Source organism: Pyrgilauda ruficollis, unplaced genomic scaffold (genome assembly GCF_017590135.1).
Source record: "Pyrgilauda ruficollis isolate IOZ18807 unplaced genomic scaffold, ASM1759013v1 scaffold23, whole genome shotgun sequence".
In the NCBI taxonomy this organism is placed as follows: Eukaryota; Metazoa; Chordata; class Aves; order Passeriformes; family Passeridae; genus Pyrgilauda; species Pyrgilauda ruficollis.
Genome location: NW_024522539.1, coordinates 14,456,253 through 14,575,566, shown reverse-complemented (window position 1 = coordinate 14,575,566; position 119,314 = coordinate 14,456,253). Strand labels below are relative to the sequence as shown.

General features: G+C 40.7%; 1 protein-coding gene across 2 annotated transcripts; it reads left to right on the top strand.

Annotated features, from left to right (window-relative positions):
* Positions 1-17,988: 17,988 nt before the first annotated feature.
* On the top strand, positions 17,989-117,245 carry TRPM1 (transient receptor potential cation channel subfamily M member 1). 2 transcript variants are annotated; one of them, XM_041469134.1, is made up of 31 exons: positions 17,989-19,186; positions 23,812-23,951; positions 25,531-25,647; positions 29,380-29,526; positions 44,608-44,703; positions 80,777-80,856; positions 81,589-81,784; positions 82,060-82,273; positions 82,982-83,106; positions 83,786-83,957; positions 86,354-86,528; positions 88,047-88,170; positions 89,943-90,015; positions 90,807-90,907; positions 91,795-91,968; positions 92,612-92,746; positions 93,036-93,086; positions 94,549-94,689; positions 95,301-95,330; positions 96,566-96,855; positions 97,369-97,597; positions 99,053-99,175; positions 99,510-99,641; positions 101,652-101,780; positions 102,097-102,348; positions 102,905-103,079; positions 105,466-105,486; positions 107,089-107,233; positions 109,422-109,621; positions 110,678-110,810; positions 112,653-117,245. In XM_041469134.1, the coding sequence occupies exons 5-31, from the start codon at positions 44,701-44,703 to the stop codon at positions 113,914-113,916; spliced, it is 4,887 nt and encodes a 1,628-aa protein (XP_041325068.1). In that variant the 5' UTR covers positions 17,989-19,186; positions 23,812-23,951; positions 25,531-25,647; positions 29,380-29,526; positions 44,608-44,700; the 3' UTR covers positions 113,917-117,245. The 2 variants fall into 2 exon arrangements, with proteins under 2 accessions (XP_041325068.1, XP_041325067.1); XM_041469133.1 differs by lacking the exons at positions 88,047-88,170; positions 89,943-90,015; positions 90,807-90,907; ... (15 more) ...; positions 110,678-110,810; positions 112,653-117,245 and having other exon boundaries at positions 19,015-19,043; positions 86,354-86,532.
* The last annotated feature ends 2,069 nt before the right edge of the window (positions 117,246-119,314 follow it).

Sequence of the window (119,314 nt, the reverse complement as noted above, 5' to 3'; positions counted from 1 at the left end):
AGGGAGGCGATGAACAGGTTCTTGCCAGAAGTGATCCACACTCTCCCCGGAATGTTTGCACAGAGTTGTTTTTACCAGGCATCCCGGTGTCTCAATAAAAGAGTGAGTGTCAGATGTTTAGCCTCATCTTCAGAATCCCTTTAGCTCATTTGAATTTGGACAAATCACTGTGTTACATCAAGTAATTGCTTGAATGTGTATCAACACTAATAAGTCTCCAGTTGTTAAAGACTTGGTAAAAAAATAAAAATGCTCTAGTGGCTTACATTTGGCAGTACTTTTGCAAAAGGTGGAGGTAATAAGACTTGAATATTAAAAAAGTCAGGAAGCCATTTTTACCTGTGAGTCAGCAACTCTGACATTTCAGAAACCCAGCAAGGAGCTTTGGAGGACTGAGAAAGCACTGTAAGCTCTGGTGAAAGCAGTGTGCTCTGTCACTGAGCTCCCTGGACTGGCTGTGACAGGAATCCAAAATGCCAGAATATTGCCCATGGTGCTGTTGTAACTAATGATTGCACACAAAATGGAGAAGGTATTGGCATGGCAGTGATAAAAGTATAATTAGGAAAATAAGCTCTGAAAGAAAAAAAAAAAATCTCACATTTAAGAAGTATTTTGATACTTTCAGAACACAAAAGAGATTTTGTTCTCTGGTGTGTACTACCTCAGTTTGTGCTATTGTGTGTGCTGTGGAAAAGAGAGTTTAATATAAATGTAAACCCAATCTTGCACTGAGCAGTGATCAAAAGGTTTGGGGTTTTTTTCAGCTGTTCATTTCTGCAGCAGGAGACTGAAGTGACCAGTATGGCAAGGTAAGGGGCAGGGAAATGGAGAGTCCCAGCTGGCCTCCCTCCCACTGCTCTGGGTGAGTTGGTGTTCACTGGGTAATGTGGTATCTTTGTGGAAAATGCTGAAAGTTGAGAAACAAAAGGAAGCACATTTGTTGTTCAGTGCTTAGTCCTTTTCTGTCACAAAGCATGAAATGATAGTTTAGATCTTAGAAGTGAGCAGCAATGATACTGTATGCAAACTGAATCAATTTTAATGGATTTTTTTGGGAGAACACAATGACACTATCCACAGAATCATCAAAGCCACTGTGTGTGCAAATAAGGCTTGTGAATTTCTAAATGCCAATGTTGACTGGAGGCTTTGGGCTGCCTTACATGCTCATAAGGTTCTGTGGCTTCTGGGCATTACCCCTTCCATGCTGGAAAGCCCAGAGGCAGAAGTCAAGCACTCCTTTGTGAGCAGCAAACTGAAATTTTGTTAGCTGAAATTCAGTTTCTGCTTCAGCTGTCAGACATTGCACTGATCTCAGCAGATCACAGGAGACACCTGCAGTTGCTATGCCCATGGCATTCCTTCTTACAGACAACCTCTGAGACAGCTGTGATCAAACAAATATCATGTATGGGGCTGTAAAAGACTATTTCTCTGGTTTCTTTCAGCCACGAAGCAGGAGAAGATGACTTCAAGGTGCTAGTGCTGTTTCTTGCAATAATGATGAGCTGGTCATCTTCAAAAGCTGACAGTGATCAACATCACTAAACAGACCAAGCAGGCCTGCTCCATGGTGTGCCTGACCTCTGCAGCTGGGGCACAAGAGTGCCTTGGTTCATTTCCAGTTACAGACCTGCTTTTCTGTTGTGGTGAGACCTCTGAAGTGGTGACCCACAACTAAACATTCAGGATTTTTGCTGTTAATTTCCTTTTTTATCTTTCTTTTACCTTTCTATCTTCTCATTTCCACAAGGTTGCTGTTCATCCTATGTTACAGAAGACCAATTCATTGAGAGCCAGGCTGTGGGTGAGTGGTCTGTAACACACTATGAAAAAACTTCCAAGTGAAGGAGTTATGTTTGATGGCCAGTGCTTCTGAGATATCTAATCATAAATCAGCAGATGCACCAGTAAAGGGCCTTCTAACTGTTGATGTAAAATCTTAAGAATATTGGGAATTGCAAATTTCCTGCCATAAGAAAATCACAGAACTTGAAAGGATGACATGAAGTTCTATATCTGATATGTATTGGTGAGGAATATGGTCAGAAAAAGAAAATAATTTCCTTTAAATGCAACATCAAGTTGAATAAAGTTTACCAAAGAAAAGGAGAATATTCAAGTTAAGGTACAGCAAATATGGGAAGGTAAAACATAAAATAATTACTACTTCTATTTTCACTCTGTAACCAGACTTCTGTCAGGTTTTGCCAGCTGTGAAGCAGAAAGTGATGAATTTAGAAGCCATGTATTGAGCATAGTCACTTCCACTGGATATAATCCACAGAATCATTACTTTGAGCTTGGTTTAACTCGTTTCAGTGTTGGTTTTGGTCTTTTACGATTTGCCCGTTAATTATTTCTGTGTCTTAACTTCTCTGTGCTTTTTGCAATGTGTGAATGTTGCGTGTTGTCACTTTTGCTAAGCTGCTTTTCATTCAAAAGCACAGAAAATACCAACACGTCATCAGGAAGTGCTCAGATGAGTGAATTGATCCAGTAGTTTATTCAGTAAAAGTTGCATAACATTCATTCATGTTCATGCTTGTAAGTCAGCAGTGACTCACAGGTGAAAACACCACTGCAGAATATTGCAAAAAATGCTGGATATTTTTGCAATATCCTTTCTGAAGCAGATATTATAATGTCAGATGAGTAATATGATAAGCCTATTGGAGTAGTCAATGCTCAAAAATCAGCATTTTATATTTGCAGAATCATTACAAAAAGATAGGATGTTTGGGTACAATTGATAAATAATGTTTGCTGTTGAGCAGTTGGCATGTTTGTGTGAGACTGCAAACTGAATTTGGAATTGGGAATTCTGTCAGTTTTAGTTCTGCCTCTCAGCTGGGCCACTGCAAAGAACAAAAGCAAGTCTTGCAGGCAGCATCATGGTGTGGTGAAATTCTGTGTATTTCTGGGTGGCTGTGCATCCCAGTGGAGCCCCCGTGAGTAAGAAAATGGCTGCTTCCCATGGCAGAACATTATTTATAATCTGAATCTGGACATAAAGGTGAGAGTGTAATGGAGATTCAAGAGCAGTGATTATGTCATGAGGCTGATGAGAGCTTAGCAAAATAGCTACAAATTCCACATAAAAGCACCTCTGCTTAGCCTTTTTCTTTTAAAGAAAGTATAAGCATAGTGCTGGTGGAGGAAAGCACATGGAGGGACAGAAATCTGGTTTGTTGCTGCTTGGTTCAAAGGTCAGCTAAAGAGAGAGTGAGACTGAATGACACTGAACTAGATTGCTCAGAGACCTCTGATGTTAGAGAGTTGTTGTAAGGTTGCTGAAAAAGTGGGCAAGTGCATGTGGATTGTTATTGTGTCTATGTGAGCCTGTAACTTGTGATATGTAAAGTAAAAGTAATTGGTTTTCAGCAGGTTCATGTGATCTGTATTTGCTTTGCCTGAAGGTTGCCACTGAAGGAATAAACTGTTAACCCAAAATGTCCACTTAACTGGGAGACTTTTACTCATTTCCAGAGTCTGAATGTACATGGGTCTGGGAGATCCCACCTCTGCAAAATTTGCTCCCCAGGGTAGGAGTGCCCTGCAGAAACCAAATCCAGCAGAGTTTGCAGTGTGTCCAAGAGTGTTACCCAGGTCTGGGGCAGGAACACAGTTTTTAAGTGGGTGTCCTTTTTAAAAAGATTTATCAGCACAGATTTCAGCTTCACTGGCCTTTGTGCAGTAAAACTTCCTTTTATTCCTGTCTTTAGTCTGCATCTAGGTCACTAGCCCAGGTGTGTGGTGAGTCCATCTATGCACACAGCCTTCTGGGTAAGCTGTGCAAATCAGCTCCTTGAGTTTTGTGTAAAATAAGTGAATCTGTTTCTTACTGATTCATTAAAGAGAGTGAGGCACCCAAGCCTAAATTGCACTCCTCTGGAAACCATTACTCAAATGTAGCTGGAGGCTGAGCATGGGATCGTGGCTGTTGACAAGGTTCAGTCAGCTTTAACTGGGTGTGAGTGAGTCCTTGAACTGGGTTTGCCTGAGATGGGGTTAATTTTCTTCGCAGCAGCTGCCAAGTGCTGTGCTTTGGATTTGTCACCAAGCAGTGCTGATACCACCCAGATGTTTTAGCTACTGCTGAGCAGAGCTCACACAGTGCCCAGGCTTTCTCCATTTCTCACTCTGCCCCTGCAGGGAGGAGGCTGGGGGTGGGCAGGAGCCTGGGAGGGGACACAGCCAGGACAGCTGCCCCCAGGTGACTGAAGGCATGTTCCATACTCTACAACATCATGTTCAGCAATGAGTGAGTTTTCCAGGGGTTGCCATTGCTTGGGAACTGGCTGGATATTGGTGTACCTGCTGTTAAGTAATTGCTTTTGTATCACTGGTTTTTCTTTTTTGGTTTTTTTTTTTTGTTTTGTTTTTTTTTTTTTTGGTGTGGTTTTTTGTTTCCTCCTCTCCTGATTAAACTGTCCTTATCTTGACACACGAGTTTTCTCACTTTTTCCCTTTCAGTTCTCTCCCTCATCCCACTGGGGAGAGAGTTAGGGAGCACCTGTTGTGGGACTTGGTTTCCCACTGCTGTATCCTCTCTATGAAAACCAGTCCCTTTTCCTGGTTCTGCCTCCCCTGGGCAGTCCTGGTGCTCTGTTTCACCTGTTCCAACCCACAGCTTTTGGTGACTCCTGCTCTGCTGTGGATTTCTTGGCAGCAATGAGAGATTTTCCTGAGTTGTTTTTTGGTTTTGGTGGTTTTGGTTGTTTTTTTTTTTGTTTTGTTTTGGTTTGGTTTTTTGTGCATTTGGTGGTTTTGGTTGTTTTTTTTTGTTTGTTTTGTTTTGGTTTTTTGTGCTTTTGGAACCAGTTTTTTTTGTTTGTCAGTTCTTCTGCAGCCAAGAACTTTTATTGCCTCTTCTGTGAAGTAGATTTAGCCAGCAGATAATCCTGCTCCCAGAAACAGGGCCTTAGTGAGAAGCTAAACCAGCCTTTCTCATCTGTGAACACACACTGCTTGACTGCCTTATTACTGTAAACTCTGATTCATTGCCTCCTATGTATTTAACACATGTGGTCTCTTAAATGCAGTGTTTGTATGATTCCTTATGAACAGAAACTGTTTATGAAGCAGTGATTTGCTCTTCTCTCCTCCTCTTGTTTCCTGCCCCTGTTGGCACTGTTATCCACTATCAGCACAACACCTGTGTCTGGCCCGTGTCTCCTGCTCCACTGTGCTGGCATTTCATGACAGTGTTATGACTTCATCTTTACAATAACCCTGAGACCCACATACTGACACCCGAGTATCAACCCTACAGATGCCTAAAATCCAGATACTTTGATGGAGATAGGATGAGTTACCCATAATAATTCATAGATGCCCAGACTTAATCCATGTGGGAAGGTAATCTAAACTAGAAAAAGGCACTCTCAAGTCCAACCAAGCAACTCTCTTGTAGAATGAGAACTGGGATACCTTTGAGTTTTGAGAATCTGATCCTTGCATTTTCAGAAATGCCCAGGCACAGGTTTTGCTGACACCCTTAAAGCAAATACTTTTTACCAGCATAGTTTATGCCAATAAATGGATTAAGTGGTAGACATGCAATTTAGATGCTATGTGTCATATGCAGACAGACTTCACAGAGTTCTCTTGGGGTTTTTTTCAGGAACACTAGGTGACAGTGACATCATTTAACATGACAGCATGTTTTCCTCTCCTGAGACAGTTCCTGATGTAGAAGATAGATCATATCTCTATAGCAGAGGGCAGTTGCAGAAATAAGTAATCAAACTACAAAAAAGGCTCAGTTTGCAGGGCGAAGTACAGAAATGATCACACACATGACTAAGCTCTGTGCAGAAACTTACAGTTATTTCCAGGGCAGCCAGGCAAAGGGGGAAAGCTGTGCATGCCATTTGGCACAGAAGCATGAGCTGTACCAGCTGGTGCTCTGGAGCTGGCCCACAAGTGTCCCCATTGTCCAGTATGTCCCTGCAAAGCCATATCAGTGCTCTCCATTTCTGAGAGCACTGGGCTCAAAGACATTTTGAAAATTGGTAGCATAATTCATGCCATTTCCTGAATATAACTGCCATAGGAGAGCACTGGCAACATGGATTTCCAATGCATCTTTTTATATTGCTTCAGAGTAATTATGTAATCCAGAATTTACTTCAAGTAAACATTGAAAAAAGAAGTGTGGACTTAGCTCTTCAGAGGACTTATCATTCACCATTGAGTGGTGAATTTGATTCACTCACTTGTCATTGAGTGAATCAAATGCATTCACTCAGATTCAAAGAAAACAAAACATAGAAGGGCTCAAATAGCACTAACTGGAATGTGTTAAGAATACAGACTGATAGCTTTCCAAGTGCATTGGTTGATTTACTCTTAGCCCAGATTATTTACTTGGGGAATGAAACTGACTTGTTTTGTGCATTCAACTATTTTCAAAATAAAAATGTAGTGGAAAATGTGGTCTGGCTAGGTCTGCTAGGCAATGGGCTTGTGTTCTGTGCAGTTAAGTGGTTCAATGCATTCTGCAGTGGGAATATTCATTCCCTGCCTGAGAAGATTAATTTCCTTTTTGGTGGTTTGTGTATTTTAAAAAAAAAAAAAAAAAAAAAAAAAAAAAAGAAAATAAAAACCTTGTTCAGCAAAAGGATGAGTTCAGTGACATTCAGCAGTGTATATAACATGTTGGTAGTCATTTGGATTTAGGACAAAGCCTTACCTGTGTACTTTAAGTAGACAATGAATTTAGGATTCCCTGCTGGGGCTGGAAGGAATGAAAGATTTACTAGTCTCCTGTGAGCATTCACAGGATTTCAGAAAAGATTTCAAAATTTCCTAAATTTGTTCTGTGAGTGTGTTCTAGGTTACAATATAACAGTGTATTATCTTCCCATCCTCAAGAGCTGCTGAAACCAGGAGGGGCATTGTTTTTTCCTTATCTCCTGTCAATGGGCCCATCAATGCCTTTCCCCGTGGCCCAGAGATAAGTCCCTGCAGGAGCCATTTCTGTTTAACAGGCAATCAAGGACCCACCCATGACTCAGAACGATATCAGCCCATTGTGAGGTGCTCTGCCCAGGGGGGAGGAGCTAAGCATCCCCACCTGGAAATAATCTGGGTTTTGGGACAGAGCAGGCAGTCTTTCCACTGGATTCCCAGAGGAATGGCCACCTTTACCCACTGGTTTCCAGAGGATAAGAGCTACCAGATCATTTCTACAGGATCACCACTTCAACAAGACCATTTCATCTAGACTGCTACCACCACCCTAACTAGCAGGGTGTCAGGTTGTATTCTGACTCTGTCAGTGGTTTTTCTTTTGTATTATTGCATGTATTTGTTTTGGTTTGTTTTTTTTTTTTCGTTTCCTAATAAGTTTTATTTCTGACTTTGAGTCTGTTACTGGTTTTGCTTTCAAACCAGAACAGAGTGGTAATAGGAGATGGGGGAGAAGAATACAAATACTTTATACAATTAATGCAGCATTACACAGAGTCAGAGCCATGCATCTGAACATTTGATTCAATTACAGCCTTGAAACCAAGAATGTGAAACCCATTTAGCTTGTCTCGTATCCCTCATTAGGTATTTGCTACCTACTGCTACCTGCTCCAGGGACAGAAGGAAAAAGGACAGATCATAGATCCATTAAATACTGCAATACTCAAACAATACTCTCCCAAATCCTTCACTTTGAGTGCCATTTTCTGCTCCTTAGCTGTGAGCTCTGCTGTGTTACAGGTACTCTCAGGTCTTCATTCACTTTTCACTCCTCCCCTTGCTGAAGTGCACTCCTGCTGGCTTGTCTGCACTCATCCGACTGCCACTCACACCTGCTCCTGGTGAAGCAGGAGCTCCTTGTCCCAGGTGACAAGAGCACAACTCCTCGTGACCAAGTGGCCTGAAATGCATTGCACAAAGCTGCTGTACTGACTGGCAGCCCCTCTCATAATGTCTTATCCTCCTCTTCTCATTGCATGTGCCACTTGTCAGAACCTGCTAAGAATTGCCTGCTCTCGCTTGCAGCACAAGGAACAAAATGCATCACAACCCATAGGTACAAAGTTGATCAGAAATCACAGTTTTTGTTTTTATTTTTTTTCTCTTTAGGCTATGAATTTTACAAAGAATGTGTAAAAAGAATAATTCCCTGTAACCCTCTATTAGTCTAGAATATAAACTGTTTCTGAAAATAACTGGCAACTTGAGGGTTTAATCTCAGTGAAAATACCAAGATATGTCAAAAGAGAAGGTAAATAATTACTTTGATGCTTTTTAAAATTTTTACCCTATATATAAAAAGGAAAAAAGGCCAAATTATGTAGCCCTTGTGCTCCCAGCCTTCCTAAAGGGCAATGAATGGATGACCACAGACTCAAAGGCTCTGTCTTACTACAGAAGCAATGACTCAATGGGCTGTCACTCTTGAATTTCAATTTCTAGCAAACATATTCAAAACCAGCACAAGACTACCCAATAATCCATGTGATACAGGAATGCAGCAAGCTTTTACCTAAAGATAGCAAGTTTTGTCCCACACCACTCACTTCTTTATTAATTTCAACATTTTAATGTTGGTTTCCTAAAATACTTTTGGGAAATGTCATGGCAACCAGCACAACAAATGATTCCTCTTCTGCTGCCCTGAAAAACTATCCTTTCCCCCTCACTGATGGCTACCAGCTAAATTAAGTAACGGGCAGAAGGCTGACAAAAATCAAAGACATTTGTTCCACCTTTCCAAGCCCCTGACTCACCCCCTCCTCTCACTGCAGGTAAGCCAAGCACCAGATGCTCTCCCTCTTCTCTTAGCCAAGAGCCCTGCTCTGAAAGGAGCAAGCCTTCTTCCACTCCAGCACTCGCACAACCAACTTCTTCACTTGCCTCCTTGGAAAATGAAACCTCTTCTTCCTGTGTTCCACACCCAGCTCTTTAGGAGACAAATGTTTTGCACTGCCTTTCTCCTGTCTGTCTCTCAGGCTCACTTAGCCCCTGCTGAACGGGGAAATAGCTGAGTCTCCTGCTTATTTTAACAGCAAGATCTGCAGCAGGTGGGACTTTCCCCAGCCCACAACTACTACCAGCACTGCACTGCACTGCACTGCTTCCAACACCAGAAGTCCCAGGCTTCCTGGAAGTCAAGAGTCTTTGAAGAACTTTTCTGAAGAGCCTGAAATCTCTGTTATCAGAGAATTAAACAGGCAGTCTTAGTTGATGGGTTACTTGTGGATAATCTATATAACAGATGCAACAGAATGCTGAAACTCCACTGTGCTAATTGTTCCTCTTCTGTCTCTGACCCACAGCCCTGGGGTTTCCACCAGCTTGCTGGAAAGATGCACTTCTACTTAATCAGACATAAATTAAATTGAGTTATGGCAGGAGGGCAAGAGGGGTGTTAAAAAGAAATTGGAGAATTAAAGAAAGGTGACATGGTGAACCTGTTCCAGCAGGAAACGAGAGAGATGGGATTCTTCTAGCAGATTCCCTCCTGAACACAAAACTGCAGATTTCCCTATTCTTAATACTGCATAAACCATTCACAGGAAATATTCCCACAAGGTAAATGCAGTCTTTGCTTAAGCAAAATTTACCGTCAAGTTTTCACAGCCTTCCCTCTCTTGATTATCAGAGCATCTTTATTTGCTACATGGAACATCCTAATTAAGAGTGTGATGTTTTATTGCTCAAATCCTCTCCAAGACATCCTCCAAAGGCTTTGTCTGTAATTGTGCCATTTACTTCCTGCAGTGCATTACATCTCTGGAAATGTACAGGAACAGTGTGTGTGCAGAATACAATGGACACTTTGTACAGCATAGCTAATCCTTTGGGTTACAAGCAGTGAGCTCCAGGGTTGGGAAAGGCCCCCTTGGAACCCTGTATCCTTGCCCCATGGTTCATTCAGATTAAGAATGCTTTTTGTGTTTTTAATTATGTCATTCACTACTTACATAAAGTCCTTCTAGTAATCTTGACAAAAGATGGTGCATAGTCCATAACATATATGATGTAACCCCTGAAGACAGCTTTGAGAAATTCAGAGAGGGTTTCCAAACCCAGGATAGTGCTTGGACTAAGTATCTCAAAGTGACTCTTTGCTGCTGCTATTGTCTTTTACATACTTAGTCTTCTCCCCCTCCCCCTTTGTTTCCTCCCTGTTTGAATTTATTCGCCTTAGTTTTTCTTACTAAACATTTCTGTTCTCTGGATGCTCTCTATCAGAGCACCCATGCAGTGCAGCACCACCAGCTCTACTCCCTGCCTCTGTGAGGACTCTAAGGTCCTGCTTCAGAAAAATACTGTTGATTTTGGTGGATCTTAAGGACAGAATTAGGCAGCCCTTACTCTTTGCAAACCAGGGACACTGTCTGGAGCACAGCTTCAAGGAAAAAAGCCAGACCTGAGAGGTAAAAAGGCCTCACTGGTGGCAGGCAGAAGACTTGGAAAGCAGAGCCCCAATTAAGGTGAGTGCTTGATGGACTCCTTCCTGCCCAAAAGAAACCACAACTCACCTACCCTTTCACTAAGGGTCAGCTGCTGTGAACTGCCTCATTGTGTTTGCTGCTTCCTCATTTGCAGGGAATTCCCCCAGCCCAAAGAAAATCTGATGTTTAGAAATGAGCTAGAGAGTCAACACTATCTTTGTACAGCTACTTTGAAATATACAGGCATTTTCTTCACTTCTGTGGGTTCTGTGAGCTCCAGCTAGAAGGTGTGTGCTCTGACTCACAGCAGCACAATGTACACATTAACGCTTTTCACCCAAACAATGGCATCAAGTGTATTATTTAATATTTTCACTATATAATCAGTAAAGCATTTCCATGTGTTATTAAGTATCATCACATTCCAATCTGACTGTATGGGATTATTTCTAAAAGGTATTGCAAGTTACAATATTGAAACAAAAAGAATGAAAATAAAATTTACTTTACTTATTAAATGAAGGTTTATAATTTACAAACAACTGCTGTCATGGCACTATACAAATTACTGCAAGAAGTAATTAAGCCTGCATCCTTATTTTGTCTGTACAAGATTTCTGTTGCAAGCCTCAGCCTTCATAGTACACCTGAGAAAATGGGACAGTTATGCGAGAAGGACACAAACATGGCCAAAGTCACTGAATGAGATTATATCATGATGTTATATCTCTTATTCTGAAACACAGCATGGCAGTTCTGCACTATGGAATAAATACACTGTTATCAGAAAGGCCCAGTTGGATCCCCAAAAAGCATGCCACTCACTGAAGGTGTTTATTATGAATTTTTTAATATCTAGGTTTCTTGGAAAATGCATGACATCACGTCCCTCACTCACTGTGCTTTGTTCAGCACTTATGCTATGCAAAATCATGAAAAACTTAAACAGTCAGCCCTACCCCGTGGCGTTTTGCTGTCACCACTGTGGAACAAGCAGTCCCTTGTTCTGGGCTGTTGTTGACCACAGCCATGGCTCAGATGAGCCCTGACGTGCTCAGCTGGACAGAGGAGCACTGGCAGCTGTGGGACAAACACGCAATTAGGCAGCACCTGCCACGCACAGCACTCACAAGCCTCATTCAGACCATGAAGCTGCTCCCTGATAGATAAGGAGGCTACTGAAGACAGAGTAACTACACTGGAGAGAACACTACAAATTAGACAAACAACTGTTGCATTGCCTGGATATTATTAGTGAAGCACAGTATAGCCCAGAAATTAAATTAAAATGAAAATTAAAATGAAATGAAAATTAAAATGAAAATTAAAAATAAATTAAATGTCATGTTATTAAGGGAAAATCCCCTCTTGCTCCCAGGTACAGGCAGGACTAACTGCAGAGATGCTGTGGCTTCTGCTGCAGGTGTTCAGCAGCAGGAAGACGAGAGAGGGTTTGAGAAGAGCTACTCACAGATTGCACCAAACAAGCTAAGGTGGTTACTGTTATACTCTTATACTGTCATCTTTTATAGCATGTGCTATTGGCAGTGTGATACCTGAAGCTGAGGGTTTATTTAAGGAGCAGCTAAAAGCTTTGGCCAAAGTCCTGGCATTTTGATAAAACAGGAGTACCCAGCTGGCAGTGCTGTGACAGGAAGGGCAGCAAGTGGCCCGCTTGCAGAGGCCCAGGGTGGCTGCTGGAGGCATATGAGGGGTATTGCTGGAAAGGAAAAACTGCCTAAAAATTCCCATCAGTACCTGGAGGAAGGCCAGTGTCTACTGAAATTGGTGAATAAAGCAGGCAGTCACAATTGCAGTCGAGCCTGGATGAAGACTGTACTTGCCAAGGCCTTAAAGTACAGAAATCTTCTTTGGCCACCCCTGCCCCAAAGCCCATCAAAGGGCAGTGGAATGTGTTTTCCCTGTGTTTACTACTCCATGCAGTTTAGTCTAATCCTGGCATTGGACAACTGTCACAGGCATTCCTGGTTGTTTCAAGTAAGTGGTATCCATGGCTTGGGGAAAGAGTGCATTTCAATTTCAGCCAGGTTTCTCATGGATCAGCACTAATGGTGCTACAGTTCATCCTTGTGCAAGTGTGTGTTCTCCAAGAGTACTAATCTATACATCCCCACCACTTCTGACTCAGTGCAGTGAAATTGTACACCAAACCCATTGTCTAATTGTTTGTCTACTCCTGGTTTCTAAAGCTGAGACACTGAATAGAGGCAATTCTTCTAGCTCTGGCTTCATGCCTCATAACACACATGTAATTCCTGCCATTGACTTCAGTTTTACTCTTGGCTGAAATTTGAATGTACAGCACAGGGTTATTTTGTGGGGGTATAGAATATAAGAAAATAAAGATAGTGCAGAAAGTAATCTCACCCCTAAGGAGTTGCAGCTGGGCCAATTATCAAAGATTAGGAGCAGGCCTGACTTTAACAGGCCACAGCTGTAACCAATAAGAAGAAGAGTGCTATAAAAGAGTGGGTTGGCTGGTTGAGGAGGAACTGGAGTCAGGTGGCTACTGTGGAGAAGAAAGAGTCAGTGCTCTGAAGAGCTGCCCACGAAATTATACCAAGAAGGTACGAAACTTTTGTGATAAAGAGAAGAGACACCAGTATAGAACATTCTATTTTATTATTTCACTTTTTTTTTTTTTTTCTTCCACGGGCTGGTCTTGTTATGGAGGATCATCCTCACCAACTGGATAATTTTTGTGTGCTAAGTGGTGGATGTCCATAGACTTTTATTTGGCCAGAAGGTGCTTGGGATTTAAACTGTTCAAGGATTTGGAATGTGACCCTCCTCTGAAATATAGAGGCACAAATGAAAGAAGAGCTGCTCAACCCCATGCCGTGTTTTCTTTTTTACTGCCAAGAACTAGATGTGCTGCTGAATCTCAGGTTTACCATCTCACTCTATGGTTTGAGGGCAAGCAGATCTTAACCTCTGAAGAGCTTGCCTAATACTCAGGTGGAAAGGAATTTCTGGGAGTCTCCCGTGTTACATTTGTTATTTCTAGCTGGGAGTATCAGGCAGAAATGTTCTGAGGCCATGTCACACATTTGCCCCGTGTCCAGTGTTTCTACATATCACCATGTGTGGTTCACTGATCCTTCATCTACGTATGGCAGATGTGTTCCTTTCCAGATACCTCACACCTAAGTGTTCTCTTTCCAAGGAGGATGAGTCTCAAGATTATTCAGCACATTCAAAGTGACAAGACAAACTCATCCCAGCCCTTGAAAAAGAGCCAGGGCAAAGAGGTTTTGTTGATTTCTGGCCCTCTCCATTCCCCTCAAGCCAAATAATTTATCTTCCAGCATAACATCATGATGGTTAAGGATGCTAACTAGTATGAGGCTTGGTAGTTTCCTCTAAGAAAAGGTTTCAAAATGCCACAATCTTCATCAGAATTTTCCAAATAGATTCTAGCTGCTGTTCATTTTGGGCAACATGTCTGTGTCTACAGGGCTCGTGAATCCAAACATTAGAATAAGCAGTTATTTCTGCTTGACTCTAAGATCATACCCATATTGTAAAAACACCTAGTAGAAAGTTTTTGAGACACAGTGTATTTGTAGACAATGTATTTGCTAGTAGCCAGAGTTTCTGGAGGAGTGGAGAGTAATGAGGTGGAAGGTGATTACCAGACTTTTCAACTGCAGAGTATATAGATATGAGAAAGTTATTTAAATATCAGTTAGATCCTCAAGTGACTTTCAATCTTTTTATTTCAGTAGTCAGGGATCAGTGCTGTGGGAGGCAGACACTGGCTGCAGTAACACTTGTTTTTCTGTTCTTGTGGTTACTCTTCAGGGTTAGGCAATGTTTATTTCCCAGCATAACTGCTCAACAGCCTTCCTTTCAGAACTGTCAGCACATGCTAATAGGTGTTTGAGGAACTGCTGCTGTAGTATGTACTGGTTACCCTGTTGGCTTCTTATTTCTTAAGTTCAGTTACTTGTAGGTTAAAGAACCTCAAGAATGTCACTGTAAAATGTATACACACTCAGCTGTGTAGTTAGTCCTTGTGTTTAAGCATGCACTGTACTTACTACTTGAAACAGTCTGCTGCACTGCTGCATTAAGGCTAAAGATTTGTGAATTAATAACTTTCATTGTTTCAAACCCAGTGAGGCTTCTTCCAGCCTTGCTTTTCCTTAAGAAACACAAGGCTGGGGGGTGACTGGATGACTAGTGTGTTATGTCCCTGCAGAACAAAAGCATATCTTGTTCTAATACTTTCTTGTAAAAGCTATCAGACTTGCTTGCATAAAGGCAGACTTGAACCCAATCTCTGTCTTTCAAGGGCCACCAGACTCTGCACTCCACATAAACAGTGAAATGTTTGTGTCTGTCACTGTCTCCTACTACACTAGTGGTTTTTCATTCACTTCATGATCAAATCCAAGTTTTCTCTCTGTGCATGAAGTGCTGCCTCAGTAAACAGCACTGGCAAACCCACACTGACTTAAATGAGGCAAAAAATTTCAAGTTTTGTGTTTTTTTTTTTTTTCAAAGCCCCTCATATGCTTGTTGCAGCCTGTATGGAAGACTTCTTCCTGTATCTTTGCCTCCTGGATTCCTCATCTATTTTTAAGTCTTATGTTCTTTCCAGCATCTATTTTAACTCTGTTGCTGTACCATTTAACCCCTGTGGGATATGGAGCTTGTGGGAAAGAAATGCCATATTACAAAATAATTACATTGGTTAATCTACAAACTCCTCCAAGGGTTTCATGGCACAGAACATGCAGAAACCCTGGTTAGGCATTATGCATTTGTTTGTCAGCAGCTGTAATATGAACTGATGAAGAAATACTTTGTAAGGGTGTCATACTGTGTCTGTCTGATCTCTCTGCCTGGACTAATGCCTAAGCAAAATATGTAGTTTAATGCCTGTGATTCAGGGTTTACCCACAACTCTGAAATGTTTTCCTAATAGGACATGTACTGGTTTGGACTTGTTATGGGAATGCTTTTCTCTCAAGAGTATCAGTCTGTGCAGTGTCCCTATGCTGTGAAAAAGTAAATAATATTCAAGCCCTGGGTATCTTAAATGTATTTTGTACTACATATCCCCCAGGGATTCCTATGAACTTGTGTTACCTAAACTGCTTGAACTTGTGTTACCTTCTGTTTCTCCTTGATTCACTTTGTCCCAAGTCCCAAACAAGGCTGGATACGTATTTAATAAGACTTAATTCAGATTTTGGAGGAACAAGACTGGAAACAAAAAGTTGCATTAAAACAATTTAATTTTATTTTAAATTTAGCAACTAGACAGTTCTCTAGTGGCTTAACCTCTGCTATGCATAATCCTAATGACATATCTCATCTTTGGGAGCTGAAAATTAGCATTCATGGCAAAAATGTCTTCCAAGTGTTTACAATAGCTCCAGGTGACATTTAGCTTTCCTTTAGGATTAAGTTTTGGGGCACAAGTATGAATTATGTTGATGTGGGGTTTCCTCTATTGCAAACAGCGATTCCTTCCTGGCCCAAGCCTATTTAGCCAGGCAGTGTGTTAACACAGCCAGAGGTTTCTTTATAGGTTGTTCTGCCCAGCTGTCCCCATGGGGGTGTGTTCCAGTGCCAGGTGGTGGCTGCTGGAGGTTTTTGTGCCCATCCTCACTGAAGGTCTATCACTATTGCTTTGGTGCAGTTCAGGAAAGAGCAGCCCATTCTCCTGCACTGGGTGAAAGCTGTTGCAATTCTAGTTTTAGATATTCAATTTCCATTATAAATTACCTTAACATTGGAAGACTAACAGGCTGCTTTGGTCCAAACCTGCAGAAGGTAAATTTTCAAAACCTCTTGGTTTCAGCAACACCTTACAGTGTCTCAGGGGTTGTTTTCAGAATGGTCAAAATGATTTCCTTCTTAAGGAACACTTTTAAAAGCATGTAAGTTTGCTCATAGACATATCTTGTCTGTTATGTTACTTGAATCTAGGAAATGTGCCACTGAAATAATAAAGTCCCCCTGAAGTTGATATGTGCCACGTTTGCCTTTCTGATGCCAGTAAGATGCCAGATCTCCCATGTGGCCTTTGGCAAGCAATTAATCTCAACTATATCAAAACTTTCCAGTCCTTTTGGACTTTTTATTTTGGATGAAGAGTTGGAGGCTGCTAAATCAAGTACAGAACTGTCATGGCTTCCAGCTGGACCTGAGGTGGTCTGCACAGCCGGTGCTTAGCTTATCCAAAACTGCACAATCTAAAACTAATGAACGTTCTGGTAAATGCTGGGTTTCTCAGCCCCACCTCCACAGCCTCACCTACAACAGCAGGGTCACACCACCACCTCCAATCCTGCTGCCACATGATCCCAGGCCATACTGAGAACTCAGCCCTGTTAGGCAGAGAGACTTTTGAGCTTGGTATTACTGCAGCACAAGCTGCTGCTTATAGATGCCAAAAAGCTGAAGAGCAAAGAATATTTTTCACATTCCTTAATACTATAAGGAATTAAATTCTCTGCTATATTTTAGTTCAATGTCAGCCATTTCCTATCAATTTAATGGACTCCAAATAGCTCATGCAGCTCATTTATTTAAATATATGATATATACACACGTCTTTTTTTTCCACACTAAATTGCCTCAGCTTTTTCGGTTTTTTCCTGTTGACCTCCCATTCAAAGTTTTCTTCCATGGTTCCTATTAACTTTGTTATTGTCTGTCTGTTGAAAAAGATTCCTATTCTTCTAGAAATGCTGAATGCTTTTTGCCAGTCATAACAGCTCCCCTCTATCCTGTTATTTTATTTTTTGTTTTCCTTCTCTTTCAAAGATTTTTCACCTCTTTTTCTGTTACCATTGCATGTTCATACACATGTGACTAAAGTTTAGTAAACAAAATATCATGTTATCCCCAAGTAGGAAGGTTAGTTTATCTCTGAATTTGTTTGGGCTAAGTAGATTGTTTTGGTTTTTGACTTGATTGAGACTTCCTTTCTCAGCAGTATGTCTGTTTGCTGTTGGGTTCAACATGAATATGTAATTTAACTGCATACAAATCTCCACTCTGGGAACTGCGGTGCATTATTTTCAGCATGCTGGAGATTAAACTTCAGTGATGCCTCTGAAAGGTATGTATGTAATTTCAAAACCAAAAGAATCATATTAGTTGAATTAGATGTTCCTTGTGAAACATGCCTATGAAAACAAGAGTAATGTGTGGCTGGAAAGAATAACAGCATAACCTTTATGGCATATGTTTACATGCTTTGCACAATACTATGTTTTGATGAAGCATTGTTCATAACTTGGCAAAGACCTCTTAGAGATTGTTGGCAAGAACAAGCTGGTTTTTTACAAGAAAAACAACAGTTTTGAAAACTTTCAAATTAAATGTGTATTAATCCAGACAGACCCAACTATAATTGTCTTCTTGTTTGTAGAGGTTTAAATAAATTAGCTCCTGTACTTCCACCATTCCAGCCCTGTGGGGTTTCACTTCACACTGGTGCAAAAGTGCAGATTCATTAAAAAAACTGGTAACAGAGCATTCCAGCTCATGTGTGTATGGCATAGAAAACTGGAAAAACAAAGGCATTAGTTTCAGGTCTGGTTGACTAAATATACCATAATTTGCCAGAAAATCACATGCAGTAAATAAACTTACCGAAATACATTGTCTGCCATAATATTCTGGCAAGGGCAGGTAGGGGGTAGAACATCATGTTTGCCTCGAATTCTGAAGTGTGTTTTAACACTTGGTGGATGAAGAGTTTGGTTTGTAGAAAAATCATGGTATTGGTAAATCTCATGCGATTGTGCCACCATGCAGTGCAGCTGGTCAGCTAAACACTTAAAAGGCTGTGAGATGGCAATAATTACAGTAGCAGTTATAAACTATGTATCTGTGTGCCTCTTTATCGCAACTGCATGATGTAAAACACAAAGGGCAGCATGATTTAACTGTAATGTGATTATTTCTTTTCTTCCTGCATACAAATTTCAGTGTGAGAAATAATCCCAAAGCCATAAAAAGTGAGAGTATGTATGTATCTCTGTGTGGCCAAGGAGGTGGAGATACAGAAAAAGAGCTGTTGGTACAGAACTGGGTCTGCTCCCTTCAGATGGATCAAAACAGGCAAGTTCAGATTTCTTGTCTGTGACAAGCGTGGTGGTAGCAGCAAGAAAATGGAGTAAAAGGGAGCATAATTACTACAGAAAAATCAGGATGAGAGTTTCATTGCTGTTGTGATTAAGTTAATTTCTCAGAATGTTAGCAATAATCCTGCTAGGAGTAAAATAGCCAAGCAATCCTGATGCAAGAGACAGATTTCCAGCTGGCTGGCACATGGAGTTCATTCTGTTCTTATTTTGGCTTCTACACATGATTGGGCTTGAGTGAGTAGAAAGAAGAGTAGTCAGCGGCTTATGTCAGAGTGCTGTGTGCAGGCCACAAAGTGAGGACTTAGGGAAACACAAATGTTGCTGACTACGTTATAAATTTAGTCATCTTGCAAAGTTCAAGGTTGACTTAATTCAGCAAGGCAGAGGGCCAAGCCAGTAATTTCTGTTTAAGCCCTAAAGACTGAATGTAGTGTACCAAGTTTTGTGGCTTGTTGAGAGTGAGGGAGAGGTGGAAATCAGCAATTAATGTCGTTTCCTGGTAAGTGAGTTGCACAGCCAAGTATAACTCTGTAGTCCCTTTCACGGGATATGGATTCCAGCTCTCGGTGACCTTCTGGTGAAATTATTGCTGAACTGCTGATTCAGACACGAGGAGTGTGCTGGGTGCTTGCTGTTTTGCAGGTAGGGCCTGATAAGACCAAAGTCCTGTCTGGTAAGGTTCTTACCTTGGTTAGAGCAGATGTTTTGCATTCAGAAGATTCAGGGTAATGTCTTTCTGATCTGAGCAGAAGTTGAGAGGCTTTGAAGGTCATTGTTTGGGTTATCCCAACCCTTTAAATTAGTGAGGATCACGTAAGAGGGGCAGGCTCTCTCTTCAGCCCCTTTCTTCCCGACAAAATCGTCACCCTGTGAAATGGAGATTTCCACTCCTGATGTCTGTCCCTTACTGCAAGTGGTATTCTGTCAGTCAGGACCAATTCTAGACAAGTTTAGGCAGAAGTACTAGTGTAAGAAAGGTTAAACCTCAGAAACTTTTGCTTCTTGGTCTTCAGATACATTCTCGTCAACATTTCCGGCTGCTGAAAATGAGGGATATGCGAAACATGGATGATTTCGATATCCGGCATATCCTTGTTTACTAGGCTCAGTCTCCCGGATTGCCTGGAATGCGATGCTAAAGCCACAGAGCGGGAGGATCCAGAGGAGGAGCAGTCGGGGCCCGGCGGACGCCCAGGGCAGGGGGAGGCGAGGCCGGGCCGGCACCGAGCGGGCGGGGGCGGGCCCGCCCGGCCTTGCCCGTTTAAGCGGCGCCGCCGCTGTCCTCGCGTGCCCCGGCGGGCCCGCCCGCGCCGCTATTTATAGACAGAGCGGGGGGGGCGGGCTGCCGCCACACGGCAGAGCGCGCCCGGCCCCGCGCCGCCCCTGCGCCCCTTCCTCCCCCTGCCGAGGGCAGCGCTGTGTGCGCGTGCCCCTTCCTCCTCCTGCCGAGGGCAGCGCTGTGCCTGTGCCCCTTCCTCCTCCTGAGGGGAGCGCTGCCGAGGGCAGCGCTCTGTGTGCCCCTTCCTTCTCCCCGCGGGGAACAGGCAGGGCCTCCCTCCCCGCTGCACAGCCCCGAGGCCTGTGCAGCTCCCGCTGAGCAGGAGAAGGAGAGCAAACAGCGCTGCTCCGCAGGCCAGGCAGCCAAGGTTTCTGACCTATCCCCTGAGGAGAGAACACTGCCTCCTTCCCTTCCCCCGCGTTTCTTTCTCCCGGGGGTTTGGCGCAGGAATCTCCACCTGTTCTAAGTGCTAATGCTGGATATTCCCCTTCTTTCTGGTCAGTGGGAAACATGTAAGAAAAAGGCCGACGTGTGCTCACTGAGCAGTCCACCCACGCTCTGAGCTGTGGAGAAAGGAATGGAATGCTTTCCTTTTGCAGAGGGATATAATTTACTACACACAAACCGTACTTTGTAAAACCAGTGAAGAACTTTTGTCTCACTGTAGAGGCTGTGTAACTGTGTAATGTATTTGTATATCCCCTGTAATCAAAGAGAAAAGAGGCTGTTCTGAATGAGACATAGGAATTGCCATACTGGATTAGAGCCATCTGCTTCAGTATCCTGTGTGAATGCAGCCAGAAAAAAAGCACTGTTAAGGAAGGGAATGTGCATCTCCTTTTTATCTCCTTTTTTTTTTTTTAAACTCCAAGAGTACTGCAGTATGTTGTTGCATATTTCAAAAATTACTTTGATAGTTAGTGTGCACCTTGGAACCTTAATTTCTATTTGCTTTTTATTTCTATACAATGAAAATACTCCTGTTAGTAATTTAAAAATGGCATTATTTCCACTCTAAATCCTTTGGAGTATGACAACAGTTTCCCTTCCTGCATGTTATTTTTGTATTGCCACTGTTTTTAACAAAGGATAAGTCTAGCTAGAAACACTCTGTCAGTAGTAGAGATGGGGGAGCAGGCATCCACATATGATGCTTTCAATTTTGCACCTTTCCTACAAGTCTTAATCTGAAAGGTTGTTACCACTTTATGGAGCAGCTTCCCTCCTCCTTTACCCCGGAGCACAGCTGGATGCACTCAGCCACCCAGCCCTTTGGCAGGAGTGGTATCTCACTGATCAGCAACTGCCCGAGTGTGACAGGCACTGAAAATAAGGCCAATTGCTTTAATGCCTCTGCCAGCAAAGCCGTGTGAGAGCAAATGAGCATGAGTCACTGAGTGGGAGTGGGTTAGGAGAATCTGAGACACTCATTTTATAGGTTTCCCTGGGTATTACGGGATTTGCTTGCTTTTCAGGACAAATGTTGTGTTCCTTCCCATACACTTTGCTATCAGCTCCTTTAATATAAAAGAAATCAACCAGTGGCAAAGAAAGAGTTTACCTGGGAGGTATCTAGGGTGAAGAGAGCAAAAGTAATCTCTTAAGTGCAGGAACGCCCTCAGCACTTCAAACCTCAGCATTAGAACAGGAGTCTCAAGTGTGCATTTGTAATGCTTTTGCCCTTTGGTCTTCAGAGGATTGATTTGCTCCACAAATACTTTATGAACCTCTTGAGACTGTGGCACCATGTTATTCTTCAAAAGTGTCCACTAGTAAATTCCCACTGGATTACAGCATGGGCTTCTGTCACAACATGTTAAATAACCATAAGCAAATGCTGTCTTCATAAATACAGGTCTGTGTGATGGTAAAATCACACACAAAAACAGTTGAGACACGATAAAAAGATCAGTCTTGTATGAAAATAGCGAGAGGGTTGAGTGCCCTGTGCATTCTGAAATGGGCAAACAAAATCAGTAAGTCATTCAAGGGTAGCTTTGTTTGTATGCTGTGTGTGCTGGGGTGTCATCTTTTCTTTGAATAGTTGACAAATTGAGCACAGCTGAATCAAATAAACTGAGGGCTAAGTATCCACAGACCTTTATTTTGCTGAGTAGAAGTCACTGCACTGAGACTGGTCATCTCACTGTTTTCAGAGGGGATTTACCTGATAAAGTTTGTACCATGGGGAATTTTGGTCTGGAGTTTATAGTCTGTCTGTTGTAAAGCTGAAATACAAAATTGTATTTCTGAATGTAAAAAAAAAAAAAACTTAATTGCTTAGTACAGCTTCATGTGCTAAGAAGAAGACCTGTGCTGCAGGCCTAATGATTCATCTGCTGGACCTCAGCTCTTTGCACACCCACCCTCAGCCTCTGGCTTCGGCAGAGTAACAATAACTTTCTTTCACATAGCCTTGCTGAAAATCATTCTACTGGGGGCTTCAAAAGATGAGGCTTGGCTCATCTTGGCTTTTGCTTACTATCTCTTCAGCATGTTCTTTTGGGCTCCTCCTGGGTGCCAGTTGGTACCACGCCGCAGGGGAGATGGGCAGTGCTTTTTGCTCAGTTGTAACATTTTGGCAGGTAGACAGGAGGTTTGGCCTTTGGTAGACTTGGGCTGCTGAGGCTTTGTGGTGCCAAAGCTTCTCACAGAGGCTGGCATGTTAGTGCAGGCAACTCTGTGTGGATCATCACTCTGGTACAGGCTTGATGTCATCCTGCCATCACACCAAAACACCAAAGAGAATTATCAGTGAGCTAACAGAGGAAACAGTAAACCAAATCATAATTCTTCAAAGGACAGCAATCTTCTGGTGCTTTCAGAACTCACTTTCAGCAGCTTACACTCTCACTTTTTGCACTTGAACTAATTTTGTAATCTTTGCTTTTGGACTATTTGGCTGATTATTATTTTGTGTACTATGAAAAATACTTTAGATGTCACTTAGTTCTGCTCCTTATATAACAGATGATTCAGAGACATCATTGCTGCCTTTTTTTTTTTTTTTATCATAATGGTAAGTTCTTAGTCAAGCAGTCCCACCGAACATGATGGGAGTCATTTGGTAAGTTCATTTGTGTTGATCAAACTTTGATGCATATTTCACTGCAAATAATTGCCCTTAATAATGTGTTGCATTTGAAGTTTACAGTCTGAAGCTTTAGGAGCTGAAGAAGTTTTTCAGAGACATAGCTGAAAATATCTAATGGAAAAAAACAAAGAGAAGATTATAGTTAGGAAAAAGGAGTAAGAGGTCAGAAGTTCACATTTGATGGCAAAATGGGCCATATGTCCTTTTAATCCCCATTCAGAAGATAAGTAAAAATCTATGTCAGGCTCCTTTTCAAACATATTTCAAACCACAGAAGGAAGGGATACATTTAAGTATCTCTCAGTATTTAACCTTTTTATATAGGCAAGACTGAAATGGGAAAGAATTTTTTTTTTAAGATGGTTATACCAGTTAGGAAAGGTTGACTTCAAACTGTAGAATTGCTTTTGTTTTAGTATATCTGAGACTGCAATAAGACTTGGACAGTTTAGTGAACAAATGGCTTTTAAAATATCATATTTGTTCAAGAAAAATGTAAGTGATTTTGTTGAGACCCTTAGGAAAAAACCCAGAACATCTGATGGAAGTGAATATGTGGACTAGAAAATACCTGCCCACATGCACTTTAAGTTATCTGTGAAATATGCTCATTTTCCTTCTCTTGAAGATACAGTAATGTTTAGTTCACTCTGGCCAGTTGCATGTTCAAAATTCTATAGATAACACACAATCTTAAAAAAATATATTTCAGTAAAGAATGGTATATACCATTGTTTCCATCATGTTTGGCTTGTTAAATGAGGTATAATATGAACTCACTTGGGTCTAAAGTGACTTAGTAGGAGTACTGCTTTGTTAGTGGGCATGTCTTGGATGACTCTATACTCTTTTTAACATTTAAAGCTTATCCCCTTCCTGGCTGGTTTTTTAAAGGTCGGGATGGGAACACAGACAAAGGGAACCTGGGTGAATTTTGTGAAGACAGCAGGCTCATCACTCCATTGTGTCTTCCAATGAAGCAAGTTGATTTTCTCCCTGATGGGCTGAAGAAACAGGCTGTCCTGGTCAATGAGGTTAGAACTGTTAAATATTTAACTTTCAAATACATGGGGTAGGCCTGTGACTCAGGCACTGTTCTGCTAACTAAAGCAGTGTTAGGTCTGAAGAGTCCTATATTTTCCTAGGCTGACTGGAGTTTCTGGCCTCCAGAAAAGAATTCACTCTGATTTGATTTCTGTATTCAGAAAGTGAGAGTAAACGTGCTCAGAATGCGAAGAATTTTCTCTTCCGGATCTTTCCTAACAGTAATTTAACCATAGTTGTGCAGAGGATAGATTATTTTTAGCCTAGATTCCTAAATCAGGGAGAGACCCAGTGCAACCTTGCTGTTTGTCTGAGTAATGTGGATTTCCCTGGCTAATTTTGTGTGGCTTTGACAGCAAAACAGTGTCTGAAACTAGGCTGAATAGCATTGTAGGCTGGAAGAGATCAAATAATTCTGTGACAAGGAGACTGTCATGAGCTATGCAGCAGTGAGGTCCCCAGAAAACTGACTTTGTCAGTGTCTGTGCTCATGGAGTGTGTTGATTGATGTTATCTGGTGACAGTCATGTGGAGCACAGTGCTGTCTTGAACATGCTCAGTGCTGTCCAACCCAAGAAGCTCTCCTGCCAATGGAAAATAGAGATTTTTGTATGGAATTTGAACTGTACTTGAACTACTCTTAGAAAAACAGTGTTTATTACTTATGAGTTAAAATTTAAACTAAACTGTTGGCCTAATTGCTATCAGTGAGTCCAACAGAAACTGCAGGTAGTGACTAAGGACTCATTCCAACCAGTGATAAGGTACATGGGCAGGACTCTGTGTCACCAGCCCTTGCTAACTGGACCTTAGTTGAGGTCTCTGAAGAGTTCCCATGCAAGGGGAATCTCTTCTGGCACTGTGGGGCTTCCTGGAACATATTTGACAGTGTCAGGAGGAGGAGCTGCTGTTTGTTATGTACAGCTTGTACTGCGAGCTGTTCTATTTCTCTCACATACAGAAGTTACGCTCTGTGATCTGAGTTTTAGCTCTGATTGAGAGCATGGCACGTGTAACTTCAAAGACAGTAATCAGGATGAGATTCATTGCTCAGTACATCACAAGGCCTCCATATTCCTTAGCTCTCAACAAAGATGGCAAAATCCTCTTCTGGCCCCAGCACAGGGTGAATTTCATGCAGGAATGCATTTCTTCAAAGCTATTTAAGCTCCTAGAAGGTCAGATATTTAGTGGGATTTTCAGTGTTGCACATCTCAAACATTTACAGCAAAGCAAATGGTATTAAGATATACAGTGATATGTTTTTAAAGTATTGTCTGCATCATGAGGCATCTATTGAGAAAAAAATACTGGAACAAATCTGGCTCCAAGTGTCCATTTGTAATTGTCTTAGAAATTTGCCTCTGACTTGAGTGGGAAAGGATTGTAAAAAGACTTAAGTAATTGCCATCTGACTTCATTATCACACAGTGTGGTTTTATGATTTATTGAATAGTTGCCTACAATGACTGGCCTATATAGTTTGTTTATTTGGTATTAGGAAAAACATTTATATAATTCTGTTATGAACACTTCTCTTCTGAAGAGATGGGTTTGTCCCCTCTACAGGCCTGCCTTCTCTCTGATGTTCAGACATTTTCTGGGAAATTGTCTTGGCAAGAAAATTGCATCTCTCCTCTTCCTCCTTTTCTCTCCCTGCAAAGAATATCCTATTGTTTGTGAAAGGTAAGTGCTTTGGGGAGCAGCTGCAATCAACAGTGTGATAGATGGTTAGTTTTAACAGTGGTGGTTTAGTGCATAAGCCAAATTCTAACTCTGAAAGTGAAATCAGGCCTCATGTTGTCCCACTGCTGGCCACTGAAGATTTGCTAAGCCTTTGTTGGTAGCGTGTTTGAGAAGCTTTTGGTTTTGGATTGAAGCTCAAGATGATTCTATACATCAACTTCCTCCTAGTCCCAGCATGGACTTCCAGATGGTCACACTCTTGGGTGAAACAGCTTCTATTTCAGCCAAGGTACCAGGGTGAGGAGGGCAGCTTTGGGTGTACTGTGTTTATGTACACAGATTACTGAGAAACCAAGTAAGAATGCAGCTGTAAGCCTTTAAAGCAGCATGCCATGGAAAAATAAAACACAAAGTGTGTATGTGCATGGGGGAATGTACCCAGTGTTTTGCACATTCCAGCAGAGGCTTCAGTAAAGACTGGAATTTTAATTCTCATCTGACAACATTCCACGAAGACGACTTACATTCCCTTCCTGTTTCCTCCTCCCAGGAGATTAATGTAAAAAATATTGGCTGATTATTAATTCTGCCTTGGCTATCAAATAACTGTGAGAGTGCCAGCACTCAGAGTAGCTAGAGTACATTTGGTTAGTTCTTGATTTGGCTTTTCTAGGTTTTGTTAGTGTTAGCTGTTTTTCTCCCATTCAAAATCATGATTAGCAATGTCTCCAACTACACTTGAATCTCTGCAGGGGCTCTTCAAGTTTCTTTTAACTACACACATGGTCCAACCCCCACATGCCTGTTGATGTAGTATGAGGCAGGAAAGAGGTGAGGCAATGACTCATGTAAACTTTTTAACAGCACAATTAAAGTACAAAACCCCACCTATCTCAGTAGCAACAAAGATCTTGAGCTGCACAACACCTGCTGTACAGTATTCTTATATTTGTTCAATTTTTTTTTTTTTTTTGTTCTGAGTACAAATATGGAAAGTAGGCCCGTGTTCAAGGAATTTGAATGAAGGAAATGTTGGTTTTGGAACTGACATCAGTGTGAGACCAGGAGAACCAGACTTTGCACACAGTCTGTTAATTTCTGGATTACAGAATATATACAAAAAGGTGCAGAAGTCTGTTTCCTCTGTATAAGTGGGCCTGGCAGCATTCATAATTATCCCATTTCAGCCACAGCTCATGACTAAAATAGTCAGTTAGTTAGTTGTATAGCTGAATTCATAAAACAATGAGTCTAACCACTTCAAACGAGGGGTTTTTTTTTCCTCTTCTGATTCTAGGACTAGTCACAATAAAAGAACTTTATTCAGAAACTTCTGTTTTGCACTGTTAAAAAAATGTCATCTTAGAAAAAAAAAACCATTGTCAGCGAGAGAATCGCTTCTCTATTCTCTTTGCCTTTTAATTGATAGTCATGGTTTTTAGAATGTGGCCCTTTTCCCTGGGAAACAAAACTCACCAGCCCAGGTTCCTGGTGTCAGTTTGCAGGAGGTGCTTGGCACTGTAAAAGCAACCAGAGTTTTAATTTGTTCCAGCTTGGGTCTGGGAGATACAAGTTGCCCCCTCCAACCCTTAGCTCCTTCCCTCAGCCCTCTTCTGTCATATCCCCAACTCCAATCCTCACCCCTACGGGTACTTTGTGACCACACCTTCCCCATCCCTCACTCCACCCTTCACCCCTCTCCAGCCCAGCCCTGCCCCGTCCCTCACTCCCCACCGCCCGCCTGTGACCCTGCAGCAGCACGTGGGAGCCCGAACACGGGGACAGTGCAGCCCTGGCAGCAGGACAGCACCCAAATAAAATGGGCAGGGACAACGTCTGTGGGCTGCAGCGTGTCAGCAGGGGCTGTGGGCTGAGGGGAGGGGGCTGGAGAGTGACACAGAGCATGGGGGCAGCTGAGAGGCAGAAGGGGTCTTTAGGAGCAAAGGGGGTTTCCAGGGTGGCACAGAGACACTGAGAGGCTGCAGTGGGGCACTTGAGGGTGACACAAAGAGGCTGAGGGGCAGGGGGTGCCTGAGAGTGACCAGTGAACCAGCCCTTGCACCACCCCTAACCTCACCCTAAAAACCACCCCTACCCGGGTGGAGAGTGCACAGTGGAGGTTAGGGGGCCAAGGGTCAATGTCGGGGGCTTGGGGTGACACTCAGACATTGCGGGCTGAGGGGAAAAGAGGGGAGGGCTTGACAGGTGGGGAGGTGACACTGAGGGTTAGGAGTACAAACGACAGGCCACAAGGTACCAGGTAGGGTTAGGGTACAGGTGCAGCAGCCCTCACCACAGCCCTAAGCTCACCCTAAACAGCAGCCCTTGAACACCAGTTTTCCTCAACAGCAGCACAAGGCAGTGACCCTAATGGTGGGGCAGCCCCAGAACCCTCCCAGCAGCTGCAGGCAATGACCCCAGTTAAAAGGTAGGGATGATGGTTGTGGGCTAGAGAGTTACAGGTAGGTGTTGGGGACTCAGCAGGTTTTTAACTTTTTTTTTTTTTTTTTAGGTGTTTTCAGGGCTTTTAAAGGATATTTTAGGGCTTTTTTGCAGGATTTTTTTTAGGCATTTTCTGGGAATGTCTAGGATACTTTTAGAGCTTTTTCAGGGCTTTTAAAAGAATTTTTTAAGGGTATCTTAATGGCTTTTTTTAGTACCTATTAGAATTTTTAGGGTTTTTTTTTTTTTTTTTAGGGGTTTTAGGGGGTTTTAAGGGATTTTTTAGGGCTTTTTTGCAGGATTTTTTTTAGGCATTTTCTGGGAATGTCTAGGATACTTTTAGAGCTTTTTCAGGGCTTTTAAAAGAATTTTTTAAGGGTATCTTAACGGCTTTTTTTAGTACCTATTAGAATTTTTAGGTTTTTTTTTTTTTGGGTGCTCTTGGGGCTTATTTAGAACTATTTGAAACATTTTAGGGCTTTTTTTAGGACTGTTGAGGGTATGTTGAGGAATTTTTTATGACTAGAGTATTTTACGGCTTTGGAGGACTTTTTTTTTGGCTTTTAAGTCTTCTAAGGGGTTTTTAAGGGCAATTTCAGGGGATTTTGGAGTATTTTCACGGTCAGGATCAGACAGGAGGCTCGATGAAAATGTGGAGTTGTAGGACTGCAGTGGAGTGCATTTGAAAAGAGCCAGAGGTGACAGAGTGACAGACATTGCAAGTCTGAAGGCTGTCAGTTCTACACCCAGAGGAGTCATTGTGGTTAGGGTCAGATGCTGGCATCAGTGTCAGGGAGAAATACTGGACAGTAAAACTGAAGAGCCCACAAGGGTGCCACATGTAAACTGACATCGGGAACCTGGGCTGGTGGCTTTTGCTTCCCAGGGAAAAGGCCATCATTGGTGTTCAGGGGCCTGTGGGTTAAGTGGCCGGCCGCCTGCTGAGGTTCTGCACGGTGCAGGATGCCTCCCAGACCAAAGCTGCCACCACCACCAAGTGTAGCTACTTGGACTGTGCCAAGCACTGCCTGCAACCTGACACTAGGTATCCGGGTTGGTGACTTATATTTCTCAAGAAAAAGGCCGGTATTGGTGTTCAGGGGCCTGTGGGCCTGAGTGGCCGGCTGCCTGCTGCAGTTCCGCACGGTGCAGGATGCCTCCCAGACCAAAGCTGCCACCACAGCCAGCATAGGCTGCTTTTTCTGTGCCAAGCAGTTTCTGCGACCTGGCGCCAGGAACCCAGACTGGTGACTTTTGCTTCCCGGGATAAAGGCTGTTATTTGTGTTCAGGTGCCTGTGGGCCTAAGTGGCCAGCTGCATGCTGAGGTTCCGCGCATTGCAGGATGCCTTCCAGACCCAAGCTGCCACGAGCACAAACACAGGCTGCTTTGACTGTGCCACGCAGCTCCTGCAAACTGACATCAGGAACCTGGCTTGGTGAGTGTTGTTCCCTAGATAAAAGGGTTGGCGTTTGGTTTCAGGGGCCCCAGCTCTCTTTTGGTGGGGTTATGAAAACCACACAGGCCAGTTTGGAAGGCACGCTGCATCTGCAAGAGGAATCTCAGGAGGAACACAAAACTTCGGAAGCGTGGCATCATCCACAGTTATTACTGTAGACACTGCAATTGCCCACAGATAGTTCTGGCTCATAGGGGTAAGGGTTATGCCTATAGTTTGGGTTCTGAAAATCGGAAAGGCCAGAGCTCCAGGCACACCGCAGCTGCAAAGGGCATCCCAAGGGGAACACAAAACTGCCACAAGATGCCTTCCTTCACAGCTTTTTCCCTGGAACCAGCCCTAGCCCTAGGCTGATTTCCTGCCTAGGGTTAGGGCTAGGGTTAGGGCTAGGCTTAGGGTTTTGCAAACCACAAAGCCCAGAGCTCCAGGCACACTGCAGCTGCAAAGGGCATCCCAAGGGGAACACAAAACTGCCACCACATTGCTCTTTCCTCACCTTTTTGTTTGTTGCCATTCTCACCCCAATGCACCTTTTACTCCCCCACCTATCCTTAGGCTTTTGCCTCTGGTGAGGTTTCCGGATACCCTAAGCAGGGCTCCAGGCACACTGCAGTTGGAAAAGGCATTCGGAGGGGCACACAGCGCTGCCACAACATGACTCCCTCCCTACTATTTCGCTTGGGTCCATCCTCATCCTCTGCCCCTTTTACTTCCTCAGCTAGTGTTACGGTGTTGCCTCGGGTTAGGTTTCTGCAAACCAGAAAGCCAGATCTCCACGCATTTTACTGCTGCAAATGGCATGCCAAAGGGAATATGGCTCCTTCCCCACCTTTCTGCTTGGTACTCTCCTCAACCTCATGCAACTTTTACTCCCTCACCTACGGGGCACATATGTAGAGCACAATACCCACGTTCCAGTAAAGGGAGCGATGACCTAAGTTATCCTTTTCTGCTACTATGATTCTAGACAGCTTCCACAGCTAGGGAGATTTACTGTACATAGAGAATATCTCATGTGTGACATAGATAACAACACTGTGTCCCCGGCATACCTCTGGTAACTGAACTGTCACTGGGATGCTCAGAAACCACCAATGTATTGTGCATTACTTGACTTCATTCTCCTCCTGTGCCTTTTCCTTGGGTAAATGGGTGAGAATCTTTCCTCATGACTTCAATTTGTTCCTAACATAGATTGAGACCTCTGGAGTTCCTAAAAGAGAGACACTGCAGAGATTTGAAAGCTAATAAATGTGTATTTTTTCCTCTCTGATTTGCACTACTACTTTTGAGCTGAATCATGAGCTACTAGAGGAAATGAGGACAAGCATCACATCATATATCCTGTGCATGCCTTACTTGTGTCACTGGGCTGTGCTCAGGGTGGCAGGCAAAGCTGTCATGCCGCAGTGCTATACATGGTGGCTGGGAGGGATCTTATAGGGAGGAAAAGGAGCAAACAATCCATTGCCTGTGTTCCTGTTTCCTGTGTCAGCCATGAGGTGGCGAAGCTGCCTCACCACAGGAGAGGCCCACCCTTTTTAAGGTTAATGTTAAGAAATTGATTCAGTGCTTATGAAAAAGGCAAAAAGGCATCAATTATTGCCCAAGCCCCCCACATCCCTCAGGATATCTCAAAATCCTTGGCCCACCCCATTTCCAACGAAGGCATCACAGAAAGTGATTGTGAGATCAGCTTTCCTTTTATACATTCTCCCTCTGTACCATGTTGGCAGCATAAAAGGATAGGGGATAGGCAAGTGGAAACTGTCCCTTAGGAAGATCCTTTACAAGAGGAAAGCATTTATTTGCCTTTGTCTAATTGTTCCTTGGACCCTTTTAGAAAAGATGGCTCTGTGCCAGTGTATCTGCCAGTCTCTGCTGTGACATGAGCCCCACTGGAGGTGTTATGAACACAGTGTGCTCTGGCTCCCTTCTGCTTGGAACACCCTGAACCTCGCAGCAGATGAGGAAGACAGGGACTTAAAAATTCTTCTTTCCTAATGAACCTTAAGAACAAAAGCACAGAGCTGTTATGTGGGCTGGCTGCCCAGGAGGTAGCCCTGGGTTTGGGAAGTAAGATCATGTGGTTGTGTCAGTAGGGTTTGCTCACAGAGATGGCTCTGGCTTAGGAATCGCCCGATGCAGTGAAGCACCTGCTTCCTTTCTGGTAAGGAGGAAGAATAGCTGGGGGGAGGTTGATGGGCCAGAGTGGGAGCTAGACTGTTCTGAAAGCTTTGCTGGGCATTGGCAAATGCTCTGGGGCTTTGAGGGCCTAAGTATGTTAATCTATTTAAATACTTTTTGCCCAGCATCCTAAGCAGTGGCTGGGCAGTCTCTGAGTCTGTGAACACTAACCAAACCCAAAAATGAATGTTCATCTCATTCTCTTTTTTATTGGTTGGTTTTTTTAGTTGAACTAATTAAAAGCAAGGCCTGAGTTGAAATCTTGTTTTTTTTTCAGATTAGTTGCAGTTTAACATTAATGCCTGGGTTTGATACTGCTTATAATAGCAGTGAAGCAATTGTGCTTTATGGTAGCTATAAATCTCCTTATTTTCCAGATGTAATAATAATAGTTTTAAGGCTCTCTTATTGCCAGCTGTAAGTCTAATTTTCTAACAAGATGCTGCTAATTGCGTTACTCTGGCTTCAGCAGTTTTCTTTGTTTCAGAGCCCCTTAGAGGGGCAGTAGATTCTTAGCCAGAGGTCTTGTTTTGGTCCTGTAAAATGTAGTTGTGTTGTAACAGTAGCTTCTTCTTAATAATTTTTATCTGCTTTATTAATTTATTATTGTCTAGGTTTTGCTGCATCAACTGCTTTTGCATTGCTGACAGTCTAACTGCATGTAGTTCAAATAGATCAGTATCCACAAACTGTCTCAACTGATTGTAATTACATTATTCTCATTTCAGTGAGTGCAGCATTTACCACCTCACCAGCTGGTAGAATTTTGATTGTATTAAAATTATCAAAACATTACATTACCTGAAAATTAATTTGGAAACCTATCCCCAAGAATCTGTTTCATAGTCTGCTTCTGTGAAAAATAAATGGACAAGTTAGAATCTGCCTTCAGCCATAAGAGTTTTTGAGGCAAGTAATGTTTAGTCTGTTAGCCAAATCTTGCTTGTGGCTTCACAATTGCTCTTGGGCAGTCACTGGATGCATGGCCCAACAGATCTAAAAGGGAAGTAAAATTAAGCAGTATGTAGAGCAGGGCTATAGTGAGTTCTGTATAGGGAGATGAAATTACATCTTTTGGGGTCATACTGTCTGGCTGAACCTGTTGCACAGTCTCAGCTTTAGCTAGGAAGAGGGACACAGTGTGTTAGCTCCCATTTTCAGAGGCTCACTTTAAAGGTCAGTGTTCAAGCAAGAATTTTTTTCAGTTTGTGATCTTTATTAAAGACTGAGGAAAAGCAGATTAGAAATCACTATTGCATTTGGCACATGCTGCACTGTTAATGCAGCATCCTAAGAAAAGGATCACTGTACCTGAGGATGCAGCCAAAGAGCTGAAACTTTCAGAGAATGTGTTGCTTCTTCTTTGCTGTTGGAAGCTTTGTTTCATTCTGCAATAAAAAGTTCAGGATCCTCTGGAAATTCGGGTTATTGATCCTCTTCTCTCTCGCATAATCCTCATGTCCTGAAGTCTTGTTCTGGGTTGCAAACCAGATGTGTTCTGACCTGTTTCTTGGTCTTTGGGACTTGCTGCCAGACGAGCCTCAATGAAATGTCACTTTACCTTCCTTTGGGATGAAGATAGATCCATGCTTTTGCAGTTTAGTAACATCTGGGACTGGTAAATTAGTAGGGAATTCACACTGCTGGCAAGCTGTGACGGTGAGAAGAAAACCTGATTGGTGGTAAGAAAACCTGCCTGGTGCGCGGAGCCAGCTCGCCAGCCCTGTGCAGATCCGCCTTTCCTGGCTCGCCGGCGGCTGGCTCGAGCCATCTGCCGGATTCTCCTGCTGGGAATGCTGTGCGGGAGCTTGGCTGCGCACACGGCAGGGTGCGGGAGAAACGGGCTCGGAGTGTGCCATCGGACTGTGAGAAACCAGGTGGGAACCATCCACGATGCAGAAAGCGTAAAGAATAATTAATGGTTTGGGTTTGTTTGCATTCATTATGACCTTTCTAGCTGGTTTTAGGACACACAAAACTACTGATGCCAGTTATAATTAGAACAGTGTACAAATCTGTATAATGCTGTCTTTTATGGCATGTACTACTGTGCAGAAAATAGGACTCTGAAGGTAGTTTAGTGAAAAATAATATAATTGCTAAGTGGATTAATTTCAAATGGTTTGCTAGTTATGGAAACTAAAGCATTGTTTCAAAAGTAGCAGGCCACAGAGTCATTTCAGTCATACAAGGGTATTATTCTGTGCATTTTAGGTAAGAACTCAGTGGCTACTGATAGACTTTGAGAACTTCTCCAGCTCTCTTGTCACCTCTTTGGAAACTCACCTGCCCATTAGTGTAATCTTTTTTTCTTACAAATAAAACCAAAATGGAAGGTTTATTTGCAAGACAGCTTCTTATCTGGTACTCTGTCCTGCAAAGATTGCTTTGTGTTACCTAAGCTAAATGTCACAAAATAGTTTGTTTAAACATACTTCACCATGGGAGAAGTCAGCCTACACCAAAACTGCCTCATTTAGGTTTTTGACAAAATTTAGGTAGAATACAGAATTTCTCTTACAGAAACACAAGATGTGGTGCACTGTTCCCGTGTTTGGTAACCAGTCTTGGCTCTTCAGTTACATGGTTAGAAAAGATTAGATGGCCTACACCCAAAATTGAACACTGAATACAAGCACTGCTTTTTCTGACATGGCTTGACCTTCTCCTAATTGCTGCCATCTGGGGGTGGTATCAGCCTGCTCCCAACTGCTGTCATTGATTCTTCCAGTGGTAGTTTGGCTTGTGAGTGGAAGGGGTACATGACCTTATTGCCTATCAGCTAACACTGGAAAACTGAAACATAAATACCTGCTTGGTTCTCAGGCTTAAACAGCTACAGACTTAAAATTTGGACCTTTTTATTCAAAGTTAAACTTTCAGAAACCCTTTACCATATCACTTTCATGATTATCTGTGACACAGCACTGTCACCTTTGGCAACCGGTAAGTCTCTAATAGGAATAAAGCCTGCAGTAGTCCATAGCAGCAAGCAGGCTTACTCAAGAGAATTAGGAATTAGCCTTTGGTAATACCCTGAGTGGATGTTTGCACATCCTCTCCCAGAGCTAAAAGAACCTCTAAATGCTAAAGGCTATGGGGAATACTTTAATTTTAGACAGAACATTATCTTGCTATGTGTAACTAACACACTCCCCAAGGATGTGGGGCTTTCTTCAAGTCTGATGAGGTAGGTGCTTCTCATTTTTCTGTGTTAAGGAAACAAGTAAGATAAATGGGTGCAGTGAGAAAATAAATGTGGTTGTCTTTTCTACCACTGTTCTAGTGGCCGTTTGCTTGGGTCAAAGATCTTTTGCAAAGCAGAAAGCTTAATGAGGCTCATTCTGCCTTCAGGGAGATGAGAGCTGCCTGTGTTTTTCTCCCAAGAGGTGGTTATCTCTTCTGGTGTGTCTTCTGATACTCCTTTATCCTAAGGAGTTTAAATCTGAATGCTTTTTAAAATACAATAATATTTTTATGTATCAAGACATTCCCTATCTTGTCTTTAATAGAAGAGAGGAATTATTTTTTTTTCAAAATGAATAATGAGAGTAAGTTTTTAGCCGTCTGATGGATGCTTGAGAAGAAAGTACAGAGGTACATATGTTTTGTTATGTTAAATGCTTGTTAAATGCTTTATTGAAGTTCAGGGGTTTTGGTACTCATTATACTCCTAGGGCAAAACATGCTGATATATATAACAGTAGAAGAAATAGATAATGAATGAAAAATGCTTGATTCTGTAAGCATGACGCAAGGCAAAGATCCCAAATTAATTGATTTTGTTGAACTGGTGTTATTTTTGTTTCACTGTCAGTGTTTTTTGTTCACTACTCCTTGATCTGAAGCAAAGGGATAGAGCTCTGAACATCTGCAGTTCATCTTACTTTACCATCCACACTGCAATCTCTAATGGTTGCAGTTACTTTGAAATGAACACATAGCAGAAAATAAAATTAGATCACTAGAGTAGCTTTCTTCATATTGGTATTGACTATGTGGCTGTTGAAACGGAGCTTGGCATGGCCTTAGTCATCAGCTGAGCCTTGTGTGGCTGAGGTGAGAAATTGACTGACTAGCACTGACTGTTCCTGGGATGAGAGCCTGGGAGTTTTGCAGGGACTCAGTGCACAGGAGCTGGGAAGTACTGGTGAATATGGATGTAGCAACTCCAAGGAGAACTCAATGGCAGCAATAAAACCTCAGTCTTAAGGTCATCTGCTTTTGTTTATGAGGACTCACTCTTTTGCTGGGTATTCATGGAACCATGAGTGTCATAAATATAAACTAGAGCTCAGACACTCTCTTTGCAGCCCTAGCTGCCAGTTTCAGGAGTGTCAATGGGAAATTCTTCAAAGTACCTTTCTACTTGAAATTTATTATTAATTTTGCTGCAGAAATCTTGCTTGATATACAGTTTTCTGCTAGTAATACCAAACTGAATGATACCAACATGTGCCTTCACCCTTTCATTGGACCACACAAGTTTGAAAATTGAAAGTTCAAAAGTAAGTTGTGGACAAACATAGTTCTTCCAAGAATCTATCTTGCAAAGACTACGTGGATAAAATATGGGTTAAGCTAAGCAAGAGTAATTCATTATTAAGGAAAGTGTCTGCAAATGGAGTCAATGGGGATATAGTCATCAGGACTAATTACATATGTATGTGTTCAAAGCTGCAAATGCTTTCTTTCAGTCTTGTCTCCATTGAAGCAGTTGTCAGGCTTGCTTGAAACTACTTGACATCGCAGCTAATTTAAAACCTGTTGCATCAAGCTGAGCCCAATATTTCTTCTGAAAAATACCAGTGGTTCAAGTTGCCTTATCACCACATTTCTTCCTTGTTCAGTTTGGATTTTTTTCTCATTCACAGTTATGACTAGAGGTGACTGATAAAATAGGTCTTCAGTGTTCACTGAGTTCTACTTAATCTGCTTATTGCCTCCAAACACAAATGTCAAAATTCTGATTCAAATGCGTGTAATCTGAGAATTAGTTGGCTGCAGTGAAACAATATAACAAGAGTTTTCTAATTTAACAGTAGGTCCAAACTTAAAGATCCTGTAAAAGCCTAGTTCATATCAACTTCATTAAAGGTGGAATTCAGCCTACTGCTGAGAGCTGGCATAAAGACAATCTATGATTAACTCTCCCTAAGTCCTAAAATATGCACTACTTTTGTTTCTGAACTATGGTAAATATTATGTGGAGAATTTAACACTTTTAAAAATTGGGCCCCAAAGGCTGTAGTAATTGCTAAGGGGGGAAAAAAAATCTGAAATGTTCTATTGCACAGCACAAAAGAGTACTTCTTGATGAAACTAGAATTTGCTTTCATAGTCAAGAATCTTTCTTCATCTTCTGTCAGATTAGTCTTGCATTTCATTGTTTACAAATTTTGTCTCAAGAGAGTACCTACTTATAAAATATTTCACGAAGCCTTCATTTCATTGTAATTCTATTGTTCTGGAGCATATGAAGATGAAATTTTTTAAGGACATGGGGAAAACTACTTTGGGTGCACTAATAATCAGGTATATATTGAATGTAAATACTTGTATGTGTCTGCAACTAAGTGGATGTGTTAATTTGAAATTTGCACTTTCATCTGTTGAGACAGCGTGGTAAGTTCAGCAGCAGTAGCAGAGTATGATGGTGACATGGAACTCTGCCATGGATGCAGGGACATTGCTGTTCTGGTGCTTCTGCAGTGGTGGCTGTGCAGGGGTTTGTACAGCCTGGTTTTGGTGGCACTTACACTATGCCTTCAGTAAAACAGTGTCTGTCAGCTCAGCATCTGGGTTACCCAGTTTTCCCAGGTACACCTGTCAGCCATGTTGTCAGGGGACACTGAGCTGTGATTGTTTCCATGATTGGAAAAACAAGGAATGTGGGGAAACTCTGCCAAAACATGGTTTATTTCTGTGTAATTCCACCAGTTCCCCTCTTTCAGTCATATGTTGATATTTTGATGAAAATTCAAACCAAAGACCCTGGAATACATTTTAATTAAGAGAGGTGAAAGAGAGAAGTCTGCAAAAAGGACTGTGAGCAGCCTGGACTGAGGTGGCAGCATGGGTAGTTCCTAAAGATGTGCAGATTCATAAACACGTTTTCTAGAGAAGTGTGATGTATGCACCAGAAAGGAGCTTCCTGTGAGGAAGGAAATGCCTCCAGCTCTTCCTCAGTCCCATTTTTCTTACTGCTTGGACAAATCATGGTTCAGTGGTGCTGGGCAGGAAACAAACCCCAGCCCCAAACGTTTGTGGTGTGGGGAGCTGTGACCGCAGTGCTCGGGCGCTGATGGGGCAGGGGCGGCTGGGACGGTGCAGGTGAGCAGTCAGCAGCTGCTCTGCTCATGGGCAGGGAGGCACAGTGGTCACGCTGCTCCTTCTCAGAGCTGTCACAGCACAGAGCTTCCTGTTGTTTGCAGTCAGAATGGAGTATTGCTCTGCCAGCCAAAGGAAGGCTGTCCCGTGTGATGTGCAGGATGTCGCTTCTGGAAGCTCTCTGCACTGCTTTGCTCACACAAAAAGTTGACTGTCAAAATGTGAAGTGATAGAGACTAAGAGTTTCATAAGTCCAACAATATAGTTTAAAAACCTGTTTTAAAAGCTTTCCCTTTCTGAAGGCACCTTAAAGTCAATGTTGCAACAATAATTGTTCTAAACATGCATGTAGCTGCAGCCTGGATTGTCTGTTCCAGCTAATAAATATTTTACACTCCTGAGTTTTTCCCAGCTTAGTGAGTAAACATATAGTCTTAGCTGACTGCAAAAAGATTAGTTTACTTCAGTGGGCTTAGTCTATGACATAGACTAATCTTGGTGTGATCCTATTACTGCAAGGTCAGCTGGGATTGTAGTGTTTGATTGTCTTGCTTTGCTCATTTGATTCCAGCGTTTGTGGTTTGGAGCAGTTTTTGTCTTTGCTGGTATCTCTGAGACTTTGTAGTCAGGAGAGAGATAGCTGACTCATGTGATCCCAGCTTTGAAAAGGTTAGGAGATTGTGAAGGAGGAAAAAGGAGGTCCTTGTCTCATGATGTATCCCTTCAGCAGCATTACCTTTTGAAATTTAAGTCACAGCAAAGAAAATCCACCATCGTTTATCAGATCTCTGAAGATCTGTGTGGCAGGGGTTGGTCATCTGGAAGGTGCTGCTATGATAAATTCTCCTAGCAGAAATGGACAGCCTGCCACTGAGGGAGCTGGTAAAGGTGGGCATTCTAAAATTGCCCCTGGACCAACATCTGGCTAATGGGTCCATCACAGGTAACTTCCCTTTGCCTCTCAGCACAGCAGGCTGGTGGCTCTCAGGTATGGCTGTTGCTGGTAGAGGACTGATCTGTAGCTGCCCAGAAGCTGTTTGTTTCCAGTGATTAACTTGGCACATCTCACCACTGAGATGAACTGCAGCTGATGTCACGATCAACAGATAAAAGGGATGAGGCACTCCTGACAGCCTGTGAGTGAGAGTATGTGCTGATGTCTTTCTCTGGCATAAGCACTACAGCAGCTCCTCTTGGCAATCCTAAGGAAATCAGTGAAAACTTTAAGGGGTTGCCCCCTTCTTCTACGGAGACTGGGGACAAAAAGCATAGTTGCTTTTTTTATCTAATGCCTCATAGGCAAATGGGAGCAATGGATTTTTTTTTTTCCTAATTGGTGTTATCCTATCTCCAATTAATTAGGTTTCACTGCTTTAGTGCATCTTTCTTAACAAATATCAGTCAACAGAAGGTAAAACACTACAGTCAGAAAACAACCAGAATAATGGCAAAAGTCACTGGAATGTCACAGGACTCGGTGAGTTATGCAGTGGCAATAAACAGGGACCAGCAACACACTGACAGGTGCTAACTCTGTCAGATAAGGCCACCTAGAACATGCTGATTCACTGCTTGCTGAGGTGTGCTAGAGTTGTTTCTGGATCGCGTCATCTGTCATAGGTAAATTTAATTGAATAAAGAAAGCTCTAAGTGGTAGAGTTATAATGCAGAGAAGGGGATCATAGTATTACATTTGTATTTCTTCTCCCTTTTCTTTCTTCTGGTGATGAACTCTGAAATGAGATGTTAGGGTTTTGTAGCCATCCCTTTTAAATTCGCATCCTTCAGAGTTGAGCTGAGATTTCTCTTTCTCTTCTCTTCTGTAAAAAGTTTCATTAGTGTTGGGAAAGTACCTAAAACATTTTGCAAAACTTTGAACCCGTTACCATAAAGAACTGTGGGCTTGTCAGTACAGCTGAGAATGTTCTTTAAAAATGTAGGGATTTTTTCTCAAGCGCTTTGCGAACCATAATCATACTTGTTTCTGTCAAAGAACTCCAACTGATTTTACAAATATACTGGAATTCTGTGTCTTTGCATAGATTTATATGATTGCTTCTTTTATTCAGGTAGAGAAACCAAGATATTCAAGATATGGGGTGACTTGTACATAGTCCCATAGAACACCAGGGACATGAAGACAATATCTGATTCTCAGTCTCTCCTTTTACATTGAAATTGGTTCTATACCTTATCTTTACAGTTATCTTGCAGTTAACTCATTCTTCATACTGTTTTGTTCTTCTAGCACCAATATGTATTCATATGCACATTTCTAGTTCTTCTCTAGGTTTCAGTTACCATTGCTACTAACTGGTCCAAATTTATTTTGTGTATTTTATTTACTTTTTTTCATTTGAAAAGCATTTTTTGCAGTCAGAGCCAACATCATGGTGTACAGTACCAGTTCATCATGGTTTAGGAAAGGTCACTGGTCGATTAAATTCCTTCTCTTACAGGGGGGTTTTTAAACCTCCTCTGGACAATTAATTGTAAAGATGAACATATTTGACCTTTCCCACGTGCCAATGTATTAAATATTAGCCATGGTTGTATTTGTGGAGGGAGGATGGGCAGTAGTCCACGGGAAAATGCTGTTTATTCCCGAGGCAGCAGGCGCTGCGGAGCAGCACGAGGTGGCGCTGGTGGCAGCCGAAAGGCGGTGACGGGGCCGTGCCGAGCTCGGGGGAGCGGGAGCACTTCCCTCCTCCCTAGGGATCCCCCCAGGGTCGGAGCGTTTCCCGTGGATCCCACACGGTCCATGCAGGACTGGGCGTTCTGTGCTTGGAGCTTCGCAGCCGAAGGCAGTGCTGTGAGTTAGAGAATTGATACATTACCGAAGCACCTCGGGGAAGTCTGTCCTTACCCGTCTTCGGAATTGATGGCAATTCAGTTATTTCCTGTGGGAACTCAACACATCACTCTGGGTGTTCAGAGTCACTGAGAGAACCCTTGGAGGCGCTCGGAGACCTTGGAATGTTGCCAAAAGTGTCTGGTGGCTTGACTTTGATCCATCTAGAGATGAAACATCTGTGTATGAGGAAATGAGAAGTTTTAGGGTGTGAATAGTGTATTTACAGGGCGAAGAATAGATTTTAGAAATTAGGTACAGGGGGGTCATGCAGACAAGGTGGAGGATTAAGGGCATGGTCCTGGGTTCTTCTTTCTTCTTCATGTCTTCCATTTTCTGTGATGATGGTGGCACTTTTGGATTGGTTCATGGTGAAGGTACACTTGTCAATAAGGGTGAAAAGTATTGGGAATTAAAGGTAAATATGATAGATGTAATTTTCACTATAATAGGCACAAGCGTCCCATGGGCGGTGGAGACTGCACTTGGCTGTCCTGCTGAGCGGACCTCGGCTGGGCAGAGAGAAAATACTGTAGATAAGAATTAATAAACAAGATTGAAGACTGAAAAACCTGAGAGTCCAGACTCGTCCTTCAAAGCACAGCTGCCCAGAACCACTTTTCCTGTGTTGGGGCAGAGACAAATAACAGCGAACCCCAATAATTTCCCAGTAAGAACCAATTGCTTCTTCTAGCTTGGGAATGATGAAGCACAGTAGGAAGCCTTGTTCCATCATTTATTTTGTGGAATATTAGCAGAGCTTCCAGCACATCTGCTCTGCAGACATTCCTTGGTCATCCAAGCAGGGAGCAGGTTTTTTGTCACTAGTTGCAGACACTGGCTTGTAGTGGGGAGCAGAAATAAGCAACTTGCAGAACTACAACCTCATTCTGTCAGTTCTCAGATCAGTGGAGTTTTGTGAGTCGATATCAGCAATCTGACAAATCAGACCCTTCTCTCATCCTAGGATTCTGCAAATGGATAGGTCTTCCAAGCTAAGAAAAGAAAATTGATTTGTTGACTTGTGGCTCTTTGAAATATGGGGGAGATAAAAGCTGAATTCTAAAAAATAGGACTATGAATATAATAATAAGAAAAGATTGTATGGAGACTGAACTCCATAACTGTTTTAGGTATACAAAAACAGAATAAGCAAGTTGTTACTCTGAACACAAAGCTAAGCCTCTAAAAACATTCTATGATTTCACTTCTACTTTAAGGATAATGACAACGAATAAATTACAATGGTGTTCAGTCTCAGCACACTCAGAAGTGACTTTCCTTTTAGACAGATATAAAACCATAACTCTTTCCAGTCCCCATAGTTGTAGTAATAAAATAAATTAGACTACAGAAAGGATTACATTGCACTTCATGTGATTATTTTACAAACCAGCTTTGCTGAATCTTTTCCATTTTCTGTGCATCATCAGCCCTGATAAATGACTTCTCACTGGACTCAGACTTGCCTATGTGACAAGGCACTTCTTTGTCCTAAAGTAATCTGAAATTCAGGGTTTTAATGTTCAAATCACTTGAATGTTAAGAGGAAAAGTGCTGCAGAAATAGCTACCAAGTTCTAGGCAGTGTAATCTAAATGTAATGCACTGTCTGTTATGGGCAGGGACAGATGAATGCACATAACATTTTGTGCTGTCCTCAGTCATCATTTTTTTGTATTGCTGGTTTTTTGTTTTTTGTTTTTTTTTTCATCTCAGGTAGTTTCTAACCAGGGAAAGAAACCAAGTAACTCAGTTTTATTAATCAGAAATTATGTCCCTGCTAATAGTAGCCAGAGCTTCTTGTGTTACTGTTTAAAAGCACAGGAATGTCAAAAGTGCAGCGCTGGACAAATTTTCATGTAAAAAATTTTCCTGAGGTCTTAATTTCCATTTCTAATGTAACACCCACTCACTGAGATGGAAGCTGATTGTGCTTTAAATTGCTGTGTGCTGCCTGTACAAGCCTTTAATGTACTCAGGAAGGGGAAAGGAGCCACGGAGCTCCAAGAGAAGAGCTCACCGTTGTGTTCTGTGGTCAAATGAAGCCCATCCAACCACAGTTGCTAAATGTTGGTACCAGTGATCATGTAACCACATGGAAAATGGTTAAACAGCTGGCAGCTAGCCCTGTGTATGCGAGAACTTGTCAGCTGGCTCAGCCTGCTGTTCAGTGGGCTTCTGCCCACTGTAAAACTCATGTTCTTCTCATGTCTCTAAGTATGCTCTAGTAAAGCAGGATCTAAGGAACACTCTCTATCACAAATTCAGATTCTAAAGTTCTCTGTGCTTCAATTCAGCACATTCTAAATGCTAAGATAAACAAGATTTTTGTTTTTAATTTTCAGTTTGAATATGTCTTTATATGAAAAATGTGATGAAGAATGGGCCAATATAGAGTAACATCTTTGATACCCTGGAAAATGGGCTAGAGTGCACCTGTAGGAAATTTGCAGCTGTAGGAAATTTGCAGCCAAGGGGAACACAGCTGGAGGCTGTTTCTCCAACGAGCTGGAGGAATCAACCAATACAAACTTAATAAGAGTTTACTAAGGCAAATGCAAAGCCTCTGTGGTAGTAGGACCTGGAATCCCAGTGAGCAGCAAATTGAAGGTGAGTCAGCAGAGTGCCCTTGCAGTGCTGAAGGCTGTGGTAGTGAGAGGGAAATGTTTGTTCCCTTTGATTGGCACTTAGGAGTTTGCATCTGGAGTGCTGTCTTTATTTTGGGAGCCCCTTAGCACAGGATTTGCAAATATCTTTGTAGGGGCCCCTGGGATGAGGGTGGTTGGAGTATGGAAGGCCCAGATGTAAAGATAGGCTGGAAGAGCTTGTTCAGCCTGGGGAGAAGGGGATAAGGAAGAATTAAGTTGCAGTCTTCTACTAAGTAAAGGAGTGTGGTGGGAAGGATGCAGTCAGATTCTTCTCATAAGTGCAGAAGAAAGAGCCAGTGCAGCAAGAGAAATTCTGCAGGAACAAAATGAAAAAAATCCTCTGAGTAGGGGAATGGTGGAGTACTGTAATAGCTTGCCCAGAGGACTGGAAACACTGTCCTTGGAGGTTTTCAGCATTCAGCCCTTGGCCACTTGATCCAACATTCAGGTTGTCTCTCCTTTGAATAGGAGGTCAGACAAGGTGAGCTTCGCAAGTTGCTCCAACTTATTTTTTGCTATGATTTTACAAATACGGGGAAGCTGATGGTTGATCACCTCCAAGGCTGAGGTGACAGTGTGACCTGGTGGTTATTGGTGACCTTGGCAGGTTATTGCTTTAAGATTACTTGCATATGTTTTGTTATTTACTAGCATGGCATTTGTTGTTCACATGATTAGTGCGGATTATTTCTCATATGTGAGAGTGCTCACATGGGCACCAATTTACAGGCCTACTGACACAAACAGAGGTTATTTGTTTATCTTTTCTGTCCACATCTCATGAACTGTTTTAATTTTTCTTTAAACTTGCTATTTTCCTTGCAAGAGAAAGAGAGGAGGCAGACAGTTGCTGGATAAGAAAGGCTCTAGAATGGAGAAACAGACTGCTCAAGTAAAAGTACCACAAAGTTGCCTGCATACTTCTTCTGAGTTTAGGTGTGGAATTGACTACATGGAACTTCTTCCCTCTAGCTGTCAGCTGCCAGTCACTGAATTTTTGTGTAAACTGTTGCATATTTAATCCAAATATGCTCTTGCCTAGGTTGCTGCAGCAGTGCTTTGAGGATATGTAGTTTACAGAAGAAGCCAACTCTCCACCCAGCAGTCCCCAGGGACCTCCAGAGTGCTCCTTCTCATGGTAGGTAACCAGCACTGAGCGATGTTCTGTCTGTGCTTTGCTTCAGGGAGGCAAAATAATGAGTCAAGAACTGCTAAGTGTGTAATGGACCCTAGGCTGGTTTTTCAGTTAAACATGACTCTTGAAGTTTTTATATTGTATCACAAATGTCAAAGGTCACCAAACCAGTTTGTTTTTTTACAAAAAACATTCTTTTAAGACATCCCATTTTTAAAAAGTGCTTTAAGGATTTTTTTTATAATCCATTGCACATGAAAGAAACTTGTGTTTAGGTTACTACTCATATTAAATGCAAAGTGAAGGAAGGCCTAATTCTACATGTCTTGTACATGTAGGTCTTTACAGAGGTCTAAGCCTATCTTACCCTTTCCTGTCAGAGTAAATAAAGTTCATTGGATTATGGCCTGCTGCTTTCCATATTTAGTTTGACTACTAGGGTGAGTGGAAACATTTTAGCTGACATGATGGACTACAGATCAAAGCCTTAAATCTATTGCTTTTTGTTTTAAACTATCAAACATCTCTGATGTGTTGTCATAGCATACAGCTCTTCAAACAGCAAGAGCAACGTTGGTGTCTTTTCCCTATGGGCTGAAACAACTACAGTTGTCTCTAATCAAACTTTTCACTTTTTAAAAACAGGTTGTGGTAGGGCCTTTGGGATATGGATCTGCTCATGACTGCAGATGTTAAATTCCCATGGTGTGGTATCAATAAGATGTACAACTGTTTATATCTTCTCTGCACTTTGAAATGGGTGCATCCTGCTTTTCCCAGAACACAGGCTGTCAAGGACCTTGATGGACTCTTGCAAATAAAATGTTGCCTGCACTCTGCTTGCTCCTTTTTGGGGGTGTATCTCTTATGTTTTTCGTAGTCTGAGGTTGACCAATGTGATTTCATTACAAAACATGGAGGATGATGAACAGTTGTGTCATTTCATGCCATGAATTGTTCCATTTCAGAGCCATTTTAAGGGTCTTTCCCTTCCATACTGTGCCAAATATTCATTTGTTGTCCAACAATATCCTGTGGCGAGAGATTACTGTGCTTTCCTCCCTCTGTGCTGATTTAGCTCACACAGATCTGATCCAGGCCACACAAACCATTGAATCAGCTCAACTGATGAAGCAGAAAACTCCAACATGAGACAGGAACCTTCATAATAGCATTTGTTTAAAAGGTTTCCTAATGTGAGGCTACACTCCTAAAACCACAAGCTCTTTTGGAAAATCTATTCAACATGTGCTTCTCAGTCACAGAGCTGTTGAAAGTGCCAGCATGGTGCATCTCTGTTTCCCAATCTAGTGGAAATGGCCCATGAAGCATTCTATAAACACAGTGGGGGCAAGAACATCAGCTTAGTTGCCTGATTTTTCAGCTGGGGTTAGTAGTCAGCAGCTTCTGTTGCACTGATTGCTTTCATCTGCTCTTGAATGCAAACGTCCCTTTGGTATTGATGACTTGTAAAAATCCAGAGTGGTCCTTAAAGTGCACCAAGAACAGTTACAGGGAGCTCAGGCATCTTAGAATCACACGTCCAAAGGGACTGAGTCAATTGAGTTAATTTCTTACATTCTACACTGTGTTTTGAAGAATAGATTTGTTTTCTAAATTTCTGCTTTTTGAAGAGTATGTCCCTATTTTTGTTTTTTGCTGATCAGAACAACAAATTTGGTGCATCTCTGTGTAACAGTCTCTTCCACATGGCTTTGTTTTAGCTTCCCAGCAGTTTTTTGTGCCTCCTGTAACCAGCTGCAAGCAGGCACCCAATACCAACTTTCCTGAAGCACAAAGGGATGAACCTAAAAATTATAATAAAGAGAAAAGTATGACTCTCTAACTAAATCCTGTAGTGTAGTGGTTCTGACTTGGCCTCACAGTTACAAATCTGCCATCCCTGTGTATTTTTCTGAAATGGATCTCTGTTTTCTCAGCGCTCTCATCCATTTTGTTTTTCTAAACCAGACTCTGTAACAAATTCCTGGCTGATGTCTTCTGTTGCCAACTAGATATTTCCTAGTCAATAATTACTTAGTCGTTCTTTTAAAGCACCTTGTGCCATCCTCATTTCTTGTTTGCCCTCTCCTAACTACCTCCTTTTGTTCTCACTCTGCACACTTTAGGTGGAATAGTACAGAGCAGATGCATTGAGATATTAGTGAGAATTCATGAAGGTTATACACACCACACCTCATCCACCCTCATTCCCTAATTAGTTAGAATCTGGCTGGTGATCTTAGGGGTTGTTTGCTTTTAAAACCTTGTCACTCTCATCCTGGGGCCTGGTGCAGGCGCACTTGCCATCAGCAGTTATCCTTTAGGGCTCCGCCAGGCCTCTAACCCATGGTCTGCTGAGGACCATCTGCTCTGTTCATGTGCCTTTCTACTGATACCAAAACAATTTCCATCTGACTGCCCTGTGCTTTGCACAAATAAAAACCTTTCGGGCTGCTGCTTCTAAAGTAGATTTACCTTCAATCACCATTTATTAAATCTCTGTCCATTAAAAACCATAGCTTGCAGAAGCTGTGTGCATTAAGCCTGATTATAGAGTCAGTAGAGAAGAGGGAGGGGGCCAGCAGTTGCTATCAGTGGATTGCCTTGTTTTTCTGCTTGGCTGGCTGCTGGTAACACTTGTGACAGGGTCCATATTGGAACAGAAGTCTCATTATTTGGCTTTGATTTTGTTCTATGCATTTGTCTCACTTTTTATATAAGCTGTAATTTAATGATTGTTGGCTTCAGGAAAAAACCTGCTCAGACTACGTGGCTGAAATCAGGGTTTTCTTTGATGCTGGGGTGCTAGTTCCATTATGGAGGGGATTAAGAAAGGAAAGTTCACAGGTTCCTTACGGAGGATGAGTGGCTCCTTCAAACGCACTTCATTTAAAGGCTCAGCATCTGGATCACAGAGGGTAAGTCTGCAATTACCCAAATAGTACAGCCAGAGAGAAACAGCTGGAGGCACTGTTTGGCCCTCTTACTTCTAACAGCTGGTACTGTTATAAATGAGAACTACTCCCTTTGTGCTTGTGAGGTCTCAGAGGTATCAGTCGTGTTCATTGCACTGGTTCCAGCAATTAATCTTATTCCTGTTACAGGACTCCTTTCACAAGTTCCTGTCTTAGGGATCTTTGGGTTAAATGTCACTGTACAGGGCTAGCCTGTTATTATTCCTGTCCATATCAAAATAGTTTTGATGACTATTGATACTCAGCGTTCCTCACCAATTTAGATGCAGTAAATGCAAAGGCTGGTAGGATGTACACAAGATTTTGATGTGATTCACTGAACTACAGATGACAGAGTCTGTGAGAAAAGAGTCTGTGGTTAGAGTATTTGCTGTGTAGATTATGAATGAAAAAGCAAAGTAGGAGAAAGAAGACATGAGTGACTGCTTTGTAATGTATGAACTCACTGTTGTTATCATAAGATTGCAGGTAGTAAATTAATAGTAAAAATTCATTTCTTAACTGTTTTCAAGCTCTTAAGAGAATTTATGTACATATTTGGTCCATAGATTGATAGATTCTCTTTACAACAAGTACAGACTAACTTCAGCTCAGTATTACTTACATTCCAGCTCAACTGACCTTTTTCAAACTGATTCCACTCAAATAATGAGAAATAGATTTTGTCTACTCTTTGAATCCCTGCAGCCTTCTTACCTCTAATTTCTGCTGATTGCCATCACAGTGTTAGAGTCAGATTCTAATTAAAGGGGTGAATGGAAGTTTGAAGGAATATAAACTGAGAGAAAAATGCCACACAGGCAACTAAGTATGTATTAAAATGCTTCATTCTCTAAGTTAAAGATTGTTCTGAACTATGTGCAATATTGGTCATAGTCTGTGATTGCAAGAGAGAATATGTCTGTGGTTGGGGACTTCTTCAGCAGAGACTGATGGTCATGGGCCATTACCAGGGGAATCCAAGCATCATCTCAGTATAAAGTAATTTACAGATTTACAGTGATGGTTTTTATGTACTGACTGTGGAACCTAGCTCTTCTGTCTGCTAGAGATTGTCAGGCTGCATGCAATACCTGTATTACAGGCCCAATTACAGAAAATGAGTGCTAGATGGGGAATAAAGTTGCTTCAGCTGTGGTTTCCTTGGCACCAGGGCCAAGCCCAAACATCTGGAATCAAAACAGAAGGTGTTTGTGGTGGGTTCATTTTTTCCTCCTTTGATGGATGTAAGGCAAAGTGGCAAAATGAAATGTCAGTTAATGCTTAGCAAGTGTTATTTTGGGTAACTTTTCCCACTGCTTGCACAGTTGCATCCTGGTGCCTCATGACAAACCAGGCTGTCCTTCAAGAATCTCAAGTTTCAAGAATAAGTTTGTATTGCTTGCTTTGTGACTCAGATGGCTCCCAGCTTCATAGGCTGGTAGTATTAACTTTATTTATTGAATAAAGCAAAGAAATAATTATAAAGTAAGTTGAAAAGTATTTCCTTTTTAAAATGTCCCCAAGCCTGCTTTGATACTGCAAAGCATACAGCATTTACTTCTTGAAAGGAATAAAGTCAGAGTAAAATACCCAGGCAAAAATTGCTTAATTTTGTCCCACTATTCCCATGGGAAAGACTAGTCAAGTGAAGGTAGAAGGAACACAGTTCAGATTTTGATGTTCTTGACTTCTTATTATAAGAAAATGCTGTCTTTCAAAAGCTGAAAATTCCTTTCATGGCTTGCTTATTTTAATCTTCCTAATTCTTTTAGTGTTTATTTGCTTTAATGCCCATTTCAGAAACAGAAACTTTACCTTTTGTGAAAAAAGTTATTAGAGTTGAATAAAAAACTAGATTTTATGCTAATTTAATAGGCTGGGAGTGTTACTTCTGCAAAAAATGATGTGGGTTGGCTCTCTGTCTGTAGCACACTGTCATCATGCAGGCAGGTGAAGTGCTCATCTCTGGACATCTCAGGCAGGAAACTGGGCACTGTTGTGCTTGAGAGTGTTTTGTATTGAACATCAATTTTTGCTAATGATACAGCTGAAAAGGGGAATTGAAACTGGTCTTGAATGTGTGTGCCTTGTAGGGGTGTAGTGCTTTGGGATATGTCTGGAAAACCTAAGCAGGAAATGGTTAAAGCCATGTGAGTGAGGTTTATAATGAAAATTTCACCTGCTGCTCTAATTTTTTCCCTTTTGCTCACTCTTGGTATTTTTCTGAGGAATGTGTAACAGTGTGTGGTCCTGGCCCATGATTTTAACTTCCAGCTTTTACTGCAGTAATGCTGGATACCAAGACTACTAAAAATGTATCCTGCTTAGCTCTTTACTCTGCTTAGCTTTCCTGTGTAGTCCCCTAATTTTAACAACAGTGCTGTAGAGGAAGATAGAATTTTATTTCCTGAGCAGTTTTACAAAACCAGCTGTTGCTACTTGCTGTGCAATTAAAGGTATAATTCTCTACCTCATCAGAGAATGCTCTAAATGACATGTGAAACCCATGATGTTTAAGAAGGGAGTGTCCTTGTGTGTCTGTGTTTTGATTTTTGTCTTGTAAACATCTCAGTTTATTAGCAAAAGAAGCAGTTTATCTGGGTGCACATCACTGCTCTGTCTTTCCACTAATGGGAATTACTTCAAATTACTTTTCTAGTACTAAACAATGCTTTCATCTCTGCTTGCTATCTCTATTGACTTGATCTAAATGTCTTTAAGATATAGCTACTATGACTCATTTTCTGTTCCTCTGAAGAGATAACCATTTGATTGAAACAGCTTTACTCTGCATTTATTTCTCTTTGCCTATAATTCTTCTATGCTTGTAAATTCTCTGTGATTATCTGTATAAGGGTATATTCAGTACAAGCCTTCCAGATGCTCAGATTTAAGCTTTTATAGAGCCACTAATGTATTTTATCACTGTCTCCTTCCTGGCTATCAAATGTAGTACAAGAAATTACAGTAATGCCTAACAAAAATGTAAAGAATATTTTATTTAAATGCAATGGAAAACTTTCAAAACCTCAACAGCACTACTATAGAAAGCATAATGGGTCTTTGTAATATTTAACTGCACTGTAGTGCAGTTTTACCCAGTGGTTTATTGGAAAAACTTCCATGGATTACAAAGGAGAAAATATTATTAGACCTTCAGACTAAGGCAAATAACTTGTGCTATGTTTTGTAAATGACCAGACAAACCAGTGGTTAAAACGTTAACTTAGATCAGAGAGAATGTAGCTTCTTGGCAGAAAACCAATTTTGTCTCCTCTTTAAGTCACTGTTTTGATCTGTCTTACCATTTGCTAATGAAGCTTGAAAATTGGTGTGAAATCCCTTGAAGTGAGTTGCAGTTGTTAATATCAAATTGTATGTTTTGTGTGCTTTCTTGCCATAATACTAAACTTCAAATAGGAAGAAAAAGACTAACAGGATGAATTCACATTCTGCTCCTAAACTATTAGTCAGGCAGCTGTGATTCCTTGGACTTGCACACCTTTTGATGGTTTAGGTTTAGCATGGGTCATAGGTATACTTGGAAGTTTTATACAATTAGTTAATATTGCAGTTACAGTTAAACAGATCCTTTGGTAACAGTGCAATAATTTTCGTACTCATTCCTTTTGAGAGTTGCAAATTTTTCCCCACAGATTTCTGCTGTGATTAAGACACGTGCCAATATTTCAGTCAATGGCTCAAGAGATAAAAGTGCTGTATTTTTTACATTTTGGGCAGTCATTTGAGTGATGTAAGAAAGAAAATAACTGGGACATAATAAAATTAATTTCTGAGTATGTCAGTGTTAATGTTCAAAAAATAACAGAGCAATAATTAAACTGTTATCACAGGTAGGTTTTCGTGGCCATAAGGGGAAATAGAAGCAGACTCATGTCTGAAGAACAGGCCAGGAGGTTATCAGCTGCCCCTTTTCAAGTGAACAAAGACTGTAGTTAGCAACCTCTGCAAGGTCCTAAGGTGAGACACAGCAACACAGCCTGTGCTCCTCTCTGTAATGATAGAAGGAAATACCAGATTGGAATAATTTCCATCAGAGTAGCCTTTTTCTTAAGAAAAACTGAAATCTGTTATAGTTGGATGTGTAACGTTGTCCAGTTTTGAGAAATCTTTTCTACAAAGAGCATTCTGCAGGCTCTGTCACTTCCCTGCCCTGCTGGATCAACATCGAGGTGCTTTAGTGGTGATTGGATATTGCAATGTCCTTCACAGCCTGGATAAGAGCATTGTGAAAAGCATCTGTAATAGAGTATGTGTTAGACAGCACCAGCTGATCTGAATAGGAATTGGAAATAATTCCTTTAACCCCCTAAGCAGGATGTACAAGTGGCCAAGTGAGTTATAAGGCTTTTGTTTTGCTGTGACACATCCTCCAAAGGAAGAATATCAGTATAGCAGAGGATTTGTCCAGTTTGAGACGTAGAACCAAAAAGTTCTCCTTGGCACATCCGTGACCTTTTCCTTGACATCCTGTTTTTTCTCAAGACAGACACTGCAGGTTTTGGCTTTTAGGAATCTCTGTGTTGTCAGGAATTGTTCCCAAGGACTCGAGTCCCTATCCTGCAGGAATGACTCATGCAGCAGAGTCAGGCACGCGGCATTGCAGTAAACCCTGTCCCTACAAGTCAGGGCACTGCAGACATCCAACAGAAGCAGCTGCTGTGTGCATTCAGTGAGCAATACCCGACCTGTAGCACAAAGGACAGGTTACCACAAAGGCATGGAAGCTTGCTGCTCGAGGTAGGGTAGAGGCATGGGATCAGTGACAAGACCTCTTGCACTGTGTCGCTGTTAAAGCCTCGTGTAGCTCCAGCCAAGGTGCTGCCCACACATAGCTGCCGTGTCATGGTGGCTTGCAGCAAGGTGAATGTCATGAGTTTTGTGGGAGCTTTTTTAGTTAAAGCCCAAATGTTTGGCAAATTCTTAAAACTGCTGGTAGCTGTTACTTACAAGGAGTATCTCATAGAATGACTGAGCAAATACTGCGTGACCCCCAGAGTTTACAGCCAGTGCAGCCTGTCCCCCAGCTGGACACGTGCATGACATGACTTCTGTACAGGACTCATGGCATGGACTGAGTGTCAGGGTCACCTTGTGAGTTAGGGGATAATGTTTTTTACTTTTCAGCAATATGCTTCTGTTCTGTTCAGCACATTATATTCACTTCTGGCAACGGTGGGACCTGCATGCATTTGTGTCTTTTGCAACTCTGCTTTGCTGCCAGTTTCCCAACATGAATTCTATCTAGTCTCACACAAAAAATATTGCCACAGTTCCTTGGTTCATGCTGCCCCTCTTTCTGGTTCTTGCTTACAGCATCTGTTCAGTGGCAGACTCAAATAAACTTAACAGAGTTCTGAATAGAGAAAAATGAGAGCAGAAAGCCTTGAGCAGTTTTTACTTTAAGTGTAGTTTTGTTGAAGGAATCTGTCAAGGGTAGATATTTACTACAAACTGAAACAAATGCTTATGAATACTGAAAATCTCTGTCTGACTTTCAAACACAGAGAACAATAAATGCATGTTAGAGTGCTTCTGAGGTGGATCATTTTACAGTAGCAGGAGATGCAGAATGTCAGTGTAAGAGGCCTAGAAAACACAAGTGTGGATAAACAAAGGATTAAACAATTTTTCTAAATAATTCTTTCATATGGCCATGAAAGTGATATTAGTTCATGTCTCATGTAGCAGTAGTAGGTTAGCTGATCTTGCATTGATGGGTTGGATTGGGGTACTTACTGCTTTCCTGTCCTAAGTTTGAAGAATCAGCCACTGCCTCAGAGAACAAAACTTTCTGGTGCTTTTTCATTTCAGACTCTGCATTACTAGAATCACTTCTGCAAGTGATTGAGATTCTTTTAATCTAAAGATTTTAAAATTAAATTAAAAACATAGGCAACAGAGTGAAGCAAGGCTCAACATTGAAAAGGGGACGTTTCACGGGCAGTGTGGTGGATTGTATCAGCAGTTGAATTTCACTGTTTTGTTGCTACTTCGTGAAATTGGGCAGCTCCCTTTTCATTTGGTTTTTTTATGTGTCTTGTCCACAGAAATAGTTTTCTGTTGTATGTGGGTCCCAATCTCTAGTGCAACTTCTATGATCTACGTTAATGGAAAAGTTAGAAAAGCTATAGCTGGTTAAAACTGATTAATATACCTCTGATCATATATCCCCCTGCCTCAAGCCTCTTTCTAAATAAAAAGTAAGCCATGAGATAACCTGCTTAAGGGCTTACATTTGGGCCCCAGTTTTACCTCCTAGTATGTATGTTATTTTTTGTGTTGTCAGTACTTTTTTCTGCCCTGTGCTTTTGCCAGCTGTTAGCAGGCAAATTATTGCTATTAAGCAGCAGAAGTGTCATTGTAGGGTTAGCACTTAATCCAGTTTAGAGATGGGAGAAGTCCTGTAGACAGGCATTAGCAGGGTGGAATCAGAAAGCCAGCTGGTCTTGGGAAGTGTCATGAAGCTGAGAGGAAATAGCAAAATTTGAATGTTCTTACTTGTGAGGAGTGGAAAAGGCCCGGACACCAATGTTACATAACCAACAGCTGGTTCATCAGCAGATGAAAAGGAGGGTGGAGAGGATTAAAGGCAGGTAGCAGGGGCTGTGAGAGGCAGCTGAAGGTGCCAGGCTGCCCAGGCTGGGGGCAGCAGCTGGGGCAGAGCAGCTCGGCCAGGCAGGACGTGGGCACTGAGAAAAGGGAGCCTCTGCAGCACTGGAGCAAGTCTGGGCAGGGTGACAGGGCAGAGGCTGCTGAGCAGACCTGAGGGAGTTGCAGGGAGGAGGGGGAGAGAAGGACTCAGCCCAGCCCAGACTAAAGAGCTGCTCCCTCACCTTTTAGGCTGTGCTGGAAAACCAGCACACATTCACTTTGGAACATCAATCTAATGCCAAATGAGCGAAAAACCAGAGATACCCTGATGATTAATTGTGACATAATTAGAGAAGAGTCTTGCATTTAAGAAAATGAGGAGAGTGCAGGTATAGAGAATATTGATTTTTTTTTTTCTGTAAAGATGACAACTGATTTCCTTAGTGCAGCTGGTAGTATCTTATCAAAAGTCAAGGAACTGATTAGAAGCTTATTTTTCATGCTAATCTCATAATCTTTAATGGATAATGCTGGCCTTTTCTGCCAGTAATTGCACTTTTTTGGAGGAGTGTGATGCTTTTTGTGACTTTAGTAGCATTCCATCAACATGTGATCTAATAGGAATTTCTCTGGAGCGTGCAAATGCAGTCACCTATGAAGTGTATCCAATAATTAAAGCAATTGCTCTTGCAACAACCTGGCTCACCTGACAGGGGTTTATGCTTCATTAGAGAATTCTATGCTCAGTGTTGGTTCTGTTTTGTTAAAAATCTGTTAAAATCCTGGATGTTCCTCATTAAGGCTCTCTCAGTTAGATCGTGTTAGAAATTTTAAACTGGATTAATTCCCATGTACTGAAGATAGAAAATTACCTGGCCTTGAACTTTCCATAAGAGAAGATTCAGTATCACTACGAGAATATCCTGGTTCTTTTGATGTAAATAGGAAGTTACAAAAGCAATTTTTTGCAATCACAATAAAAATTGACTAATCAAATGACTACAGGACAGTGTCTCCTCTAAGAATTAGATTTTGAGGATGAAGTTGAATAAAATTTCACCATGTCATCATTAGCACCTGCTTGCTTCAACTCTTTGTGAAGATGTGCTGTAAAGCAGTATCAGCTTGTATGTTCCTCTTGGAAGCGACATGAAAAGGCAGCCTTGTTCTATAAAGATTAATCTCTAATAATAGCACACAGTAAAAGATGTAACAGCTGGTATGGATTAATATTCCTTAATATCTACTTTCATGTGATTAATAGCTGCTTAAGCCCCTACCAGTGGAAAGTGAGTAGTGGTTACTAAGCTTTACTAAATGTACTGTTTGTAATTTTTTCAACAGAGTGGACATTTAAATGTTTTCCATTTTCTATTTCCGGTGGTTTTAGTTGACTTTAATTTCCCTCCTCCCCAATTTTCCTGTTGCAGGTCACGTATTAAAAATTTTCTTTCCCAAAAAAAAGGGAGCAATGAGTTGTTCAGGGGTTCATCCTCTGTTGTTTCTGGTACACAGTACCCAAGACTATTCCTAATACAATCAGTACAATCACCCTAATACAATACAATCATTAACTTCCATGTTGGTTTATTTCTTAAGGTATTTTACAGAGATTGACAGGTCAAGAGGATTGTATTTGGTTTTAGGCTTCATGTTCACAATAAGTACTAAATATCTTTGTCCAGTTCTGCATTGCTGGTGGTGATTTTTATGTTTTGTCTTTGCAAATGTAAAATCTTTTTCAGTTTGGAACTGAAGAGTAAAGGGTAAATTCCAAAGCTTTTAAAAATATTTATTCAGCCTGTGATTAGCTGGATCGGTGCTCAGAGCCTAGGGTTTGCTCTTTTGAAATTACCTTTTAATCACTTGATAATTTACCTACGTTTTATTGAAGTGAGTCCCCTAAATATTTTCAATTATAGATGTGGATTTGCTCATGAAACTGAGGACTGCAAATCCAGGTGGGAATCAGGTGTGCTGCTCATGAGCTGACAAGGTTTTTTTCGATTTAATGTCCATTAAATTGAGAGGTCGGGTGTGAGGCTGTTCTGGGTCAGCCCAGGAGTCTGTGCTGCCCAGAGCTGGAACAGCACGGTCAAGGGAGTGCTGCAGAGCAGGGAAAGATGTGGTTCCTCTCCCTCAGAGTTTGCTCCTAGATGGAGATACTTCAGATAGGGACTGTGTGGACCAGAGATGGGATTTAGGTGAAATTGTATTGTTACCTTTTAGTCAGCACAGTATCCTTCAACATGATGTTCTACAGCTTAGCTGCAAATTGTACAGAAGTGTGCAACTCGAGCTCCCTTGTTTTGGAAAGTAGTTTTTTATTTTTATGATTGTTTTATCCAGACACTTAGTATCCCAGATTCAGAATCTTTTGATTTTGCTGTTGAATTTTGTACGTGCTTTTGTATTTAGCTCTAATTTCACTTCACAATTCTGTTGAGCCATCCTTACAAAATCCTGATTCTTCTCATTCCCAGAAGCATATCAAACATTTTTTGTTTCTATCTGTCAGGCTTAGGTTTGAACAGAGCAGCTGAAAGGTGAAAAGTCTCTGTGTTTTCCTAAATCACTAGCTCTGAGCATTGAAATGCTGACATGAGATGAGCTGACACGCCTTCACTAAATGTGGGAAACTCTGGCTGTTTAGCAGTGTCTTTCATCCTTAGGGAGCCCCAAACTGTTTTATCAGCCCTCTGTCTTCAGAATAGTTAGTTTACCAGAGAAATGCCTCCACCTTCTCAGAAGGATCTTGACATCAAGCAACATCAATTTTTGTTCTGTTCCAATGGTGGTGCTGCTGGTAAATAGTGCTGCATGTAGATCTTCTGGTAAACCAAACAGCTGGGAGAAAGAGGATCCTTGTAGGATACAGGGGCAGGCTCAGTACCACACTGATCTCATCTAAAAGCAGTTTTGGTTTTGGTTCCCCCCAGGCACACACCCCCAGCGATGCCCCATGGCCCAGGATGCCATCTGATCTCTGCTGCCCCTGTCTCTGGGGACCTGCTGGGGTGTGAGCTGCTGGGGCAGTGGAGATGAGCCCCGGGCGTGTGTGCATCCCGAGCCTCCTGGGCTTTGCAGCCGCCTCCCAGAGCCTGCCAGGGGCTGTGCTCCAGGAGCTCAGCACTGCTGGTGCATTCGTGTGTTTCATTCAGGAAACAGCAGAAGGAAATATCTGCCTTGTTGGGCGCGGCTGGCCCAGCGCATTTGTCATTAGTGTCCCGCTCCAGCCTGTGGCCTCGTTCGTTTTAATCATTACTTCCCTCTCCCATAATAAATCCTATGGTATTAATGTTTTGCTGTTGATAAAGCTTTAGTAGTTGGAATAAATAAACCCACTAATGCAATCTCCGGTCTTTCTGACATTCACCTGTGTGTCACTCAGTAGGATTTCTAAGTGTCATTTTCGTTTGAATTACAGATGTTCTGAAGTAATGTTTTTCAAGCATGGAAGGAGAGCCTTGTTGCCTTTATTTTTTATAACAGCGTATTAGGAGGAAGGCACAAGGGCACTTGAATTTAATTGAAACTACTTGAATTTAAGCTGATAGTGCCATTTTCCATCCTCTCTGGCCTCTAGCTGCTGAGGAGGTCTCTGTTAGACCTTTTGGGATACTAAAGGGCTCTGGGAGACACCAGGAATTCGAGCTGGTGCCAGGTGTGTGGGTTCAGGCACCTGACTAAGCATTTAGAAATTATTTTGTTAGAAAATAATATGAACTGTTCCCCACAAAGCCCTGGTAATCTTATGGATCTAGTTCATTAGCAAACTCTGCCTGAACCAAGAGCTAGGGCAAGTCATCTTGCTGTCACCTTGATTTTTTTTCTCTGAAAGGAAACAGGGGCTATGAAAATTTAATGGAATGAAGATATGGGGGGTAGTATTTAACTTGGTCAAATTGCTTTGATTTTCGAATAATTGTCATGTTGAGAAGGTAAAATTTTTTACTGATATTAAATTTTCACTAGTTTATACATGTTAATATGACTCTACTGCTCTTCAAAGTGTTGAAATGGGCAAGTGCTTTTGTTTTCTGTACACAGGCATACAAAATATCAAATGCATTTTACTGTTTTCTTAGAATACTATTTAATTTAGAGCAGATTTGAGTGATTTAGAATGAAAATATACTAGTAAAACATTTCTATGTCAACCTGTGCTATGGTTGCAGAAATGCTAAATAAAACATGAGTTGAAAAGGACATGTAAACTGGGCTGCAAATCTATTCAATTCCTGTACACAAAATAAGGAAGCTGTGTTCATGTTGCTTTCTGGAGCAATATGTCAAGAAACAGATGCAGCTTGAGCGAGAGAGAGTGTGTTTGCAGTTGAAGTTTTCAGGGGTCAGAATTACCTGACACCAGTTCCAGGGGTGTTGACAGGCCCCCAGTTCAGGTATTCTAATCATTCTAAAGGAGAGCCTGATTTCCAGGCTTTCTGGCAAAGTTACACAACACTCAAAGCTGATTTCTTAGAACTGTTGTGTGCGTTTAACCTGAAGTGGTGTTTAAAATGCACATTATATGCTGTTGTTGGCTATATGCAGCAGGTATGAGTCCTTTTCCCCAGCTGCAGTGCTTTTACATTGCTATTTTAATTTTGCTACACTGGTATCTGTGGGAGGATTGCTTTAGTTTAAATGAAACTATACTGATTTATACAGTTACTAACCAGAATTATCATTAAAGCATTATTCAAATACCTGTTATGTGAATACCCATTATTTCTTTAAGCTTCCACTGGCTAAGTGGCCTGATGAGCTTGGGAAAAATGTAGGCACACTTTTGTGAAGCTTTATGTAATTACCAGCAAAAAGCAGTGACCTTTGCCCCGTGCTGATGGAATCCATTACTCAGTTACACAGGACAGAAGTTAGCAGCTCCCCTTCTGCTCTGTTCAATTAGGAGCTGACACAGGTCAATGTCCAATATATCCCCGAGATGGATGATGGGATTGGGAAAAAAATGCAGCATTTTCTGCATTGGGCTTCAGAGCTTTTTGGGTTCAGTGTGTCATGTTCACAGGGACAGGCACCCAGCTCAGCCTGCTGAGGAATGTGTTACCCCACCGTGCTTGCCTCTGGGCCATCCAGTGCTGAGCCTGGGGAACAGCTCCAAACCTTCCTGACACGCACAGCACAGGCTTCCCAGCCATCTCTGGCATTGCTCAGCAGCCATCCTGGAACATTCCCCATACAGGGGGTAAGCACATGCATGAACAGCTTGTAAGGAAGCACAGGGACTGTCCAGCTTCACTGGGGTTCTCTGTCAGGCCAGTGTTTAGCACCCTGCCTGAATAGGTGTTCAAGCCCCTGGTTGTTCCTGCAAATTGTATTGGGAAAAGTGCTCGGTACCAAGAGAACTCTCCACCAAATCTCGTTTATCAGCATATGGAAAGGCAGGATTTAGATGCCACCTTTGGTGGTGTGTTTCCAGGCTTATGCAAGGTGAGTAACAGTAGGTCAGAATAAGAAAGTGTCACCTTCCTAAGGCTTTCCTGGCCTTCATCACGTTAATGACTTTGTCTTCTTTCAACAGCCAGGTGCACTTGGATTAATCAGCCACTAGATAGAGCTGTGTTATATAGAAAGGGCCTCACTCTGCAGCATTATATTAAAATTTGGTATTCCCTAGTAGTGAGCCAAAAAAATGGATCAGTTGTTGCACAGGACAGATATCAGATATGACAGGAAGCATTCTTTTTCCAAGACGCAGTAAATTCCCTCTCCATCCCTAATTATACAATAAGATCATGGATCTTTTCCAAGTGTACCTTATAGTAAGACTTCAGTGAATAATCCAATTTAATTCCTATGCATTAATTATTAAATAAGGCATATCTTTAAATTACCCCAGCAGTTAATTTTTAATCAAGCAGTCATCATAGAGCTGTTTTATCATGACTGTGGACAGGAACTTTGAAAGCAAAGTTTATATTACATTTTTGTTTTTCCATTTCCCATATTCCCCTTCTCCCTTCCTCCCCTCTCCAGTGCTGAGAAATACTCACATATTGATCAAAGGGCCATAAACATGAGAAAAAGGAATTACCTGTAATATATAATAAAACTCAAGCTTGCTTTATTTACTACTTCATGTATTTTTATTCCAATTTGTGTAATTTATAGTGCTAAACTTCTGAGATGTGTTTATAGTAAAAGATCATTAGCAAAACAGCTAGCTTTGGTCTTTTGGCCGTATTTAAGATGTTATTTACCAAATTTGTATGGAACTGGTACTAAACTACACTGTGTGCTTGAGGCTGCAGAATACAGTATAAGTCATACTGAAAGATTTGTAGAAGTTGTATGAAAGTTGAAAATGTGTGGATTTGCCAGCTTCTGCTGGCAGCAAGTGCTGCTGTAAGAACAGGATAAAAACAACCTCCCTTCAGCAAAAAACTACTGATGGCATCCTGTAGCTTCAGCAGGTACAGACACAGACATTGTACAGATAATTCCATGTGTATTCTGGCACTGGGCCTCAGCCTTGAACAGAAAGAAATACCTCTGGGTGTCTCTTAGTGGCACATTCAGTTCTTGGCCCTCATTGGAACAGTTCCAAAGTGCAGGACTTGCAGCCAGTTCAGTGAGTGAATGTCTTGCAGCCATGAGGCCTTAACAATGAAACAATTTTCTAGCAAATTTGTACATTTGATTTTTCTAGTTTCAATTTTTCATGTTCCATGGTTGGCTTAAGCAGAGAGTCCATATTACACACTTTATCAAACACAAGCAAAAATTTTTAATAGCCAGTATTATGAGTGTGTATTTGATTCCATTTTGTTCTCAATTCTTGCCAATAAAATGGCACTCAGCCTGCTGGTTGAGTGGATTTGTGATTCTTTCCAAGGATCAGCTGGGGATTAGTGAAGTGCAGCTGGTGTGTTTCTCACGCCAAGTAGTTTGGGCAATTTTTTTTTTTATTTTTAATGTCCTTCTTGAAAATAAATCCTGCCTCTTTTCCTTTGCCTTTTTTAAGGATTTAGTCTTGTTCAGTAGTAAACTTCATCCTTTTATCAAACTGTGTGTTAATGAGACTGAACAAAGAGGCATTGCCCAAATGACTCTTTACCCAAAGGTGAATTTAAAGAGATGTACTTTGTTTAGTTTAACAAGGAGCTTCTTGCTTAAGGAGTCTAGCTCAGTGGTGAGTGGAGCTGCTGGTGTAAAATGCCAATGATCTTACCCTGAGGCTGGTAGGCACTGGTGTACAAGCTCTTGAGAGGTAGAATTCGTGAGACTTCTGTCTGATAAAAATTTGTTCATCTGCAGAGCCACATAGTTGTGGCCAGAGCTGTAATGTAATACTTCTACTGCAGTATCAAATGTTAATTATTTTGCTCCCCATGTAAAAAACATGACTGAAGAATAAAAGCAACCCAAACTTAGCAAGTAATTGCACCTCAGCCATCTGAACATGCAAATTCACCGTTTTTATTTGCAGATTTTTCAGTCATGGTACTGTTGTTACAGGTAATTGTTGAAAGTTATGGAAACAGTTGAGGTGGATAGATCCATTTTATACCTCCCTGTCCATAGATTCATTCTGTTCAGTCAGTGCTGGTGCTGGCAGAATCCTGGCTCTGTGACTAGATCCCTTCACCAGCAGTGATCTGTTGGAGGCACTAAAGGAAACCTAATGCCTGTTTTAATAGGGATGATGATTGTTCCATGACTGTAAAAGCAGCACATCAGCCATTCCTGCTGCAGCTGTCATCAGCAGCCTCTGTTCTCTGAAGGACTGACATGAGTAAGAATGACCATTTTTGCACTTAAAAGCAATAAATAGATGGGACGAATTATGAAGAATGCTAGTGTCTTCTAACATGTCCAGTAAGTATATTACAGGGTACTCTAAACCTTAATCTTTGTGTAGATATATCTGCTCAACGCAAATCTCACGGTTTGAGACGGTTGAGTAGCTTGACTCTTGGCTCCTGTTTGGACTCATTTACAGTGATAAAAAGATGCATTTACTCTCAAGAACTTCTCAGGTGACATTTTCACACTATTCTCTTTCTCATACAAAACAGTTCCTGCTTGGAGAAGCACACAATAACTGGCACATTTAAAGTTCTTCACCAGACCAGTCTGAAAAGCCCTGTTCCAAATCCCACCTTTCTGTGCTGGAAAAGTGAGGAGGTGTTTGCTCGGTGTAATTTGGCTGTGCAGCAGAGCATGTGGAATTACAATGTGCTTTCATCAACTCCTGCTCATAGCTTTGGGCTCTGCATCTGTTTTATTCAGTTGTACATTTCAGAGCTTGAAAGCATTGATCATAAGCTTTTGCTTTTGAAAGGGCTTCTTTAACCTGCAGCCTGTAACTGTAAATCAAGGTTATTGCTTTCTTGTTCATAAAAAGTGCAAAGTGCTATATGTTTCATGGGTCTTTTCCCAGGCAAAACAAACCCATGCTGCTGTGCACAGATTTGCTCACTGATAGTCCTGAAATAGCATTTTGATAAAATTAAGATTGCTGGCAGTACTTTAAATAAGGTGCCTATTTCCTCTGTGATTCTTGTTTCAGAAAGCTGTTCTATTTCCCCTGTACCATTCTTGAATGGCTGCTGGGGGAAAAAAGTAAAATATCATGCTAATGCTTTATGCCAGTGAGCTGTAACTCTGTAGTAATCAGAGTTCAATGGAACTGCACATTCAGCAAAGTTGAACAGTGCTGAGAACATGTCCTGAGAACGTTCAGCTTATCCTGAGCTTTGCAACTGAAAAGCACAAATCATCTTACCTAATCTTTCATGGGAACTTCCAGCCTGAAAAGCCAATAAAATAAGCACACTGATGGTTTCTATAATTCCCTGAAAAGGCATTCTTTTGGCTTTAGGCATGATTTAAGTATACCTATATAATTTGGATAGATGCCTCTATCAGAAGTGTCAGCAAAGTAAAGAGAGTTATACACACGCAGGAAGAATCCAAATTATTCTGTGCAGTGAATAATACATGGTCAGTACCTTTATAGTGACTTTTCTTAAACCCCTCAATGAGGCTGGATGTCCCTTGACAAGGATCTAGTACTCTCTTGGACTTGTTCAGGAAGCCATTCAAGAAGAAAAGGAGTGCATCATATCAGGATTTTTCAGAGCTGTGATAGTTTGGGGACAGAAGAGGATTCAAGACAATAATAGACTTCAGCCTGTACCTGTCAAACCACAGCCTTACAATGTTAGTTATGGTCCCCCTCCCAAAGGAAAGGGAAAGCAAGCAGGGAAGCCATCTAAGAGAAATTCTCATGGGTTCCAGCCAAAGAATATCTGAAAGAAAAGTGCTGCGAATATCTTGATTAACCAGAGCACTGCAATCCTGTAAGTGTAACTTGTTGTGGTATAGCTTTGATGAAATATGAGAAACATTTATTCTTGAAGGGCAGGCTAAGGAGGTTGATACACACTGTGTATTCCAGCAGGGTTATTACAGATCAGGTCTTGGAAAGGAGGTAATGCCCCAGGTTTCAGTTTGCCATGTGAAAGTAGCATAGATATAATTGCTACACCCAAATTACAAGAGGATTACTAAATGTTCTCAAAAGTGTAATATGTTGCACATATACTTTAATCAATATATATGAGGTCTGTATATGTTTTGCACTTTACAAACAAAAAAAAAAAATAAATCTGTGTCTGACTTAACAAGCTTTCAGTCTCACTAGCAATGATTGGAAGCCTGGATGCTTTTGATCAGGTATTTTGTACTTACACATCTCCAGTATTCACATCTCAAATTAGATCCAGGAGGATGCCAGACCTTTTGTAGTGAATTTATATTCCTTGTAATCTGTTCAGATTAGTCAGCATGGAAATAGGCACAGAGAGGTGGTCAAGTCTTCCCTTATAAAGTCTGTTACCAAGTTTCATTAGAAACTCTGTTTACTTATTTTATTTTAAATTTCAAGACTTCTCTTTTGCTCTAAAATTGTGTTCTATGTTTAGTGAACTTTCCTCACACTGGACAAGTCAGAAAAGCAGTCTTGTGATGAGTATGGCAGTAGCACAGGATGGGAGGAGGAACAGCAACATTTTGTCTTTGAACTCACCACTGTTTTTTCTTTTGCTATGAAAAACATGTAAAATAATTAATTTGACAGTGTTCTGTTGAGAATAAATTAACTTATTGCAAAGTATACATTTGTTCAGTATCAAGTATCACTATCAGCTGTTGTTCCAACAAACTCTAACCTTTATAAATATTTTGCTATTTAACCTCCATGCTGAAGCAGCTTGTGGCTTACACTGCTCTTGGCCACCAGTGACAGTGACAGTTCCTCTCCAGCTGTTTTTGTGATGGTGTAGGGGGCTGGATGTTTGTCCTGCACAGCTCTCAGGTGGACTCATAGCAAATCTTAATCTCAGCAAATTAATGCATTGGTAGAATGGCATTTAGGGTTAAGTTTAGGCATGCTGTCAGCTCTGCTTTTGTGCCTGGTGCTGCTATGCAGAATCACCAAGACGTCCAAATTGCCAGTCTTTATAGAGGGATATAGTAGAGCTTGGAGCTGCCATATTTGAACATGCTGTCCTCAGACAAAGAGAACTTGAAGATTGTCTTGAATAGAAAGATAGAAGATTGTCTATGTAAGTTTACCTGCTGACTTACATACTCCATGGCATTTCAAGGTGGAATGATGGTATGGTAACCCATGTGTTTCTTTTCTCTAAGTGCTAGTCTGAGGAGAAAGTTAGAAATGCAAGTTTAAAGGGTAAATTATGCACATTTCTGATGGCATCTAATGAAATTAAGCATTTACTCAGAAACACTTGCATTTTTTTCAGCCACTACTACTCTTGGTAGCAGAGAAAATACTTGCATAATAGTGTAAAACTAAATACACTAGGGAGAAAATTCCTGAATTCTTTTTTAGTGGTTATACAGCTGAAGATTACTGAAACTAAATAAGATTTAGAGATTTCCTACCCTTCCCAGTAATGCTTAGAAGAATTATTAACTTCAGAATCTCTCTAACAAGAGCATTTGCTGCTTGCTGGCATTTCTGTTTTAATTACTGGGGGGAACATAATGTGTTTGACAAAGCTGAAAGCTGCAATGCCTCATACTGTTTCAGCAACATACTGTGGTTTTAATTTATCTTAACCCATATTGATCAGTAGGACCTGAGTTTATGGCAGCAGATTTCCAGTCAAGTGTCCCATGATTCCAGAATGCCTCCAAGCTGTTTGGCTTGGGACTAACACTAACTTCACAAACTTTGATCAGCAGGTAAATAGCTGCCTACTGTGTAAGGCTAAGTGGGAATTTGTACATTAAACTCTTCAGAAGAACACAGCTGGTGAAACAGAGAGTGTTCTCTTTATTGTAAAGACACTGGTTTGTGCATACATAGATAAATCATTGACTGTGATCAGCTTTCTGGGTATGGCATAATTTTGTGGCAATCTGTGGGTTCATCATGGCCGTAAATTAAGTGTATGAAGTGTGTGTAAGCGTTTACAGAATCAAGAGTTAAACATTTGCAGAATCAAGGGTTAAGCAAATGCCTTTGTGTGAAAAGCTGGATGTGAGCAGTCCAGGTAGGAGAGGAATTGAAGAGCTCAGGCCCCCGAGGAGCTGCTGGCATGGATGGCACTGGCATGTTGCTGCCCTGAGTGATCAGCACTTTCTTCTTCTTTGTCACAGCTCATCTTTGATGTCAGTTGTGCTTAAGCAGAACACACAGTTCATTGCTGGTTTTTCTGTACAAAGCCTCTTCAAACACCAAAAAAAGGGGGTGGGAGAAGGAGAATTGTGAAACGTATGCAATTGCCACTGTTGCTATATGAAATTTAAAAGCTTTCCCTTAGGGACGAGTAGTACTTATGGCACTTGCCTGTATTACAGAAACACATATCAGTGGGTGAAACCTTGCCAAAAATAACTCATTTCCCTCACACTTCCCACAGGATCGAACAGCCTTTCTTACATTAGCACCAGATGAAAAAAGGCTGTGTCAATTCTCGTCTGTTCTGCTTTAAAAATAGTCTTTCCAGTTCCAATCACTTGACATAACTCAACAGGAGTGCTGCAGATGCATTCAGAGTTGAACCTGGGCAGTAAAGAAGGCAATTATTTAACTTAGTTATACATCTCTGTCATCCAGAGAAGAATTGCAGTGATAGTATCACAAAGCTGAAAGAAACGATCAATTTTATTTTATAGTCCTGTCCATATAAAAGCACTTATTCCCTGCATAAGCAGCAGTATATATTTTCCAGGAACTAGATGTTTTCAATGGATTGTGGATTGGGAAGGAGGGAGTGGAGTGTATAAAGGAGAGAATAAGGGGAATGCATTTTTTATTGCTGCTGCACTGGGTGGTTTAATCAGATCCTACTTAAGGTCATAATTTAGTTGCTGGGGATGATAGCCTGTACTTCAAACTAGTCAGATAATTCCATTCCATACAAACCCATTTTGTGCAGAGATTATCACATTTCAGTAAATGTAGCTTGGGTTTTAGGACTCAGAATGGGAATTAAGCCATTTCTCACCACTTCTGTTCATGGGTTATACTGTTAATTGATTACACTTCACGGCTGGTGAGTTGTTGTTTGTATCAGCTGTTCTACACCCAGAATGCCTGGGTAATTCATCACTGGGAGGAAGAGGGTTTATTATCATTTTGCTGTCAAATTCTTTCTTCTTTGGGGTTACATTTTGGCTTTTATGAATGAATTCAGGTTTTATTGGAGTTCTAGAGGCTACAGACAGTGCTGTGCTTAAGCCCACAGTGCAGTAAGGGAGGTGCCAGCCCTGCCTTGTCTGTACCACAGCCACCTCACCAGCAGTTGTAGTGACATGATGATTATCTCATCATTTCTCATCTATTCTGACATGTATAGCTGTGACATTGGTGGTAATGCTCATCACAATTCTCACTAGTTAGTACTGTTCTATTCTGTGAAACCCTGGTCATTGGTTCAAGCTTTAATTCAGCTATAAAAGAAATAGAGGCTTCCTTGAGCTGCAGGTTTTCTCTGATATGAAAACAGGTTTGGCTTGTAAATAGCATTTGGTTCCTCTCAAATGATGAAACTTGGATCCAAGGGGATTTTGACACTGCGTTTTGTGGTCTTGCCACCCTCTCCCCTTCAACATTTTCTGAATTATGTCCCATTGCAATTACTGCTCACTCCTATAAACGTGACTTTCACGTTTGTAGTTTACTGGGGCATATCAAGTTTGGATTTGGTCTGATCATGACTGTGGAAAGGAAGATTACAGTATATACCTTAGGTGTTTTTCATGTCATCTGTCTCAGTTCCTACTTGTGTACAGTTTTACAAAATAGTTTTACACAAAAAAATAAGACATTGCATCTTACAGTGCATTTTAGCATGTCAAAGATCAGCTCCCACATTTGCTGCCCATGAATTATACTTTTGATCTGAGTATGCATGAGTGTCTATATGATATGGCTTGAAAGCTCGCAGAGAATGCTACATAAACACTGCAGAAAAATAAATTCAGGGGAAAACTTTCCCTTCATACCATTTGAATTAATTTGATTTTATTAGGAGAGTATTTTCAAGACCAGTAAGTGTCTGATAAGAAATGGTACATTGTGTTGATTTCATTGATAGACACACGTTTGGGAGACACCAGCAAATGCATCAGATAAGTGTCATGTGTTTTATCTTTTTGTTAGAAAGGCTGTTGGCTGCATTCAGTAAGTGAGCTATCAAACATGCCAAACAAAACTTGCCACTTGGGAAAAGCTGTCCATTATTCCTACATAAATATAACTGATTATTGGATTTACAGCACTTGTAATACAACCTGTTAATTTTTGAAAATAGCCAAGTTGTTTGCTATCAGTGAAGCAAGAATATTTTTATTTTGGTGGTGGGAGTAATAGGGGTGTGGTTTGACAGTGAAGGATGTAATTAAAGGGTTTTTTTTGGTGTGGACTCTATCATATATGAAAATACTCTTTAAATCAGCAAAACCAAATTAAAGAGTTCTTCCTTGCTGCTTACTCCCTGTAAGCATATGGGTACTGTTGGAAATCAAGGGAATTTTTTCCTGAGACAGTCACAGTGAGGGCAACAGAGATGCCTATCTTTATCCCTTTCCTTCACAGTGCATTTATATCAAGCCATGTCACAAAACAAACTCCAAGTGCTGTGAGCCTTCCCATAGTATGAGTGCAGGCATCCATGAAAACTATCCTTTGTCTAGTGGCCTTTTCTCTGAGAATGTGATTTTTTTTCACTCATGTGTGTTATTCCTTTGAACTCTGAATGAGCACTTTGGCTGAACTTGGCAGAATTATACATTTAGAATTAAATGCCAGCAGTTTCTTCCTCTTACCATGCAGAATTTTGTCATAGGCTTTTCAGACAGTAAGCACAGCAGACAGTGTGCCCTTAACAACAGAAGTGCACGTTTATTAGGTTTTTAGCCAACTTGGTTATGGTTTATTTTACACACATTGTGTATAAGGCCCTTTGCTTTTACAGGGCAGTTCCCCACCCCACCCCTGGAACATGCTGGTTAATTCCTGTTGTATTCTAGAACTATTGTGGTATTATCATTATATTTTTAGAGAGAGAGAGAATTATGTGTTATCTGAAGTATTGTTCAGAACATTGTGTCGGCATGCTGACAAGCTGTGGCATTGCTTGAAATGCTACATCTGAAAAGTGTGGTTTTCAACGTCATCCAAACTGGTTCTTTATTTGAAATAGCAAGAGGAAAGTGTTCCTATTGCTTGTAGAGAGGTCTTTGATCTCAGTCACCTTAAACTGAAGTCTTCAACAGTTACAATTTTGTTCTTTTTGGGTAGATGCAGGTCTTGGTTGTCTTTCATGAGTTTTATACTTAAACTGAGGTGCCAGAGCAGTTATGGTGTTCCCAAAGGGAAATGCTGGCAGGCTGCATGTCCATCAAATTTCTGATAAGGAAAGAGTCTGCAAAACTTGTGTTTGATTTTTATGAATGCTGTACTTTCTCAGGTGTGTATTTCTGTCATTGCAGTTTGGGCTAACAAATGGAAGAACAAACACATGAATGACGTTTCCAATATTTCTTCTTAAAATGTGTTGTGCCTTACAAACGTAGGTGCTGTAGATACAACTCCCATTCTTACATAATGGCTGGCCAAGGAGAACTTGTTCAGCAGCAGAGAGGAAATAATTGCTAATTAACTTCCAGTTCTATAGAGTACATAGCCAAAAAACCATACCACATTCCATGTCCACATTCCATTTTCAGAAGGGAGTTAAGTGCCCAAATCACCTTTTTGTATTAATTTTTTGGCTTACATATCTTTGATAATATTTCTTGTCCAATGGGTCATCTTTTTCTAGCTCACAGAGTACCCCACATTCTAGATAACAAACATCCGTAAAGGCCTCTCAAATTTGATTTCCACTGGAAAAAGAAACATCTGTGGACTTCATTGTATGCCCTCCCTCCATTTCTGTGCTGACCTTTGAAGAATCTTTCATCCTCCATCCTTTTTCTAAGCCAGCAGTAACTTTGTCTCACTAGGAAGCCCAGGGTCTAGTTCTAAACTGAAGCTGTTTCAGCTGCACACTTTACCACTTAGGGCAGACAGAAGTTGAAATTATATCTGTAAAATATATTGTTGCCAGCCACAGGCAAGTGTGTGTTCAGTACATTGGAGATAAGTTATAGAAACAGGGAAATAAGTTTAGAATCTAACAGTACCGTGCAGCAGGAGCAGGCAGGCAGCCTTTAGCTCCAGACAGCAGGATCCTTAGATGTGATTCTGGATCTCACCCTCATCTATTGCATTATGGAAATTATTTTGGCCCCTATCTCATCAAGGCAAATGTTGAAAGTTAGAACAAAGAACTACCTACAACACACAGTGTCCTGTGCTATTGATGGTTTTTAAGTATTAGAAGATGCAAAAAAGCCCTTGTCAGCAAAGGAATTAATTATATTGACAAAGGCAACAGGGTATGAAAATGCATGTGATATGTAAAGTTACAAAATTAATGGCTTATTTACAACTTCAGCTGTTTTAGTACAGCATTTTGCCCAACTTCAAATTGTTCTAAAAAGGATTAGATATAATTAATGCTGTATGACCTCCTTTTTTCTTCTTTTCAAAGAATGTAGAGCTGTACATCTAATGAGGACCCCTGAAAGGACTATTATGTCCAATTGTCTCAATTATGCAAATAGCGTTGATATTTTAGCAGAAGGGAGGGGATACTTCAAATTAAAAGTTTCAGCTCCTGCTTTAGCCCTTCTGCGGTGCCGGCATTTTTACAGCAAGTACATCCCGTGTTTGAAGAGAGGAAAGGAGGTTTAACAAATTGGAGATTTGGGCACTATCAAAGTAGATTTGTTGTGCCTTGTTCCACCATGAGATGAAAATACCCTCTGGGCAGAGAGATGGGTCATGAGACTTCTAAAGGATTACCTTCAAAGGGAGTCATGAGATTGGTTTGAACAAAGAAGCTGCTCACATGCTTATCATATGAGATTCTCTTCTTAAAGTGGTGGAAACCCATCTCCTTGGGAATTCTCATGAACTTCAGAGACTGGAAGTCCTAACAGTAAGATGAATGAGACGTCTGAACAATAAACAGAGATTGGACAGAAATGCAGAGTTAAATGCACTTTATTTATTCTAGCTGTAATTCATCTTTCCAAACTCTGAAACACTTCCAGGGACAAGCAGGTAGGACATGATTTTAAATAATTTTTCATTTCATTCCTGATAGTCTTCTGCCTTTTGTCACAGTGATGTGCACAACTGAAATTTGTGCTGAAGAGCTGCGTAGTGACCTGCAGCTGATGGGAGAAAGATAATTCCCTTGAATTTACAGTGTTCTGATTAGGCTTCTTCTTAGATTTCTCATTTTGAAGGATGTGAAATATGAAGTACTAGCTGCAAGAAGACAGAGTGAGTTTCCAGGTCCAAAAATGATGTCTCAACACTTCAAAATTTAAAAATTGCGTGAGCGTGATTGTAATGTGATGTAGAAATGCTGGCAAAGAAACATCACGTACCTTACCTTTTTCAATATTTTGAATGCTAATTTCCATCTACCTCTGCAGAAAATGGGGATGCAGGTTCTGGGGTTTTCTTTATTTTGTAGGTTGTGACTTTTCATTTTTTGGGGGCTGTTCTGAGATTTCAAAATTAGCCAGTAATATTCTGGAGCTGTCTTGTGGCAATACGCCTTCTGATGAGCAAGCTTCTTTGTGGGTGTACTTGTTTCCAGGAGAGTTTATCCAAGGCCTCATGGTAGGTCAGGTATTATGGAAGTCCTGGAAGGGGAAGAGGGCAGAATTTATGGTGTTTTTCCCCACCTCAGTGAGTGCTGGCCACAAAGGAGGTTCCCCAGTGAAAGATGTTGAACAAAGATCAGCAGCCCCATCGCATTCGCACCCGCAGTGCTGCTGCTGCCGTGTGAAGAAATGCCTTCCTGCCATCAAGCTCATTGGGCTGGGAGGTGAGAGGTCTCAGAGCCCCAGCCTACCTGTGATTGTGATCTCTGAGTATTCACACACCAATCTTTCAAGAGACTGAGGAGCCAAGGAAGCCCAGGTTTGGCCCTTGTTACCCCCCAGCTCTTGGAGGCACGGCCCCAAAGAAGCTCCCATGCACTGTCGTGTCCTTCCTGCCCCTTGCTGGGGTCCCACTGGCCCTGAGCAGGCACCTGACACCTGCTGAGCCAGAGACAGCCATGGAAAACACTCCTGGCCTGTTCCAGTCTCCTTTAGCTCCTCTAATTCAGGATTTTAAAGTTTTCTTTTCCATTTTTGATAACGGATTAAATCCAGAAAATGGAAACTTTTATTTTTCCCCACTATATTTAGTTTTTCCCCACTATCACTTCAATTGAAATCACGGATAGACTGTGGCAAGCATTTTAAAGAGAAGGAACAATATGCTGCACACCATGATAAAAAAGTCCAGGAACATCACTGGACATACTGTTTTCTGTTCTGTGGCACCCATTAGTTCTCTTCACTCACCTCTTCATGGGTTTTAGTTGCATAAGGACTGAAAAGATTGACCAAATTTTCTGAAAACTGTAAGCTCTGCAATCTCCCTTTGCCCTCACCCTCTGTAATTATTTCAGCCTTGAAATCTTTGGGTTTTCAGGAAGTTCCCAATGAATGTTGGCAACTCCCTGGTATACATAATGCAATATTTCGAACATTAGTATTTATAGAGTCTGCAGAAAATAATTTATACCTTAAATTCCAGTGCTTTTATAAGGATTTCTGAAAGATTATGAGAAATAATTTTGTGCAAACCCTGCAACCCAAGAGTTTAAATAGCTGGAAATTCTTTTTTTGAAAATGACAGAAAGCAGCAGGGAATAAAATGCATCTGATGGTGGCATATTCTATTAAAAGTTTTAGGTCATAGCTAATGCCCAGAAAAAAATTGCTCTATTCAGTGTGAAATTAGCCACAGAAAGTTGCAAATTTTTGACAGCCCAAACTCTTTAACAGAATTCTACCTGAAGAATCTTGCTGTCTGGAAAACAGTGCTGCAAACTGATGTTAATTTCTCCAGAGACAGATTGGCTAACTAGTGTATTACATGCATATTTGCAAAAAGGGTGCATATTCACAGTATGCAGGAGAACTAAATGTTTATAGTATCTTTTCTCAAAATATGTATTTGTTCAGTATCTCCAGAATTTAGAGACTTCTGAGATATTCATATATTCTTTATATTGTGAATATAGAAATGTTGCTTCATAGCAATTTTGAAGTACATTTTACTAGTGTGCATCTCAGTATGCCCTAAGTACTGTTTTTTTGTCACCACATTTTGAAAGTGTCAGTGTAAAGAATTCTTCAAGCCCAGCTGTTTAGTGTGCTTTGCACTTCAAGTAGTACTAATTACTACTGTGCATTTAGAGCAAACTCTCATAGATAAGTATTGTTCCATGCAACATGTAGTCATTTTCTTCAGTTATTTTACACTTCTGGTTTGCCCTGTTTCATAAAGAAAAAGGTCTCAAACCGTACTATGATGTCATGTATGAAAAATCAGCATGACAGGCTGACTTGTCAGAAGTTGTATAGTTCTCTCTGCACTAGGAACTTGTAATCTCATATATCAAAGAAGTCCTTATACTTTTAGTCCTTTTCCAAACAGCAAGTACATCTTTGATTATTTCTACTCTAATAGTCATTATGCTTAATAATGTGGACTTGAATGATCCAGATCTCACTGATGGAGGCAATATTCTAGTCCAAATCAATGGTTTTTTGTATCTGCATGTAAGTGTGGGCTAGTCTTTTCTGCAGGCATGCTTGACATCTATTGACACAATCTTCTAAATCACAAATAATCAGAAGAATGAGTTAAGTATGTGAGAACTATTCTCAGGCTTAGTTTTGTATTAAAGGACCTTGTCATGTTGGTCATGATTTCATGTGTGTTGATGAATTGCATGAAGGTTTGCTGTTGGGGGTGTTGAATCCTGGGGGTTTTCATTATAATAGCAGTTTTATATTTCAGGTTAGAATGAATGGCCTGTATTAAAGTCTCAGAGTTTAGAATAATTTAAGAGAAATAGCCCACATGCAAATAATCTGGAAGTACCCTGACTTCTTTTAAAACCATGATCTAGCAGTCTTTACATTAGCCAAGACAGATAATAGTTACAGTACAAAAAACATTCCTGAGCCTTGTCAGAACTAGATACCAGGGTCATCTTAAATATTTAAATAACAGTTACCAACAAAATTATGTTACAGATGAAACTAGTAATTACCAGGCTACTAAGGCTAACATAATGTTAGAGGCTGCTTACTGTCTCTCCCTGCTCATCCATCCTGCTGTATCAGAGCTCTTGAGAAGGGTCACTTGGGTGAAGTTGCTCACCACTTCCCCTGGCTTGGTTAGTGTGCAAGATCTGGGAGTAAAACTGACCTATGGAGTGTCTGTGGGCTGAAGGTGCTTTGGGAGAAAGGTGCAGAGGCTCAGTGCAGGTTGGTGTTTGTGTTCCCCATCTCCCAAGCATCCAGACAGAATGGCTGAAGGCAAGAGGAGGATTTAGCAAGGTATTAACAGAACTGGAATAAGTAACAAATGGAGATTAACATTATTGTTGGCATGTCTTCCCTAAAATTTGGTGCAGTAAGGGAAAGGACAAACTGTTGCAGGAATGCCTTTTGCTTCCTTAAAATATGGTAGATGTGGTGTGTAAGGTTGTCAGTGAATTTCTTTCGTATTCCACACAGAAAAATTCTGTATTGCAAAACTGCAACACAGGGTATGTTCTCCCCAGGCATGTGCTGAGCAGGGCTGTGCTGCAGTGCACCCCAAATGGTTCTTTAAGTTTCTTTATTATAGTTTCACTAGCAGTGTAGTTACATTAGTGCTGGGCTGTGCATGCCTCTCTGTAGGAGCTCATCCAACACACTTTGCTCCTGTGCCTCCACGGGCTCTGTGCTGGGGCTGGGGATCGCCACCATTTCAGAGCCAGACAGTCTGCTGGGGTATGGAGGCTGTAGCTGTTTTTCACATTGCAAAGCCTCTGGGGAAGTGCTGTGTGTCTCTCAGAGATGAAGCAGAATCTTCTTAGCTTGGAGAAAGGAGCTTGTTACTTCTTACTTGCATACTTTGCAAACTGTGTCCCTCAGTTAATGAACACGGAGAGGAAATGGAATAATTTTCTTTTTCCAGCAGATGTTTGCTGTGCCTCCCCAGGAGTACAGAGTGTAATGAAGCCATGAAAGCTCTCTGTGCAGTGTAGCACCATTTTCTGGTTTGCACACCAGCAGCAGGAGGGATTTCTGGCCTCAATTTGAAATAACAACGTTGCTTGCCTTGCTTACAGACACTGCCAACCTGCCTGGTGCGTGTTAGTCTCTACCACAGAACAAGTGGTTCCCTGACAAAGTTGCTGTAAGAGCATGGGTTCAAATTGAACAGTATGAAAAACACAGTGGGCTGAGTGTCTCCAGATCATATATAAGATCTAATAGAACTCTTCTATCACTCAGAATAAGAATTTTGTTGAGAAAATAGGATTTTATTTGAAAGAATCTTTAAACTGTTACAAATCCCTTCTTGATGCTCATATAAGGAAGAAAATATAAGGGATCCTCTTGCTATTGGGTGTTGTTTGGTACTTCATATTCTAATAATTACTAAAGCTATTCTTGGTTCTACAAATAGATTTTTGATAGAACTCATGCTAATGAGAGTTTTGGATATTTAGTAGATTCATAGGCTGTTGCTGTGTTTTGTATTTCGGGACACTGTTCATGGCTCTGGCTTCTTCGTAGCATAACACAAATTCAAAATAGCATTAGGAGTTTCATGCCCTGTACTTATTTAGCAATGAAGAACTTTTCAGTAAAATCTTACTAGTTTGTGAGTGGCTACAGGATTGGCTATTAACATACATGACATAGTTTGGAGGATTTTTCTCTGAGCAAGACCTTGTTATTAGGAGGAAAGTAATTTCTAGGCAGAACTAATCACCTGAAAGATTAATTAGTTGGGCACTTGGAAAAACTGCTCCTTCAAAGTGAAGAAGGATGATGAATAGTGTAATTGGGATGTTGCATTTAAAGGCAGCACAAAATAGAAATTGTTCTCATGTCAAGATTTAAGTTTCAGATAACAGAGGTTCTGCTAATGTAATTATTTCTTTTTTCTCCCAACTGTTTGTTGTTCTTATGTACTTTCTTTTAAGTAAGAGTGCTCTTGGTATGAATTTCATTTCACAATCAGATTACTTCTTTCTCTCACTATCTCATCAAAGCAAACATCCCTGTGCTCAAATCTAGCATAAATATCCCAGTTTAATTCTGTAGAGCATTCTAATTTTATAATTGGGCAACGCAGTTGAGATTTGATTTCCCTAGTAATGCCACCTTTTCTGCAGCATACTGCAAGCCATAGGAAGATTGCCTGAAAAGTTGGTCAGATGGTGTTAACAGGGCTCCAGATTAATGTTTCCACAAATGACAACAATCAGTCCACATCTTAACAAGACGCTGGTCAAAGTAATTTGTACTAGTCCACAGATGTAAGCTCTGCTGCCCAGCCAGATCCATTTTTGTATTATTCTGTGCTTGACTTAGCCTGAACTGCTCTGTCAAACCCTGTATTATTCATGACATACATTTGTTTGGCCCCTCAGTGCCTTTGTGCACCAGGCACTGTCTGCATGTCCAGTCCCCATCAATGCACCGTGCCTGCTGACCAGCTGGGCCTGGCTCAGGCAAAACCTCTCTGGAGTGCAGCAGCTGTGGAGTTCGTGCTCCTTCCTGGGGCCCCAGGTGCCTCTGAGCTGTGTGACAGCAGGTGCCCTGCAGTGACAAGGTGAGGCCAAAGCCCCGTCCCATCCTGTCCCCAGTTCAAGCGAGCCAAGCCATCGAGCAAGGACAGGAGTTCCTGTTCAAGGAGCAGCACTCTGGGGGTCACTGGAGCTCAGAGAGCTCAGTACTGCTTGCAGACCTGCTTGAGCTTGGGCTTTGGATTGCTCCAGTGGCACAACAGACTCTCATCCCTGCCCCCTGTCACTCCCCAAATTCTTGCACTTCCTTTGCTCGTCGTTACATTCATCGCAATCACTAAATACTGTGCCATCCTGCAGGGGTGTATCTTTACTGAAATTCACAGCTCCTGGTGACACAATGTCATGGAAGAGTTTGTGGCATGACATTTCCAGTGGCTTTCCTCCTCTCCTGTCTGGATTCCCACCTTAAGAGATTCACCAAGGATGTATTTATTGGTGCATAGCCCACCTGTGCTCTTGCATAAAGCTGCAGTGAAACAGGGCTGCAGGATTTGTTTTGGTACAGCCTGAAATTCAGGCTGTAGTGCTTGCGCACTGAATGCTTGGTTATATATGAAGTGAAATACGTAAAATTTAATATTAATTTAGTAGAAAACTGAAATTATCTATGTGTGGGAGAGAAAATTCTCTTCAGTTGCTGCAGCCATAGACTTGCCTTTTTCTCAGCAAATAATTCATTTGCAGTAGTAATTAATTTGCAGTAGTCAAAAGATAATTGGTCTTTGTAGAACTTGTGTTTATTAGTTCATGTATTCGCAAGGTTACTAGTGATTTAGGGTCTCGATTTTGTTACTCTGTGATTTACAAACCAGTTATACTGATTTCATTTGGTTTCTGCAGAAGGACAATTTTATAATGCTAAAGACAACTAGCAAAATCATATAGTGGAATAATATAAATCCAATATTAGTTCATGCTGTTTCTTAGCAGCATATTGGTTTCTAGGCTAAAGTACACAGAATATCAGTGGTTTGGGTTGTTTTTTGTCATAGCTTAGGAGACCTGTTGCCAGTTTACATAAAGGAGAACAAATATACCGCTGAACATCTGAAATGTGTTTTTTTCAAAACTAGGTTCTAATTAATACATTCAGGATTTGCAGTAACAGGCAAGTTTGAACTTCACTACTGTCAACAAGTTGGGATCTGCTTTTTTTTTGTTTTCTTCAGAGGTGCATGGAAAACCACCACTGGCTGTTGATCTGAAAACTGTAGCTGATCTATCGTAGTTCTTTAACAATTCATCCATTCCGAGGCTGTTAAAAAGTGCTTATTTTTTTCAAACCCACAAGAGACAGTATGTGTACTTATATTTTTCCTTGAAAGACCAAGAGCTTTTCAATCCAGAGAGAGAAATGTACAAAATCTGTATAAAGCAAGTGAAGAAAGTGCCCATTTTCTGACAGTAAATGTTTCTGCTCAAGTATTTGCACTGGATTATAATGAAGCTTTGGTTAAGCAGATTAAACAGACAAAAGCAGTGAAACTTCAAAGGCTGACCAAATGTGCTGAGGTTTTTATTTCCCCAGTCTGTAATGCCTGCTTTTGCCTTCCTCTCATTAGCACAGAAAAATAAGCCAGTAGAGCATAATGTGTTGTCCCTCTCTAGTGCCTGCAGCGGCTGATTCCTAGCGGGGCTCTGGGGGTGAGTATCGAAGTTTTTTTCCAAAAAGTGTAGCAGTAGATAACAGACCTCCTATGAGAAAGGCTTTTAGGAGCAACTGCACAGCTGAGAGTTCAGCTGTTCGTAGAGCTCCTTTTAGATACCAAGATGCAAAAGCTTCCTTCCAAACACAGATGTTAAGTCTGTGACTTAATCCAATGGTTAATTAACTATTCTTCCATGCTCAAAACAGCAAAAGAATCTCTGTGCTTTGGTAAGCTATGAGGAATAAGGTAAAGCAGTATTCACTGGCATGGTGTAGCAATCCAAACTGATTTGATATTTCTAGGTTGCATTTTCCAGTATTCTCAACAGAACAGTTAAGTGTGCAGCATCTGTTATGGTTTTTATTGTGAAAAGTGTTTCCTGCACTGTGATTTGAGCTTTTATGTCACTTAATCAAGGAGTTATCAGAGACCACACAGAAGTCAGAAGTTTCAGTCAGGGGGGAAAGTGAATATGTTTAGAAGATATAAAATAATAAAACCAAATTATTTAAAAGATTAAATATGTACAATTTTAGAAGTACAGAAATTATGTAAGCTCTGTAACAGGTTCCCGTTAAGCTCATTTTATAATGTTACAGTTCATTAACTAATATGGTGTATATGAGAAGTAACAACACTGGACATAGTTGTTAAACAGCAGTGAATTTGTACACATTGTACATTTGTGTGGCTTTGGATTAATTTTGAAAAATTATTGTAATTCAAATCAGGTAAGCAGGTAAATGGCATTTCTTTGATTTAACCACCCACCTCTACATACCACAGAGCCTCATGGATCTCGCTGTTGGGGATGTTTTCTCTGGATTTTTCTAGAACTGTACTCTGATGCTACAGAACAAAAGGGTTTTCTGAGCTCCACTTCAAATAATACTATTGCCAAAATTTGTCATGTTGTAAAACCTTGCCAGAAGGTGTATGAAAAGAACCTTCTTAATAATTTTTGAAGTAAGGCTCTTTAGTTTCATTTGAAGAAGGAATTTGTGGAGTCAAGACAGAAAAGCTGACTAAGTCCCACAGCCTTTCAGTATTAAATTTAATGCTCTTTTCCTTCTTACTTTGCTACATGACGAAGCCCTTTATGCTAAATGCCTGAGATACACGCCTTGTCATTCAGAAAAGCAAGTAAAGTTATAAGCTACAGGAAGTTTTGTCTGTGAGTTGTTGTTTCTTCCTCACTGTTGTGCTGTGAGGTCCCAAATAACTCCTTCTAAAATGACACGAGATGGTTCTGCCTTGGTAAATCGGCAAGATGCGAGTGGAGAGCAGAACTGCAGGGTCTCCCAGACCACTGACTGCCCAGACTGGCTCAGAGGCACCTGAGAGAGGTGAATGTTTGTTTGTGTACCTGAGCAATTATGGACACCTTTTTAATGAAGTAGAAGCTTGGTTTGACAACTTTCTTGCAATGAGGGAACTTCAAGTACTCCCCTATAATTTTAGACATAGTGGAGTAAATGAAGAAGCCAGATGGGAAGCAACAAATAGCAGACAAAGGAGATTCAGAGACAGCCCTTGCCTTGCATGAGGAAGAAGATGAGCTATGAAACCCTCTGTTCATCGTGCTGGAGCCTGTGCAGCACTCGGAGCTTGGCTGGTCTCGAAGCGGCTGCAGCTGACTTTAAGTCAAAATCAGCAAGGTTTTTAGTTCTTTCTCTAGGAAAAGTCCCTTTACTTTTCTTTTTAAGTTAGACTGAAAGTTCTTGTGTCATTTTTAGCTTCTGTGTCTGCAAAAATTTAATTTCACTTCCATAGCACAAACCAAAGCAAATGTTGTATTTGCTTGCAACTTGAAAAGACAATTTCATCATTCAAACTCAGAAGAGGCAACTTTTATCAGCGAGGCAGAGGTATCAGTGTCATCAAATTGTGAGTGCTTTTTAACATTTTTCATTTCTTTAAAGTTAAAAGGCTTCTTTGAATTTACTTTTTAAAATTGGTTTGCAAGCAAGATAATAGGCCAACACAATCTGAAGGTCGTTTTCTTCCTCCTGTTTCACAGATACCCAAAGAGTTCATGGTTTTACTGTCACAGGGTCTTTCAATTTAAAAATGCCTCCTTCCAAGACACATCTCATGCAAAGTAAGATGCCTTAGGAAAGACTGGAACTTGATTTACAATAGGAAAAAATTATGTGAGAAGATAATTATGAAGAGAAAGTTATTGAGGAGCATTTTCTGCATATAAAGAATGATACTAAAGCATTTTTTGGAGTAAATACTATTATCTATTTATTTCACAATTTTTGCTGATTTTCTCTGTTACATTGAGTCCATTTACTGTTTATTGCAGTAGGAAGGAGCAAGTGCATTTTTTGGCAGACCTTGAAACTTCAAGACCATCATCTTTCTACAGAAGGGTTTTTACAGACATTTGAGACTTTCATTTTATCCAAGTCATAGAAATTCACATCATTTCATGAGAAGGTATATCTGGTGTTTAAAACTGATACAATGAATTGAGCTGAAAATAGAAGGTGAATGTTGCTGTATCTGCCACACATAAATATATCAGTACATTTATTTTTTTTTTCCCTTTCTCTCTTTTAAGGGTCAGAAGGCTTGGATAGAGAAGACTTTTTCTAAAAGAGAATGCATCTATATAATTGCCAACAACAAAGACGTTACCAGGTAGAATTCGAAATTCTTGTTTCAACATAAAAGCTTAATACCAGAGAAACTCCACTTAGTTTGGGTTTAGATGTGTGAAACCCAGTTTAGTCACTGCCTGTAAAGGGAGATGACAGGGGAACAAAAGCACAAGTCATGCCTGCACTCCAGTCTGCACAGAGCCATGGGACATGTCACACAGGGATGAGAAGGCTGGCAGCAGGGGAGGCAGTGAGTTGTTAGCTCCTAATTTTGCAAACCTTAATAGATTCATGCTGAATTCTGAAAGCAAGGGTGCAGTAACGTGGTACCATCCTTCACAGTTAGTGTGATATTACCAATGGCAATAGCAGACGGGGGGATTTGATTTCTTAGTCTAAATATTAGTATTACTCCATGGGCAAGCTGCATGTTGTGGTCCAGCTTGTGTGGATAACAGAACAGTTAATGTCACGTGCAAGCTGTCACCTCTAAGTAAGAAACAGGGGGTCAGTGCTCCTGTTCTGCATTCTTCCTCCTTGCCTGGCCTTTTACCTAGAACGGCCTTCCAGTGCATAACGCAAGAGAAGTGAATTTTTTTTATCTTTGCATGTTCAAAACCACCTAAGCCTGTTAATTCTGGCACATATGTGTCTGTGAGGGGTGTTTCTATTATTCGTGTACAGCAAAGCTTGGGCAGTTGAAAATCTAATTTTTTTTTTTTTTTATTTTTAAGATACTATAATCAAAGTCACTTCAAATTCTAACCTCCAGGTGCTGCTGTGGCCAGCTCATTAACCAACATATTCCACCTCCTCCAAGTATAACAGCTAATAAAAATGAGGAAGAAACAAAGCAAGTGGAAGCTCAGCCAGAGAAATGGTCTGTCAGTAAACACACCCAAGCATACCCAACAGATGCCTATGGAAACCTGGAATTCCAGGGAGGAGGACATTCAAATAAGGCCATGGTAAGGGGCATAGGGTACTCTAAGGTATTTATTCATCTGGTGTTCAACAGGCTCTTGAGTTTTCTTAGCAGTAAAAGTAACAGCAATTCAAACTTCTGCAAAAATTCTCTTTGTTTTTCCTTTCTTCTGAAGAAATCTGAGCTTAGATTTGGTTTTTTTTTTGTTTGAAAATTGTAAAACTCTCTCTCCAGGATGAAAGGCAAGCAGTAACCATTCTTTGCTCAGACTACTTACAGAACAGGTTGAGTGACAGCATTGCACATTGCTCTTTGCAGTACATCCGTGTGTCCTATGACACCAAACCAGATTCTCTGCTGCATCTCATGGTGAAAGACTGGCAACTGGAACTGCCCAAACTCTTAATCTCTGTCCATGGAGGCCTCCAGAACTTTGAAATGCAACCAAAATTAAAGCAAGTGTTTGGAAAAGGTCTGATAAAGGCTGCCATGACCACAGGAGCTTGGATTTTCACTGGCGGTGTTAGTACAGGTAAGTAATTGCCATCACTTTTAGTTTACTTAAGAATTCAGTTGTGTTCATTCACTAATCTTTCCCACAGGCAGAAGATTTAAGTCTACATGAACGAGTCATTACCCACTAGACCAAAAAAGGAGCATTGTAATCATTTGTGTTAATCTCCTACCCAGCCCAGACCATAAGATTTTCCTGGGTCAGTATTGATTTGCATTACTTGGTGTTTCCCTTGAAAACAAATTTCAGCCTTGGTTCCAGTAGCAAGGAATCTATCACTAGTTCTAATACACTTCTTTTAGTGCTTGGTTATCCTTGTAGTTAAGAAGTTTTCTACTCCAAATTTAGCTCTGGTGTGGAGCTTTTTTTGTACAAAGATGATTTTATTACTAAAAGTGTGTTTCCTGCTGTCATGGTTTGTGTCCAATGAATAACATACCTCAAGACAGACAAGGGTACAGATTACAGTGTGGCAAGTTGGTAACGAGGTAAGTCTTCCACAGACTTCACTGAATTCAGCACAATGATGTGAGAAGGTGATGGGACTCACAGCACAACCATTACAACACAAAAGCATGGCTGTCTGCATTGCATGTTCTACTATAAAGTACCAGTACCACTTTAGTGGTGAAAGCAACACAGTGGCTCCCTGAGAGGCAAGAAGAAAATTCTGTTTAGTGATCAATCTAAAGTGCCAAAAATGCATTAAATTAATTGTACCTATAGGTGTCATTCGTCATGTGGGAGATGCCTTGAAAGACCATTCTTCCAAATCCAGAGGACGAATATGTGCCATAGGAATTGCACCGTGGGGCATTGTAGAAAACAAGGAAGACCTAATAGGAAAAGATGTAAGTGTTTGAGGAAACAGCTGTGTGAAAAATACATTGGTAATATTTCTGAAATACTACTTTTTTACATTTCTAAAGCAGGCCTAGAAGGTGAAATTGAACAATTTCTTGAGAAAACCTGTTGTTTAAGAATATTTCTCAGGTTGTCATTTATGACCTCAAAGTAAATATGGAATTGGTGAGGTTTCCATTGCTTTCATTAGTAAAGACCTCTCTTTGGTGACAGTTTTGCATCCTAACTTCAGTGTGGCTCTCTGAGCCATCTGTAAATCACCTAAGGGCCTTATTATGTGTGCAAGGCTGGCATCTATTATAGGTGGGTACTCTGGAGTGGCATATGAAATACTAGGAACTCCAAATGAGAATGTATTTTCTAATGCACTAAGAGGATTATGTAAGAACACGGTGTGTGAACAAGGAGAGCATGGTAATGAGCTTAGAGGAACACGCAGGGGAGAGCACAATCTGACTGTCATCCTCCAAAGAAAACAGTCCTGTCAGGAGAACAGATTTGGAATGTAAGAGCAAGCTCCATTTCTAATTCTCCTCCGGTTTTTATAGAGGTTTGCTTGGTTGTTTCCTCAGAAGACTCTGAGTGTGCCTCTGTTGGGTGGTGTGGGGCATTTTCCCATTTGATTCTTAGTTCTAATCTAGATGCATCTCTCCTCTTGACACACAGGTAACACGAGTTTACCAAACAATGTCAAACCCTTTAAGTAAGCTCTCTGTGCTCAACAGTTCCCACACCCACTTCATTCTGGCAGACAACGGCACGTTAGGTAAATATGGAGCTGAAGTCAAGTTACGGCGTCAGTTGGAAAAACACATTTCCCTGCAGAAGATTAACACACGTGAGTACCAGTGGGGCAAACTGCAACCATGACGTCTTGAAGGGGGGAAGGAGGGCTTGAAGTACTTGGAAGTATGGAAATTAAAGGCTTCTTCCAGCTCTTTCCAGTGGAAATGTGATCAGGACTGTGTGAGTGGACTAGAACATGTGCTGTTTGATAAGTGGTGAACGAGCCCACATCGAACTGGGCAGAAAAACCATGGAGTAAGGGTTGCATAAAGGGATGAAGAAAAATCAACAAATTATAATGAGGAGAAGCTTCAAAGCAGTGAGAATCTAAGGAAAAGGAAATGCAAAGAATTTGTGCACTTCTAGGCTAGAATTCATAAGCATCAGTAAACATACAGAATGAGGGGATTTTTTTACAGTTCCTGTTTACAGGAGTCCTGTGCAGCTTAGTGATTTCTGATTCTGAATGTTTAAACCAGCATGTTATTTTCTTTTATGTACAGATTTGTTTCATTTGAAATATCACACTCAAAATTCTTTGGTCTTCCTGATAAACTTAGCAGGCATTTTGATTTTTCATGACAATTAAGACAATTTCACCTTAATGCTTTCATATTTAGAGTTTTGTGCAGTTTAAAATTTCTTTCAGCTATTATGGCCTCTTCAAAATAATTTTCTAGAATTTTTTTCATCATCACTTAGAAAAAAATTATTTTAAAAGACATACATTCATTAACATGTAAAAAAAAAATTTTTAAAAGGTGAAATAGAGAAGTATCTAAACTATTTAAAAATAACTCCACAACCCTAGTTAAAAATGGTCCAAAAATGTTAATAGTCTTTCAATTCACACATCAGTTAAGAGCTACTGGAGAACCTACATCTGTTCTACCAGATGCTTTTCTTACCTCTTACTGGTACCCCTGTAAACTGTGTAAGCCTGTAAAAATAAGAGGAAAGAAACATTCAGAATGGCAGAGTTTGCATAAAACTCCACAGAAGCTCCTCATAGGGTCTAAGTGCTCTTATGGGTAGAGCAGAAAACTCAAGTAGAGTTCTAAGCCAAAAAGTGCAATTAGGAATCAGCTGTGAGGTATCCAAATGTTCTGGGAATTCTCTAAGTGCTGCCCTGTGCCTATGGGGAGCCTAAGAAACAGCTCAGGGAAACGCTGCTCCTTGCCTTTGAGCGTGGAGGCAGTTCCAGCTGCTGCTGCCCACAGATGGAAACAGCTCAGCCTGCTTTTGTCATCCTTGTCTTCTGCAGAAGTGCTAGCAGAGCTGGACAGTTTTAAAAGGGAGCATTGGCTTGAAAGATCAGGAATTTGGGGCCCAGAGACAAGATGTTATGTGTCATTCCTTTTCGTACCACTGGGGCTTGGGGATATCAGCTCTGGTTTAGGTAGTGTTTGATGGTTTTTGTCATGAGAAGGGCAAAGTTGGGAACACACAGAGAAGCCTGTTCTGTGAAGAGCTGCAGTACTCCTGCTAGTTTTAGCATACAGGGAGTTGTTCTGTTTCTTCTTAATCACTCCAAGCACCGGGACTTCTGCTGGAAATCTCAGGAGGAATCACTAAAGATTTCATGGACACACAGGCCAGGCCATGCTCTGTGACTCCTCCTTATCAGAGCTGGGGTGTACTGACAGGAGGATGTCAGGAAGCTTCTCCTGTTACTGTGCATGGTGTTCCTGTTCTTCAGAGAGGAATCAAGGTTGAAAACAAAAAAAGTGCATCTTTATAAAGCGCTGGTCATTTCACGGGTTAAGAACTGAATTCAAATGCTTATGGTAGTGGAATTAGTCAGCATTCAGGTAATGTTTTGTCCTCATTTCCCTAAGTTTCTTGTGACCAAGGCTACTGAGACCATGTGACCTGTGGGCTTCCCTTTGTCATCCTATGCCTGGAGATCACAGTGAGGCAGGGACAGCAAAGGGATGCTCAGCTGTCGTCTCTTCCATCGGCCAGCAATTTCAGCCTCATGATAAAAACACTAATTACACTTTTTTGTCTTAGGAATAAGCATAGATATGTCACCTCACTGAAGACTTCCCTAGGTAACCAATGAAGAGGCAAAGCATCAAAGGCTGGGAGCCATCCAAGTAACAGTGAAGCTGATGAAGCAATAGGACAGTCATGTTAGCTGCTTTATCTGTACCTGCTGTCTGTCGAGGGACATCCACCAACACTGAGAGGATAAGTTACCAGTATGGAGCTGATGCAAAAGCAAGGGCAGAGAGACTTCTTACTCTTTTTCCTTTTGGGCTTGGGGAACAGCATATGGACAACTTTGCTCACATTGGCCACAAAATGGCCATAATTTTTCCTGAGGACTCTGGTTGGAAGCGGTGCTCTAACACAAAAAACACATTAACATGTCTCAAATTTTTTAACTAAGTTTCAGTGACACTTCTTTTTCTTTTTTTCTTCTTTCTGTTCTGGTTTTTGCAGGACTGGGCCAAGGTGTTCCTGTAGTTGGGCTCATAGTAGAAGGAGGTCCCAATGTGATCTCCATTGTCTTGGAGTGCCTGCGGGAAGACCCCCCTCTCCCAGTGGTGATCTGCGACGGCAGCGGGCGAGCGTCCGACATTCTGTCATTTGCACACAAGTATTCAGAGGAAGGAGGGTAAGGGTTCAAGATCTTCACCAAAGCTGTGTAGGACTATATGCCTTGCCTTCATAGAGCTTCATTTTGAAAAACCCCTCAAGGACAAAATGCTGCTAACAGAGGCATTCTGCTGTCAGTCAGCTTTTGCCACCTGTTTGGTCTTAGCCCTGAAGTTAGTGAGTAGGAGTTATTACCACTTGGAATGCATGTTATGGTCCTTTGAAATGAGCTTGCTCTCAGTACTGCACACTGTTTTACAAGCTCCATCAGGGCTTGCTGCACTATACTTGGAGCTGGACTGAGCACAGCAGAAGCAAGGACAAGTTCGCAGGAGTAACTCTTTTCTCCAGGCCAGGGCTGAGGTTAATTAGTGCATAGATTTGCAAAATTTGTACTGCCTGATTCTGCTGTGTTGTGTGAATGAATTTCATTGTCCAAGAATGCCAAACCAGTGTCCAGCTGTGGAAATTTTGGGCTTCCTTCATTCTCTTGCTTTTGTCTTCCAGGCAAACACCTTGAATATTGTCTTAATTAGGTTGTGGCATACCTGTCTTGTGCTGAAGATAGAAACTATTTCCTTGACTGAAGCTTAGCTTGGATTAAATATTAAGCAGACAAGTAGTGTTGCAAGCAGTGTGGATGTTATTTGCTGAATTAGGAGAGCAGCTCTTATGCTGGATTTTGTTGGTGTTCAGACACAGCACATACTTAATTGCACCAACAGTATTTATGATTCAGCAACTTTCCTTTCTGTCTAACAAGCTTCCTTAGTTTAGATCAAATTTGGCTTGCCTTTTTTTTTTCTTTCTTATTCATTTTTCCTATCAGCTCATAAGTAATTGAAAGAGCTTATCAGGATCAGTCTCTCAGAGATGTGCTCACTGCATGACTTTCCCTCCCAGTGACAGGGCATATGATGCAGTGTCCAATTTTCTTCTCCAATAATTATGATAAATGTGTTCATCTAGTAAGGCAGATCTATAATGAGAATTTTTGTCAGTCCAATCATTTTCTCACGGTGAATTTTGAATTTTACTACATCTCTGAGGCACCTGCTGGTAGTGTTTGCCATAATCTGAAAACACATGTGTTTTATTGGGAAATGGATGAAGATTGAAGGGCTGTTTTATATTGCTTCGGGAGAGCAAACATTCCTGACCTTTCCAGAATGTTTTCAATCCAATTTCTTTAATTATCTTTTGGATTGTTCATTTGTTTCTCAGTTGGGTATTATGAGGTTTCAGATGGATTAGCAAGTTCAGTCCTCTGTTTAAGACCACAACCAAGGTGACATATCAGAAATGTGAATTATTTTGGGGTTTTTAGCTAAATGCAAAGGGACTTGGAACATTTAGAAGCAAAGGTAGGGGTTCTGTAAGGCCTAATGATAAAATTCTGAAGACTGAACTTATTAACAGAGGTATATCTATGATATATAAGAGGAATACCTGGATATTATAGTTTCTAAAACAGTAGATCTTCTGAATATATATTCATTCTGTCAATGCCTTCTTCTATGTCTCATTTTTCTTCTAGGATAATCAATGAATCCCTTAGGGACCAGCTTCTAGTTACCATCCAGAAAACCTTTAACTACAACAGGAGTCAAGCTCATCAGCTATTTGTCATTCTTATGGAGTGCATGAAAAAAAAAGAGCTTGTAAGTATCCTAAAAGTAGTTCACAAAGGTGATTTCTGTGACCAAACTTTATAGAGTACTTTCAAGAGCCATTTTCCCAGGGTTATAGTTTAAGCTTTTTTCCCCCCATACAGCTGCATTAAATGTACACATTCATGCATAAACATAGGCCAAAAAGGGATTACATCTTCTGGAAAGTCCCAAAACCAAATTTCAGATGTTTCTCCTGTGTAAATTGATAGGAATCTTCTTCCACAGACTTCGGCAAGGCAGAATAAGACACTGAGAGAAATGCACTAAACCCAGGATCCAGTACCAAAAGCGGAGGAAAGATAATTGAAGAAAGGGTTCCTAGGAGCAAAACGCATTCTGAGTGCATCAACACAGTTTTTGTTTTCTGACATAGTTACTCTTTAACAGCCTTTCATTCCAGGAAAAGGGACCTGGCAGGCTTGTCCAGAGAAATTGAGGCATTGTGTTCCTGAAGGTCCCCCCTTCCTTGCTCCTGGTTTGGTGCAGGGCTGAGGTTGCGCTGTCGCCCTCACTCAGGTTCCTGCCCATCTCCCACATCCCAGCTGCAGAGGAAAGTGTGCTCAGGAAAAGAAAACCTTTGGCATTCACATCTGTGGTCTAGAAGCAGTGTATTGAAACTGCAGCCACTGTGTCTTTGCAGGCAGAATGAATCCCTGAGTGTTTGCCTTTGAGCAATCCTTGCTGTGAAGTTGTGTGGAGATGATGCCAAGATGAGTTCCATGCATACACCTCCACTGGGTGTAAAGTTGGTAGTAAACATTACTTTGATAAGCTGACTGAAAAGAGAATCAACCTTCCTAAAAAACGGGTTTAAGAGAAGAGGAGAGCCCACAGTTCCTTTAGTCAGACTGCTTTGAATTTATAATGTGCATCAGAGCACACCTGGTTTACTCAGCAAAATTCAGACACTGGCTGTGAAGCCCAAGCAGACTTATGGTTATGGTTTTCTGTTGATAGTTTTGTCTGTTCTTGTTAATTAGTAATATTTTTCCTGTAGTTCTTCTTTTTCTGATGTCATGTATCTTTGCATTCCTGCAAAATACATTCTAACTGTTGAGAAAATTGCTGTTCTCAGTAGATAATGTGAAAAGTTGCTTTTGGAAAATGAAGAATTTGAGGTTTTTTGGTCTGCATTTGGTATTAAGTTTGTTAACATGGAATATTTGGTTATTCTGCTTTTGAATTAGTAGTTGTCTAATATGTACTTAAAGGGCTAAGCTATACACTAATTACTATTTTTAAAATTATTGAATTGCAATGGACTGAATTAAACAAATGCGACTAAAAATAATTGCTTTTTTTTTACTTGGTTCTGCCTTTTTGATTGTCATGTGTAACACATCCTGCAGCTAAAAATTATTTGAGTGTTATCATCAATAAAATAGATGCTATGATAATTATCTTGGGTAACTATCTTTTCCATTTCCATTACTACCAGGAAGTAATAGAACCATCAGAAAACAATTGGTTTTGCATGGCGGTTTTGTCACCACATTTTAGAATACATGGGTTTGGTGAAGATTTTTCAGCAAGTTTGTCATGTTCACCAATGCAGGGATATTTTAGGATAACTTCACTGAAAGAATTTAACTAAACACTTCTGTGAAAACTAAATTTCAAAGAAAAACTTAGTGGAACTGTACTTTTTAAAAAATCCTAAGCTGAAGGAAATAATAAAGCTGCACCGTTCTGCTCTATTTTCTCTCCACGTGTTCATGTCTCTTTTTCCTGTGCTGTAATTTTGTGTGTTTGGTTTTTAGATCACCGTGTTCCGCATGGGCTCGGAAGGGCAGCACGACATTGAGATGTCCATCCTCACTGCTCTCCTCAAGGGTGCGTTTTCCAGGCACTCGGGAAGGCTGCACAAGCATCCCAACAGGACATTCCTACGCACTGTCTGATGTTCACTCTTCGTGTTTAATTTGATTTCTTGGATTTTAACAAGAGCCTGAGTGTGTTTGGTTAATGTTCAGATTAGCATGAAGCATAAAATCGAAATTGGAAGTTTTGTGTGGCTTTCCTCCCCTGAAAGCATGGGACGGGAGTGCTGCAACAACTGTACTGCTGATATTGCAGATAATTTTATTGCAGTTCTAGCATACATTAATAAAGTTAGGGGAAAAAAAGTGGGAAGATGAAAGGCTGTCTGGATCTTTTGAGATCTCAGACTGTGCCATTTAAACCTTAGAGCATATTTAATTGGGGTTTGTTATGTTTGCTGAAACAACTGTTTTCTGTCTGTGGGTATGCAGGAGTTGATACAGGCTCTATGTGGGATCTCTGGAGTCCCCAAATTTACACTTTTATGTACAGTATCAGCCAGAAGCGCTGAGAGGGATCTTTAAGAAGAGTTAAATGTCTGTCTTGAGCATCAGAATAAAAGTCAATGTGGAAGCTTTAAAAAAAAAAGGGAGACAATCTTGTTAATTCTTTGGAAATTAGGATTATAGGGTTAAATGGAAGATGCTATAATTGGACTGGATGAATCCACTGCTTTGTGTCAAAATTATTCTGATGGTAGTATGATATGGAACCAGGCTTGCTGTTTTGTAGTTATTGCACAAGGTTGTCCAGTCTTGTTTCATCATGTGTGAAATGTGAAACCTCTGTGTGTTTCTCTTCAGGTACCAATGCATCTGCTCCAGACCAGCTCAGCCTGGCTTTGGCCTGGAATCGTGTGGACATTGCACGCAGCCAAATCTTTGTCTTTGGACACCACTGGCCAGTAAGACAAACTTTTCTTTGTTTGTCAGTACTTTAAATTAAGTTGTGTAATATTTACACCTTGGGCTTTGATGCTGCAATGGTGAAACACTGCATTTCACCTGTGTAACTAAAATCCTTTATTTAAGCTATTTTCATGTCTCACTATTGAGACTATGTATTGATGCTTTTTATTATTTTATCGATGTATTGATTCTTTTTGCTTTACTGCTTGAACCATCTGATGCTGAATTACTCCAAAGTGTCATGAGGAGAGCAGCAATCCAGCTTTCTTCTCAGTGGAGTTTATGTAACCTAAGCATTATCTGGAGCAAGTTAAACCACCAAAGTGTGGTGCATGTGTGTCTCTGCCCTGGGCAGACAGGTTGGAAAGGGGAAGGACTTCAGCTGAAGAATAAATGTGTCTTGAGAGGAACAGACAGAAATACTGTCTGCAGAACAGAAATGAGCCAGTGAGTGGCTGTCTGTCCTCTCCTCTCTGCTCTGCAGTATGGATGCTATTTGGCATCCTGCAGCATCCTTGTTAGGCTCTTTCTGTCCAGCTCTTGTTGCTATTTATTTTGACAACTATTGCTTTCAGAGAGAGCAAAGGATCTGAAGAGTCCCAGTCCTCTCATGATGATTTTATTTTATTAAGAGAAATCCTCCCCACTCAATCTCCTTCACTGCTTTGACTTTCAGTGTTACTAAGTTAGACTTAACAGTTTTTAAAAAAGGATAAAGCTGTGACTGTGCAGAAAGGTCCTTAAATTTAGACAAATTGCCATTTTTAGTTGACTCAGTGTGAGAAGTGGTGACTGGGGGGTGAGCTTGGTAGGAGTGTACTCAATTAAATAGTTACTGTAAGATCAATTAGATTTCTAATACTTTAATGTATTGTAAATACAGCCTTTAGGAAGCCTTACAGCTCCTGATGGTACAGCTCCTGAGAAGGAAAAGAAATCTCCAGCACCTCAGACTAAAGCAGGCAGAGGGAAAGGAAAAGGGAAAAAAAAGGGAGGAAAAGCAAAAGAAGAACCAGAAGAAGAAACAGACCCAAGAAAACTTGAACTCCTGAACTGGGTGAGATGAAAGTATTTGTATAAAAAACTGCTGAAGATTTCTTTTTTTCATTGTGACGTACAAAGACAGAAGGAAGATACACACTTTCATTCTGTAGAATGCTCTTTAGCACATTCCCACAAGATCAGCTGTAGATTCTGCAGGAATGCTGTTTTGTCTGAGCCAAGAATCCCTCTCTCATCCCATGTGCACCACATGCAGCCATACTGTACAAGTCAGTACTGAGCTGCAGCATCTTCCTCCCCGCACTTGTCAGAAGGAAATAAGACCACCAGTGAACATCTTCCTTCTGTGAATGTGTTGGTTTAACTTGTTCCTATCATGCTGAGCAAGTAAATCTCTTTTTGACATAATGTGTCAGGCATGGTATGCCTGTTTTAATTAAACTGCTGAACAAAATGATTGAAAGCTACACGTTGAAAGACTGAAAGCTACAGTTGTATTGCTAAAGGTTTGGAAATCTCCACTATCTCTACTCGCTTCACGTGGTTAAAGTGTTACTTTCTAAATTCCTTTTTAGTTACAGACTAATCAACATATGTGGGAATTCAGTCCATATCCTAAGTAGTGAAAATGGCTGTGGCTGCTGCCCAGCCAACTCATTTGTACTCAAGTGGTCTCACATTCTCCACCTGCAATTCAGGTGAACTCCCTGGAGCAGGCTATGCTGGATGCACTGGTCCTGGATCGAGTGGACTTTGTGAAGCTGCTCATTGAGAATGGAGTGAACATGCAGCACTTCCTGACTATTCCTCGCCTGGAGGAGCTCTATAATACTGTGAGTGAGCAGAAATACTAAATAGCCCTGTAGTATTTTGCCACTGTGTATGTGACTTGAACCACCACAGAAAGGTTTATAAAAAAATACACAGGGGATATTACACAGCTCCTGGTAGAAAGGTGTTTGTCACTGTAGCCCAGTTCCTTCTTTTCACCCCTCTGGGGTATGATGGCACAAGGTTGTTGTCTAAAGCTCTGCTTAAGCTGCCAGATCCCTAATTGTGTTCATGTTTGCAAACATCTGAAGAACTGAAGCTCTAATGGACCATGAATTATTTTTGTTGCAGAGACTGGGTCCGCCAAATACGCTGCATTTGCTGGTCAGGGATGTGAAAAAGGTAAGCAGTGTTACATTTGTGTGATTGCATTGGCCCTGTGAATCAACAGTAACAGCAAGCATAGCATGGGGCCAAGCAGGCATTTGAAATTGGATGGCAGCTGTTAAGAAAAGTTAAATGTCTCCCTGCGTCAAAGAGTGACGTCAGTCTAAATCAGGTGTGGCAGTGCTAGCAGTTTAAAAACTAAGGAGTCAGCTGAATTAAGCATTTGAGATTTAGGTGGATACTGTTTCTTCTCTGCAAGAAGCTCCCAGTGCAGCATTGCAGCGGAAGCAAAGGCCTGCTGGGTTAACTGGAAGCCCCACTCATGACTACAGAATTTCTTGCATTTTGTTTGTTTCCTTTTGTGTTTTCCAGTTACTTTTCCTCCACTAGTCCAACTTTTTACCTGGGAGAAAATCTCTTCTGTCTTATTTTTGTTACTCAATAGTTTCCAACACATGAAAATTTGTTCATTGTATGTGAAGAGGGAGGGTCATTGTGAGATTTGTCGTATTTTCTGTCTTAGAGGTTTTGAAGCTTTTATGCAGTAAAATTCAGCTACATGAAATTGTCTGTACTAATTTCTGCAAGGAAAACTCCCAGTTATTCCAGGGAGGTTCAGATGTGGGGATTATGCAGTACTGTGTTAATGTATCATTCATATTCATCTGCTTCATGGCTTAACTCTTTTCTCATTCAGTGTTGTCACTGTGAGTGTCACTAATGTTCCTCTGCATTCTGCTGTCTGTCTGTCTGTCTCTGCTCTTTTCCATTGCATTTCCATGCTCCCTCCCTCAGCGGCAGTCCCGGGGATTCAGTTGGGTTAACCTGGAGGTGATGTGCCTGTAGTTGTTCCATCATAGCAGCTGCTCAGTGGTGATGTAGAATCAGTCATTGCTGTAGGATGTAGCTTGGATAGTGAAGCACCTTTTTTTTTCCAGTGGAGTCAATACAATTATCCAGTTTTAGCTGTAACTGCCAAAATTAGAGTTTGCCTTTTGCTTTGATTCTGGGCTGCACATTAATCATGGTTTGCATTGTAGTCTCAGCTGTAGATAATATGATTAAATATAAGTTTCCATTAAAGAAGTATATGAAGTATGGTTATCAGGCACAGTCACCATGAAATTGCCATGCTTTTATACTGGATTAATGATAATTAGTGCAGAGTTTCTTAAGTTCATTGATATAACCCTTGTGAACAACATAAACTTGTATGGACACTCATATGTGAGTAAATCAAATGAAAATTTGTTCAGACATACGAATTCTGCTAACAGCAAAACCAAAAAGCTATGAGCCCAAATATTTTCATTACGTGAATCAGTTAATTTCATAGAAATGTTCAAAGACTGAACCCAGTGACTGTAAATAATATCCATGTTCCAATTTAATCATGACTTATGTCTAGCCAGGCAATTTAATCTGTGTCATGTTTTCTTATCCTAAATCCTTATTAAGTTGTGGGGGTTTTTTGCAGGGAAATCTTCCACCAGACTATCATATCAGCCTAATAGATATTGGTCTTGTCCTGGAATATCTCATGGGTGGAGCCTATCGCTGCAACTATACTCGGAAAAGCTTTCGGACTCTTTATAATAATTTATTTGGACCAAAAAGGGTAACAATTAATTAATTTTAGATGTGGCCATTGTGGAGGTGGTAAAAAATAAGTAATACTCTGTTCCTTTGTTTTTGTGAAACACTGCATATTAAATTCTAAAGAAGTGCTGCAAGGTAGAAGTTGAAACTCCAAGAGTGAAGTTTTGTAAGAAACTTGTAAGACATCTCTGTTAAAGGATGTGAAGACATGAGAGGTCATGAATACACGGATCTGGAGGTGAATTTCCTCCTTTTCCACTAGTTTGCAATCCAAGTATTCCTAACTGTGGTGTGCTTAGAAGCACTATTTTTTTTTTTGGCTTTTGTGACCACGTAGTTATTTTAATTCTCAAACCATTATTTATCAAATTATTCATTTAACTCTTCAGTCTGAATTAAAATCTTTCCTTTGAGTGCAGGATAGATATTTTTTAACCTATTTTATTCCTGCAAATACAATTTAAATGAAAAGTAACTAATTGCAGCACTATTAGTACAATTATTTATAACAGTAAATTTCATAATAAATGCTGTACAATTGTAAATGAAAATGGGTTTGCTTGGTATTGTTTGGTCTTTCAAATTTTCCTCCCATCTAACTGATTTTCTTTTCTATTTTTTAATATTCAGCCAAAAGCTCTTAAACTACTGGGAATGGAGGTAAGTTGGATTTCTTTAAAGTACTGGTTTTATCAAGACATTTCCTGGTACAATGACCCATTTTGCTTTTATTTGATTTTCCTAGGGTTTAGAGGACCTAATTTTTTGTCCTCCATTTAAGATTTTATGTCCTGTGCTGCAGAGGTGGTGAATGCTTTGTGCAATTGATGACCCCTGAATTTTCCATGGAAGACAGAGGTCACCACTTGCAGTTGTTAAAACTGCTCAAGGAGAAGTACGTGCTCAGCTGCTGAGCTGAAGAGTCTTCTTTGGAAATGGTGTGGGTTGAATTCTGAATTTGGATTTAAATTCACATTTTGTTGAAAAATAGTGCACAATGCTGAGCTTGCTTGAACAAGAACTGATTTTGTAGAACAGCAATTTCTTTTGCTTGCAATCCACTTCTGATATTGGACTCAAGGTCTACAGTGATGATGAGCTCTTTCTTATAAATGCAATGTTCTTCCTACATTTTTTAAACCCTAATTTTCCCAATCATGGCTTCTCTCCCTTCAGGATCCTGCTTCATTGTCACTACTTCCCTTCGGTTGCTTCCATGTTGGTTCCTGTAGTAGTGGCCTATCCTCCCTATCCCTTTAAGAAATGGGATACTTAATACCTTCCAGGTGCACTGCATACATAGGAGGAGATTTCTTATTCCAAGGTGAAGACTCCCTTTGGTATCTTGCTGTTCTTAAGGGTGCTGTGTGCCTGTCTTTGCCTTTTGCATGTTGCCATGTCCTGCACGTCAGTCAGAAAAGTGCTCTGGTACCTGGAAGGTGTGCAGCACTGCTCTGCAGGGATAGACACAGACATATGGAGTCAGAAGTGACAGTGGAGCCTATCTGTAGGGAATTCAGCTTTGTTAGAGTCCCACTGACACTGCAGAGGAATTCAGCAAATACTAATTTGTTGCAGACCAGCCTGTGCAATTCCACATGCAGTAGAGATCTGTGTGTGCAGTGTGAAGGGATGCCTTCACTACCAGGGGGGTCTACTGCACTTTCCAGGATGGGTGACTTGTAATTATGTGTACAAGAAACAGCACCCTGAACAAAATCTGAGTCTGTGTGTGCTTGCCCAGTGCATGCTCTGTCCTATTGCATTCATGGTAGCAAACAGCAAAACCAAGTTAGAACTTTGAGTACTAATGTGTCCTCTCAGTACTTGTTCCATGCATGGTGCTGTTGTCAGGTGAGCTGTTAAAAGCTGATGGGAACAATTTTTCTTCCCAGGATGATGAGCCTCCCACCAAAGGGAAGAAGAAAAAAAAGAAAAAGGAGGAAGAGATTGATATTGATGTGGATGACCCAGAAGTCAGTCGCTTTCAGTACCCCTTTCATGAGCTGATGGTGTGGGCTGTGCTCATGAAACGGCAGAAGATGGCTCTGTTCCTCTGGCAGCGAGGGGAGGAGTCCATGGCCAAGGCACTTGTGGCTTGTAAACTCTACAAGTCTATGGCCCATGAGTCTTCAGAGAGTGAGCTGGTGGATGACATCTCTCAGGACCTGGACAACAACTCAAAGTTAGTAGATGCAGAGCAGATTTTATATCTACTTGGTACAAGCTTGCTGAGAAACTTTACTTTTACTCCAGTACAATAATTTCTAAATGTGGCTTCACAGAACCCCATTTGGCGCCAATTTATCAACTACAGACAAGGAAAAATGTGGTGTTGGGATCTCAAGGCAACACTAACAAGGAGAAGACTTGCATTTTTTCTGACAGAATGCATTCTTTCTTGAGCTTCTCCCTGTAAAACTAGCCAGTTTTAGTTCACAAAGTTATTTTTAGAATTTACACCCAGAAGTTAAGGAGTATCTGATGTTATATCTAAACTGCCTTCAAGATGTTATTGGTCTAAGTGAATTCCCTCTGTTCACTGACAGTTTGTTTGGAACTTTTGTAGACTGTCCCAAATTAAGCTTGAGATTAGTTCTTCTTGTGTGTGGATAAACATGATGCCCAGTGAACAGAGCTAAAACCCCAAAGCAGACTGATTTCTAAGCGTAACTTCACTGATCTTATCTCGTTCCAGAGATTTTGGCCAGCTGGCTGTTGAACTCTTGGATCAGTCCTATAAACATGATGAGCAGATTGCCATGAAACTGCTGACATATGAGCTGAAAAACTGGAGCAATTCTACCTGCCTGAAGCTGGCTGTGGCAGCTAAACACAGGGACTTCATTGCTCACACCTGCAGCCAGATGCTCCTAACAGACATGTGGATGGGGCGCCTGCGCATGCGGAAAAACCCCGGCCTTAAGGTATTTCTGTTCTGCACCGCTTCCAAAGAGAGGCTGTTGGGTGCAGCACTTTGTTACACATAGTGTTTGCATAGCAAAAACTGCTGAACTTTGAGATGTTTTAAGAACACATCTATTTTAAAGCTAATTTCTTTAGTTTCCAGTTTCAGGATATCTAAGGAATATTGCACCATGACAAAGGAAAATATAACTCCATAAAACACTTAGCATGCTTGGAATCTGAGAGAGAAAAATTGTGGCTTTCAATAAAGCATGAGATTTGTTAATTGAGAACATGCTCCTTCTATTAAAAATTAGTTGTAGACAAGCAAAAATGTTTCCATTAGGGGTCCATGCAATGGGAATAGAGATAAAATAAACCATATGTGGACACATGCTTCTTAAATTGCTTAATATCACACCAGCTGAGACTCAGTGTTGAAAAGAGTGAAATCTGTGCAATTGCATTGTGTGAAACCATGTGATTTTTATTTCCTGCTTCTGTGATTTGATGATGCAGTCTCTCTTACGGATTATAACATTTCCTAATAGTTTTATTTACAAAAAAACAAGTAATGTGAGGGGGCTCTCACAGAAGAGAAACACGAGTGAGTCAATGCTAAGGAAGCAGAGCAGTGTTTGCTTGTGTGTGTTTTCATGTGATAGAATCCTTTCTTTCTTGAGTTATGCAGTTGCTGTCACCCATCTGGAGACCCATCCTGCTCACCTCCTTATTTCCTTAAATCCCTCTTGCTGACAAAGGGCTCTATCTGTCTTCCCAGGCCAGATTCCCAAGTTTGCTGACATACACATTGCACTGTCTCTGCCATTCTCAGTTTATTTCCATTTCCCCATATCTCCCTCTTAAACCTGTTTAAAATCTTTGGGCAACTGTCCTGCCTTTGAGATTGCATCATGGTACTTCCCAAATCTGTTTATTACTTTCCTTTCTTTTCTCCAAAGAATTAATCAACCTCCTGATGTTTGTTCTAGTTTCATTACCTGCCTTCCTTTCTCTGCTCATTTTCTGTATTTGGCTTGTGTTTCTGTATCTAAGAAATCTCATATAGTAAGAGAATTTTCCCAGGGCTATCTGTGAAGATTCTTTTACCTTTCATAGATTTTAAAATATTAAAACTAATAATAGTAGGTGTCTGAAGTAACTATAAACTCCAGTAATAAACCTGAAGGCTTCTAACACCGCTATGTCCATTCCGTTACATTTCTCTGCACGCTAATTTTGGAGCACAATTTCTTAATTGCAGGGTATTTGTGGAGATGGGAAGTTTTCCAGGATGCCATATTTCATGAAATACTTTATTGCCAATGCTTCCTAAGTACTTACTCATTTCTATAGGCTTGAGGATGGCAGAATACCTTGAATACTATACAAAGGAAAACTTTGGGTTGGAACCTACCTTGTTACAAAATCCATAATATAAACAAATACTGAGTTGAATTCCTTCTTGTTCATAGGTTATAATGGGAATTCTCTTCCCTCCCACCATCCTTTTCCTGGAGTATCGCAGTTATGATGACTATTCCTATCAGACATCAAAAGAAAATGAGGAAGGCAAAGAAAAGGAGGAGGAAAATGCGGTCAGTAATTGAGATTATTAGAAAGTTAATATCTCTGCTCATTTTCCTGACTTTTCTGATTATGCTGTAGCTCACTCAGGTTAAAATCTCTACTGCCTCTGGGGGATAAAATCAGTCTCCCAATCATGGGAGAGCATAGACTGGATTCTCAGGGCATGGGAAGTGTCTGTGTAGTTCCACAGATTTACAGAATTCTATTTATACACTTTTAAAAAGAGGTCTGTTGCTCAGGGGAATCCCTGCATAGTTAACAGTTGGCTGGGGCTGTAGTTGAGGAAAACTACTATTTTTTACTGCTGTGTATTGATGAAATCTGACAACTTTGGTCTTCCAGGATGCAAATGCAGATACAGGCTCCCGAAAAGGGGATGAAGAGAATGGAAAGAAAAAACAAAAGAGCCTTCCAATTGGAACAAAGATCTATGAATTCTATAATGCACCTATTGTCAAATTTTGGTTCTACACAGTAAGTCATGATGATAAAACTGACAGTGATCATTTTTTTCACACCTGTGAAACTGAAAGGATTCAGATGTAAAAGTAATAACCATGTAATAAATAAATATTTTACTGACTTTTGTCAGTATCTGATGAGTAAAGCACTCCCTTTATTCAGAGGAAAATGCACAGACAGTGAAACAGAATGAATAACTGAAGCTTACATTGTCAGCCTCTAAAGCTCCTACATGCTGTGAAGGAGGCTCTGTATGGAATACACCAAACTAAGTGCAAGCTCCACAATCCAGTCACTCAATCCAAACTAGCCTGGATTCTCTTCCTTTCTAGAGGACCTGGCTCCTGTTCTGCATTGAAATGTCCTTTAGGACCCAAGAAGTAACCTCATGGTATCATTGCCATTTGCCCTGTTGCTCAGATGGGTGCAGCCTAGATGGGAGCACAGATCCCAGTCTGCTAAGGCTTCATAGGTACCTTTATTAAAACAATTAAAACAAAACTAAACTAAAATACTTATTTTTGACATGCATCTAATTTTCTGTTTATTGCATCAAGAATTACCTGGTGTTAAACTGTTATAATAAACCAGAAAACCTATTCGTGCTACTGCTCATAAATTTTGTGTGTGCCCTGTAGAAGGTATACTGCTTTCTTATGTGTTCAAGATTAGGATGCCTGATACCTGATAAGTCATAGTAATATGCAGGTTTTTAGTTTTAGCACATTTTAATCACAAAACACTACTTTGATCCCTTTCTGGTGACTGAGTTAATAATTTAAAGGCAAAATTCCTATTTAATTTCAAAGAAAAGTGTTCAACATGGTTTTACAGTGCAAAGAAATTTTAGTTTTACATTTTAGTAGACTAAAAAAGCCCCAGGCATAAAGGGCCTGGTTTAAAATGCTTTAGAATTGCTGTTTACTTCTTTCAACAACTTAGATAATTCAGCTGTCTGGATCATATGTTCCAGAGCCTCTGGGGTTCCTTTAGGTGCTGGAGGCCCCTGGCTGTGCCAGTGGGGAGGGCTTTGCAGCAGGTCTGCTTCCTGTAGAGAAGGAAATATTAATTCTTGTGCAAGTGAGGGTCTTCAGCAGCTGAATATTTCATGTGCTTAGCCTCATCACACAGGTTCATATGAATGTCCTAATTAGCACAGTTATTAGGGAACTGAGTCAAGGGGGCTTTGCTTTCATGCATTATCAGGCCCCTCAGCTAAGAGGATTTGCCTGCCTTCTGTCTGGTGTTTCTTCTCTGGTGATGCAGCCTTCTCTGCTCTTACTGAATTAAGCTTCAGCAAGAAACTTGCTCCTGAGTCTGGGAGCTGCTTAAAGAAACCCAAACACCTGCCAACCTACTGTCCATGTCGATGGGTTTAAGTAACAAGTGTAGTAAGAGGGACTGAGAAGTGAAGTTTGTATGCCTCTGGCTTCAGCTGAAGAGTGTATTCTTCCCAGGTGGGCTCAACCACACCACTACGGAGTGGAGAAGGCAAGTGGGCTGTATGGCTCTTTATTCTCCCTACCCCTCCAGGCAGGTGCTGCTCACAGCTTTACTCCCTGTTCTGTTTTACATCTGCCTTGAGATGGTGGGTAAACATTTCACACTGAAAATTCCATTCTTTGGAAAACTCCATTTTCTCCCTGAAATATCTTTTGGTTTGCTACTGTTTTGCTTCCGGGATTGTTTTTTCCCTTTTAAGTCATTGAATTCTTTTTTATTTCTTAACTCTGGATTTCTGAGATCTCAGACATTTTAGTTTGGCTGGTCACCAAAGGCTGCAGTGCAACTTGAAGGCACCAGCACCAGCAGTTTGACATTTACACGAGTGGTTACAGAAAACTGAGTGTTAGCTCTTTTGGCTTACACTCATAATCCAGGACCGTGTAATGGAAATTAGTGTAAACTGGGGGGTTTTTGCGTGTGTGTAAGTCATCTCAAGTAATTAAATACTGCCTAATTTGGAAGGATCCTAAGATACATCATCTAGAGTCCATGAATGATTTTCCTCTTTTTTGGCAGATCTCATACCTTGGTTACTTGATGTTATTTAATTACATCATCTTGGTGCGGATGGAACGGTGGCCATCAGTCCAGGAATGGATTGTCATCTCCTACATTGTGACTTTGGCTTTGGAGAAAGTCAGAGAGGTAAAGTCTGCCCATACCAGCATCTCATAGTCCTTAGAACAAAGCTTGCTCTTAGAGATTATAACGGCATGGACTTGTGCACAGGGTTGAGAGGTCACACAGGACAAGTGTCTCACATTCTAAATATACTAATAACTAAAAATATTCTTGCTTGAAACAAATTTTTCTGACAGTGGAGGGTGTCTGATATTCAGACACCTGTTGAATATGACAAGATTAGTCTTTTTTCGTGACCATTACTTAAAAAATGTAACTTGGAGTTTTTTCTAATTTTGTTGTTGTTGTTGTTGTACATTTGTTTGTTTGTTTATTTCAGATTCTAATGTCAGAGCCTGGCAAGCTGAGCCAAAAAATCAAAGTTTGGCTCCAGGAGTACTGGAATATTACTGACCTGGTGGCTATTTCAGTATTTATCATAGGAGCAATTCTTCGCCTGCAGAACCAACCTTACATGGGTTATGGAAGAGTGATTTACTGCGTAGATATCATTTTCTGGTACATTAGAGTACTAGACATCTTTGGTGTGAACAAATACCTGGGACCTTACGTCATGATGATTGGAAAGATGGTTAGTGCCTAAATTGCTATAAATTATGTATTTAAGCACTCTGTGGGAAGCTAAATCCCATTCTGCTTTAAAAAGAGGTTTTCTATTGAGTAGGACTGAATACAGCCTGTGAAGAGCTGCCATGTGAATTTCATACACACACACACAAGATGTTATACTCATGCAGTAACAGACTGCAGGTACACCAGGATTATCCAGAAGCCCATCAGCTGTGCACAGGAGATGGTGCAGCAGTGATTATTGTATCATCTCTTTGCAGCCACAGAGGAGGTCTGTGCTGAAAGCACAGCATACTACATTTGATGCAGAGGAGAACAGGGATAGCAAAGGTTTTAGCATTTTAAATATTTTGAAATATAATCTGGTATTCCTTTAAATAACTGCTTTGTCTGCATTTGTTTGTATTCTTAATACCTGAGTAGCACTGAAAGCACGATGTCAAGAAGATTTTCTTGCTATTTCCTTGTTTGCTGTAGCGCATGCTGGCAGGCAGACCTGCTGCTGCCACTGTGCTCCCTGCTGGTGCTGAGAGCCTGTCTGTGGTCTCTCCGTGCAGATGATTGACATGCTGTACTTTGTGGTCATCATGCTTGTGGTTCTGATGAGCTTTGGAGTGGCCCGCCAGGCTATCCTGCACCCAGACGAGGAGCCCTCCTGGCGGCTGGCTCGCAACATCTTCTACATGCCCTACTGGATGATCTACGGAGAGGTGTTCGCTGACCAGATAGACCGTAAGAGTAGAATTCATAGTAAGAGTCTGTTTCCTGTTTCTGAGGCAGATGATCAGACCCAAATTAAAGACTGCTTTTAATTTGGAAGTAGTGTTTTCGCTTTATGATGATATTGTTGTTGTTTTCTTGTGGCAGACCTGAAGCTGAGCAATTTTCTCTTCTCCACCCGCATGTCTGCTCTCTTGGTTTATATTCAAATTCAGTTAACACAGGAAGGGATGTAGCCCAGAATATTCTCCTGTCCAACAGTGTGGCAGTGTTCTGTTTACTTGCAGGGATCAACAGAGATCATTCTGAAATGTTCTTTTCATTCAAAGGTTTACTAAGAGTCAGTTCTAACAGAAGAAGAAAATAAATAAATTCCTTGTACGGGGAGGTTAAAACACACATATCCTTTCATCTCCAACTCACAAGCAATGAGCTCATACATTTTTACTCCCAGTCATACATCTGTCTGCTTTCAGAAACGTTTCCATTTCATTAATCACTCATGTTGTTCTTTTCTACACCTGTGGGAAAACAAAACAAAAAAAAAAAACAAACTCCACTTGATTAGCTTTGGATGTGGAAATAGCCTTTCTTACAGGAATCCTGCACACTTTAAAAAAATACCTGTCAGTATTTTAAAGGAGATGTAGGCTGTCCTGTTACTGCTAATTTTGTGTTAACCTTTGAAGTTTGTATGACAGTCCAATGTGCAGCTGGCCTCCTCTAGTGTGTATCATGTAGTTTGCACTTTATCTGAAATAATACAAGCTGTGGTTCTCTGTAAACACGCTACAAAAGCAGCCTCAGAAGTCATTGGGGAGTAATGGCTATGGGCAGTCTAATATGACTCTGACTCAAGAGCTGATGGCTGGTTTTGGCAAGGTCCAGGGGTGTAAACAATTTACAGCAAAAGTATTTCATCAAATTTTCCCTCAGAAAGAAGGCAGTTGGACTTGGTCAGTAGCTTCTCTGAGGATCAGGAGAATCCTATACATTCCTCTGGAGATCACAAGTCACAGAATTTGCTGGGCTTGAAAGGTACCTTTGGAGATCATCCAGCTGAACTTTCCTGCTCTAAACAGGGTAAATTAGATTTATCCCAGATTGCTTAGGGACTGTCCAGTGATGTTTACAGTATCATGAAGGATGAAGACTGTGCAGCCTCTCTGGACAACCTGGTTTAAATGGAATTGCCCATCTTTCCCCTTTGCCCACTGCTGCTTCACCTTTCACTGAGAACTCAAGTCTGGCCCTGTGCTTTTTTATCCCACATATCATCAGGTATTTATAACATTAATTGGTAAGGTCTTCTTGACCTTCCTTAGACTAAATTATCCCAGCTTTCTCAGTCTTGCCTCATTTGTCAGATAGTCCAATCTCCTTAATAATCCCTGTGGCCACGACTGGACTGTTCTGATATGTCCATGCCTGATTTCTATGGGGAGCTGAGAACCAGACACACAAGTCCAGACGTGGTTTCACCAGAGCTGAGTAGAGGCCAATAATTACCTCCCTTAATTTGCTGCTAACACTTTCCCTAATGCACCCCAGAAAGCTCTTGTGTGGTTCACTCTCTTTAGAAGATGTGCACAAGCAAGAAATTATTAGCATCTTGTACTCAACAGTGTCATATTTTTAAACAATAAAGAAGGTTGGTTGAGTCTCTTTCAATAGTGTGACTTTTCTTACCAGCATTTAGGAATTGGCAGGCAAGTATCCAGACTGGTGGTCAAAATGGGCATTAATGATACTGATGTTTTTACAGTGTAAAATAGCATGCCTATTAGTGGAAATGTAGCTATTCAAAAGAAACAGCTGACAGATTCAAAGCCAGGGTGATTAAAAAAAAAAGGAAAAAAAAAGAAAAAATGTTTCCATAATAGCTGAAAGAATGATTTTTGTGTGATAATTTTGAGTTGCTTTGTGTAGACAGCCAGTTGTATATTTAAATGATCATCTGCCAGAAGCATTTTGTGATATATTATTATCATTACTTTGCTGCCATATGTAACAGTAGCGGAAAGAATGATTTTTGTGTGATAATTTTGAGTTGCTTTGTGTAGACGGCCAGTTTTGTTTACTTGCCAGAAATATCATGTATATTTAAATGATCATCTGCCAGAAGCATTTTGTGATATATTATTATCATTACTTTGCTGCCATATGTAACATTTGGGGAAAACAGCATGAAAAAGAAATTGCAGAATACAATGCATTTTTAACAAAGACATTTTTTCTCAGCATATGTCTCTACTGTTCTGACATTTGAGTTGCTTATCTTTTCTTGGCAGCAGAACTGTATTTCCAGTCATCTTTTTTTTTGGGTTCTGTTTATTATTGTCTTCTTTTTTCTCTCCCTGCCTCCTTTTCTATTCCATCCCTTTGGACTGGTGTTCAGTCTATGCCATGGAAATCAATCGTAAGTCTCTGGGGAGAGCTGATTATCTCATTTAGTTGAATATGTTCATTAATGCTTTTCTTGACTAGTTACTCATATCTTAATTGCAGCACTCATGCAATAGTCAGGTGTGAATGTTGTTTTTCTACTGTAATAGTTTCATTAGAAAATAAGCAGAGGAAAAATATTTTAATACAAAATGCAGATCAGAAGTTTAAACTGAGTTGAAGTTGTTGCTAAGACTTGTTTCTAGTGCACCAAAAGTAAAATAATTGGGTTTTAAAAATTATGATGCATAAGTAGCATTGTATAACTAATTCCCTTTGATCACCTAGATACAATATTACTGTGGGTTTTGGCATTTGTCCATTGGAATAAAATTAGGATTCACTTAATTTTGTTGCTATACTTCTCTTAGAATAACCAGGAAAAAATGTAGGTCTGATTTTTGAAAAGCAAGTAAAATAAATGCTAATTACAGTCCAAACAGCCCTTTGAGACCTCAGTAAATAAGCTTAGTTTGTGTTCAAATAATTTGAAGTATTTTTCAAGTGAGGAAATTTTTCAAGTGAAGCTTTGTGGTTTTTTGCAAAATGTTTAAAAATACTGAGTTTTTATTCCCATAAACTAAGTCTGTTATGAACTCTGTCAGACTTCACATTTACTTAGATTACAGCTAAAAAACCTGTGGCTGACAAAAACTTTACCTGCTACTAAATAGTTCCAAGAATTAGCCTTGTACTTGAAATCAGATATGTTGGCACTGCACTTACAGACAGAACAAAATTGCTGCATTTACCTAACTCCATGACAAGTCTTACCAAGGCAACCTATCTTAGAATTACTTCAGGCAATTATTGTATATTGGTTTAATCAATATTCTTATTTTTTGTCCCATTCTCAGTAGTCTTATTTTGCTGTTACTATATAATTTTCATTTTAGAATTGGATCTTTTTGGTAGCATTAACTTGCTGGTAACATTAACAGCCCCAGACAGGTCAAGTAACAGTCTGGGATCCACCTAGGGAATCCAGTAAGGGGCAAAAACAGACAGGGCCAGAGACAGAAGGGTCCATCCAGGGGACTAACACTGGTCCAAGGTCCATCCTGGAGGCAGGGGTGGGACACAGCTCAGGCAGGGACAGGTGTGCAGAGGGGGCACAGCTGTAAATCCCCAGTGAAGCTGCTCAGGGCCATTAAAGGCCTCTTCACTACTCTGAGCCCCTGCAGATGTTGAATTGATGCTCAGCAATCTGTTACCACTAAAGCAATGTTTTTATCTCTTTGGCAAGGTATGCTTACAAGCTGGGTTTAATAATTTGTTTGTAATTCCACTATTAATATGTAAGTGTACGCATTAAGATCTGGTCTTTGATTATTACTGTGAGAAAAAGAAAATCCATGGGAATGTGAATAGAAAGCCACACTGTACAGTAAGGAGTTGCCTCTCTGTTCACTAATATGGAAGCAGAATTTGAAGTAGAAATTACACATACTTGCTCTTGGAAATAAACTGACAAAATTTGGTAACGTTTATGCGTGTGTCATCATTAAATAAATGAGAATAGTATTTTTAATTATCAGACAATTTGTGGAAAACATCTTTCCTGTTTTTCCTTCAGCTCCTTGTGGGGACAATCTTTACGATGATGATGGTAAACGCCTCCCTCCGTGCATCCCAGGGGCCTGGCTCACTCCTGCTATTATGGCCTGTTACCTTTTGGTAGCAAATATCCTGTTGGTAAACCTGCTGATTGCTGTCTTCAAGTATGTAAACGATCATGCATCTTTGTCTGATTGTCAAGATAAAGTTTCTGTTTGAGCCCATCAGCTGATTCTGCAAGGGTTTGCATTCACTCAGGATCTCATTATTCCATGGATGTCACTGAAAAAGTGGCTTTGAATTTGCCAGCGATTGCAGCAATGGATGTGAGAGAACCTGGCTACCTCCAGTTACCTTCTAATGGATAGTGACAGGCGTCCAGGTTGCTCTGGAAATATGAGAAATAGGATCCATGAAACCTGGCACACACCTGACAGAAACCCATGTAGCCACTGGCAGTCACAGCTCTTCGGGAGAGCAGCAGAACAAAACTCTGAACGTCAAAAGCCTGAGGCATTTCCACTACATCATCTGGCTTTTGTCTTGTTTTGTGTTCCATTTAGAAAAAGAAATTAGGGCCTTGTAGAGTCCTTTCATGACCCAAAAAAATAGACTGTATTGCCTTGAATCATCAGGGAGGACGGCTATGTGTTGCCAAGGTCTGTGGCCAATCCAAGCAGTGTGAAGTATGCACATATCTATATTTCGACTTATCTGGAGTAAGCCTAAATAAATTTCTGCTGCTTTTTCTTCCTACCTGCACTTAGGTTGCATGCTTTTCCTCTCATAATGTAGGGATTAAAAAAATAATGACTTGCTGGCAATACTTTCTGAGCAGAGCGCCTGAGAAAAGCAGGTGATCCATTTTTGTTGCCTTCAAACATGTAGTGTTGGAGGGCTTGTCAGTGTAAGCTTGTGTCACAAATGCAAAAAACAGTACTTCGTGTGCCCAGAAATCTGCAGCTCACAAAGCCTGTCTTTCATTTGATGTATGTAGCTTAAAAGGTCATGAATTTAAAGTACTCAAATGCCAGTCACATAGCTGGGGAGAAGGGGAAGAATCTTACAATGGTAGCTATTATTGGCTGAAGGACCAAGGAATCAGCAGTTTGGGAAGTAGGTCATGCTGTTAACTCCTGCCATCCCAGCCTGCTTGCACAGGCTTGAGATCTAGCTGGGGAATTCCTGGAAATAAACTGACAAAATTTGGCAACGTTTATGCATATGTCATCATTAAATAAATGAGAATAGTATTTTAAAGTACTAGGCAATTTGTACCTTTCCTATTTTTCCTTCAGCTCTTTGTGGGGACAATCTTTATGATGGTGATGGTAAATGCCTGATGATGGTAAAGGAGACACGGAATGAAGACAGATTGTTATTTACCATTGGTCATAATCTCATGTAGACTTAAAGTAAAATCTATTTGTACACAGGAATTCTTTGGTTTTGAAGAGGTGTTTTAACTGGTGTTATGAATGTAGATACTCTAAAGCACATAGAGTTAGGAAATAAGTGGACAGAAAATATAGAAAGGAAGTTCCAGTATCATCACCATCATAGAAGTGGAGTGAGCTGTCTGAAGATACTTTAAAATAGCTTGAAAAGCCTTTTATAAGACAGAATATCAAGTCTGCTTTCTCTGAGTTGGTATTTCATAACTGTGACTATTGTTATCTCTGGATTGACTCCTGTCACTTAATAGCAACTGAATTTCAAAATTAAACATCTTTAAAACACACCTTACTTTGCTGTAAAAATGATGAAGCTTCCAAGTAAAAATTTCTTTACAAGAATAGGCACCATGTTTTCGAATCAGAAGTTTGAGGGAATAAAGTTTGAATTTAGGACATTCAGTGAAAACTTGAAAAGTCTTCTATGTAGGTCAAGCTGATTAGCATATTAAAGGCATACTATGTGAAGCTTCTGAGTTTAGCATACAAACTACTTTTCATGGATTTAATACTTTGTGTAGCATCAAATACTGGCATGTGTTAAAAGAAATAGTTTATAACCAAGCCCCAAAATACCAATTATGTGATGCATAAATTGTGTGAGTTTCTTTTCACTGGCACCTAAGGGATTTGTACAGTAGGAGCAAATGGTCTGAGAGGACTGTTCTGAGTGGTGCCTGAGGGGTGCAGAGCACCTGCTGTTTGCTACCTTCAAAAGGAGGACTGAAATCATGAGTTCAATTTAATCCTTAGGTCAGGAGCACCAAAAAGGAGCTGAACCAAGCAAATCCTGTGGCTCCATGAGCTTATTTAGCTGCTGCTTTTTTCAACATAGTGCTTGCTCAATGAGAAGCGAGATTAGGGACCTCGTAGAAACTGTACCTATGTTTCCTTTCAGCAATACTTTCTTTGAGGTGAAATCAATATCCAACCAAGTCTGGAAGTTCCAGCGGTACCAGCTGATCATGACATTCCATGACAGACCTGTCCTGCCACCACCAATGATTATCTTCAGCCACATCTACATCATCATCAAGCGGATCTGCTGCCGCTGCAGGAAGGGTGATGGAGACCAGGACGAGCGGGACAGGGGACTGAGTATGCAAGAAATCTTCTCTAAATTGAGCTCTTTGCACCATAGCGGCAGAAGACAATGTGGGCCAGTATTTGTATCAAGTTAACAGCTCTTGGGCTCTGTGGGTGCCTGAGAATTTGCAACTCTCAGATGCTAATAAAGACCTCCTTTAACTTGCTTCCTTAAAACAGTGAGATAGTATCTACTCAAACCAGGGGATTACCAAATTCTGGTGAAGCCCATATGTTGGGAGGGGCAAATAGGAATTACAGAAGGGATAGAGTTTCAAATGTCATCTATAGTGTCAGCTCTGTGACTGAGCAATCTGGGACTGCGGGTGTCCCCACTATCATTTAAAGATTTATCTGTCACTTCACAGGGAAACTGTGAGGATTCTTCTCCTAACATACTTTCTAACTGTGAATTAGTATTTTCATTATTTGCCTCATGGAAATAATCAGAGGCTCACAACATCCCTCTATTTCTACATTTCACAGGAAACATTTTTGCACAATAGGAAAATGAAAAAGGAAAAAAAGGAAATGTAGCACTCCTTCCAAAGGCAAAGAGACAAATCCAGATAAAGGATGAGTTGTTCCCAAAATTCCCCTTGGATTTTTCTTATGTGATTAGAAACTTCTTAACATCTCATCCAAAGAATATCTGTGAAAACTCTGTTAAGTTTATTTGTTTCCTATAACTCTCATACTTTTAAGAATAACGCTTGAATGAAGGAACAGTCAAACTGGCAGAGATTGCCCACATCTTTATCTTGTAAAATCTGGTCAGTTTGTTCAATGCACAGCAGTTAAACAGTGTCAAAGTCACTCAGAACATGGAGCCCCCTGTGGATGGCCATAGAAGCAGATGATGCTCATAATGCATTCCATTGCCTTCACAGCTCTGCCCATCTTTAGCTAAGTGCTCATTGCTTATTTTAAAAAATCATCTGTTCATTTAGTGCAGGAGTAGAATCTGCAGTATGGCCGTGTCCAAAATAAACTGCTAATTTGGATTTAAACTGTCTGCCAGTAGTTCAGAAAAAGGAAACTCCTCTTTTGTTCTTCTCTTTTGCACAGAGTTATTTCTGAATGATGAAGAGCTAAAAAAACTCTATGAGTTTGAAGAGCAGTGTGTAGAAGAATACTTCCAGGAGAAGGAGGATGAGCAGCAGTCATCTAATGATGAACGCATCAGAGTTACCTCTGAAAGGTATCTGTTGTAACAAAAAAATCCACTCCATCTGTTGGGAACAGTCTTTTTAATATCTTATTTATACCACGGTTGAGTGAAAATACAAAAGATTTTGATCTTGAAGAAAGCCACCACCAACTCAGAAACTGATCTGAATCCCAAATAACTATCTGAGCAGGTGCATCTCTCAAAACAGCAAACCTCTTGTTATTCCTTCTGTTATGTCACTAAATCTGGTGGTTTGGGTAGCTTTCTTATAAGAATATCTTTGCTTATGATGAATTTTATACCTCTTATCCATCTGAGGATCACAGCGATGCTTTTTATCCATTTGAGAAAATCGCTGCTTGTTGAGCTTCCAACAGTTCATCCAACCATGAGAAACAGGTTGGACCTTAATGACAAGAGCACTGAGGGTTCTTCCCTTGGACCTGTGGTTTACATTAGGGTCTGGCACTCACAACCGCTGAATTTTAATCTCTGCCACAGATTCTCTTGCAGGCTTTGAGCAAGGCATTTAGCTTTTCAGTATGAACTTCCCCATTTAAAAGATGGGGAATATTCTCATGTTAAACATTATGCTTGCTCTGAGGACTAGGTACTGTTTGCACATTGCTGTGTAAGCACACAGTGCTAATGGCAGCAGCCTTTTTTACCAGGTCACTTGGCAGGACTGTACCCAAAGGCTCTGCCTGTTCTGTCAGTAGATCTAAGTAAGTCAAGAGATGAGGTCTTTTGTCACTTCCTTGAAATGAAGAAAAATTCTCCTTGTAATGAAAACAATACACATTTTAAACACTCTTTCACCTTACTCTAACTCACAGTATTCTGTTGATGAAATACTCCACATACATATTTAACTATATATCTATTTTTAACATTTGTTATGAATTAGCTCTGTGAGCCATATAATTCTTTAATAGATAAAATTCTTTCTCTTGAGAGAGGCCCTGAACATCTTGCATTATTATATTTGAAATTTGAGAATAGAAATGTAAATTAAACCTGCTACATATATTCTATTACACTAGTTATCTGTGGCAATTTGTCAAATTCCTAGGTATTGTGGCAGAGAATAAAGCAGAGCTGATAAGCCTCACTGATTCACTATGGTCTATGGCCACAAAGCAGATTTGCTTATTTCTCATGGCTCCTTGCTCCAGATGCTTCGTCATCTTTTGTGTATGGGAGCAAGAAAATGTTCATTTAATTTCCACAGTAGATTTATTAGTATATGATCTCTAAGCCACAATCCAGTTAATTATCTTTATATGCATTTTTCTAGTGCCATCACATCCACTATGATATAAATGATAAGAAGAAAATGGGAAAAAGTATTATTTTAATTGAGCTAGGCAATAGTTCCACTCCCTTCAGCTGATACAAAATAGAAAGGTATTTCAAGAGCAAAAGCAATCCCATCAACACCAGTAGATGTTTCTCTCTCATACTGCTGCAGAACCTGTTTTACAACATGCTTTGATGCTATTTTAAGTCACCCTGTGAGCATGCCATTAGAAAGTACTTTTCATGTAATTAATTTGATGCGTCACAGTGAAAGAGAACTGAGCACACAGTGGGTGGCAGACGCAGAAATGTTAATAGAGAAGTCTGTCCCTAGGGGCTCTCCTGCCATGAATATAAGGGCAAAGTTCAAATACCCCTCTAATATGGTGTACAGAAAGCATAGATAACAAGAAAATGCTCCTGCTTTTGTTGCTACCCATAGGAAAAAAGAACAAGGCATGATACACACCACAAAACTCTGCCTTAGGAAGAAATCAGGAGCTGGGCACCTATAATGGGTTACTGCACCATTCTACACATTCTGTTCTCTGCTTCCTTTTTTATACTCCACAGAGTTGAAAATATGTCGATGAGGCTAGAAGAAGTGAATGAAAGAGAACATTTTATGAAAGCTTCTCTCCAGACAGTCGACCTGCGGCTCTCCCAGCTGGAGGAGCTCTCCAGTCGGATGGTGAATGCCCTGGAGAAGCTGGCGGGCATCGACAAATCCGAGCTGACGTACACGCGCTCGCGGGCCTCGTCAGAGTGTGATGCTGCCTATCTCCTGAGGCAGAGCAGTGTCAACAGCTCTGATGGCTACAGCATGTACAAATACCACATCAGTGGTGACGAGCTGACCTATGATGACAGCACCACGCCTATGTCACCAGCCATGCGTAAAAAAGCCAACTCTATTGGTACCAGAGAAGATGCAGCAGACCCAAGGATGCTGGTTCCCGAACACCAAACTGGACTCCATACCTCGAGTCCTAATGCAGTCGCTACAGCAGATCACAGTAAATCTACATTAGAAATTGCACAGAATGTTTCCAGGGCCCATTCTGGTTCAGGCGGTTTGGGGAGTGAAAAGCAGGGGGTTTTCAGTAGCGATGGAATGATTCCTCAAAGTGTAAACCAGATGAATGCTGTTACAAACAGTCAGTCAGTAGCAGGAACAGATTTTCAGAACGCTCAGTTAAAAGTAGAACGTACCAAGTTAGAAGCAACCATCTCTTATCCCTTGGACAAATCCAAAGCAATGCACTATTTTCCTCCTGAAACTTTCAGTGCTTGTCAAACCACTATGATGAAGTCAAGGAGCTTTATTTTTGCACAAGGTGGAAAGCTGGTTGGAGGGGTTAACAACTGGGCCTCGGAGTACAGTACCATTATGGATCAGGTGTGCCCTTCTACAATTGAACAGTGGGCCACGGAGTGGAAATACGAAGTTGAGCAGCAGCTTTCTCAAGAGCGTCCTCCAGAATACCCTGGGTTGATCTCTGAAGCAGAAAGGCAAGCAGAGGAGAAGCAGATGGACACAGATGATGATTGTAATGTTGGTGAAGCAGGTATGAGTGCCTCTTACACCTCTATGCCTGCCCCGGTCAAGGCTGAGAAGGAGAATTTCCTGTCAGCAAAGCCCGAAAGGACTCCTGGGTTCCCATCAGTACGCTCCAAGAGTTTGCACAGCCATTCCCGGAAAGCCAAGTCTGTGAAGGACAAATTAAATAGACCAGGACATGCCAGCAGTGTAACTAATTTGGTGGTAGCGTTTGGCAGTGCAACAGAAGAACAGAAAACCAGGCAAGAAAATGCATCCACAGAAACTGAATGTTGAAGTGGCTTATGGCCCCTGTTTTACCAACAGTTGAGAAAGCAGAGTGACTAATTGAACAAATTAGGGATTTTTAAATTAATTTCTAAAGAAGAATTGTGAATATATGTATTTATCTTCTTTTAAACTTAATAGATACAAGTTCTGTTCTTAAATAAATGTTTGTTGGGTTGGGTGAAAGGGAGATGTTTTCTCAGGGGCAGATAAAAGTAGGTACAGTCCACAGATGCCAACTATATAGATATTCCTTTGTTCCAATTCAGTCTCCCTCATAAGCTCATTTACTGACAAGCTCATTATAAAAGCTCTTAGAGGAAGAGAAATATTATACTGTAATAACTTTATCAGAAGATTTCTCAAACTGAACACATTTTTAACCAGTCTTAGTTTTATCCTTACTTATGCAGCTGGTTTCTTTGTAGCCATGGTGTTTTTCAGATCAAAACAATATTGTTGGAGACAAGGAAAAATTATGCAGTCCCCTCTTTCACTTCTGATTTCATGCATGCTGCTTAGCTTCTCTTTCTGAATGGCATGACATGGCAGTTCTCATCCACTGAAATAGGTCAGAGTGGCAAAACACAGTTGTGTTTGGAGAAGTCTGACCTGGAAAGCCACGCGTAGATGTGTTCTTAATCTGTCCTTGAACTTCAGTGGCATAATCTTGCTTTCAGGATCACATCTGTCCCCAACCCAAAGCATGCTGACAGCCTTAAACTGTTGAAAAACAGTGATCATTGTTTCAAAATGTTTAGGGAGATTCTAATAATATCAAATACATGGATATTTTAATAATAGAAATCCAAGATCTGCATTAGTGTTTTGTATAAATGAGGATTACAACTGAAGTCTCTGTAGACTTAGAATAAGATTCTGACTTTTCTTAGATGTCTGCAAGGGAAAACAAAACAGAAAAGAAAGGTGTTCTGATCAGGTGAGATCAAAATATAGCTGATCTTTGCTTGAAACAAATCTAGTGTGACAAATTCATCTTCCATTTTGCAATTTCATTATGACACATGAGGAACAAGTAACAGTTTCTAGGAGTCCGTCTAAACAAAATATAGATTTTCCAGACCAGAGTAGAAATTTTGTACATTTTCTTGAGTAAATTTCAAAAACACATGTCAAAGGAGAAAAAAGTCTCTGCAGCAAAAGTGTTTTGAGGACTAAGAGTGGAAATCAATGTCTGGAGTTGGATGTATCCAGAGTCTCTGCAGTGGTATTCTAAGTACTAGGTTTTGGTAATTTTCTTCATAATAGCAGGGTGTTACTTGGGTCATTCTTCCTTGTTAAGTTTTAGGAACTTTGATTTTCCAAATATTCAGCTCCTCTCTTTGCAGGGGATGCTTACCACTGAACAGACAATTTTGAAAATGAGTTAAAGGCAGAATACTGGTCAAAGGTTTATGCTTAACTCATTACCCGTCAGGACTAATTCATACACTATTTTGAAAAGACATAATTTCTTTTTTCAGTCACCATCAGCCCCACAATGCAGGTCTCAATTGACATTGTCCTTGACGAAGATGCTTACAGCATTTTGAAATGCAGAGACTGGTGGAAGACCCTATACATGCATTAATGGTATCTGATTTGTATTGTTTGCATTGTATTTTCATACTCCATCCATACCTTTACCCTGAAGTACTGTTACAGGACTGAATGATCGTGGAAAGTGCACAGACATTTCAGAGGGTTCAGTCATCGTTTCTTTTGGATTTTTGCTATCTTGGTTCTTACCAGCAGGTTTACTGGTTTCCCTGCTGTTGGAACAGTGTTGACATTTTGCTTTTTATATGGGCTTCTATTTTCCTCAACTTAGGGAACTTGACATTTTGTGAAAACAGAATGACATTTGAAATTGTTTCACTACCATGTTTACTTCTGTGTTACCATTCTGTGCAACTACATAGCCATTGTGTATATGTGGTTAAAATAGCCTCCAGTTTGCCAATGCCTTTTTATTGTTTGCCTGCACATTCACCAGAAATGGATTCATTAACAAACACAAAGGGATGCAGCTTTTCAGCACTGTGCTAAACAAGCAGTATGCATTGTGGAATGGAATACAGAGTGTTGCATACCTCTTGTTACATTGTCTTTGTAAAATGTGTGTTAATCATGCTTTTGACCACTCAATTTTTTTAGCACTTACATTGAAAACTTATTTGATAGCATGTAGATTTCAAACAAAAATATTTTTCCTTTGTATTTATATACTTCCTTTGTGTAAAAATATTTATAAAGAAATGTGTGAAAAATACGGTAAATTAATTCAATATACCAATTTTTTCTCTATAATGTCAAAATACTTCACTAATCTGTTTCTTCTTATGCAGTGCATGGGACAAACATTTTCTAAACAAATTTTTTTTCTTAACAGTTGACAGTAATTTTGCATGAAATTTTCTATAGAGGGATGATTTTAAGAGGTTGGACATTTTCTGTGCTCTCACACAGCATGAACTGAATGACAATTTCTCTGTCATCACATGTGAAGTACAACACTGGCTTTGGCAGAGTCATTTTAGACAAACAGCCATTTTAATAAGATTTAAATATGGTTCTGTATGTGCATAGAAGACTAATAATAGATTTGGAGCTCACTAAGCAGAATAATGACCAACACATTTGCATGTCTGCCTTCATGCTTTCTTGAATACTGGCTGAAAGGATGCAGGCAGAGAATTTGCATTTCTGAAGAGGCATGTTTAATACTGCTTTTCAGGAAGATGTGTCCCCCTTCACTGCTAAGCATGTGGTGACTTCAGAGCAATGTCACTGTGAATTCCATTGCCATGATTTATTATGTGCTTGACCCATTCTGAAGCAGGTCAAGCTGAAAGGGTGTGTACTCCAGGGCTATGTCTATGCAGAGATATTACTCTGAGGTAATTCAAATTTGTTCACCTTACAGTATCTTGCAATACAAACATTTCCTTTTCCCTCAAGGCAAATGTTTTCAACACAGTGACTAACTGTCATATTCACAAAGGCAGGTTCATGACTCTACCACCTGATTCCATGAATTACCCCTTTTTACATTGCATCATTCAGGGACTAGCTTAACTTTGCCCTCACAAGCCTCTCCTGTTGCAGAGTCACTCTATTGATTTTAGAAGCTGGAGATCAATACCTGAGAATCAAGAAAGCCCATTTTCCATATTATTTACTAATTCATTAAAGTAGCCATTGAAACCTTCCAACTGTGGTTTCTCCATGCAGCTTATCTGGATGCTTTCCAAGGTTCTGTGCTTGATATCTTCGGCAAAATATTTATCTGTTCTTCTAAATAAAAAAAAGAAGAACACATCTGCAAGGCCTTGTCAGGAAACAGGAACATGAGGAAGGTGCATGACCAAGGATGTTAACAGGATCATTTCATTAGCTCTGCAAGATGAATAACAGGACTGTGCCCTGTTACAGGTGTTCTGGGCTGACCCAAAGCTGCTGGAGCCCTTCATGTGGAGCAGGTGAGTTTTCCAAATGACAGCAGTCCTTGGACACGGTGCTGAGGTCCCACAGATGCTTCTGCAGCACTGTCCTGTCCAGCAGGTCACTTCTGCCTGAATTATTGTTGCACTCAAAAGCTGTTGGGAGCCATGGATGTAAAGTTGAGAATTTATTGTTAGTGTAATAAGTTTTAACAGTCTAGTATATGAATTGTTATTAGTTTAGATCCATCTAATTAGAGAAGAGACAAGAAGAGAGAACAGAAAAGAATACTACTATGCTACTAATGGAAAACCAGAAAAAGCTAAAGTTATTCAATGCACACTTCCTACTATCTACCCCTAATTCTGATGTTTATTGGCACCTGCTCTGATCCTCTGGGTCTAATGGTCAGTGGCTACAGTGAGGATAGTGAGGACATACTGCCAGCTGTCAGCATCCCAGGCCCTTCGTAGGGTAAGCATGAATTCATGTTGTTTCTTTGTCCTTATTTTTTGCTATTTCAGGGGCATTTTTATTAGAGCTACAAAGTTATATCTTGTTTTTCATCACTGACCTTTAAATCCTACAAATAAACCTGAATTTTCTCATCATTAGAAAAATTGCTTTCACAGCTAAACAAATGAGAGACAGCTCGAGGCAGGTTAAGGCAAGTTCAGACAAAGCAGTCCTGACAAGCCTCAGTCCTGAGGCCTTACAAAGTCAGCATAAAGCCTGTGGCCTGTTACTAACAGTGACAATTAGCCTCTGTTTGCTGGGTTATGAGGCTAAATTAGCCCTAAGGATGTTTTCTTCTCATTGCAACCATTGCAGATAAATATTCTACCACATGCAGCAGTCACCTAAGCTGAAAATTCAGCCTAATTGTGGATTTTGATCCCCTCTTTTGATCCAGCATCGGACAGGAAGGCAAAAGTGATGTAAGGACCTGGTTGATGTGGCCATTTAAAGGCCATTTCAAATTGTGCCAGGCACAGGAATTTGGGGTAGGCATAAAACAGTACCTAGCAGTACTTTGCATTGTAGGCTGACAAACCACAAACCTTGGGAGAAGTGAGACAAAGACTACAGATTTTCTTAAAACTGCAATTTTATTTTGGTTTTTTTTCAACTTTAGCTTTATCTACAGAGTTTGATATGGCAAAGTGGTGCTTTATGGTTGGTGCCCTCTATCTTTACAATGGATGTAAGGTGTGTCTTCATAACAGGCTTTAAATTATTCTTTGCAGATGTTCAGCTGAAATATTTAAGTGCTGGTATCCACCTAGTGCTTGGTGTTGGAGTAATGGAAAAGAGGGTGCATAATTTCATGTGCCTGCTCCTCTTTTGTCTCTGCAGCATGAACCCCCAGTAAAACCAGTGCTTCATCCTGCATGACTCTAGATGCAAGCATGTCCCTTTGCTTGCCCTAACTGTACTGCTGTGCTCAGCAAGCTATCACCTGAGCAAACCAACAGCCTTCCAAAAGGGCCATTTCCAAAAGGGAAACAGATTTGATTCTAGTTTAGAAGCACCAGTAATCTAATAGTCACTATCACAATACCTGTGTGAAATAGTCTGAGCCAAGGTAGAACACTGTGCTGTGAACAGCACCCAATAACTCCAGGCAAGTAATACCTACACAAAGGTTAACAAGGAAAGTACCCTTACCTGGCATAGCAAAGTTCCATATCATTAAACCTCCACACAAAGAGGACAGCCTCCACTTCACTGATGTGCCTTGCAAAGGAGGCTTCTTTCCTGAGATATCTCAAGAAACTAAAACTTCTGCACAGTTTTTATCTCTTTTGTATATATTTGGCCAAGACTGTCAAATTTGCTCTTTTATGTAAGTAAACACATTTTAAATATTCTTCTCCTAGGCCTTCATCAAGGACATTCAGGAATGACTGGGTTTTTTTTACCAACTGCTTCATAAATTGAAGGCATTATGCTTTTATTCTGT

Coding starts and splice junctions, on each gene's coding strand:
- TRPM1 (XM_041469134.1), top strand. Junction 83,107..83,785: donor AAGACCTAATAGGAAAAGAT/GTAAGTGTTTGA, acceptor CTTGACACACAG/GTAACACGAGTTTACCAAAC. Junction 103,080..105,465: donor GTTCGCTGACCAGATAGACC/GTAAGAGTAGAA, acceptor ACTGGTGTTCAG/TCTATGCCATGGAAATCAAT.